At 46.4% G+C, this 144,179-nt stretch overlaps 5 protein-coding genes across 11 annotated transcripts; 3 read left to right on the top strand and 2 right to left on the bottom strand.

The window, feature by feature from the left end:
- Nucleotides 1-13,390: 13,390 nt before the first annotated feature.
- On the top strand, nt 13,391-23,502 carry surf2 (surfeit 2). The gene is made up of 6 exons (XM_068012051.1): nt 13,391-13,570; nt 15,066-15,217; nt 16,869-16,972; nt 19,807-19,989; nt 20,648-20,757; nt 23,288-23,502. The coding sequence occupies exons 1-6, from the start codon at nt 13,460-13,462 to the stop codon at nt 23,393-23,395; spliced, it is 768 nt and encodes a 255-aa protein (XP_067868152.1). The 5' UTR covers nt 13,391-13,459; the 3' UTR covers nt 23,396-23,502.
- Nucleotides 23,503-24,601: 1,099 nt separating this feature from the next.
- On the bottom strand, nt 24,602-53,975 carry LOC137347562 (surfeit locus protein 4). 4 transcript variants are annotated; one of them, XM_068012047.1, is made up of 6 exons: nt 53,868-53,975; nt 29,566-29,752; nt 29,408-29,484; nt 28,466-28,509; nt 27,596-27,782; nt 24,602-26,769 (listed from the first exon to the last, which is right to left on the bottom strand). In XM_068012047.1, the coding sequence occupies exons 1-6, from the start codon at nt 53,913-53,915 to the stop codon at nt 26,503-26,505; spliced, it is 810 nt and encodes a 269-aa protein (XP_067868148.1). In that variant the 5' UTR covers nt 53,916-53,975; the 3' UTR covers nt 24,602-26,502. The 4 variants fall into 4 exon arrangements, with proteins under 4 accessions (XP_067868148.1, XP_067868149.1, XP_067868151.1 ...); XM_068012048.1 differs by lacking the exon at nt 53,868-53,975 and adding an exon at nt 53,362-53,588; XM_068012050.1 differs by lacking the exon at nt 53,868-53,975 and adding an exon at nt 50,525-50,588.
- Nucleotides 53,976-60,564: 6,589 nt separating this feature from the next.
- Nucleotides 60,565-94,312, top strand: LOC137347395 (serine/threonine kinase-like domain-containing protein STKLD1). The gene is made up of 15 exons (XM_068011832.1): nt 60,565-60,609; nt 67,063-67,154; nt 68,705-68,749; nt 69,406-69,480; nt 70,725-70,829; nt 73,962-74,032; nt 75,293-75,408; nt 81,960-82,072; nt 82,936-83,096; nt 87,186-87,313; nt 88,984-89,067; nt 89,491-89,607; nt 90,192-90,332; nt 93,814-93,942; nt 94,290-94,312. The coding sequence occupies exons 3-15, from the start codon at nt 68,714-68,716 to the stop codon at nt 94,310-94,312; spliced, it is 1,299 nt and encodes a 432-aa protein (XP_067867933.1). The 5' UTR covers nt 60,565-60,609; nt 67,063-67,154; nt 68,705-68,713.
- An 11,939-nt stretch (nt 94,313-106,251) lies between these two features.
- LOC137347383 (serine/threonine kinase-like domain-containing protein STKLD1) lies at nt 106,252-113,315 on the top strand. The gene is made up of 6 exons (XM_068011823.1): nt 106,252-106,303; nt 107,730-107,858; nt 108,225-108,353; nt 109,436-109,576; nt 111,953-112,032; nt 113,217-113,315. Exons 1-6 carry the CDS (start codon nt 106,252-106,254, stop codon nt 113,313-113,315), a joined length of 630 nt encoding a protein of 209 aa, XP_067867924.1.
- A 7,036-nt stretch (nt 113,316-120,351) lies between these two features.
- Nucleotides 120,352-142,214, bottom strand: rexo4 (REX4 homolog, 3'-5' exonuclease). 4 transcript variants are annotated; one of them, XM_068012042.1, is made up of 10 exons: nt 142,163-142,214; nt 139,143-139,257; nt 138,395-138,643; nt 136,638-136,969; nt 133,124-133,291; nt 132,151-132,344; nt 126,295-126,383; nt 125,061-125,135; nt 123,252-123,326; nt 120,352-120,916 (listed from the first exon to the last, which is right to left on the bottom strand). In XM_068012042.1, exons 3-10 carry the CDS (start codon nt 138,584-138,586, stop codon nt 120,788-120,790), a joined length of 1,254 nt encoding a protein of 417 aa, XP_067868143.1. In that variant the 5' UTR covers nt 138,587-138,643; nt 139,143-139,257; nt 142,163-142,214; the 3' UTR covers nt 120,352-120,787. The 4 variants fall into 4 exon arrangements, with proteins under 4 accessions (XP_067868143.1, XP_067868144.1, XP_067868145.1 ...); XM_068012043.1 differs by lacking the exon at nt 139,143-139,257 and having other exon boundaries at nt 142,163-142,206; XM_068012044.1 differs by lacking the exon at nt 142,163-142,214 and having other exon boundaries at nt 133,124-133,288; nt 139,143-139,988.
- Nucleotides 142,215-144,179: the final 1,965 nt, after the last annotated feature.

The following is a 144,179-nucleotide window of genomic DNA, read 5'->3' as shown; positions in this document are numbered from 1 at the left end:
TGTAACACTCTGATATATCCCACACCCCTCACTGTAACACACTGATATATCCCTCACCTCTCACTGTAACACTCTGATATACCCCACACCCCTCACTGTAACACTCTGATATATCCCTCACCTCTCACTGTAACACTCTGATATACCCCACACCCCTCACTGTAACACTCTGACATATCCCACACCCCTCACTGCAACACTCTGATATACACCACACCCCTCACTGTAACACTCTGATATACCCCACACCCCTCACTGTAACACTCTGATATACCCCACACCCTTCACTGTGACACTCTGATATATCCCACACCCCTCACTGTAACACTCTGATATACCCTACACCCCTCACTGTAACACTCTGATATACCCCACACCCTTCACTGTGACACTCTGATATATCCCACACCCCTCACTGTAACACTCTGATATACCCCACACCCCTCACTGTAACACTCTGATATACCCCACACCCCTCACTGTAACACTCTGATATACCCCACACACCTCACTGTAACACTCTGATATACCCCACACCCCTCACTGTAACACTGATATACCCCACACCCCTCACTGTAACGCTCTGATATACCCCACACCCCTCACTGTAACACTCTGATATACCCCACACCCCTCACTGTGACACTCTGATATACCCCACACCCTTCACTGTGACACTCTGATATATCCCACACCCCTCACTGTAACACTCTGATATACCCCACACCCTTCACTGTGACACTCTGATATACCCCACACCCCTCACTGTAACACTCTGATATACCCCATACCCCTCACTCTAACACTCTGATATACCCCACACCCCTCACTGTAACACTCTGATATACCCCACACCCTTCACTGTGACACTCTGATATACCCCACACCCCTCACTGTAACACTCTGATATACCCCATACCCCTCACTCTAACACTCTGATATACCCCACACCCTTCACTGTGACACTCTGATATACCCCACACCCCTCACTCTAACACTCTGATATACCCCACACCCCTCACTGTAACACTCTCATATATCTCACCTCTCATTGTTACAGTCTGATATACCCCACACCCCTCACTGTAACTCTCTGATATACCCTACACCCCTCACTGTAACACTCTGATATATCCCCCACCCCTCACTGTAACACTCTGATATACCCCACACCCTTCACTGTGACACTCTGATATATCCCACACCCCTCACTGTAACACTCTGATATAACCCACACTCCTCACTGTAACTCTCTGATATACCCTACACCCCTCACTGTAACACTCTGATATATCCCCCACCCCTCACTGTAACACTCTGATATACCCCACACCCCTCACTGTAACACTCTGATATACGCCACACCCCTCGCTGTAACACTCTGATATACCCCACACCCCTCACTGTAACACTCTGATATACCCCATACCCCTCACTCTAACACTCTGATATACCCCACACACCTCACTGTAACACTCTGATATACCCCACACCACTCACTATGACACTCTGATATACCCCACACCCCTCACTGTAACACTCTGATATACCCCACACACCTCACTGTAACACTCTGATATACCCCACACCCCTCACTGTAACACTCTGATATACCCCATACCCCTCACTCTAACACTCTGATATACCCCACACCCCTCACTGTAACACTCTGATATACCCCACACGCCTCACTGTAACACTCTGATATACCCCACACCCCTCACTGTAACACTCTGATATATCCCTCACCCCTCACTGTAACACTCTGATATACTCCACACCCCTCACTGTAACACTCTGATATACCCCACACCCCTCACTGTAACACTCTGATATACCCCACACCCCTCACTGTAACACTCTGATATATCCCTCACCCCTCACTGTAACACTCTGATATACCCCACACCCCTCACTGTAACACTCTGATATATCCCACACCCCTCACTGTAACACTCTGATATACCCCACACCCCTCACTGTAACACTCTGATATACCCCACACCCCTCACTGTAACACTGATATACCCCACACCCCTCACTGTAACACTCTGATATATCCCACACCCCTCACTGTAACACTGATATAACCCACACCCCTCACTGTAACACTCTGATATATCCCACACCCCTCACTGTAACACTCTGATATACCCCACACCCCTCACTGTAACATTCTGATATACCCCACACCCCTCACTGTAACACTCTGATATACCCCACACCCCTCACTGTAACACTCTGATATACCCCACACCCCTCACTGTAACACTCTGATATACCCCACACCCCTCACTGTAACACTCTGATATACCCCACACCCATCACTGTAACACTCTGATATATCCCACACCCCTCACTGTAACACTCTGATATACCCCACACCCCTCACTGTAACATTCTGATATACCCCACACCCCTCACTGTAACACTCTGATATACCCCACACCCCTCACTGTAACACTCTGATATACCCCACACCCCTCACTGTAACACTCTGATATACCCCACACCCCTCACTGTAACACTCTGATATACCCCACACCCTTCACTGTAACACTCTGATATATCCCACACCCCTCACTGTAACACTCTGATATACCCCACACCCCTCACTGTAACATTCTGATATACCCCACACCCCTCACTGTAACACTCTGATATACCCCACACCCCTCACTGTAACACTCTGATATACCCCACACCCCTCACTGTAACACTCTGATATACCCCACACCCCTCACTGTAACACTCTGATATACCCCACACCCTTCACTGTAACACTCTGATATACCCCACACCCCTCACTGTAACACTCTGATATATCCCACACCCCTCACTGTAACACACTGATATATCCCTCACCTCTCACTGTAACACTCTGATATACCCCACACCCCTCACTGTAACACTCTGATATATCCCTCACCTCTCACTGTAACACTCTGATATACCCCACACCCCTCACTGTAACACTCTGACATATCCCACACCCCTCACTGCAACACTCTGATATACACCACACCCCTCACTGTAACACTCTGATATACCCCACACCCCTCACTGTAACACTCTGATATACCCCACACCCTTCACTGTGACACTCTGATATATCCCACACCCCTCACTGTAACACTCTGATATACCCTACACCCCTCACTGTAACACTCTGATATACCCCACACCCTTCACTGTGACACTCTGATATATCCCACACCCCTCACTGTAACACTCTGATATACCCCACACCCCTCACTGTAACACTCTGATATACCCCACACCCCTCACTGTAACACTCTGATATACCCCACACACCTCACTGTAACACTCTGATATACCCCACACCCCTCACTGTAACACTGATATACCCCACACCCCTCACTGTAACGCTCTGATATACCCCACACCCCTCACTGTAACACTCTGATATACCCCACACCCCTCACTGTGACACTCTGATATACCCCACACCCTTCACTGTGACACTCTGATATATCCCACACCCCTCACTGTAACACTCTGATATACCCCACACCCTTCACTGTGACACTCTGATATACCCCACACCCCTCACTGTAACACTCTGATATACCCCATACCCCTCACTCTAACACTCTGATATACCCCACACCCCTCACTGTAACACTCTGATATACCCCACACCCTTCACTGTGACACTCTGATATACCCCACACCCCTCACTGTAACACTCTGATATACCCCATACCCCTCACTCTAACACTCTGATATACCCCACACCCTTCACTGTGACACTCTGATATACCCCACACCCCTCACTCTAACACTCTGATATACCCCACACCCCTCACTGTAACACTCTCATATATCTCACCTCTCATTGTTACAGTCTGATATACCCCACACCCCTCACTGTAACTCTCTGATATACCCTACACCCCTCACTGTAACACTCTGATATATCCCCCACCCCTCACTGTAACACTCTGATATACCCCACACCCTTCACTGTGACACTCTGATATATCCCACACCCCTCACTGTAACACTCTGATATAACCCACACTCCTCACTGTAACTCTCTGATATACCCTACACCCCTCACTGTAACACTCTGATATATCCCCCACCCCTCACTGTAACACTCTGATATACCCCACACCCCTCACTGTAACACTCTGATATACGCCACACCCCTCGCTGTAACACTCTGATATACCCCACACCCCTCACTGTAACACTCTGATATACCCCATACCCCTCACTCTAACACTCTGATATACCCCACACACCTCACTGTAACACTCTGATATACCCCACACCACTCACTATGACACTCTGATATACCCCACACCCCTCACTGTAACACTCTGATATACCCCACACACCTCACTGTAACACTCTGATATACCCCACACCCCTCACTGTAACACTCTGATATACCCCATACCCCTCACTCTAACACTCTGATATACCCCACACCCCTCACTGTAACACTCTGATATACCCCACACCCCTCACTGTAACACTCTGATATACCCCACACCCCTCACTGTAACACTCTGATATATCCCTCACCCCTCACTGTAACACTCTGATATACCCCACACCCCTCACTGTAACACTCTGATATACCCCACACCCCTCACTGTAACACTCTGATATACCCCACACCCCTCACTGTAACACTCTGATATATCCCTCACCCCTCACTGTAACACTCTGATATACCCCACACCCCTCACTGTAACACTCTGATATATCCCACACCCCTCACTGTAACACTCTGATATACCCCACACCCCTCACTGTAACACTCTGATATATCCCTCACCCCTCACTGTAACACTCTGATATACCCCACACCCCTCACTGTAACACTCTGATATACCCCACACCCCTCACTGTAACACTCTGATATATCCCTCACCTCTCACTGTAACACTCTGATATACCCCACACCCCTCACTGTGACACTCTGATATACCCCACACCCTTCACTGTGACATTCTGATATATCCCTCACCTCTCACTGTAACACTCTGATATATCCCTCACCCCTCACTGTAACACTCTGATATATCCCACACCCCTCACTGTAACACTCTGATATACCCCACACCCCTCACTGTAACACTCTGATATATCCCTCACCCCTCACTGTAACACTCTGATATACCCCACACCCCTCACTGTAACACTCTGATATACCCCACACCCCTCACTGTAACACTCTGATATATCCCTCACCTCTCACTGTAACACTCTGATATACCCCACACCCCTCACTGTGACACTCTGATATACCCCACACCCTTCACTGTGACATTCTGATATATCCCTCACCTCTCACTGTAACACTCTGATATATCCCTCACCCCTCACTGTAACACTCTGATATATCCCACACCCCTCACTGTAACACTCTGATATATCCCACACACCTCACTGTAACACTCTGATATACCCCACACCCCTCACTGTGACACTCTGATATATTCCTCACACCTCACTGTAACACTCTGATATACCCCACACCCCTCACTGTAACACACTGATATATCCCACACCCCTCACTGTAACACTCTGATATATCCCACACCCCTCACTGTAACACTCTGATATATCCCACACCCCTCACTGTAACACTCTGATATATCCCACACCCCTCACTGTAACACACTGATATATCCCACACCCCTCACTGTAACACTCTGATATACCCCACACCCCTCACTGTAACACACTGATATATCCCACACCCCTCACTGTAACACACTGATATATCCCACACCCCTCACTGTAACACTCTGATATATCCCACACCCCTCACTGTAACACTCTGATCTACCCTACACCCCTCACTGTAACACTCTGATATATCCCACACCCCTCACTGTAACACACTGATATATCCCACACCCCTCACTGTAACACTTTGATATATCCCACACCCCTCACTGTAACACTCTGATATACCCTACACCCCTCACTGTAACACTCTGATATATCCCACACCCCTCACTGTAACACTCTGATATACCCCACACCCCTCACTGTAACATTCTGATATACCCCACACCCCTCACTGTAACACTCTGATATACCCCACACCCCTCACTGTAATACTCTGATATATCCCACACCCCTCACTGTAACACTCTGATATAACCCACACCCCTCACTGTAACACTATCTTTCCCGAAACCTGCTATTACTGTTTGTTGTCCTTGTTCATCCTCTCCTTGATAGAGCCCTCCCTCCTCCACACCCGGGGGATAGTGACCAGCTCTTCCCTGGGGATATATCACCCGTCTCAGCTGTGTCAAACTGATGAAATCCTGAATTCTCCAGTCTGTGGTTTCTGTTTTTCTCATTCCTCTTCTTTGCTGGTGAATGCTGCCACCTCCTGGTCCAGTGCTATTTCTGTGACACTGCCAGTGAGTAAAACCTGCCTTGTGTACAGTTTTACACCAGAATGCCTCAGCGGAAAGGAAGCTGACTCTGCCTGGTTGCTGTTTCTGTCATTCCTCTGTTCACAACTTCAGAATGTCCAAAAGTGCTGCAATTCCTGGACACTGTGTTTCAGGAGGCAGTTCTCCTTAGATTAACTACCTTGAATTCGGCCAGTGGTCAGAGACAGGAGGGTGTGACTATGAATGAGGCAGGTAGAGGGATCCAGGAGGTAGTGCTGCAGGAGCCTCAGCCATTGTCCTTGTCCAACAGGTTCGAGATTCTTGCTCCCTGTGTGGACGAGAGCAGGGACTGTAGGGAGGATGAGCAAACTGACCACAACACCGTGGTACAGGGAGCCATTCAAGTGGGGGGAGAAAAGAGAAATGTAGTCGTAATCGGGGATAGTATAGTTAGGGGCATAGACACTGTTCTCTGTGGCCAGGATCGAGAGTCCCGAAGGCTGTGTTGCCTACCTGGTGCCAGGGTTCAGGATATCTCATCTGGACTGCAGAGGAACTTGGAGTGGGAGGGGAAAGATCCAGTTGTCGTGGTCCACGTAGGTACCAATGATATAGGTAGAACGAGGATAGAGGTTCTGCTGAGGGAATATGAGCAGCTAGTGGCTAAGTTAAAAAGCAGAACCAAAAAGGTAATAATCTCCGGATTACTACCTGAGCCACGAGCAAATTGGCAAAGGGTCAATAAAATTAAAGAGGTAAATGCGTGGCTCAAAGATTGGTGTGGGAGAAATGGGTTCGAAGTCATGGGACATTGGCACCAGTACTGGGGAAGGAGGGAGCTGTTCCGATGGGACGGGCTCCACCTGAATCATGCTGGGACCAGAGTCCTGGTGAATCGCGTAACTAAGGCTGTAAGTAGGGCTTTAAACTAAATAGTGGGGGGGAGGGTTCAGTTACATGGAAAAACAGGGAGTTAAAGGAGAAGGTAGGAGTGCAGGTTAGTGGTGAGGCTGATTGTTACCAAACTGCAAGAAGTATACTGGTTAAACCAGAAGAGAGAAATAATAAACAGGTGAATAAAGCATCAGTGCTGAGGGACAGGTTAGGGGGTATAGCCCAAATAAGAGTTTTATATACAAATGCAAGGAGTGTAAGGAATAAACTAGATGAGCTGCAGGCACAAATTCAGATGGAAGATTATGATGTGGTGGCCATTGCGGAGACGTGGCTGCAGGATGGTCGGGACTGGGAACTAAATATACCTGGTTATAAAGTTTACAGGAGGGATTTGGTGGATGATGAGCCTAGGGAAGGGAGTGCAGATAGTCTGTCATCTCATGATCAAAAAGGAGGAGGTGTTGGGTGTCTTGCAAAGCATTAAGGTAGATAAGTCCCCAGGGCCTGATGGGATCTACCCCAGAATACTGAGGGAGGCAAGGGAAGAAATTGCTGGGGCCTTGACAGAAATCTTTGTATCCTCATTGGCTACAGGTGAGGTCCCAGAGGACTGGAGAATAACCAATGTTGTTCCTTTGTTTAAGAAGGGTAGCAAGGATAATCCAGGAAATTATAGGCAGGTGAGCCTTACGTCAGTGGTAGGGAAATTATTAGAGAGGATTCTTCGGGACAGGATTTACTCCCATTTGGAAACAAACGAATGTATTAGCGAAAGGCAGCATGGTTTTATGAAGGGGAGGTCGTGTCTCACTAATTTGATTGAGTTTTTTGAGGAAGTGATGAAGATGATTGATGAAGGAAGGGCAGTGGATGTTATCTATATGGACTTCAGTAAAGCCTTTGACAAGGTCCCTCATGGCAGACTGGTACAAAAGGTGAAGTCACACTGGATCAGAGGTGAGCTGGCAAGATGGAATCGGAACTGGCTCGGTCATAGAAGAGAGAGGGTAGCAGTGGAAGGGTGCTTTTCTGAATGGAGGGCTGTGACTAGTGGTGTTCCGCAGGGATCAGTGCTGGGACCTTTGCTGTTTGTAGCATATATAAATGATTTTGAGGAAAATGTAGCTGGTCTGATTAGTAAGTTTGCGGACGACACAAAGGTTGGTGGAGTTGCGGATAGTGATGAGGATTGTCAGAGGATACAGCAGGATATAGATCGGTTGGAGACTTGGGCGGAGAAATGGCAGATGGAGTTTAATCCGGACAAATGTGAGGTAATGCATTTTGGAAGGTCTAATGCAGGTGGGAAGTATACAGTAAATGGCAGAACCCTTAGGAGTGTTGACAAGCAGAGAATTCTGGGCGTACAGGTCCACAGGTCACTGAAAGTGGCGACGCAGGTGGATAAGGTAGTCAAGAAGGCATACGGCATGCTTGCCTTCATCGGTCGGGGCATACAGTATAAAAATTGGCAAGTCATGCTGCAGCTGTACAGAACTCTAGTTAGGCCACACTTAGAATATTGAGTGCAATTCTGGTCGCCACACTACCAGAAGGACGTGGAGGCTTTGGAGAGGGTACAGAGGAGGTTTACCAGGATGTTGCCTGGTCTGGAGGGCATTAGCTATGAGGAGAGGTTGGATAAACTCGGATTGTTTTCACTGGAACGATGGAGGTGGAGGGGCGACATGATAGAGGTTTACAAAGTTATGAACGGCATGGACAGAGTGGATAGTCAGAAGCTTTTTCCCAGGGTGGAAGAGTCAGTTACTAGGGGACATAGGTTTAAGGTGCGAGGGGCAAAGTTTGGAGGGGATGTGCGAGGCAAGTTTTTTTACACAGAGGGTGGTGAGTGCCTGGAACTTGCTGCCGGGGGAGGTGGTGGAAGCAGGTACGATAGCGACGTTTAAGAGGCATCTTGACAAATATATGAATAGGATGGGAATAGAGGGATACGGACCCCGGAAGTGCAGAAGGTTTTAGTTTAGGCAGGCATCAAGATCGGCGCAGGCTTGGAGGGCCGAATGGCCTGTTCCTGTGCTGTACTGTTCTTTGTTCTTTGTTCTTTGACAGGGAAAATGGCAGAGGGGGTGGAGTAGCCTTACTGATTAGAAATAATATCACCTCATTGATGAGGGAGGATATAATGAGGGGAAGCATCCAGTGGAGACCTTATGTGTGGAATTGATTAACAGAAAAGGATCTAAAACTGTAATAGGTGTTGTGTATAGACCCCCTGGTAGCAGTTCTGAGGTGTTAGATTGTATAAATGCACATATTAGGCAAGTGTGTAACAAAGGCAGAGTAGTATTAATGGGGGATTTTAACTTACACATAGATTGAGAGAGGCAGACTAGCACCTGTCAGAAAGGTAGTGAATTTCTGGAATGTGTCTGGGATAGTTGCCTACATCAATATGTCCTAGATGTAACAAGGGGACAGGCAATATTCGATTTAGTTATGAGTAATGAGCCAAATTTAATTAGTAGCCTAACTGCGCGTGAACATCTATCAAACAGTGATGACAACATGATCAAATTCAAGGTAGCATTTGAAAGTGAAAAGCACGAATCAACTACTAGAATTTTAGACTTGGGTAAGGCTGACTTTACTGGGATGAGACAGAGACTGTCCATGGTAAACTGGGTAGATCTGTTAATGGGTCAAATGACTGAAGAACAGTGGAGAATATTTAAAGAAACATTTAACGAAATACAGAGCGAGTATATACCCCTGAGAGGAAAAAGCTCCACTTCACAGAAAAAACAGCCATGGACAACTAAAGAGATGAGGGATAGCATAAAACTAAAAGAAAGGGCTTACAAAAATGCAAAACGCAGCACAGATCCGGCCGAATGGGATCGATACAAAGACCAGCAAACGGTCACAAAGCAGCTTATAAGAGCTACTAAAAGAAATTATGAAAGGAAACTTGCAAGGGACAACAAAATCAATAAGAAGAAATGTTATAGTTACATAAAGGGAAAACGGGTGGTCAAGAGCAATGTCGGCCCACTAAAAACTGAAACTGGATGTCATTGATAATGGAGAACTGGCAGACATGTTGAACAATTACTTTGCCTCAGTATTTACAGTTGAAAAGGAGGATAACTTGCCGGAAGTCCTGAAAAAATTTATAGCTGATAGGGGACAGAGACTTAATATAGTTAACGTAAGTAAATCATCAGTAACAAGGAAATTAATGGAACTACAGAGTGAGAAATCCCCAGGACCTGACGGTTTCCATCCGAGGGTGTTAAAGGAAGTAGGGGAGCACATTGTAGATGCCCTAACTATAGTCTTTCAGAGTTCCCTAGATTCTGGATTGCAAAGCTGCACATGTCACTCCACTTTTTAAGAAGGGTGAAAGGGGGAACCAAGGAAATTACAGACCAGTTAGCCTGACATCTGTGGTGGACAGGTTGCTGGAGTCTATAATCAAGGATAGGGTGACTGAACACCTAGAAAAATTTCAGTTAATCAGCGACAGCCAGCATGGATTCATGACGGGAAGGACAGGCCTAACAAATCTCATTGAATTTTTTGAAGAGGTGACTAAGGTAGTGGACAGGGGAATGTCTATGGACTTCCAGAAGGCATTTGATAAAGTCCCACATAAGAGACTGTTAACTAAGGTAGAAGCCCATGGAGTTGAGGGCAAATTATTGACATGGTTAGAAAGTTGGTTGAGTGGCAGGCAACAGAGAGTGGGGATAATGGGTAAGTACTCTGATTGGCAGGATGTGACTAGTGGTGTCCCGCAGCGATCTGTGTTGGGGCTTCAATTATTCACATTATTCATTAACAACTTGGATGATGGCATAGTAAGTCATATATCCAAATTTGCTGATGATACAAAGTTAAGCGGCATTGTAGACAGTCTAGGTGATAGCATAAAATTGCAAAGAGATATTGACAGACTAGGTGAGTGGGCAAAACTGTGGCAGATGGATTTCAATGCAGGCAAGTGTGAGATTATCTATTTTGGACCAAAATAGGATAGAGCAGGGTACTTTCTAAATGGGAAGAGGTTAAGTACAGTGGATGTCCAAAGAGACTTGGGGGTTCAGGTGCATCGATCTTTAAAATGCCACAAGCAAGTGCAGAAAATAATCAAAAAGGCTAATGGAATGCTCGCCATTATATCTAGAGGATTGGAGTATAAAGACACAGAGGTTATGCTGCAGCTGTAAAAAAACCCTGGTTAGATCCCACTTGGAGTACTGTGAGCAGTTCAGGGCACCACACCTTAGGAAGGATATATTGGCCTTCCAGGGAGTGCAACGTAGGTTTACAAGAATGATACCTGGACTACAGGGGTTAAGTTACGAGCAGAGATTACACAAATTAGGCCTGTTTTCGCTAGAATTTAGAAGATTAAGGGGTGATCTGATCAAAGTCTTCAAGATATTAACAGGAAAAGACAGGCTAAAGATAAACTATTTCCACTGGTTGGAGATTCTAAAACTAGGGGGCACAGTCTAAAAATTAGGACCAGACCGTTCAGGAGAGATGTTAGGAAGCACTTCTTCACGCAAAGGGTGGTAGAGGTTTGGAACTCTCTCCCACAAACAGCAGTTGAAGCTAGAACAGTTGTTAATTTTAAATCTGAGATAAATAGATTTTTGTTAAGCAAAGATATTAAGGGATATGGGCTAAAGGCAGGTCTATGGAGTTAGGCCACAGATCAGCCATGATCTCATTGAATGGTGGGACAGACTCGAGGGGCTGAATGGCCTACTCCTGTTCCTATGTTCTTATGATTCAGTAACTTGGCCAATTTTCATGAAAGGTGAAGCTGTTTCATTAACTATGGGTGGCGGATAGATCTAAGGGGGAAGCACACACCTTCGCTAGATTTACCTAAGTCAGCTGTAGCTCAGTGAGTTGCACTCCGCCTTCTCTCTGAGGCAGAAGGTTGTGGGTTCAAACCCCACTCCACAGACTTGAGTTTATAATCCAGGCTGACACTGTCAGTGCAGAATGCACAATGTCACAGAAATGGAGAGTTTGAGGTTATAGGAGATAGGAAGGGGCAAGGAATTAGTCTGTACTTGAAGCACTGTGATCTGTTCTGGTCTCCATATAACACAAAGGATATTGAAACACTGGAGAAGATGCAAAAGGATTCCGAGGATGATAGCTGAACTGAAAGGTTATAATGATTGGGATAGGCTGAGGCTCTTTTCTCTAGGAAAGAGAAGGCTGAGGGTAGATGTAGAGAAGATTTGGGGAGGAGAGGCCAGCAATATAAGATAGTCACTAATAAATCCAATTGGAGAAACATCTTTCCCCAGAGAGTGGTGAGAATGTGGAACTCGCTCCCACAGGGAGTGGTTGAGGTGAATAGTATCGATACATTTAAGGGGAAGCTGGATAAACACATGAGGGAGGAAAGATATGATAACATGGAGAGGAGTGGGAGGAGGCTCTTGAGGAGCAGTTGGGCCGAATGGCCTATTTCCGTACAGACAGAAACATTACAAAGCAAAACATCTGCATTTTCTGGAATCAAACAGACTGCTCAGGTTTTATAAAATCAAAATACTGCAGATGCTAAAAATCTGAAATAAAAAACAGAAAATGCTGGAAATACTCAGCAGGGCAGGCAGCATCTGTGGAGAGAGAAGCAGAGTTAACGTTTCAGAATTAATCTTTCATTAAAGGTCACTGACCTGAAACCTTAATTCTATTTGTCTCCCCACAGATGCTGCCTGACCTGCTGAGTATTTCCAGCACTTTCTGTTTATATTTCTGCTCAGATTTTAATTTTATTAATTGGCCCATTTAGGAATTTCATTGTGAATGAACTCCACATGGTCCAGTCTCACTATAGTGGAGATAGGGCACTTTCACACCCGCCATCTTACCGGAAGTTCCATATTTACATTGCAATGAGATTTCTGGAATAAAAACTTCTTTTAAATAGGTTTAATCGGTTTTGGGGGGGGGGGGGAAGGCAGTTGTTCTGATTCCGAATCCCGGGATTTTTGAGAATCTGATGAAAATTCGAACATCAAATAGGGTTTTATTTTCTAGTTGGGGTCATTTTATGTTTAAAATCCGGAAGTGTTGCTATTTTCTAATTCCGGTTTCAGGTGGCCCCACGTGTTTGACCCGGAAATCCAGCCGCTGATCTCGATTCTAATCGGATCAGCTTCATCTCCATGGAGGAGGCGGCGTTGCCGCCTGGTCCGGTTCCCGATTCCCTGTCCTCGGAGCTTGCCGCCTTCCTGCAGCAACACCCGGCGCTGCAGGTCAGCCACAACAACAACCGGGTGAGTAAGCGGCAGTGAGGCCTTTAAATACCCCCTGGCCTCTTTCATAGAATCATATAGCACAGAAAGAGGCCATTCAGCCCGTCCTGCCTGTGCCTGTTCTTTGAAAGAGCTATCCAATTCGTCCCACTCCCTCCTGCTCTATCCCCACAGCCTTGCAAATTTCTCCTTTTCAACTATTAATCCAATTCCCTTTTGAAAGTTATTAAATATGCTTCCACTGCCCTTTTAGCAGCCCATTCCAAATACTAACCACTCATTATGTGAAAATGTTTGTTTTCATGTTGCCATTAAATATCAACCCCTGCAGCCCCTTTGAATATTGACCCTTGTTGAGGGGAAGGGATTGGGGGGTGGGGGGCATCACCTGCTGTCCCTCTGGATGCACAGTCTCCACCAGCTCTTTAAAAAAGCTCTTGTTTTGTCTCCGACTAGACTGAGAGAGACTCCAGCTTGAGGAAAGAAGGGGTTTGGTCAATAATTGGCGTGCGGTGGTTTAGTGGTTCAGTTGCTGCAGTCCAGAGAATAGGAGTTCAAATCCCACCCGTGTGCAGTTTGAGAATTTGCAATAAAAAGCTGAGAACAGTCATTAAAACCCAGCTGGTTCACTAATGTCCTTTAGGAAAAGAAACCTGCTGTCCTTACCCAGACTGGGGCAATATGTGACGCCAGTCCCACACCAACGTTTGACTCTTAACAGCCCTCGGAAGTGGCCTGGAGAGACCCTCAGTTCTATGAATAAGAGCAAAATACAGCAGATGCTGGAACTCTGAAATGAGAACAGAAAGTGCCGGAAATACACAGCAGGTCTGGCAGCATCTGTGGAGAAAGCGATTTAACGTTTCACGTTTGTGACACTTCTCATTTATCAGTTCTATGAAGCTGCATCAAAGCCCCACCACCATCTTCTCAGGCACTTCGGGACAGACAATAAATACTGGCTTTGCCAGTGACGCTGACATCCTCAGGATAAATTAAAAACAAAAGTTAGTGCTATTTAGTTTCCAGGCTTCCGAGCTTGTAGATTGGGGGGGCTGCGGATGGGCGGGTAACGCAAGGAAGACAGTGGCAGGCACAGTAAGCATTCGTGTTCTCCTTGGTGTGAGGACGAGGAGCGATATGAAATACAGTGGATTTCGTTGAAGGAGATGGTCTGTTCAGTCGTGTACTTCACATGAAATAAACCAGTTTGTTGGTCTGTGCCTCTCCAGGACGTTAATCAGTCCGCCTTCAGACAAATCTGGCAGCCAACGTCTACACAGCAAGATCCCACAAACTGTGCAACATCGACTAACCATTGTGGTTTTGGATGAGTGAGGAATGTTGGGCCAGGGCACCAGGGAGAACTTGCTCACCCTCCTATTGCACTTCATCTGATTATACCATGGGGATCTTTAACTTCATGTTGGTTCATTGACTTTCAAAGTGTGATCAAAACAAAACTATGGGAATATTTTCATCTGATTGTAAAGTTGTTTGTTTCTGCTGTTTGAAGGTGAAATGTTCCTTGACTGGGCACGAGTTACCATGCCGACTGGCAGATCTGCAGGCCTACACCAAGGGCAAGAAGTACCAGCGCTTGGCGATGAACGAGCCGTTTAACTACAGTCAGTTTGAGCCACATGTTGTTCCCAGCACAAAAAATCCGTAAGTGCGAGACTTTCAGAGTCTATCCGTCCTAGAGTTTACAGCAATCAAACACTCCCATGGTAGGTGCAGCACGGGGTTAGATACAGAGTAAAGCTCCCTCTACACTGTCCCCATCAAACACTCCCAGGGCAGGGACAGCATGGGGTTAGATACAGAGTAAAAAAAAAAAACGGGTGTTGGATACAGAATGGAGCTCCCTCTACACAGTCTCCATCAAACACTCCAAAAAAAAAAAACAGGGTTAGATACAGAGTAAAGCTCCCTCTACACTGTCCCCATGAAACACTCCCAGGGCAGGTACAGCATGGGGTTAGATACAGAGTAAAAAAAAAAAAAACGGGTGTTGGATACAGAATGGAGCTCCGTCTACACAGTCTCCATCAAACACTCCAAAAAAAACAGGGTTAGATACAGAGTAAAGCTCCCTCTACACTGTCCCCATGAAACACTCCCAGGACAGGTATAGAACAACAATTAAATATTTATATCATGTCTTTAATGTAATAAAATGTTCCAAGGTGCTTCAAAGGATCATGATAAAACAATATTTGACACTGACATAAGGAGACATGAGGTCAGATGACCATAAATGTAGTTAAAGAGGTAATTTTTAAGGAGCGATGTAAAGGAAGAAAATGAGGTGGAGAGGTTTAGGGAGAGAATTCCAGAGCTTGGGGCCCAGGCACCAGAAGGCATAGCCGCCAATGTTGGAGCGATTAAAATCAGGGATGTTCAAGAGGCCGGAAGTAGAGGAGCATAGAGATCTCGAAGGGGTTGTGGGAATGGAGGGGATTACAGAGATAGGAAGGGACTATGGAGGAATTTGAAAACAAGGAAAGAATTTTAAAATCGAGACATTGCTTAATCGGGAGCCAAAAAAAAGACAAACAAAAAAAAAAAAAACGGGGGTTAGATACAGAGTAAAGCTCCCTCTACACTGTCCCCATCAAACACTCCCAGGACAGGTACAGCACGGGGTTAGATACAGAGTAAAGCTCCCTCTACACTGTCCCCATCAAACACTCCCAGGACAGGTACAGCGCGGGGTTAGATACAGAGTAAAGCTCCCTCTACACTGTCCCCATCAAACACTCCCAGGACAGGGACAGCACGGGGTTAGATACAGAGTAAAGCTCCCTCTACACTGTCCCCATCAAACACTCCCAGGACAGGTACAGCACGGGGTTAGATACAGAGTAAAGCTCCCTCTACACTGTCCTCATCAAACACTCCAAAGTTCTGGGTTGAAGTTCCTCTCCAGAGACCCGAACACATAATTGAGCCCGACAATTCCATTGCAGTACTGAGGAAGTGCTGCACTGTCGGAGGTGCTGTCATTCAGATGAGGTGACAAACTTTGGCCCTGTCGGCCCCCTTGGGGATGTAAAAAATCCCATGAAGAAAAGCAGCAGAGTTCTTTTGGTGTCCATCAGTCAACATCACTAAATGAAAGAGATTATATGGTTATCACTTTGCTGTTTGTGGGAGCTTGCTGAGCACAAATTGGCTGCGATGATACCTAAATTAGTGATTTTAACCCTTCAGAAAAGTATCTCATTGGCTGTAAAGTGCTTTGGGATGTCCTGAGGTGGTGTAAGGTGCTATAGAAATGCAAGTTCTTTCTTTAACTCTTCCTATGTCTGTTCAGGCAGCAGCTGTTCTGCAAGTTGACAATCCGTCACATTAACAAGATTCCACAGCATGTCCTTCGCCATGTGAATGGGAAACGCTACCAGAGAGCACTAAACAAATGTGAGTCTGTTTGGGGGGAGGTGGAGAAGAGACTCAAAATGGAGGGCAAAGTGCACAGGATGTATAATAGTTTGAAGTTTATTAATCATGGGGCTCAGATAATGAGTTATAAACAACTAAACGTTTTGTTGCAAACCCCTCAATTGGATTCCAGTCTGTAACTCACTCCCAGGAATCTGTTATTCTATATATAGAGTGCTGACGGCACAGGAGAAGAACATTTGGCCCATCAAGTCCATGCCAGCTCTCTGCAGAGCAATCCAGTCAGTCCCATTCCCCTGCTCTCCCTGTTAGTCCTGCAAGTTTATTTCCCTCAAGGGCCCATCCAATTTCCTTTTGAAATCATTCATCGTTTCCGCTTCCACCACCCTCGTGGGCAGCGAGTTCCAGGTCATTACCACCCGCTGTGTAAAAAAAGTTCTTCCTCATATTCCCCCTGCATCTCGTGTCCAAAACCTTAAATCTCTGTCTCCTGGTCCTTGTACAATCAGCTAATGGGAGCAGCTTTTCTTTGTCTACCTTATCTAAACCTGTCATAATCTTGTACACCTCGATCAAATCTCCCCTCAATCTCCTTTGCTCCAAGGAGAACAATCCCAGCTTCTCCAAACTAACCTTGTAACTAAAATCCCTCATCGCTGGAACCATTCTGGTAAATCTCCTCTGCACCCTCTCAAGGACCCTCACATCCTTCCTAGAGTGTGGTGACCAGAACTGGACACAATATTCTAGTTGGGGCCTAACCAGAGCTTTATAAATGTTCAGTATAACTTCCCTGCTTTTGTATTCAATACCTCTATTTATGAAGCCCTAGATCTTATTTTTTTTCTTTGTTTGTGGGATTTGAGCATCGCTGGTGAGGCCAGCATTTGTTGCCCATCCCTAATTGCCCTTAAACTGAGTGGCTTGCTAGACCATTTCAGAGGGCAGTTAAGAGTCAACCACATTGCTGTGGGTCTGGAGTCACATGCAGGCCAGCAGATTTCTTTTGCCTTAAAGGACATTAGTGAACCAGATGGGTTTTTATGACAATTGACAATGGTTTCATGGTCACCATTAGACTGGCTTTTTAATTCCAGATTTATTAATTGAATTCAAATTTCACCATCTGCCGTGGTGGGATTTGAACCTATGTCCCCAGAACATTAGCCTGGGCTCTGGATTACTAATCTAGTGACATTACTACTACGCCACCGCCTCCTCTTTGCTAACCACTCTCTCAATATGTCCTGCCACCTTCAAGGGTCTATGCACATGAACCCCCAGGTCCTTTTTTGTCCGTGCACACTCTTTAGAACTGTGCCATTTAGTCTATATTGCTCTCCCTATCCCTTCTACCAAAATGCGTCACCTCACTTCTATTAAATTCCATCTGCCCATTCTGCTACCCTGTCTATGTCCTGTTGCAGTCGATTCGTATCATCCTCACTGTTGGCCATTCCTCCAGGTTTGGTATCATCAGCAAATTTTGAAATTTTATTCTGCATTCTAAAAAGCACTGATCCAAGCACTGACCCTTGGGGAACACCACTGTCTACCATCCTCCAGTCTGACAAACAACCATTTACCACTAGTCACTGTTTTCTGTCGTTAAGCCAATTTTTTATCCAACCTGACACTGACCCTCCTATTCCATGAGCCTCAATTTTGTTAACCAGCCTTCTCTGTAGTATTTTGTAAACAAAGTGATTATCGACAACGCAGCCGGCAGCTGACGTCATCAGACTGTGCCAATCAATGCGTTCCGCTTTGCCAGGACTAGTTGGCGCATGCGCAGATTACGTCATCGAGTAACACGTGCAGAGCGCGGGGGTGGGGGAAGCCATGTGTTTAGGTTGCTTTTGTGTGATTATTTGAGCAGCGCCATCTTTAGTCCTGGCAGCTGCCTGAAGTCGCAGACAGTGATGTTTCAGTGGCACAGGCTGCATTTGCGCATGTGCCACTGCAGTGCCACCTAGTGGTAGCATTGTCAGCAAACGCAGCCTTTTGTAAAAAACTTCCTTAAAATCTATACAGACAACATCCACCGTATTCATCAACCTTCTGTTACTGCAAAAAAAAAATAGTCAAGCACGATCTGCCTTTTACAGATCCATGCTGGCTATCCTTAATTAACTCAAACCTTTCATAAGATCATAAGAAATAAGAGCAATAGGCCATTCAGCCCCTCCAACTGCCTGTTGATTTTTGTTCCCCTGATTATTGTTCCTAAAACTTTACTCACCAGTGATATTAAACTGCTGGCCTGTAGTTACTAGGACTGTCTTTACACCTTTTCTTGAATAAGGGTGTCACATTTGTCACTCTCCAATCCTCTGGCACCTCCCCCCGTATCTAGGGAAGATTGGAAGATTATAGCAAGCCCTTCCGCTATCTCCATCCCCACTTCTTTAAGCAACCTGGGATATAAGCCATCTGGACCAAGGTGACTTATCCATTCTAAGTATAGTCAGCCTTTCCAGTACATCCTGCTTATCAATTTTCACCCCCATCCATTATCTCCACCATCTCTACTTCTACCAATATTGTGTCAGCTTCCTCTTCCTTAGTAAACACCAATACAAAGTACTCATTAAATATTGTATCCTTGCCCTGTGCCTCTAAGCATACATTACCCTCTTCGTCTAATAGGACCCACCCCACCTCTTGCCACTCACTTACTATTTACATGCCAGTAGAAGATTTTTGGGTTCCTTTTTATGTTACTGATGGCCAGAGTTGCCCTGATGGTGGGGGGGGGGGGGGGTGGGTTGTGGGGGCGGGGGGGTTGGTGAGGGGGTTGTGGGATGGGGAGCAATGTTGTCCTCACATTATGTCTCTCTATCTTGGCTCAGTTAATGAGTGTGCCGCTCTTGGGGTCCCCTTCGTGCCAGCGTGTCTGTCACAGAAGAAAAAGCGGAATCAGGAATCCGACAGGGAGGAGCCTTGTCACAAGCGGAAGGAATTCTGGGAGCCGGATGAGAGTGGAGGAAGTGAGAATGATGATTCGGACGACAGTATGAGTGACCTGTACCCAGGTGAGTGACTGCAAGCTGAACTCCTGCAACTGGCTGTAGACTGTGACCTTAAGCCTGAATCCCACTGGTGTTCTTGAGACCAGATTCATGTTATAAACACTCAGCACAGAAGGAGGCCATTCGGCCCATTGTGCCTGTGCCAGCTCTTCGAAAGAGCTATCCAATTAGTCCCACTCCCCCTGCTCCCCCCAGAGCCCTGCAATGTTTTCCTTTTCAAGTATTTATCCAATTCCCTTTTGAAAGTTACGATTGAATCTGCTTCCACTGCCCTTTCAGGCAGCACATTCCAGATCACAACATGCTTTGTTTAAAAAAAAAAACAAATCTCCTGTTAACCTTGTCTATTCTGAGAACAATCTGAATTTCTCTAATCTCTCCACATATAACATTTGCCTCTCCCTTGATGGTTTATTGTGTAAATGCACCCTTTGGTGCAGTACTGATATTGATCCAGCTCCCTCACACTGTCACTCCTCTCCCCCAGCGCCCTGTGTTACTGACTGTATCTCTACTGATGTTAATCCAGCTCCCTCACACTGTCACTCAGTAACCCTTCTCCCCCCAGCGCCCTGTGTTACTGACTGTATCTTTACTGGCTTTCTCGCATCCTTGGGCACAGTGACCCATTCAAGCCTAACAGTTACCGTTTGTCTTGCAGAGCATATCTTTAGCAGAAAAGACACGAGGGACGAGTTGCTCCTGGATAAGGAGCATAGTGATGGTGAGAAAATGGAGGTAGAGACGCAGTTGCCAAGGAAACGGAAAATGGTAAAAACTGCACCCATCACCATTTATCATACGGGAATGGTAAAGGAATGTGTTAAGAACATAAAGAGGCCATTCAGCCTTTTTGGCCTGTTCTGTCATTCAATTAGATCATGTCTGATCTGTGTCTTAACTCCATTTACTCGCCTTGGCTCCGTAACCCTTAATCCCTTTATCCAACAAAAATCTACCAGTCTCAGTTTTGTCATTTTAACAGCTTTTTGGGGAAGAGAGTTCCAGATTTTCATCACCCTTTGTGTGAAGAAGTGTTTGACATGTCCAAAGGACAATTAGGGATGGGCAATAAATGCTGGCCTAGCCAGCAAAGCTCACATCCCATGAACGAATAAAAATAAAAGCCGAGCTCTAATTTTAAGTTTATGCCCCCTTATTCTGGAATCCTGCCACCAAAGGACGTACTATCTACCCTATCAAATCCTTTATTCTATACTTGAAACAATACTACAAGCCTAGTCTATGCAACCTTTCCTCGTAATTTAACCGTTTTAGCCCCAGTATCACTAGTGAATCTGCGCTGCACCCTCTCCAAGGCCAATATTTCCTTCTGAAGTGTGATGTCCAGAACTGAACAGTTACTTCAGATGGAATTTATCCCAACCTCTGTACAGCTGCAACATAACTTCTTTAAGAGAATGGCCAACATTCCAATAGCCTTATGAATTATTTTTTGTACCTATCTACGAGCTGTTAATGAAGGGCGGCACAGCGGTTAGCACTGCAGCCTCACAGCTCCAGCGACCCGGGTTCAATTCTGGGTACTGCCTGTGTGGAGTTTGCAAGTTCTCCCTGTGACCGCGTGGGTTTCCGCCGGGTGCTCCGGTTTCCTCCCACGCCAAAGACTTGCAGGTTGATAGGTAAATTGGCCATTGTTAAATTGCCCCTAGTGTAGGTAGGTGGTAGGGGAATTGAGGGGATGTGGTAGGAATATGGGATTAATGTAGGATGTTAAATGGGTGGTTGATGGTCAGCACAGACTCGGTGGGCCGAAGGGTCTGTTTCAGTGCTGTATCTCTAAATAAATAAACTAAATAAATACTGCCTGTGTGGAGTTTGTAAGTTCTCCCTGTGACCGCGTGGGTTTCCGCCGGGTGCTCCGGTTTCCTCCCACCACCAAAGACTTGCAGGTTGAGAGGTAAATTGGCCATTGTAAATTGCCCCTAGTGTAGATAAATGGTAGGGGATGTGGTAGGAAATATGGGATTAATGTAGGATTAGTATAAATGGGTGGTTGATGGTCGGCACAGACTCGGTGGGCCAAAGGGCCTGTTTGTGCTGTATATCTCTCTATTTCTGTACTTGGACCCTGAATCTTTTGAACGGACAATGTGACCCAGCAAACCTCTGATTTGTATTATTGCGGACTTCCTGTCATGGGACACACCCCACAAAGAAAGATTTACATTTATGTAGCACCTTTCACAACCTCCAGACTTCCCACTGCAAGCTCGGAAAAACGAGATAATGATCAGATCATCTGTTTGTTACTGATGGTCGATTTTGAGCTCCTTCCCTCCACACTGGCTCTCCCGTCAGCGAGGCGCTAGCTCCGCACTGCCCCCCACGCACCCCCTTCCCCCAACAGCGCGGCACTCCCTCCGCACTGGCCCCGTCCCCTGGACAGCGTGGTGCTCCCTGTGCACTGCCGAAAAGGTAGGTTTAGGGAGGGAATTCCAGCTGAAGGCACAGCTGCCAATAGTGGGGCACAATTAAAATTGGGGATGTGCAATTGACCAGAATTGGAGCACAGAGATCTGGAGGGGGTTAGAGATTGGGAGGGGCGAGGACATAGAGGGATTTTGAAAACAACAATGAGAATTTTAAAATCGAGGTGTTGCCAGACCGGGAGCCAGTGTAGTCACCGAGCAGAGGGTATGATGGATGAACAGGACTTGGTGCAAATTAGGTTGTGGATGATGGAGCTTTGCTTCCATTACCCTAACTGGTGACTTGTGTGCCTAGTGCTTTGTTACTTTGGGCCTGAACTTGTAGTGAGGTAGACAACAACCCACTGGTAGCTCCTGTTTAAAGATTCTGCTGCTTGAAACTCTTAGTAACAATACAAAAGGGAGCAAGTGATGTCAGTTTTACAGAGCTCTGGTTAGACTCCATCTGGAGTACTGTGTTCAGTTCTGGGAACTACATACAGCACATGGAAGGTTCCTGAACAAGCAGGCATAAGCTTAGAGTGAAATCTGGAAGCACGTCATCACACAAGGTGTTGGGGAAATCTGGAACCTTTCCTCCACCCCTCCCACACACACAAAGACAATGGGATTGTGGGGAGAATTAAGAGCTTGTAAGACTGAGATTAACAGATTTTCATTGAGTGAGGGTAGAGGGAAATGGAGCAGTGCCATGAACTCACCGAATGGGCTTAAAGAACTAAATGCCTCCAGCAAGTGCAGTTTTTCTCACTGCAGCAAGGTTGTAAATGTAAGTAATGCAGTTCAATACTCATCACCTGACATCTATTGTGTTTCTCTCCTCTCTTTCCCCCCCCCCCCCCCCACAGACACAACCAAATCCCTTTACAAAGAAGAAATTGAAGGAAGGGACCCCTCAAAAACCCAACAACCACAACAAGTCTAAAATGAGACAGAATGCTGGAAATCAGAACTGATTCTGGGAGCAACTTGTTTTCTATGTGGGTCTGTTATGACATACTGGGTGTTAACTGCACAGTTTCAATTTGTATTTGTGTCGAAAGTAAAGCAGATCTGAAACACAGCCAGGCTGTGAGCATCTTTCTATACTGACTTTGTGAAAACAAGTTATTTCTCCCTCCTCTTCTGATGCTGGCTCTTTGGGATCTGGGCACAACTCCTTGTATTTATACAGCACCTTTTAATGTTGTACAACATCAATCAAAATTTGATAGTCACAAGCAGATAGCACGTGACCAAAAGCGGTAGGTAATAAGGAGCGTCTTGAAGAGGGAGGGAATTCAGAGCTAATGGTGGAGCAATTAAAACTGGGGATGCTCGGGATGCTCAGGATGCCAGAATTGGAACGGAGAGATCTTGAAGGCTGGAGGTGACTAGAGAGAGGGATTTGGTTTTGGATGGTTACTATCTTTGAGTAGTTAGTCGAGTGCTGGATGGATATACAACTACTGGCCGCATCAGTTGTTTCAGTCCTGACATGGCCCAACCTGCACCTCACAGCAGGCTTGTATCCTGCCAATCCATGAACATTGAGGCTGCTGCAATGGCTGAGACTGGTTAACTAGACACAGGAGAGGGACCAAACCCTCTGTACCAGAAGACCGCAGGATGATCTGATTGAGATTTTTTTCATTCCTGGATGAGGAAATTGCTGGTAAGGCCAGCCTTTATTGCCTGTCCTTGGGGGAAAATTGCTTTCTTAAACTGCTGCAGTATGCGTGCTGATAGGGAGGGAGGGAATGGTGATAGGAGTCTACATACCGAGAGATTTGGGAGGTGAATTTGGAAGTGATGGTGTGCCCTTGCACCTATCAATTCAGCAGAGGCATTACCCTAGAACCTTCAAGCCAATCCCACTCCCTCAATTGAGAAACAAGTCTTATGAAATTCAACAATGTGGAGGGGTTGCAGGGGAATTCACAGCTTTTATTTCAACAACTAACAAACTCAACACCACAATTTTCTGAAGGGAACAAAGGTTCCTGATGTCTTGCAGTAACTGTACGCACAACAGCAAGAGCTCAGCTCCGCTCCAGTGAACCTGTATTCCATGTGTAAAAATTTAAAAGAACTGTGTAAACATTTTCCCCAGCTGAATGCAGGTAACCGTCTCTCCACCCCCATCAGGCGCATTGACTAATACTGACAATTATTGCACTGAGTGTCTTAAGAACAAGAGTCCGTCTTTATTGCTGTATTTCATAAATAAATCCTTCCCTGTCCCTCCTCTCCTGAAGTTGACTTTTGTCAAGAATCTCCAGTTTCTTGGGTGCTGGATGCCCACATCACATGCAAACCTGAACAGTGAGCATCAACTGGCTATTTATCTGCCGAGGTCATTCCACTCCTCGTGTTCTATACATACTTCTGTGCAGGAGTCAGTGCAGTGATCAGGCCTAGAAGCACTGACCCAGGAGCAAAGCCTGGGGGCAACTGTCAATCATGGACATTTTTAAAGTTTTTTTTATTTTGTTAAAAACAATCATACTTTTCCAGGGACCACCAATGAATTGCCACTCAATTCTGCAAGGCAGGCTACTAAACACTAACTGAATACCAAAACTCAAATCAAGGGAAAGATGAGAGAGAAATGGTGCAACCACTTTTAAAAACAGATGCCCTGGAGACTGTAGCCGAGAATAGTTCTTTGGGAATCGGGATGTGCATGTCCCCAGTAAGATTCACTTTAAAAAAGCAATACCCAACAGCAGTGTGGCTGCTGAAGTTAATACCAAATGCATTGTTAACATAATCAGAACCCCACTACAACCTTCACTTAGAAATGTAGCAGGCCATCCACTGTTGAGCTGCCCTCCGTGTGTTTTAATGCACATCTATTCTGGTGGTGGCAGTGAAATTCAGCATTATCCCTCTCCTGAAGGGCTGTCTATGGCTGGGATACAGTTTCAACAGGCGCTGGTCATCATCATTATCTCAACCAACAGGGGCATGAGCCTGGACAGTGACAACTGGGTATTCAACTATGGGAGATGGAGCAGGGGTATCAGTCAAGCCAATCCAGTACACATGAAGCATTAGATGACCACGAATCCTGGTTGATTTTCCCCTCCTTAACCCTTAGCACAAGGGGGCATTATGACCATCTAATGATCTGACTGCTGCTCAGCTCCAATCATTATCTCTACGCACACCAGGGAAATGGAACCCTAGCCCTTCCTGAGCTTCCTAGCCTGCTTTGCCCATTAACCACATTACATTGTCCATTTTCAATCCTTTCGCAAGAGGGGCTGGGCTTGGTAATGCAGCCTTTGAATGCATGTCCCATGATACCCGCTCCCCTCCTCTGCTCGGAGGAGGGGGTGAAAAGCTTTGGTTAGCAGCAAGTATTGGAACTGCACTCATAGGGGGAGGAGGGAGCAACACTGCATCAACTTGCAATTGAATCTCCCAATCCTAAGCTATCAGGTTGCATACAAATGCAGACCCAAGGAGGGTGTGAGGATTTAAACAAGGGTACCTCACTTTGGCAGAGTTTAGTGTTCTTTTAATTTAAGAGATTTTGTTCCAACCCTACCAGAGAACATACCCATTTATACTGAAATGTAATTAAATAAGAAGTTTGTCAACAGTTAGAGATCGTGACTTGAGAGGGTGGAAGAATATTCCAACTCCTTCCCTTAATTCCTCTCTGGATGAGAATAGAGAAAGAGAGGTAACTCTGCACATTAGCAGCAGCCCGAACTGGGACTTTATTTTAACCATTTTTTAAAAAAAGGGAGGGCTAGAATTCTTTAATGCACAGCCAGTTAAAAATCTGAACTGTAAATATTTTTCTGTTGGGACATTTTAAATTTACTCAGTTTTCTTTTATATCTGAAACCCAAAAATAATGCTGTGCTTTGTGAGGTTACCAATTTGAGCAGGTGCAGCAATACATGCCCTGAATATGCAAATGCATTGAAATCTGGGTAAAAGTACACAAACTGTACAAAACGGTGGGGAGAGAGGGGAGATGGGAAGGGGGGGGGGGGGGGGGGAAGAGAGAAGAAAGGGGAGGGGAAAGAGGAGATGGGAAGCTGCGGTTCTGGAGACATTACACCAATCACCACTCTTTCTTCTTCTCGTCCATCGAGACGCCACCAGGGCCAAGGGCAACCACTAGCAGGAGCCCCCCGATTACAGACATGCTCTGGAAGAAGTCGTACTTCAGGAAGTCGTGCATGGGCTTGTAGGTTGGGATTGTCCAGAAGGCGTTGAAGTAGAGGTTGAGGCTGAAGAGCCAGATGACCAGGGTCAGAGCCGCCAGCTTAGTTTTGAAGCCAACTGCCACCAGGACAATCAAAGCTGTTCCCACCACGTTCTGGATAATCTGCATAGAGAGGATCAAAAACACACACTGCATCAGATTGGGATAAATAAGCAACATTAACATTGGCTCTCTGTCAGTAACCCCCTCTCCCCAGTGCTGTGCTGAGTCTTGCTGGGATTTCAGTTTAGACACCTGCTCACCCAATTCTCCCAGTCTGTCTCTACAAGTCTAGCACTGAGGGCCAGTTGACAATTAGGCCACATGGGGCACCACATCTTACAAAGAATTACAAAAGCAAAATACTGCGGGTGCTGGAAATCTGAAATAAAAACAGAAAATGCTGGAAATATTCAGCAGGTCTGGCAGCATCTGTGGAGAGAGAAACCAGAGTTAACGTTTCAGGCCAATTACCTTTTGTTGAAACTGGAAAAAATCACAGATGTAACAGGTTTTAAGCAAGTAGAGTGTCGGAAAACGGAGAGAACAAAGTTTGTGATAGGGTGCAGGGAAGGCAGGATTAAATGACAAAAGGGATGACACAAGGCAAAAGGAGGTGGTAATGGGATAAGTAAAGGAACAAAAGATGGATCTAAAGGAGGTGTAAATGGAAAAGTAGAGCCAAAAATAAAACAGTACCAGAAGTCCCAAATGTAGAGGTAGAGAAGGGAGACAGCCCTGAGCTCAACACTCCTCCCAGCAGGATTGGGTAACATGGTTTTTGCTGTATTAATCACTAACTTTTTAAAGTTACTGGGCCATTGTTGAGCACAAGGATTGTGCTGAGTGAGTTAGCTTGTTCATGCTATGACTGCCATATGTCCTTTTCAATCTGCCATTAATTAAATATACTTGCTACTCAGTACACTGGCTTTGTTTCCAGACTCACCGAGAAGAAGCTGGCGTTAAAATGCAGCAAGGTCATGAACATCAGGATGAGCAGCACACGGCCTCCCAGCTGCATGTACTGTTTTGGGGAGCTCTCGCTGATTGTCGGAACGCCGGCAAACATACTTTTACCTTCTGACCGGGACTCAGCCAGCAACAGCAGCAAGCCACCCCCGAGGGCGAGGTTCCTAACCAGAGAAAGGGACAGAGCATTAACACAGGGCGTCAATACCTGGGACCTGGCATACTATACAGTACCAACATCTAGTTTTTTTGTTGTTGTTGCTACTCGCGCATCCCTGAAAGCAACAACTCGTCCCCGCCACCCCCCCACAATGGTTTATTCATTCTCAGGATGTGGGCACCACTGGCAAGGTCAGCATTTGCTCAACCCCGTGTTGCCCTGAGATGATGGTGGTGGGCTGCTTTCTTGACCCCTGGGTAATAGGTTTGATCCAACTGAGTGACCACTTCAGAGGGCAGTTAAAAGTCAACCATGTTGGTGTAGGTCTGGAGTCACATAGGCCCAGATAGAATAAGGACACCAGGTTTCCGTCCCTAACGGTCTTTAGTGAACCCCGGAGTTCTCCCCTGAACCTCATCAGCTTGCTACGCCACTTTCACCTTCAACCTCCCCAACACCCATCCCGTCCCATCTTTCCACACCTGACAGTCTGACCTGCCTTTGCAGTGCATCTTGTCAAATGTACCTGGTTGCCCCTGCTTGTTTTAACGCACAGCCATTAGTGCTCCCTGCAGGTTCACTACCCACCCTCCTCATTACAGTGTCGTGACTGTGGGGGATATGCTGAACTGCACAGCAAAGCACGGCAGTAAGGCAGGCAGCAGAGCGCGAGGGTAAGACACGCACCTCATCAGGAACTTCAGATCCCATAAAATACTGTAGGCCACAGTCTGAAACCAAAGAAACAGAGCAGTTAGTGTCCACCAGCCTCCACACTGGACACCCGCCCCCCCACCCCCGCCACCCTCACGTTGAAGGGAGCTTTCACCCACTGGGCAAAGGGAGGGGTGTTGGTTACAGGCACAGGGATAATGAAGATTCTGAAGGCTCCCTCCCAAGTCAATAGAAAATTTCCACATGGTTTAACTATTTAAACAGGGGCTGGGTCCCAGAGCAAAGGGTGGGGGGTGGGTAAATGGAATTGCACTAACGATCAGCTACAATCTAATTCAGCTCAAGGGAGGGCATGAGTTTGTTGGGAGCCCTGAGCAGAAGTCAAGACCACCATCTCTCAGCCCCCACCTTCCACTGAACACCAACATGGGCAGTTCTGTTGCTTGTTTCATGGCAGTTCCTCAAAGCACCAACACTGACTCAAATTATGAAACAGAGAGGGCTCAGGGTGGGGAGTCTATTAAATGAAACTCAAGAGGAAGGGTGGAGAAATCTAAGCCACACTTCTGTTCAAGTAACAGCAATAATGGTACAGACAACACACCGAAATGAGAGATTTTTCTTTTGAAGAAAAAACTCAATTTCAGGTGCGCTATTCAACTGTGGGTCAGAACCAAGTCCAATTCGCACTTTCCAGCAGGAAGCACTGGAATGCGATAAGGAGTGGGAATCTGGGTGGATAGTTCCCCTACTGACTCAGGGACACACCGAGGTCAGTCTCTAATGACAGACAGATTGCAATTTTCTTGGACCTGTCATCCCTGCACCATTAGGTATAGGGAAGTACTTAAACACATTTTAAATCCTGGAGGAGATTACAACAACGGACCCACAGAGTCTGGACTCCAGCTACGGACCTGAGGTTCAAGTTACTAATTGTTAAAAGCAGCTTACCTGCAATCCTATAATCCCAAAAAGTCCAAAGCAGGCATATTGTACACAATGTCTACTTAATATCATGATGCATCCACCTGTGGAATAGGAAACATATAAATAAATCAAGATCCAACACAATATGGTAAAAATGAAAACAATAATTGACCGCCACTTACCTAATTGCCCCAAGAGATTGATCAGCACAAAGCAGGTAGCTGGGAAATAGCTAAAATTCCAGGTGGACTCGATGTAATCCCGCTGTTCATTCCACTGAAACCACATGCGAATACCGTCCTCCAGAAAGGTGCTTATTAGACACAGACGGGCAAGGTGAGGCAGATACTGTTTGGTCATCCGCAGAAACTGGAAAGAGAAATCTGAATTAGAGCAGCAAAAACATACAGAACTTCAAGTTATGAGCACAGATCAGCCCCTGCAGCAGCAGTGGTACCAACACACTAGACATTCGATAATCTTATTCAACACTTTCACATTGATCCCACCACCAGTGACAGACCTGTCCCCACCAGTACTGTACTCTGGTTAGTGACAGACCTGTCCCCACCAGTACTGTACTCCGGTTAGTGACAGACCTGTCCCGAGTACTGTACTCCGGTTAGACCTGTCCCCACCAGTACTGTACTCCGGTTAGTGACAGACCTGTCCCCACCAGTACTGTACTCCGGTTAGTGACAGACCTGTCCCGAGTACTGTACTCCGGTTAGACCTGTCCCCACCAGTACTGTACTCCGGTTAGACCTGTCCCCACCAGTACTGTACTCCGGTTAGTGACAGACCTGTCCCCACCAGTACTGTACTCCGGTTAGTGACAGACCTGTCCCGAGTACTGTACTCCGGTTAGACCTGTCCCCACCAGTACTGTACTCCGGTTAGACCTGTCCCCACCAGTACTGTACTCCGGTTAGACCTGTCCCCACCAGTACTGTACTCCGGTTAGTGACAGACCTGTCCCCACCAGTACTGTACTCCGGTTAGTGACAGACCTGTCCCCACCAGTACTGTACTCCGGTTAGTGACAGACCTGTCCCCACCAGTACTGTACTCCGGTTAGTGACAGACCTGTCCCGAGTACTGTACTCCGGTTAGTGACAGACCTGTCCCCACCAGTACTGTACTCCGGTTAGTGACAGACCTGTCCCCACCAGTACTGTACTCTGGTTAGTGACAGACCTGTCCCCACCAGTACTGTACTCTGGTTAGTGACAGACCTGTCCCCACCAGTACTGTACTCTGGTTAGTGACAGACCTGTCCCCACCAGTACTGTACTCTGGTTAGTGACAGACCTGTCCCCACCAGTACTGTACTCCGGTTAGTGACAGACCTGTCCCGAGTACTGTACTCCGGTTAGACCTGTCCCCACCAGTACTGTACTCCGGTTAGTGACAGACCTGTCCCCACCAGTACTGTACTCTGGTTAGTGACAGACCTGTCCCCACCAGTACTGTACTCCGGTTAGTGACAGACCTGTCCCGAGTACTGTACTCCGGTTAGACCTGTCCCCACCAGTACTGTACTCCGGTTAGTGACAGACCTGTCCCCACCAGTACTGTACTCCGGTTAGTGACAGACCTGTCCCGAGTATTGTACTCCGGTTAGTGACAGACCTGTCCCCACCAGTACTGTACTCCGGTTAGTGACAGAACTGTCCCCACCGGTACTGTAACCCAGTATTAGTGATAGACATGTATTCACCAGTACTGTACCCCAGTGTTATACATTGACAGACCTGCCCCCACCAGTATTGTACCCCAGTGTTATAGTGACAGACCTGTCCCCACCAGTACTATATCCCAGTGTTATACAGTGGCAGACCTGTCCCCACCACTATTGTGCCCCAGTGTTTGTGGCAGGCCTGTCTCCACCAGTACTGTACCTCAATAACAAAATCAGTGGGTCATGTAATCTCAATATTCAAGCTCACACCGTGCCAACTTTAACCTTTAGACGTTTATTGGTAAAATGGAGATCGGTAAAACAGATTGCTCGCACATTTATTAGTTGTTGAAAGTCTTTGCTAACTGCATGGAGGCAAGTGTTTGTTCAGTAAAGATACACGTGAAGTAGATTTCCCTGGGCCGTGTACAAGACGTTTTCCATTAAATATTAATGTACACGGCTAAAATGGTGTTGCCATAGCAACATCTGTGGCCAGTGATTTCTACTGAAGACATTCATCTAGTTCAAGATTGCCAGCTCCCCATTCGCCAATCTGAGTAGAAATATCCCTATATTACAACAGTGATGAAACCTCAAAAGTACTTCACTGTCAGTAAAATGCTTTGGGATGTCCTGAAGTTGTGAAAGATGCTCGAGAAATTGAAGTCCTTTCTCTCTTTTCCGCCATCACTGGGCGAGAGTTCCTGATCACAATGTCTGACAAAAATCCTCGAGCAAGAACTCCACGTAATAGGAACCCATCAATGGGAATGATCCGACGTTGCTTTCTACTCAGCACCAACAGAACTTCAGGGAGCAGGAGGCAGGGCTGAGAATTTAAATCACACTTTGAACTTTAATTCCACAACCCCCATCACCACCCCCGCAACAAATGCAATGCCTCAAGTGGAGTATCGTGTCCAGGTTTGGGCGCCACACTTTAGGAAATTTGTGAAGACACTGGAGAGAGTGCAGAAAAGATTCAGGAGAATGATTCCAGGGATGAGGACCCTTCAGTTATGTGGACAGACTGAAGAAGTTGGGACTGTTTACTTTGGATGAGAAGGTTGAGAGGAGATTCAAAATCATGAGGGGTCTGGACAGAGTAGGGAGAGAAAAACTGTTCCCAAAGAAACAAAGAACAAAGAAAATTACAGCACAGGAACAGGCCCTTCGGCCCTCCAAGCCTGCGCCGATCCAGATCCTCTATCTAAACCTGTCGCCTATTTTCTAAGGGACTGTATCTCTTTGCTTCCTGCCCATTCATGTATCTGTCTAGATACATCTTAAAAGACGCTATCGTGCCCGCGTCTACCACCTCCGCTGGCAACGCGTTCCAGGCACCCACCACCCTCTGCGTAAAGAACTTTCCACGCATATCCCCCCTAAACTTTTCCCCTCTCACTTTGAACTAGTGACCCCTAGTAATTGAATCCCCCACTCTGAGAAAAAGCTTCTTGCTATCCACCCTGTCTATACCTCTCATGATTTTGTACACCTCAATCAGGTCCCCCCTCAACCTCCGTCTTTCTAATGAAAATAATCTTAATCTACTCAACCTCTCTTCATAGCTAGCGACCTCCATACCAGGCAACATCCTGGTGAACCTCCTCTGCACCCTCTCCAAAGCATCTACGTCCTTTTGGTAATGTGGCGACCAGAACTGCACGCAGTATTCCAAATGTGGCCGAACCAAAGTCTTATACAACTGTAACATGACCTGCCAACTCTTGTACTCAATACCCCGTTCAATGAAGGAAAGCATGCCGTATGCCTTCATGACCACTCTATTGACCTGCGTTGCCACCTTCAGGGAACAATGGACCTGAACGCCCAAATCTCTCTGTACATCAATTTTCCCCAGGACTTTTCCATTTATTGTTAAATTCACTCTTGAATTGGATCTTCCAAAATGCATCACCTCGCATTTGCCCTGATTGAACTCCATCTGCCATTTCTCTGCCCAACTCTCCAATCTATCTATATTCTGCTGTATTCTCTGACAGTCCCCTTCACTATCTGCTACTCCACCAATCTTAGTGTCGTCTGCAAACTTGCTAATCAGACCACCTATACTTTCCTCCAAATCATTTATGCATATCACAAACAGTGGTCCCAGCACGGATCCCTGTGGAACACCACTGGTCACACGTCTCCATTTTGAGAAACTCCCTTCCACTGCTACTCTCTGTCTCCTGTTGCCCAGCCAGTTCTTTATCCATCTAGCTAGTACACCTTGGACCCCATGCAACTTCACTTTCTCCATCAACCTACCATGGGGAACCTTATCAAATGCCTTACTGAAGTCCATGTATATGACATCTACAGCCCTTCCCTCATCAATCAACTTTGTCACTTCCTCAAAGAATTCTATTAAGTTGGTAAGACATGACCTTCCCTGCACAAAACCATGTTGCCTATCACTGATAAGCCCATTTTCTTCCAAATGGGAATAGATCCTATCCTTCAGTATCTTCTCCAGCAGCTTCCCTACCACTGACGTCAGACTCACCAGTCTATAATTACCTGGATTATCCCTGCTACCCTTCTTAAACAAGGGGACAACATTAGCAATTCTCCAGTCCTCCGGGACCTCACCCGTGTTGAAGGATGCTGCAAAGATATCTGTTAAGGCCCCAGCTATTTCCTCTCTCGCTTCCCTCAGTAACCTGGGATAGATCCCATCCGGACCTGGGGACTTGTCCACCTTAATGCCTTTTAGAATACCCAACACTTCCTCCCTCCTTATGCCGACTTGACCTAGAGTAATCAAACATCTATCCCTAACCTCAACATCCGTCATGTCCCTCTCCTCGGTGAATACCGATGCAAAGTACTCATTTAGAATCTCACCCATTTTCTCTGACTCCACGCATAATTTTCCTCCTTTGTCCTTCAGTGGGCCAATCCTTTCTCTAGTTACCCTCTTGCACCTTATATATGAATAAAAGGCTTTGGGAAGGATCCATTGGTGGAAGGATCAAGAACACGAGGGCACAGATTTAAGGTAATTGACAAAAGAAGCAATAGCAACATGAGGAAAACCTTTTTCACGTAGCGAGTGGTTAGGATCTGGAACTCAGTGTGGTGGAGACAGATTCAATCAATGCATTCAAGAGGGAATTGGATGGTTATCTGAAAAGGAAGAATGTGCAGGATTACAGAGAGAAGGCAGGGGAGTGGCAATAGGTAAAATGCTCTTTCGCAGTCATAGAAACATAGAAAATAGGAGGAGTAGGTCATAAAGTCAGAGTTATACAGCACAGAAACAGGCCCTTCAGCCCATCATGTCTGTGCCAGCCATATAGCACCCAACTATTCTAATCCCATATTCCTGCACTTGGCCCGTAGCCCTGTATGCTATGGCATTTCAAGTGGTTATCAAAATACTTCTTAAATGTTGTGAGGGTTCCTGCCTCCCACCATCCCTTCAGACAGTGCGTTCCAGATTCCAACCACCCTCTGGGTGAAAAAATCTTCCCTAAATCCCCTGCCCCTTACCCTAAATCTATGTCCCCTGGTTCTTGACCCCTCTGCTAAGGGAAAAGTTTCCTCCTATCTAACCTATCAATGCCCCTCATAATCTTGTACACCTCAATCATATCTCCCCTCAGCCTTCTCTGCTCCAAGGAAAACAACCCTAGCCTATCCTGTCTTTCTTCATAGCTGAAATGCTCCAGCCCAGGCAACATCCTGGTAAATCTCCTCTGCACCCTCTCCAATGCAATCACATCCTTCCCATAGTGTGGTGACCAGAACTGTACACAGTACTCCAGCTGTGGCCTAACTAGCGTTTTATACAGCTCCATCATACCCTCCCTGCTCTTATATTCTATGCCTTGGCTAAAAAAGGCAAGTATCCCATATGTCTTCCTAACCACCTTATCTACCTGTGCTGCTGACTTCAGTGATCTATGGACAAGTACACCAAGGTCACTCTGACTTTCTGTACTTCCTAGGGTCCTACCATCCATTGTATATTCCCTTGCCTTGTTAGTCCTCCCAAAATGCATCACCTCACACTTTTCAGGATTAAATTCCATTTGCCACTGCTCTGCCCATCTTACCAGCCCATCTATATCTCCCTGGAATCTAAGGATTTCCTCCTCACTATTTACAACACCATCAATTTTTGTGTCATCTGCGAACTTACTGATCATACCTCCAATATTCACGTCTAAATTAATAATGCACACTACAAACAGCAAGGGTCCCAGCACCGATTCCTGTGGTACACCACTGGTCAAAGACTTCCAATCGCAAAAACAGTCCTCGACCATTACCCTCTGCCTCCTGCCACGAAGCCAATTTTGGATCCAATTTGCCAAACTGCCCTGGATCCCATGGGCTCTTACCTTCTTAACCAATCTCCCATGCGGGACCTTATCAAAAGCCTTACCCTCATCTACATATCTAGTCACCTCCTCGAAAAATTCAATCAAGTTAGTTAGACACGATCTCCCCCGACAAAGACATGCTATCCCTGATTAATCCCTGCCTCTCCAAGTGGAGATTAATCCTGTCCCTCAGAATTTTTTCCAATATTTTCCCAACCACTGATGTTAGACTCACTGGCCTGTAATTACCTGGTTTATCCCTGCTATCCTTCTTGAATAATGGTACCACATTCGCTGTCTTCCAGTCCTCTGGTACCTCTCCTGTCACCAGAGGGGATTTGAAAATTTGTGTCAAAGCCCCTATTTCCTCCCTTGCCTCACATAACAGTCTGGGATACATCTCATCTGGGCCTGAGGATTTATTCACTTTTAAGCCTGCTAAAACAACTAGTATTCCTCCCTTTCAATGCTAATGTGTTCAAGTATATCACAATCCCCCTCCCTGATCTCTACACCTACATTGTCCTTCTCCATAGTGAAAATCTCACCTATGCCCTCCGGCTCCACACAAAGATTGCCATGTTGGTCCCTAATGGGCCCTACTCTTTCCCTGGTTATCCTCTTACCCTTAATACACTTATAAAACACCTTGGGATTTTCCTTTATGTTGCCCGCCAGTGTTTTTTCATGCCCCCCTTCGCTCTCCTAATTACTTTTTTTTTTTAAGAGCCACCCTACACTTTCTATACTCCTCCAGTGCCTCCACTGTTTTCAGCGCTTGGGATCTGCCGTAAGCCTCCTTTTTTTTCCTGATCCAATGCTCTATATCCCTTGACATCTAGGGTTCCCTGGACTTGTTGGTGCTACCCTTCACGTTAATGGGTACTTGTTGGCTCTGGACTCTCACTATTTCCTCTTTGAATGACTCCCACTGATCTGATGTAGACTTTCCTACAAGTAGCTGCTCCCAGTCCACTTTGGCCGGATCCTGTCATCATATTGAAATCGGCCTTCCCCCAATTCAGTACCTTTATATCTGGTCCATCTTTGTCCTTTCCATAACTACCTTAAATCTTAGAGTTATGGTCACTATCCCCGAAATGCTCCCCCACTGACACTTCTACCACTTGACTGGCTTCATTCCGTAAGATTAGGTCCAGTACTGCCCCTTCCCTTGTAGGACTTTCTACATACTGGCTCAAAAAGCTCTCCTGCATGCATTTTAAGAATTCCACCCCTTTTAAGCCTTTTGCACTAAGACTATCCCAGTTAATATTGGGGAAGTTGAAATCCCCTCCTAATTATTACCCTATTATTTTCACACCTCTCAGAGATTTGCTCCTCTATCTCTTCCTGACTGTTTGGAGGCCTGTAGTAGACACCCAGCCAAGCGATTGCCCCCTTTTTGTTTTTAAGTTCTACACAAATGGCCTCATTTGAGGAACCTTATAAGATGTCATCCCTCCTTACTGCAGTAATTGACTCCTTGATCAACAGTGCAATGCCACCTCCTCTTTTATTCCCTCCCGTCGCGCCTGAAGATTCTATACCCTGGAATATTGAGCTGCCAGTCCTGTCCCTCCCTCAACCATGTCTCTGTAATAGCAATATCATAATCCCATGTGCCAATCAACACCCTCAATTCATCTGCCTTACTAGTAAGACTCTTTGCATTGAAATAGATGTAATCCAACCTTGCATTTTTCCCTTGTGCGTTACCAGGTCTATATTTGCTCTGCCTTCTAGGCAGACTCACTTTCTGTACTATATTACCCCTTACTGTACCTCCACTCTGTAACCCATCCCCCTGTCAAATCAGTTTAAACACCATCCCCACCCCCCCCAACAGAACTAGCAAATCTCCCAGCAAGGGCGGCATGGTGGCGCAGTGGTTAGCACCGCAGCCTCACAGCTCCAGCGACCCGGGTTCAATTCTGGGTACTGCCTGTGTGGAGTTTGCAAGTTCTCCCTGTGTCTGCGTGGGTTTTCTCCGGGTGCTCCAGTTTCCTCCCACATGCCAAAAGACTTGCAGGTTGGTAGGTAAATTGGCCATTATAAATTGCCACTAGTATAGGCAGGTGGTAGGGAAATATAGGGACAGGTGGGGATGTGGTAGGAATATGGGATTAGTGTAGCATTAGTATAAATGGGTGGTTGATGGTCGGCACAGACTCGGTGGGCCGAAGGGCCTGTTTCAGTGCTGTATCTCTAAACTAAACTAAGGATGCTTGTCCCATTCCGGTTCAGGCGCAACCCGTCCAACTTGTACAGATCCCACCTTTGCCAGGAACAGACCCAGTGATCCAGGAAACTAAAGCCCTCCCTCCTGCACCATCTCCTCAGCCATGCATTCATCTGCTCTATCCTCCTATTTCTAAACTCATTAGCACGTGGCACCAGGAGTAATCCAGAGATTACAACCTTAGAGGTCCTGCTTTTTAATCTGCTACCTAGCTCCCTAAATTCTTGTTGCAGGACCTCATCCCTTTTTCTACTTATGTCGTTGGTACCAATGTGTACCACAACCTCTGGCTGCTCACCCTCCCCCTTCAGAATGTCCTGCAGCCGCTCCGTGATATCCTTGACCCTAGCACCAGGGAGGCAACATACCATCCTGGAGTCACGTTTGCGGCCACAGAAATGCCAATCTGTACCCCTTACAATAGAATCTCCTATCACTATAGCTCTTCCACTCCTTTTTCCTCCCTGCTGTGCAGCAGAGCAATCCTTGGTGCCACAGACTTGGCTGTTGCTGCTTTCCCCTGGGATGTCATCCCCCCCCAACAGTATCCAAAGCGGTATATCTGTTTGAGAGGGGGATGGCCACAGGGGACTCCTGTACTACCTGCCTGCGCCCACTCTCTGCCTGGTGGTCACCCATCCCTTTTCTGCCTGTGCTGCCATTAACTGTGGTGTGACCACCTCTCTAAACGTGTTATCCACAATGTCCTCAGCATCGCGGATGCTCCACAGTGAATCCACCCGCAGCTCTAGCTCTGTAATGCGGGTAGCCAGTAGCTGCAGATGGATACACTTCCTGCACACATGGTTGTCAGGGACACTGGAAGCGTCCATTTAAATTAATTTAGTTACTCCCTTTAAAAAATACTAATTACACTAGAGGTCTTGTTCTACTCCAAACACTAGCCACTACAATCTAAAGTCCTGAATAAATTACACTTGAGGTTTTTTTAAAAAAAAACTCCCCTTTTTTAAGCAATTTAAATGCACTAACAGCTGTTACTTACACAACCAATCACCTTGCAGAATTCCCGTGATGTCATTAAGTTTTTTTTCCTCTTTTCGAGTCTCAGCACGCGATGAGACACACAGGGAATCAGCCGCCGCTCCGGATCAGCTTCCTCGCAGGTCCGCCAGCCGCCGCTCCGGATCAGGTTCCTCGCAGGTCCGCCAGCCGCCGCTCCGGATCAGGTTCCTCGCAGGTCCGCCAGCCGCCGCTCCGGATCAGGTTCCTCGCAGGTCCGCCAGCCGCCACTCCGGATCAGGTTCCTCGCAGGTCCGCCAGCCGCCGCTCCGGATCAGGTTCCTCGCAGGTCCGCCAGCCACCGCTCCGGATCAGGTTCCTCGCAGATCCGCCAGCCACCGCTCCGGATCAGGTTCCTCGCAGGTCCGCCAGCCACCGCTCCGGATCAGGTTCCTCGCAGGTCCACCAGCCACCGCTTCGGATCAGATTCCTTGCAGGTCCACCAGCCACCGCTCCGGATCAGATTCCTTGCAGGTCCACCAGCCACCGCTCCGGATCAGGTTCCACGCAGGTCTGCCAGCCGCCGCTCCGGATCAGGTTCCTCGCAGGTCTGCCAGCCGCCGCTCCGGATCAGCTTCCTCGCAGGTCCATCAGCCACCGCTCCGGATCAGCTTCCTCGCAGGTCCATCAGCCACCGCTCCGGATCAGCTTCCTCGCAGGTCCATCAGCCACCGCTCCGGATCAGGTTCCTCGCAGGTCTGCCAGCCGCCGCTCCGGATCAGGTTCCACGCAGGTCCACCAGCCGTCGCTCCGGATCAGGTTCCACGCAGGTCCACCAGCCGCCGCTCCGGATCAGGTTCCTCCATCCGCCGCTCCGGATCAGATTCCTCTCAGGTCCGCCAGCCGCCGCTCCACTCTGCTCCCAGGCCATTTAGCCCTTCGAGCCTGCTCCGCCATTCATTATGATCATGGCTGACCATCCAACTCAGTAACCTGTCCCGGCTTTCACCCCATATCCTTTGATCCAGGAGCTATATCTAACTCCTTTTTGAAAATATACAATGTTTTGGCCTCAACGGCTTTCTGTGGTAGCAAATTCCACAGGCTCACCAGTCTCTGGGTGAAGAAATTTCTCATCTCAGTCCGGAAAGGTTTACCCCGTATCCTTAGACTATGACCCCTGGTTCTGGACTCCCCCATCGGGAACATCCTTCCTGCATCTACCCTGTCAAGTCCTGTTAGAATTTTATAGGTTTCTGAGATCCCCCCTCACTTTTCTGAACTCCAGCGAATATAATCCAATCCGACTCAACCTCTCCTCATATGTCAGTCCCGCCATCCCAGGAATCAGTCTGGTAAACCTTTGCTGCACTCCTTCCATAGCAAGAACATCCTTCCTCAGATAAGGAGGCCAAAACTGCACACAATATTCCAGGTGTGGCCTCACCAAGGCCCTGTATAATTGCAGCAAGACATCCCTGTTTCTGTACTCGAATCCTCTCGCTGTGAAGGCCAACATACCATTTGCCTTTTTTACTGCCTGTTGCACCTGCATGCTTAACTTCAGCGACTGGTGTACGAGAACACCCAGGTCTCGCTGCATATTCCCCTCTCTCAGTTTATTGCCGTTCAGATAATAATCTGCCTTCCTGTTTTTGCTAACAAAGTGGATAACCTCACATTTATCCACATTATACTGCATCTGCCATGCATTAACCCTCTCACTCAACTTGTCCAAGTCACCCTGAAGCCTCACTGCATCCTCCTCACAACTCACCCTCCCACCCAGTTTTGTGTCATCTGCAAATTTGGAGATGTTACATTTAGTTCCCTCATCTAAATCATTAATGTATATTGCCTCTGCCAGTCATGGCTGGACGAACAGCCAACAAAATCTGAACTCAGTGATGTCATTGATTCTCTAGCCAGTGGAAAAGCCCCTGGAAAAATTACATTACCCCTGAAATAATCAAGAGTGCCAAGCCTGCTATACTCTCAGCACTCCATGAACTGCTTTGCCTGTGCTGGGATGAGGGAGCAGTATCACAGAACATGAGCGATGCCAATATCATCACCCTCTATAAGAACAAGGATGACCGCGGTGATTGCAACAACTACTGTGGAATCTCCCTGCTCAGCATAGTGGGGAAAGTCTTTGCTCGAGTCGTTTTAAACAGACTCCAGAAGCTGGCTGAGCGTGTCTACCCTGAGGCACAGTGCGGCTTTCGAGCAGAGAGATCCATCATTGGAACATGCTGTTCTCCCTTCGCCAGCTACAGGAGAATGGCCGCGAACAACAGATGCCCCTCTACGTTGCTTTCATAGATCTCACCAAAGCCTTTGACCTCGTCAGCAGACGTGGTCTCCTCAGACTACTAGAAAAGATCGGATATTCACCAAAGCTACTAAGTATCATCACCTCATTCCATGACAATATGAAAGGCACAATTCAGCATAGCGATGCCCCATCAGACCCCTTTCCTATCCTGAGTGGCATAAAACAGGGCTGTGTTCTCGCACCTACACTGTTTGGGATCTTCTTCTCCCTGCTGCTCTCACATGCGTTCAAGCCTTCAGAAGGAATTTTCCTCCACACATGATCAGATGGCAGATTGTTCAACCTTGCCCGTCTTAGAGCAAAGACCAAAGTACGGAAAGTCCGCATCAGGGAACTCCTCTTTGCTGACGATGCTGCTTTAACATCTCACACTGAAGAGACTCATCGACATGATTGTGGCTGCCTGCAACGAATTTGGCCTAACCATCAGCCTCAAGAAAACGAACATCACGGGGCAGAAAGTCAGAAATGCTCCATCTATCAATATTGGCGACCACGCTCTGGAAGTGGTTCAAGAGTTCACCTACCTAGGCTCAACTATCACCAGCAACCTGTCTCTCAATGCAGAAATCAAGAAGCGCATGGGAAAGGCGTCCACTGCTATGTCCAGACTGGCCAAGAGAGTGTGGGAAAATGGCACATTGACATGGATCACAAAAGTCCGAGTGTTTCAAGCCTGCGTCCTCAGTACCTTGCTCTACGGCAGCGAGGCCTGGACAACGTATGTCAGCCAAGAGTGACGTCTCAACTCATTCCATTTCGCTGCCTCCGGAGAATCCTTGGCATCAGGTAGCTGGAGTGTATCTCCAATGCAGAAGTCCTCGAGGCAGCCAACATCCCCACCATATGCACACTACTGAGCCAGCAGCACTTGAGATGGCTCGGCCACGTGAGCCACATAAAAGATGGCAGGATCCCCAAGGATGCATTGTACAGCGAGCTCGTCACTGGTATCAGACCCACTGGCCGTCCATGTCTCTGATTTAAAGACGTCTGCAAACGTGACATGAAGTCCTGTGACATTGAACACAAGTCGTGGGAGTCAGTTGCCAGTGATCGCCAGAGCTGTGGACAGCCATAAAGGCGGGGCTAAAGAGTGGCGAGTCAAAAAGACTTAGCAGTTGGCAGGAAAAAAAGACAGAAGTGTATGGAGTGAGCCAACTGTGTAACAGCCCTGACAAACAATTTTATCTGTAGCACCTGTGGAAGAGACTGTCACTCTAGAATTGGCCTTTATAGCCACTCCAGGCGGTGCTCCACAAACCATTGACCACCTCTAGGCGCTTACCCATTGTCTCTCGAGACAAGGAGGCCAAAGAAGAAGATATTGCGAATAGCTGGGGTCCTAGCACTGATCCCTGCAGTACCCCACTGCCTGCCATTCGGAAAAAGACCCATTTTATCACTCTTTGTTTCCTGTCTGCCAACCAATTTTCTATCCATCGCAATACACTAACCCTAATCCCATGCGCTTTAATTTTACATGCTAATCTCTTATGTGGGACTTTGTCGAAAGCCTTCTGAAAGTCCAAATAAACCTCATTAACTCTACTAGTTACATCCTCGAAAAATTCTAGTAGATTTGTCAAGCACGATTTCCCTTTCGTAAATCCATGCTTGTGGAAGTGAGCAGAAAGGCATGGCACTATGCTTAATGGGAAATATAGCCAAGTTAGGAATAGTAGCTCTGCTGAGCTTTGATTTTAAGTGGCAGAAACCACAATGAAATAGTTAAAAGTAAAGGCAGAGCGTGTGAGACTGTAAAGACTAGCCGACACTGGTAATTGCAAGGACATCTGTTCTTTATGGCCTGATTGTGTGACTCCCTGTGGTTTGGAACAGACTCCTGTGAATCAAATGATGTCCATCCCTGTGTGAGTGATAAGGAATGCTAGGCCCCTCTTATCTTCGTGAACTGCCACTACTTGATGTAGCTGCAGACTGCACGAAACACTCAGGAATGTACACCTAATAGAGATAGCAGGATGCGCCGCAATTACTTGTCACAAGGTAGAAACAGAACTCATAATCCATGTAGGGAGTGAGACCTGCATGGTTATTGATGATTCCTATGCTCTTGCTAATTAGCTTGCTTATCCGCTTTGTTTTATCTTGCTGGTACAAAACAATATTTTATTAGTAACAAGTATGTATTGAGAATGGAGTGTATCGTTAACCTCAGTAACAGATGTACTGCATGTCACCACGTGGGTGAAGTCGAATTGTACCGCACTGATTCAGACAGACTCTGGGTGGAGTCAGTGTTGTTGCATTAGAGTAAGTCCGCTGGCGACTGCGCAAATAAAGTAATTGATTTTACCTACACATCCGACTCGGTATATTTACTGAACCAGACTGAAGGCAAAAAGAACTCAGATTAACATGCTGACTCTGCCTGTTTCTACTACTGTTCTCTAAGTGCTCTGCTATAAAATGTGTGACAGGGTGGATGTGGATAGGATGTTTCCTCTGGTGGTGAGTCTAGAACAAGGGGACACAGTCTCAGAATAAGGGGCAGGCCATTTAAGATTGAGATGAGGAACAATTTCTTTACTCAGAAGGTGGTGAATTTGTGGAATTCTCTACCCCAGAGGGCTTATGGAAGCTCAATAATTGAGTATGTTCAGGACAGAAATCGCTAGATTTCGGAATACTAATAACATCAAGGGTTATGGGGATAGTGGGGGAAAAACAGTATAGAGGTAGACGATCAACCATGATCTGTTTGAATGGCAGAGCAGGCTCGACAGGCCAAATGGCCTACGCCTGCTCCTATTTCCTATGATCCTTTCTGGTGGCAGCACTTTCAAGGGCATCTGCATAAAGTAGATGTGCAAAACAGACAATGGACAGGACAGGACACGCACACAGAACAACAGACACTCCCCGCAGGCTGACTGTGAGTCCACAATCCCATGACACATGACTTGTGATTGGTAAAAACTTTTCGTTCCTTTTTCATTTAACTAAGTTTAAACTTAAGATTAAAAATGGCAGGAGATCTCAGACCCGTATCATGCTCCTCTTGCTCAATGTGGGAGCTCAGGGACATGGCTGATGACCCTGACTCCTTCACGTGCAGGAAGTGTGTCCAGCTGCAGCTCTTGTTAGACCGCATGACGGCTCTCGAGCTGCGGATGGACTCACTTTGGAGCATGCGCGATGCTGAGGAGGTCGTGGATAGCACGTTTAGTGAATTGGTCACACCGCAGATTAGGATTGCTGAGGGAGAAAGGGAATGGGTGACCAAAAGGCAGAGAAAGAGCAGGAAGGCAGCGCAGGAGTCCCCTGCGGTCATCTCCCTCCAAAACAAGTATACCCTTTTGGATACTGTTGAGGGAGATGGCTCACCAGGGGAAGGCAGCAGTAGCCAGGTCCATGGCACCGTGGCTGGCTCTGCTGTTCCGAAGGGCGGGAAAAAGAGTGGAAGGGCTATAGTCGTAGGGGATTCGATTGTAAGGGGAGTAGATAGGCGGTTCTGTGGTCGAAAACGAGGCTCCCGAATGGTATGTTGCCTCCCAGGTGCACGGGTCAGGGACGTCTCAGATCGGCTGCAGAACATTCTAAAGGGGGAGGGTGAACAGCCAGTTGTCATTGTGCACATAGGCACTAATGATATAGGTAAAAAACGGGATGAGGTCCTACATGCAGAGTTTAGGGAGTTAGGAGCCAAGTTAAAAAGTAGGACCTCAAAGGTAGTAATCTCAGGATTACTACCAGTGCCACGTGATAGTCAGAGTAAAAATGAAAGAATAGTCAGGATGAATGCGTGGCTTGAGAGATGGTGCAGGAAGGAGGGGTTCAGATTTTTGGGACATTGGGACCGGTTCTGGGGGAGGTGGGACTATTACAAATTGGACGGTCTACACCTGGGCCGGACTGGAACCAATGTCCTTGGAGGTGCTTTTGCTAACGCTGTTGGGGAGGGTTTAAACTAATGTGGCAGGGGGATGGGAACCAATTGAGGTCAGTTGACAGTAAGGAGGTAGTAACAAAAGCCTGTAAGGAACTAGATAATGAAGTCAGTGTGACTAAGGGGAAGAGCAGGCAGGGAGCAGATGATGAATATAAAGGGACTGGTGGTCTGAGGTGCATTTGTTTTAATGCAAGAAGTGTAGTAGGTAAGGCAGATGAACTTAGGGCTTGGATTAGTACCTGGGAGTATGATGTTATTGCTATTACTGAGACTTGGTTGAGGGAAGGGCATGATTGGCAACTAAATATCCCAGGATATCGATGCTTCAGGCGGGATAGAGAGGGAGGTAAAAGGGGTGGAGGAGTTGCATTACTGGTCAAAGAGGATATCACAGCTGTGCTGAAGGAGGGCACTATGGAGGACTCGAGCAGTGAAGCAATATGGACAGAACTCAGAAATAGGAAGGGTGCGGTAACAATGTTGGGGCTGTACTACAGGCCTCCCAACAGTGAGCGTGAGATAGAGGTACAAATATGTAAACAGATTATGGAAAGATGTAGGAGCAACAGGGTGGTGGTGATAGGAGATTTTAATTTTCCCAACATTGACTGGGATTCGCTTAGTGTTAGAGGTCCAGATGGAGCAGAATTTGTAAGGAGCATCCAGGAGGGTTTTCTAGAGCAGTATGTAAATAGTCCAACTCGGGAAGGGGCCATACTGGACCTGGTGTTGGGGAATGAGCCCGGCCAGGTTGTTGAAGTTTCAGTAGGGGACTACTTTGGGAATAGTGATCACAATTCCGTAAGCTTTAAAATACTCATGGACAAAGACGAGAGTGGTCCAAAAGGGAGAGTGCTAAATTGGAGGAAGGCCAACTACACCAAAATTCGGCAGGAGCTGGGAAATGTAGATTGGGAGCAGCTGTTTGAAGGTAAATCCACATGTGATATGTGGGAGGCTTTTAAAGAGAGGTTGATTAGCGTGCAGGAGAGACATGTTCCTGTGAAAATGAGGGATAGAAATGGCAAGATTAGGGAACCATGGATGACAGGTGAAATTGTGAGACTAGCTAAGAGGAAAAAGGAAGCATACATAAGGTCTAGGCGGCTGCTGAAAGACGAAGCTTTGAAAGAATATCGGGAATGTAGGACCAATCTGAAACGAGGAATTAAGAGGGCTAAAAGGGGTCATGAAATATCTTTAGCAAACAGGGTTAAGGAAAATCCCAAAGCCTTTTATTCATATATAAGGAGAAAGAGGGTAACTAGAGAAAGGATTGGCCCACTAAAGGACAAAGGAGGAATGTTATGCTTGGACTCAGAGAAAATGGGTGAGATTCTAAACGAGTACTTTGCATCGGTATTCACCGAGGAGAGGGACATGACGGATGTTGAGGTTAGGAACAGATGTTTGATTACTCTAGGTCAAGTCGGCATAAGGAGGGAGGAAGTGTTGGGTATTCTAAAGGGCATTAAGGTGGACAAGTCCCCAGGTCCGGATGGGATCTATCCCAGGTTACTGAGGGAAGCGAGAGAGGAAATAGCTGGGGCCTTAACAGATATCTTTGCAGCATCCTTAAACACGGGTGAGGTCCCGGAGGACTGGAGAATTGCTAATGTTGTCCCCTTGTTTAAGAAGGGTAGCAGGGATAATCCAGGTAATTATAGACCGGTGAGCCTGACGTCAGTGGTAGGGAAGCTGCTGGAGAAGATACTGAGGGATAGGATCTATTCCCATTTGGAAGAAAATGGGCTCATCAGTGATAGGCAACATGGTTTTGTGCAGGGAAGGTCATGTCTTACCAACTTAATAGAATTCTTTGAGGAAGTGACAAAGTTGATTGATGAGGGAAGGGCTGTCGATGTCATATACATGGACTTCAGTAAGGCGTTTGATAAGGTTCCCCATGGCAGGCTGATGGAGAAAGTGAAGGCGCTTGGGGTCCAAGGTGTACTAGCTAGATGGATAAAGAACTGGCTGGGCAACAGGAGACAGAGAGTAGCAGTAGAAGGGAGTTTTTCAAAATGGAGACGTGTGACCAGTGGTGTTCCACAGGGATCCGTGCTGGGACCCCTGTTGTTTGTGATATACATTAATGATTTGGAGGAAAGTATAGGTGGACTGATTAGCAAATTTGCAGACGACACTAAGATTGGTGGAGTAGCAGATAGTGAAGGGGACTGTCAGAGAATACAGCAGAATATAGATAGATTGGAGAGTTGGGCAGAGAAATGGCAGATGGAGTTCAATCAGGGCAAATGCGAGGTGATGCATTTTGGAAGATCCAATTCAAGAGTGAACTATACAGTAAATGGAAAAGTCCTGGGGAAAATTGATGTCCAGAGAGATTTGGGTGTTCAGGTCCACTGTTCCCTGAAGGTGGCAACGCAGGTCAATAGAGTGGTCAAGAAGGCATACGGCATGCTTTCCTTCATCGGACGGGGCATTGAGTACAAGAGTTGGCAGGTCATGTTACAGTTGTATAGGACTTTGGTTCGGCCACATTTGGAATACTGCGTACAGTTCTGGTCGCCACATTATCAAAAGGATGTGGATGCTTTGGAGAGGGTGCAGAGGAGGTTCACCAGGATGTTGCCTGGTATGGAGGGCGCTAGCTATGAAGAGAGGTTGAGCAGATTAGGATTATTTTCATTAGAAAGACGGAGGTTGAGGGGGGACCTGATTGAGGTGTACAAAATCATGAGAGGTATAGACAGGGTGGATAGCAAGAGGCTTTTTCCCAGAGTGGGCGTTTCAATTACTAGAGGACACGAGTTCAAAGTGAAAGGGGAAAAGTTTAGGGGGGATATGCGTGGAAAGTTCTTTACGCAGAGGGTGGTGGGCACCTGGAACGCATTGCCAGCGGAGGTGGTAGATGCGGGCACGATGGAGTCTTTTAAGATGTATCTAAACAGATACATGAATGGGCAGGAAGAAAAGAGATACAGAACCTTAGAAAATAGGCAACATGTTTAGAGAGAGGATCTGGATCGGCGCAGGCTTGGAGGGCCGAAGGGCCTGTTCCTGTGCTGTAATTATCTTTGTTCTTTGACTCACAAACATCTGAATTGCACTAATTTCTCACACGGTCAGAACTAGAAGACCGGACACAAGTATCCATACTCAGCACCAAGCAACACGGAACTGCCCAAGAGATCCAAGTGGTTCGCTGAGTGTCCTGTGATAGGTCTGAACAGCACATGCTCCATGGGGTTTCAATTATCTCTCTGCAGTGACTTAGCTGGTCTCAGCTGAGGCTGTGATGGAAGGACAGTGCCTGGTGTGGACACCAGGTGAAGGTGGGATGGGACTCTGTTGCAACGGGCCTTTTCGAATAGCTCTTTCAAAGAGACAGCTCAAGCATGATGGGCTGAACGGCCTCTTTCCGTGCTGTATGATTCTCCAAGGTACAAATAAAGATTAGCAAAACGTAACTTTAGGATGAACGCCAGAAAGCAATTGACGAGATGAATGGGGAGAACACAGAGGAGAGGCTGGGGACAGGGAAAATTGAGAAAATGCTCAAAGACCCTTGAGACTAACAGCTAATCTCCAAGGGACACGTCTCACACAGCTCTGCTCCCCGGCTGCTCAACGCTCAGGTGGAAAAGCCCCACGCTAATCTAATCACAGCCCCAGCCCATCTCATGCGGCTGACATATTCCTCCATAAAGCTCTCACGGGTTAGTTAGTTCCTGGACAAAGCGTGTAGTTAACTCCACACGGTGAAATCAGAATTCAGAGGAAAACTGATGGGTCAGACAACAGATGAGTGAGGAAAAGCACTAGATTAGAACTCAAAACTAATAAAATTCATTTATCAGCAAGATCTTTCCACCCGAGAGGCAGACACCAAAACTAGCAGCCATAAATATGATAGTCACTAATAAATGCCATAGAGAATTCAGGAGAAACTTCTCTACCCAGAGAGTAGTGAGAATGTGGAACACGCTACCACAGGGAGTGGTTGAGGTGAATAGTGTAGATACATTTAAGGGGAAGCTAGAATAACAGACGAGGGAGAAAGGAATAGAAGGATGGTGATAGGGTAATGGGAAGGAGGCTTGTGTGAAGCATAAACACCAGCACGGACAAGTTGGGCTGAATGATCTGTTTCTGTGCTGTACATTCTATGTAGCCACTCTACAATCAAGGAGTTAACTCAGTGATTTACACAGACTGGCCACACTTGTTAACCAACAGACAGCCTGGAGGTGAGTAGTGCAGATGTTGGAAACTCTGGTTATAAACAAGGAGGTCTATGATCAGTAACTTCCAGCTACAGAACATGTCAAGCATCTGGCTCCAGTGGCCTCAGTAGGGAGAAAACCAGAGAGAGCTTGACTGACTGCTATCCAGAGATCAGTTACCACTGGACAGCATCCATGTGGTGTAGGGGTGGAGCGAGGAGTGCACTTGCCAGTGATGCCTCACATAGTCAGAGTACTTATCTGAACTCTCAATGAAAAATGGACCCATGCGGGAGGAGATCACAAAGGATCAGGCTCCAACGTGAGGCAGCATGAGGAGAGGTGGGGAGCAAGTGAACTTCAGGAAAAAAAACAAATCACTCCTGGGTCAGACTGCTTTCAAACAGCAATGTCAACCGAAAAATAAACATGGGCAAAATAAAATGATTATACTGGCTACTGCAAGATTCCATATTTCACACTCCTGCCAAAATAGGCCAGTGTTCAACCACAAATTGAAAGTGAGACAGAAACTGACTCATTAAAATACCAACTAACTGAGGAATAAGCATCTGACGACAGCATGGATGCATCACACTGGGTGCCTTGAGTTCAGAATTGGAATGCTATGATTATAGAATCTGCCCAGCACAACAACTTGCATTTATATAGCAGCTTTACCATAGTAAAACAAATGTGCTGCAGAGGGGGGTTATCAAACAAAATTTGACACCAAGCTACTTAAGGAAATATTAGGGTTGGTGAGTGAAAGCTTAGTCAAAGAGGTAGGTTTTAAGGAGACTCTTAAAGGAGGAGGGAGAGGTTTAGGAAGGGAATTCCAGAGCTTAGGGCTCTGCCAGCTGAAGGCACAGCTGCCAATAGTGGAGCAACTAAAAGCAGGAATGTGCAATAAGGCAGAATTGGAGGAGGGCAGAGATCTCAGAGGGTTGTGGGGTTGGAGGAGATTAGAGATGGGAAGGGGCAAGGCTATGGGGGGATTTGAAAAGAAGGATGTGACCAGGAGCTAATGTAGTCATAACAGTGACCACACTTTAAAAGTATTTATTTAACTGTAAAGCGCACTGGGAGAGCCCGAGGTCATGAAAGGAGCTTCGGAAATACAACTCCTTTCTTTCTTTTCTTGTGAACAAGTTTTCAAATACTTTCTCCTGTGCTGATTTCAGCACAACACTTAGAATCACACACATACCATTCAGTTCTGCACGTCCTTGAGATTGCAGATGTTACACTGCTACCGACAGTGAACAGATAGAGATCGTTCCAGCTGGCCTGAAACCCCAACATAACCTGATCAACAATTTTAGCTCAAAACATTTCCCCCCTTCCTTGTTCATAATAGCATACAATCCACTTCCAGTCAACACCAGAAATCCAGTTCACAGCTCACGTGCCAGAACCAAGTTTCCCTTCCTCCCACCTGACCCAGTAATTATATTTTTAAGTTGCTCACTTAGTTTGGATTCCAGCAGACCAGTGTTTGTGACCCAGTAGCTAGCCATCATGTAGCTAACTCTGCCTCTCTAATTCCAGGAACTGACTTAGATCCAGCACTTTGCACATCTGCCAGGATAAAGGGAACTGAATTTAGCTGCATAAATGCTGGGGGCTGGAATCCAGGACAAAACTAGTGGCAAAAAACAGGCAAAATCAAAAAGTTGAGCAGCATCACAAAGTGGGCATGAGGAAGAATTTGCTTTTTAACAGCACCTTTCATTTCCTCAGGACTACCCAAAGCACTTCACAGCACACTGAGGATAACCCCCTTGAACTTTAAAATAGTGGCTGTGGGATCTTTTACATCCAGCTGAGGTGGCAGACAGGGCCTTGGTTTAACATCTCAGTTTAAGATCAATCGAGTTTACCTTTTACCATCCTGGTAGTCTATGATCCAATGATAATGAAGTTATTGACTGATCACAGCGATCAATCTCTATCAGTGAATTGACAACAGAACCAGACATGAGGTGAGGGAAACCACCAGTGGAGAAGAGCTTTGGCAACCGGAGGTCCAAGTCACCTGTTCATCCCAAACACACTACACTCACCAAACATCATGCCTCAAATTACTTACATATTGGATCCCAAAATATTATTTTCTGAGAGAAAGCTTCAAGTGGATCATTGAGAGCATTAAGGTTGTTCCCTCTCCGGAAAGGTGGGGCCTGACAGAGAGGTCATTAACCCAACAGCACTGACTCGCAAACTCACACTGATGATACATCAAAAAGCAGCTCCTGACATCAAGTTTACGTCTTGCGGGTAGTTCTGCCGCAAGGCAGAATGTGTCAGCAGATCCAGGAAAAATGCCTGCAAAATGCTTTTAACCCACTCTAGAAACTTGAGCCCATAATCCAGACTGAAATGCCCAGTGCAGCACTGAGGGAGCACTGCACTGTCAGAGGTGCCATCTTTCAGATGAGACATTAACTGAGGCTCCTTCTGCTTTCTCTCAGGTGGATGTAAAAGATCCCACGGCCACTATTGGAAGAGCATGGGAATTCTCTTTGGTGTCCTGGGCCAATACTTATCCATCAACCAACATCATTAAAACACAAATTATCTGGTCATTATCACTCTGCTGATTGTGGGAGTTTATTACGCTTAAATTAGCTGCCATGCTTCCTAAATTACAAAAGTGACTGTACTTCAAAAAGTACTTAATTGGCTGTGAAGCACTTTGGGATGTCCTTAGCTTGTGAAAGACACTATAAAATGCAAGTTCTTTCTTTTAAACCATTTCTTTAAAAAAAACTCAGGGATAATATGCAGTTTATTTATTTATTTAGAGATACAGCACTGTAACAGACCCTTCGGCCCACTGAGTCTGTGCCGACCATCAACCACCCATTTATACTAATCCTACATTAATCCCATATTCCTACCGCATCCCCTCAATTCTCCTACCACCTACCTACACTAGGGGCAATTTACAATGGCCAATTTACCCATCAACCTGCAAGTCTTTGGCTGTGGGAAGAAACCGGAGCACCCGGCAGAAACCCACGCGGTCACAGGGAGAACTTGCAAACTCCACACAGGCAGTACCCAGAATTGAACCCGGGTCACTAGAACAGTGAGGCTGCAGTGCTAACCACTGCGCCACTGTGATAGTGTCTGTCACAATCAAGTAAACAGCGAGTCCCACATCTTTGATTTCCCTCTCCTGAAAGCATGGGGTGCAGTCCCACAAGTACTTATTTTTCATAACCATGTCTGGACAGTGAGCTACTTGACCATGCAAGTTTGGGAGCCATTACTGCAGCCCTGGATGGTTCAGCACAGTCTAGGGATTGAACACAGAACTGTATACATCAGCCAACTGCTGCTTTCACCAGATGTTATACATGGGCAGCCCAGAGAACTCACTTTCATGTAAAGTTGTGTAGTGGTTATATCGCTGGACTAATAATCCAGAGAACATGAGTTCAAACCCCACTGCTGGAAGTTTAAGTGTTTGAATTCAGTTTAATTCTAGAAATAAAAAGCTGGGATCAGTAAAAGTGACCACAAATCTGTCAGATTGTCAAACTGGGCAGCACAGTGGCACAGCCTCACAGCTCCAGCGACCCGGGTTCAGTTCTGGGTACTGCCTGTGCGGAGTTTGCAAGTTCTCCCGGTGTCTGCGTGGGTTTTCGCTGGGTGCTCCGGTTTCCTCCCACAGCCAAAGACTTGCAGGTTGATAGGTAAATTGGCCATTGTAAAATTGCCCCTATTGTAGGTAGGTGGTAGGAGAATGTGGGGATGTGGTAGGGAATATGGGGCTAATGTAGGATTAGTATAAATGGGTGGTTGTTGGTCGGCACAGACTCGATGGGCCGAGGGGCCTGTTTCAGTGCTGTATCTCTAAATATAAAATATAATATAAACTGGTTCACTAATGTACTTCAGGCAACCTGCCCTTCTTATCCAGTCTGGATCTATATGCAACTCCAGCTGATTGACTCATTTAGCTACATAGCAAAAGTCACTGCACAAATTAATTTACTGGCTATAAAGCAAATTAAGATGTTACAGTCACAATAAGAGGACACATAAATATATCTGTACAATACTCAGTGTGAATGCGAGATGTAAACGAGCATTACAGCACTGCGACAAGCAAGAGGGTGTAATTACAATGTGACATGTTTACATAGGGATTATAAAGGACACAAGAATTAAAAGGAAAAGATGGCAGAAAATACAAGATGATTTTCAAATAAGACCTAGATTATGTACAAATAACTTATCCTGGGAACAAAATGAGAACCACCTGGGCACAATCTTATGGGCTAAATTTTAACTCACTCAAAATCAACCACTTGCAGAGTTAAAATCCGGCCGTGTCTGTCCCTCCCCCTCAGACACCGCGGTGACAATTTCAATACAAAATAGAAACTCCGGAATTTTTCTTTTACAAATTCGAAAGGAATTTTTTTTCAATTATAAAATTTAACCGAAACTTGCTGCCGATCTCAGGGGAAATTTCTGAGGTGTTATTCTACAGCAAAACAACCGGGCCTAGCGGGAGGAGCCGGGGCACGGTGGGACCTAGCGGGAGGAGCCGGGGCACGGTGGGGCCGAGCGGGAGGAGCCGGGGCACGGTGGGGCCGAGCGGGAGGAGCCGGGGCACGGTGGGGCCGAGCGGGAGGAGCCGGGGCACGGTGGGGCCTAGCGGGAGGAGCCGGGGCACGGTGGGGCCTAGCGGGAGGAGCCGGGGCACGGTGGGGCCTAGCGGGAGGAGCCGGGGCACGGTGGGGCCTAGCGGGAGGAGAGGGGGCGATCCCGGGGATGGCTGGGCCGGGTCCCGGTACCTGGTCGACGAAGTCCTCCGCCGCGCCCATAATGTCGCTGTGCCCCATGGCGCCGTTCCCGCCGCTCGGCTCCCGCCGGAAGTGACTGTCGCGCGCCCGCCACCAGGGGGAGGAGCCTGGCCACCTCCCACAACACACCGCGCCGCGCGCGCCACGCAACTGCCACGTCGAGGCGGGGCGGGGCTATGTAAATCAGGGGCGGGGCTATGCAAATCACGGGCGGGACAAGGGGAAAGTTACAGACATGCAGTATAGGAACTCAGAGAGAATTACAGAATGGTTGCAGCACAGAAGGAGGCCATTCGGCCCGTCGTGTTCATGCTGGCTCTGTGACAGCAACTCGTCTAGTCCCACTCCCCTGCCTTTCCCCCGTACCCTTGCACATTTTTTCTCTTCATATAATTATCTAATTCCCTGTTGAAAGCCATGATGAATCTGTCTCCACCAAACTCTCAGGCAGTGCATTCCAGATCCTAACTCTTCTTTGGCCTCCTTGTCTCGAGAGACAATGGGTAAGCGCCTGGAGGTGGTCAGTGGTTTGTGAAGCAGCGCCTGGAGTGGCTATAAAGGCCAATTCTAGAGTGACAGGCTCTTCCACAGGCGCTGCAGATAAAATTGGTTGTCGGGGCTGTTGCACAGTTGGCTCTCCCCATGCACTTCTGTCTTTTTTCCTGCCAACTGCTAAGTCTCTTCGACTCGCCACACTTTAGCCCCGCCTTTATGGCTGCCCGCCAGCTCTGGCGAACGCTGGCAACTGACTCCCACGACTTGTGATCAATGTCACAGGACTTCATGTCGCGTTTGCAGACGTCTTTAAAGCGGAGACATGGATGGTCGGTGGGTCTGATACCAGTGGCGAGCTTGCTGTACAATGTGTCTTTGGGGATCCTGCCATCTTCCATGCGGCTCACATGGCCAAGCCATCTCAAGCGCCGCTGACTCAGTAGTGTGTAGAAGCTGGGGATGTTGGCCGCCTCGAGGACTTCTGTGTTGGAGATACGGTCCTGCCACCTGATGCCAAGGATTCTCCGGAGGCAGCGTAGATGGAATGAATTGAGACGTCGCTCTTGGCTGACATACGTTGTCCAGGCCTCGCTGCTATAGAGCAAGGTACTGAGGACACAGGCTTGATACACTCGGACTTTTGTGTTCCGTGTAAGTGCGCCATTTTCCCACACTCTCTTGGCCAGTCTGGACATAGCAGTGGAAGCCTTTCCCATGCGCTTGTTGATTTCTGCATCTAGAGACAGGTTACTGGTGATAGTTGAGCCTAGGTAGGTGAACTCTTAAACCACTTCCAGAGCGTAGTCGCCGATATTGATGGATGGAGCATTTCTGACGTCCTGGCCCATGATGTTCGTTTTCTTGAGGCTGCTGGTTATGCGAAATTCGTTGCAGGCAGCCGCAAACCTGTCGATGAGACTCTGCAGACACTCTTCAGTGTGAGATGTTAATGCAGCATCGTCAGCAAAGAGGAGTTCCCTGATGAGGACTTTCCGTACTTTGGTCTTCGCTCTTAGACGGGCAAGGTTGAACAACCTGCCCCCTGATCTTGTGTGGAGGAAAATTCCTTCTTCTGAAGACTTGAACGCATGTGAGAGCAGCAGGGAGAAGAAAATCTCAAACAGTGTGGGTGCGAGAACACAGCCCTGTTACACGCCACTCAGGATAGGAAAGGGGTCTGATGAGGTGCCGCTGTGCTGAATTGTGCCTTTCATATTGTCATGGAATGAGGTGATGATACTTAGTAGCTTTGGTGGACATCTGATCTTTTCTAGTAGTCTGAAGAGACCACGTCTGCTGACGAGGTCAAAGGCTTAGGTGAGATCAATGAAAGCAATGTAGAGGGGCATCTGTTGTTCGTGGCGTTTCTCCTGTATCTGACGAAGGGAGAACAGCATGTCAACGGTCGATCTCTCTGCACGAAAGCCACACTGTGCCTCAGGGTAGACGCGCTTGGCCAGCTCCTGGAGCCTGTTTAGAGCGACTCGAGCAAAGACTTTCCCCACTATGCTGAGCAGGGATATTCCACGGTAGTTGTTGCAGTCACCGCGGTCACCTTTGTTTTTACAGAGGGTGATGATATTGGCATCGCGCATGTCCTGAGGTACTGCTCCCTCGTCCCAGCACAGGCAAAGCAGTTCATGTAGTGCTGACAGTATAGCAGGCTTGTACTCTTGATTATTTCAGGGGTAATGCCGTCCTTCCCAGGGACTTTTCCGCTGGCTAGAGAATCAATGGCATCACTGAGTTCCGATTTTGTTGGCTGTACGTCCAGCTCATCCATGACTGGTAGAGGCTGGGCTGCATTGAGGGCAGTCTCAGTGACAACATTCTCCCTGGAGTACAGTTCTAGGTAGTGCTGAACCCAGCGGTCCATTTGCTTGCGTTGGTCAGTGATTGTGTCCCCTGATTTAGATTTGAGGGTGGTGATCTTCTTGATGGTTGGCCCAAAAGCTCTCTTAATGCCATCATACATTCCTCTGATGTTTCCGGTGTCTGAGGCCAGCTGAATATGACTGCATAGGTGTTGCCAGTAGTCATTTGCGCAGCGCCTGGCTGTTCTTTGTGCAGTGCTTCTGGCTGCTTTAAGTGCTACGGATGTTAACTCGCTGGGGGCTTTCTTGTAGTTCAACAGTGCAATGCGCTTAGCGGCTATGACAGGTTCCAGCTCTTCAAAATGAGATTGAAACCAGTCTGCATTCCTCTTCACACGTTCGCCATAGGTGGTAAAAGCTGACTCATAGATGGCGTCTCTGATGTGGGCCCACTTGGTCTCAGCATCCCCTGTGGGAGTGTTTTGAAGGGCTTTTACAAGTGAATTTAGAAATTTTTGTAACAGCTGTGGATAAGAAATTCTGCTCGTGTTGATGCGTGGGTGGCCCTTCTGCTTGGAGTGATGCAGCTTCTTTGGTTTGAGTCTAACCTTGCTGCACACCAGGGAGTGTTCGGTGTCGCAGTCCGCACTGTGGAAACTGCGTGTGATTTGAACACAGTTTAAGGAGGCTCGCCTTGTGATGATGAGGTCCAGCTGCAGCCAACGACGTGATCTTGGGTGCCTCCATAAAACCTGGTGACAGGGTTTAGTGTGAAAGAATGAGTTGGTGATGCAGAGGTTATGATAGGTACACAACTCAAGCAGTCTCTGTCCATTCTCATTCATCCTTCCAACGCCATAGCGCCCAAGGCAGGAGGGCCATGAGTCATGGTCGGCCCCAACCCTGGCATTAAAGTCCCCCAGCAGGAACGGGTGTTCGGTGTTGGGGATGCTACTAATGATATTATGGAGTTCCTCGTAGATCCTAACTACTCACTGCATAAAAAAAGTTTTTCCTCATGTCACCTTTGCTTCTTTTGCCAATCACTTTTAAATCAGTGTCCTCTGGTTCTCGACCCTTCCATCAATGGGAACAGTTTCTCTCTATCTACTCTATCCTGACCCCTCATAATTTTGAACACCTCTATCAAATCTCCTCTCAACCTTCTCCTCCAAGGAGAACAGGCCCAGCTTCTCCAATCTATCCACGTAACTGAAATCCCTCATCCCTAGAATAATTCTAGTAAATGGTTTCTGCAACCTGTCTAATGCCTTCACGTTCTTCCTAATGTGTGGTGTCCAGAGTTGGACACAATACTCCAGTTGAGGCCAAACCCAGTGTTTTATAAACGTTCATCATAACTTCCTTGCTTTTGTGCATGTATTTGTAAAGCCCAGGATCCTTTATGCCTTATTAACTACTTTCTCAATCTGTCTTGCCACCTTTAACAATTTGTGTACATATATCCCCAGATCTCTCTGTTCCTGCAACCCCTTTAGAATTACATTCTTTATTTATATTGCCTCTCTTCGTTCTTCTGACCAAAATGTATCCCTTCACACTTCTCTACATGAAATTTCATCTGCCACATGTCTGCCTATTCCACCAGCCTGTCTGGGTTCTCTTGAAGTCTATCATTATCCTCCTCACAATTCACAATACTTCCAAGTTTGTATTATTTTGGATTTTGAAATTGTGCCTTGCACACCGAAGTCTAAATCATTAATATATGTCAAGACCAATGACATAAAGGGATATGGGGATAATGTGGGGAAAAGGCATTGAAGTGAATGATCAGCCATGATCATATTGAATGATGGAGCAGGCTTGATGGGCTGAATGGCCTATTCCTGCTCCTATGTTCCTTAAAAAAGCAGTGGCTTTAGTACTGCTGCTGGGGAATCCCACTATATACCTTCCTCCAATCTGAAAACCAACCATTCACCACTAGTCTTTGTTTCCTCTCACTCAGCCAACTTTGTATCCATGCTGCCACCATCCCTTTTATTCCATGAATTTCAACATTCCTGGCAAACTTATTATGTGCCACTTTATCAAATGTCTTTTGGAGGTCCATGTACACCATATCAACTGCATTATCCTCATCAACCCTCTATGTTATCAAAAAACTCAATCAAGTTGGATAAACATGATTTGCCTTGAACACATCTGTGCTGGCTTTCCTTAAGTAATCCACACTTGTCCAAGTGACTGTTCGTTTTGTCCTGGATTATCATTTCTAAAAGCTTTCCTACCACTGACTGGCCTGTAGTTGCTGACGTTTTTTTTGGCAAAGGTGTATCATAGGGACAGAGATACATACAGCCCTGTGCAGATAGAGACACAGCAGTTATTTCAAGAATCCATCTCAACTTCACCTTCTAACATTAAAGGGTCTACACCTACATTCTATTTTACACAGTTTAACATTGCTGTCCTTAGATTTACAATGGGTTGTGCAGCAAGAGATTCACTAGAGTGTACAGTGTAGTGAAGCTGTTGTAGCTCAGTCACACTATGTTGTCGATGTAAAATCAGGGTTAAAATGATTGGTTTGTGAGGACAGGTTGCATGAGGCTTGTATCCCCTCGAGTATAGAAGATTAAGGGTTGAACTATTTGAGGTGTTTAAGATAATCAAAAAGAGTTAATAGGATAAAGGGAAATCATTTCCTCTGGTGGAAAGTAGGGGAATAGTAACATGGTGGCTATGTTCCAGCATTCATTTGGCACCTTTAACACCCCCAAGGCATTTCACAGGAGGATTAATCAGACACAGCATTTAACACCAACTAGAGGGGATGGTAGTGTAGTGGTTATGTTATTGGACTAGTAATACAGAGGCCTCAAATAATGATCCAAAGCCATGAGTTGAAATCCCACTGTGGAAGATGGGTAACTTAAATTCAATTAATTAAATAAATCTGGAATAAAAAGCTTGTATAGAATAGAAAGGCAAATTATTATCTAAATGGAGAGAAACTTCAGAGTGCTTCGATGCAGAGGGAACGGGGTGTCCTCGTGCATGAATCACAGAAAACTAGTATGCAGGTGCAGCAGGTAATAAGGAAGGCAAATGGAATTTTGGCATTTATTGCTAAAGGAATAGAGTATAAAAGTAAGGAAGTGTTGCTGCAACTGTACAAGGCATTGGTGAGACTGCACCTGGAGTATTGCGTACAGTTTTGGTCCCCTTACTTGAGAAAGGATGTAGTTGCATTGGAGGCAGTTCAGAGGAGGTTCACTAGATTGATTCCAGAGATGAGGGGGTTGTCTTATGAAGAGAGGTTGAGCAGTTTAGGCCTTTACTCTGTAGAGTTTAGAAGAATGAGAGGAGATCAAATTGAGGTATATAAGATGATTAAGGGGATTGACAAAGTAGACATAGAGAGGATGTTTCCTCTTGTGGGGCAATCTAGAACGAGAGGTCATAGTTTTAGGATAAGGGGTAGCAGATTTAAAACAGAGATGAGGAGAAATTACTTCTCTCAAAGGGTTGTGAGTCTGTGGAATTCACTACCCCAGAGTGCGGTGGATGCCGGGACATTGAGTAAATTTAAAGGAGGAGATAGACAGATTTTTAATTAGAAATGGGTTGAAGGGTTATGGGGAACAGGCAGGAAAGTGGAGTTGAGACCAAGATGAGATCAGCCATGATGGTATTGAATGGCAGAGCAGGCTCGAGGGGCTGAATTGCCTAGCCCTGCTCCTAGTTCTTATGTATCAGTAATGGTGACCATGAAACTATTGGCTTGTTGTAAAAACCCATCCAGTTCATTAATGTCACTTAAGGATGGCCTATATGTGACTGTAGAGCCACAGCAATGTGGTTGACTCTGAAACAGCCTAGTAAAGTACTCTGGCGGCCATCAGAAATGGCTAAGGAAGAGAGACCATGCCTTTAACACGTGACCGCCAGCTGCTTCCCTCCTTGCGCACGCGCAGTACCTGCCGACTGGAAAGTGACATGACCCTTAACCTGTATCGGTATATTTGAAGGACGAAAAGAAGCTAATTTATCTCACAATAGTATGGAATGTAATTGGGGAAAGTGTTGTGATTTTTAGACGTAAATAAAGGGGGCGGGAGGCGATGTTTACATGCTCTTCTTCCCATGATGCTGTGCGCGTTGCCCTGGCAACGGGTTAACGGGCGGGAGAGTGTCGTCCGCCTCGCAGTTTCATGGAGAACTATGAGGTAAATTCACTAACCACTCCAATCTACTCGCTTCTCATTTTGTTTCCTCTCGCCCTGTTAACTGTTTCTTTAATAAACAAAGTTTACTTGTGAATAGTTCCACCTTTTTTTAACTGCACATCAATTGTCTCCCCTCCCCAGATTCAGGATACAAAGCCGAAAGGATGTTACGGGTTTGTACATATCGTGAGACACCGAAGAGACAAACAGTTGTATGCCATGAAGGTGGTAAGCCTGTTTTCTACGATGATACAGACATATGAACATAAGAAATAGGAGCTGGACGAGGCTGTTCGGCCCATCTCAGCTTCTCGGCCATTCAATACTATCAAGGTTTGAGTTAATTAAGGATTGTGTTACGACCAGGTGAGAAAGGTGTCTAGGGGTCTTATTGTCTTCACCTGGTCTTATTGTAACAGGGTTTAATTTTAAACACACTGTGTTTTGTGCTCCCCCTTTGAATCCTTGTTCACAGCCTTCCAATTATAAGGCAAAGAAATGAGCACAAACAGGCCTTATTAGGTTTAAAGATGAAAAGTGAAATTTATTAAAACCTTAAACTCTAATATGGTTAATGCCTATGGATAAATGACACTCCCATGTTAGCATGCACACACAATACACACATGCAAATAGGGACAGAAAAGAACAGAAGAAAAATAAAATAGAGAGGTTTGAGGCAGCCTCTAAAGGGTGTTTCTTGATACTGTTTCTGTGGTTCCAGCTGGCTGTAGAGTCTTTGATTGACAGCTCTTTTCATTGGGGCCCAGTATTCTTCTTATAGCTTGTTCACTGTAGGAGACTTTTCTGTCTTGGTGTTCATATGTCTTCAATGGTTTCCAATGCTGGTGTCAGCAAGATGAGGGCAGACAGGAGGGAGGTCTTATTAGTCCAGGAGAAAACTACTTTCTGATTTTCAAACACTCTGTGGCAAGTTCAATATTCAAACAACTCCAAAAGTCAGCTAGCCATGTGATCAAACCGGTTCGACTACGTCTATTTGTGTATTTGGCCATCTTAGCAGTTAACCTGGAATGCTAGCCTTTCCACCTTCAATGTCTGGTAATAAAAAGTCCATTGTGGATTAAATTGGAACAGGGAATAGCCCCTTTGTTCTTTGAAGTACTGTCTGTGAATAGGCTAATGTCTCTCTCCAGCCAAAGTTTCCAATTGTTTTTTAAAGCAAGTTCTTTCTTCACCATCAGCAATTTAAAATCAATGTTCATGTGGCAAAATTAATTTTCCTCATTCTTAGCCGATGGGGGTTTGCATGACCATAGCCAGCAAGGATTTGTAAGAAGCAGATGGTGCTTGACTAATCTAATTGATGCTTTTTGTTTTTTCTTTATTCTTTCATGGGATTTGGGTGTCGCTGGCAGGCCAGCATTTGTTGGAACAGAAGAACTTAAGAAATAGGAACAGGAGCAGGCCATTCAGCCCCTCAAGCCTGCCCTACCATTCAATAAGATCATGGCTGATCTGTCCCAGGTCTCAACTCCTCTTTCTCGAGATTTCAAAAATCTGTCTACCTCCTCCTTAACACAACTCTGAGGTAGAGAATTCCAGAGATTCATCACCCTCAGAGAAGAAATTCCTTCGCATCTCAGTTTTAAATGTGTGACCCCTTATTCTGTAAATGTGTCCCCTAGTTCGAGATTCCCCTACCAGTGGAAACATATTCTCAACATCTACCCTGTCAAGCCACCTCAGAATCTTGTATATTTCAATAAGATCACCTCTTGCTCTTCTGAACTCCAATGAATAAAGGCCTAACCTGTTTAGCCATTCTTGATAAGACAACCCCTTCATCCCAGGAACCAGCCTAGTGAACCTTTTCTGAACTGTCTCCAACGTTAGTATATCCTTCCTTAAATACAGGGACTAAAACTGTACGCAGTACTCCAGGTGTGGCCTCACCAACACCCTGTACAGTTGTAACAGGACTCCCTATTTTTAAACTCTAAACCCCTAGCAATAAAGGCCAAAATTCAATTTGCCTTCCTAATTACTTGCTGCACCTGCATGCTAACTTTTTGTGTTTCATGTATAAGAACAGTCAGATCCCTCTGTACTGCAGCATTTTGTAGTCTTTCTCCGTCTAAATAATAATCTTCCTTTTTATTCTTCCTACCAAAGTGGATGACCTCAATTTCCCACATTGAACTCCATCTGCCTAGTTTGTGCCATCTCACTTAACCTATCTATATCCCTTTGCAAGTTCTTTGTGTCCTCATCACAACATGCCTTCCCGCCTATTTTTGTATCGTCAGCAAATTTGGATACACTACACTCTGTCCCTTCCTCCAAGTCATTAATATAGATAGAAAATAGTTGAGGCCCTAGGACCGATCCTTGTGGCACCCCACTAGTTACGGCTTTCCAACCTGAAAAAGGCCCATTAATCCCGACTCTCTGCCTTCTGTGTGTTAGCCAATCCTCAATCCAAGCCAACACATTACCCCCAATGCCCTGAGCTCTTATTTTGTGCAATCACCTTTTATGCGGCACCTTATCGAACGCCTTCTGAAAATCCAAATACACTACATCTACCGGTTCCCCTTTATCCACTCTGCTTGTTATCTCCTCAAAGAGCTCTAACAAATTTGTCAAACATGATTTCCCTTTCATAAAAACCATGTTGACTCTGTCTGATTGCATTATGTCTTTCTAAATGTCCAGCTATTTCTTCCTTAATAATAGACTGTAGCATTTTACCAATGACAGATGTTAAGCTAACTGATCTATAGTTTCCTGCTTTCTGTCTCCCTCCTTTCTTGAATAGGGGCGTCACATTAGCGGTTTTCCAATCTGCTGGTACCCTACCGGAATCCAGTGAGTTTTGGTATATTACGACCAATGCCTCCACTATCTCTGCAGCCACTTCTTTTAAAACCCTTGGATGCAGGCCATCAGGTCCCGGCAACATGTCTGCCTTTAGTCCCAAGAGCTTGTCAAGCACCTTTTCCCTCGTGATAGAGATTGCTACAAGTTCCTCCCTCCTATTTACACCTTGCTCATCTATTATTGTTGGGATGTTTATAGTGTCCTCCACCATGAAGACCGATGCAAAATATTGGTTTAAATTATCTGCCATTTCCCTGTTATTAATTCCCCAGTCTCATCCTCTAAGTGTCCCACACTTAGTTTAGCTACTCTCTTCCTTTTTATATACCCGTAGAAGCTCTTGCTGTTTGTTTTTATATTTCTTGCCAATTTACTCTCAATCAATTTTCTCCCTCTTTATTAGCTTTTTAGTCATCCGCTGCTAGCTTTCGCCGCATTGTATGCCTTTGTTTTTGATTTGATACTCTCCTTAACTTCCTTTGTTATCCATGGGTGGTTAACTGTTCTTATCAAGTCCTTCCTTCTGACCGGAATAAATATTTGCTGAGTGTTATGAAATATCTGCATAAAAGTCTGCCACTGCTGATCTACTGACTTTCCCTTTAGTCTATTTTCCCAGCCTGCTTTAGACAACTCTTTCTTCATACCTCTGTAATTGCCCTTGTTTAAGTTGAAGACGCTAGTTTGAGACCCGAGTTGCTCATCCTTAAACTGAATTTTAAATTCTACCATGTTATGATCGCTTCACCCTAGAGGATCCTTAACTACGAGATCTCTTATTAATCCTACCTCATTACGCATTACCAAATCTAAAATAGACTGTTCCCGGGTAGGTTTTGCAACATATTGTTGTAAGAAACAATCCCTGATGCACTCTACAAATTCATCTTCCATGTTGCCAATTTGATTTGTCCAGTCTATATGCAGATTAAAATCACCCATGATAATTGTAGTGCCCTTCTTTTACACCTTCATTATTTCATGATTAATACTTTGTCCTCCAGAGAGGCAACTCCTCGGGGGCCTATAGACCACGGCCACCTGTGATTTCTTTCCCTTGCTGTTCCTTATTTCCACCCAAACTGATTCTACATCATGATCTATTACACCTATATCATTACTCACAACTGCACTGATCCTTTCCTTTATTAACAAAGCTACCCCACCTCCTTTTCCATTTTGCCTATTCTCCTGGAACATCGAATATCCTTGAACATTGAGCGTTGCCCATCTCTAATTGTCCTTGACAACTGAGTGGCTTGCTAGGGCATTTCATAGGGCAGTTGAGAGTCAACCACATTGCTGTGGGTCTAGAGTCACATGTAGGCCAGACCAGGTAAGGATGGCAGATCGCCTTCCCTAAAGGACATTGGTGAACCAGATGGGTTTTTACAACAATCGATGATAGTTTAATTGCACCATTACTGAGACTAGCTTTCAATTTCAAATTTTTTAATTAATTAACTGTATTTATTAATTAATTGAATTTAAATTCCAACCGCTGCCATGGTGGGAATTGAACCTGTGGGCACAGGGCACTGGACCTCTGGATTTCTAGTCCAATGACAAGATGAAGTAACAGAGAAGGTTGATGAAGGGAATGTGTTGGATGTTGTCTATATGTATTTTAAGAATACTTTTTGCAAAGTACCACATAAAAGGCTGGTTAACAAAATTGAGGCTCATGGAATAGGAGGGTCAGTGTCAGCTTGGATAAAAAAAAATTGGCTTAAGAACAGAAAACAGCGAATTGTGGTAAATGGTTGTTTTTCAGACTGGAGGATGGTAGTCGGTGTTGTTCCCCAAGGGTCAGTGCTAGGACCACTGCTTTTTTTGCTATATATAAATGACTTAGATATTGGAATAAAGAATAAGATATCAAAATTTGCCCATAATACCAAATTTGGAGGTGTGGCAGACAGTGAGGGAGATACCAGTGAATTGCAACAGGACATAGATAGACTAGCAGAATGGGGAGACAAGTGGCAGATGGAATTTAACACATCGAAATGTGAGGTGATGCATTTTGGCAGAAGGGAAAGTGAGAGACAATATAGAATTAATGGCACGGTTCTAAAAAGTTTGGAGGGGCAGAGGGTCCTGATGATCCAGACTTTTAAAGGTGGCAGGACATATTGAGAGAATAGTTAGCAAAGCATATGGGAACTTGGGCTTCATTAAATTGAGGTATTGACTACAAAAGCAGAGAAGTTGTACTGAACTTTTATAAAATTCTGATCTGATTGCAACTAGAGAATTGTGTCCAGTTCTGGTCACCACACTTCAGGAAGGATATGAGGGTCCTTGAGAGGGTGCAGAGGAAATTTACCAGAATGATTCCAGGGATGGAGGATTTTAGTTACAAGGTTAGGTTGGAAAAGCTGGGGTTGTTCTCCTTGGAGCAATGGAGATTGAAAGCAGATTTGATAAAAGTGCACAAGATTTTGACAGGTTTAGAAAAGGTAGACAAAGAAAAGCTGATCATACAGGGACTAGGGGATACAGATTTAAGGTTTTGGGCAAGAGATGCAGGGGGAATGTGGGGAAGAATGTTTTTTATGCAGCGAGTGGTAATGACCTGGAAATCACTGTCTACGAGAGTGTTTGAAAAAGAGAGGATCAATGATTTGAAAAGGAAATTGGATGGGCACTTGAGGTAAATCAACTTGTAGGGCAACAGGAATAAAACAGGGAAATGGGAATGATTGGATTGCACTACAGAGAGCTGGCATGGACTCGATGGGCCAAATGACCACCTCCTGTGCCATAATGCCTCTGACTATGATTCTATCACTCAACTCCACCATCCTGCACTATCCCTTAATTTACTTAGTACCAAAAATCTATCAATCCCTGTTTTGAATATTCTCAACAAATGAGCATCTGCAACTCTCTGGGGAGATAATTCAAAAGATTCACAAGTGAAGAAATTTTGCATCTCAGTCCTAAATGACCGAACCCTTATCCTGAGACTCTGACCCCATGTTTCCTCTGGTGCCCACCAGTTGCAGAAAGCATCAAACGTACTGGTGGGCACCACATGCTCCATCTCCAGGGACACCCAGGCACGCTAACAGTTGCAGAAGAGAGGCAGGACCTTGAAGTAAACAACCCCCCCCAATGGCCATGCCCAGTCTGAACCTGTAGATGGCTACCTTGGCCAAAGCCAGGAGTAGTTGTTTCCATACTAATAGAAGGTCCAGTTTGCCTGTGGCATTACATTAGCTCAAGGTGGCCCCCTGAGTAATGAGACTGAGCACTTGGGAAGGCAGTGTCTCCTGCTTATCAGCTGGAACTGCACCTCATCCTATTTTGATGCTAGAAAGGCTGTTTAGGGACGGACATAGGACTCATCTAACAAACAACAAGCTGCACGAGGGAGGAATGAATAGAAGATGTTAGTAGGGTTAGATGAAGAGGGGTGGAATGAGGCTTGTGAGGAGCATAATCACCAGCATGGATGCTGGATAGGCCACAGCTGGAGTAGTGCGTACAGTTCTGGTCAGTGTATTGCAGGAAGGATATGATCACAGTAGAGAGGGTACGGAGGAGATTCACGAGGATTTTGCTAGAATTGGAGAATTTAGCTATGAGGAAAGATTGGATAGGCTAGGGTTGTTTTCTTTGGAACAGACAGGGCTGAGGGGAGATTACCAGGAGGCATAGATTTAAAGTAATGTAATTGGCAGAAGGATTAGAGGGAAGTTGAAGAGAATTTTTTTCACCCAGGGGATGGTGGGGGTCTGGAACTCACTGCTTGAAAGGATAGTAGAGGCAGAAACCCTCATCGCATTTAGAAAATACTTGGATATGCTGTTGAATTGCTGTAACCCACAGGGCTACTGACCAAGAGCTGGAAAGTGGGATTCGGCTGGATAGCTCTTTTTAAGCCAACGCACATGATGGGCTGAACTGTCTCCTTCCGTACTGTAAGTTTTCTACATTTCTATGGACCAGTTCTGTCAAATGGCTTGTTTTTGTGCTGTAAGTAGTGTGTAAAACTGTGTGGTGATGGGGAGTTGATATTCTGAAGTGATCAAAGGGACATCCAAACTAATTGTCACCTCCTCTCCTAGGGGTACCAATTGTCAGTAGGGTTGCCAACTCTGATTGGATTTATTCCTGGAAGTTTCATAACATGACTGCCCACCCAGTTAAACAGCCATTTTTCCTCCATTTCCAATATTTTTCTAACAAATAAATAACTGTTCAAAGAAAATGAATATTTTTCACAGCCTCTATGATTTTGCTGCTGGTACTGCTTGCAGAAGTGTCCTGGAGATTAATCTTCAATTCTTAGAGACACCAGGACAATCCTGAGGGTTGCCGACACTACCTGCACCATGACTCTTGGCTGTTCACCTTATGCCCTGCAATGTAACTCTTGGTCTCCCCTGATGCTCAGCTCTATGAGGTTGAGCCCTTCCCCTGATGCCCTGCCCCCCTCACTTTCTCAACGCCAGCGTTATCCTGTCTTCGCTGTATGCATTTGACTATTGCAATGCTCTCCTGGGCAGCCTCTCATCTTCCATCCTTCTTAAGCTTGAGCTCATTCAAAACTCTGCTGTTCATGTCTTAACTTGCACAAAGTCCTGTTCATGCACAACCCCCTTGTGCTCACTGATTTAAATTGGCTTCTGTTTGGCAATGCCTCTTTTAAAATTCTCATCGTTGTTTTCAAGCATCCATGGCCTCGCCTCTCTTCATCTGTGTAACCTCCTCAACCCTATGACCCCCGTCCCCCCACCCCAAGATCTCTGCACACCTCCTATTCTGGCCGCTTGAGTGTCTGCGTTTTAATTAGTCCACCATTGGTGGCTGTACCTTCAACTGCCTAGGCTCTAATCTCTGAAATTCCCTCCATAAACCACTCCACTTCGATCTCCTCTTTTAAGATACTCCTTAAAATGTCTTTGACCAAGCGTTTGGTCACCATCCTGACATCTCTCTGTGTAAGCTCAGTGTCAGTTTTTTTTATTCTTTCATGGGATGTGGGTGTCGCTGGCAGGCTAGCATTTGTTGCCAATCTCTAATTGCTCTTGAGCTGAGTGGCTTGCTAGGCCATCTCAGAGGGCATTTAAGTGTCAACCACATTGCTGTGGGTCTGGTGTCACATGTAGGCCAGACCAGGTAAGGACGGAAGATCTCCTTCCCTAAAGAACATTAGTGAACCAGATGAGTTTTTACGACAATTGTTGATAGTGCCATGAAACTATTACTGAGACTAGCTTTCAATTCCAGATTTTAATTATTTAATTGAATTGCTGATAACACTCCTGTGACGTGCTATGGGCTGTTCTTCTACGTCAAAGGCGCTATTTAAATATAAGTTGTTATTGTTGGCTCTGATCTTGACTGAGTCTTGCTTTCTACTGTTAAGGGTAGATGCTCATTCACCTTAAGTGATTTTATGCTGACCACAGTCCCTCATGTACTCAGCTCTGACTATATATCATTCTTGCCTGTCTCCTGAAAACAGATTGAATGCATGGACGAGGCAACAGCCAACCAAGGTATAAAAGAAGTAAGTATGCAGTGGTCAGCATATGGTGCGGCAGTCTGTGTACGATGCATGGTGCAGTGGTCAGTGTATGGGGCACAGAGTGTAGACATCAGGGTAGAGGGAGCTTTTCTCTTCTCTAACACGTGCTGTACCTGCCCTGGGAGTGTTTGTTGGGACAGTGTAGAGGGAGATTCACTCTGTATCTAACCTGTGCTATACCTGCCCTGGGAGTGGAATTCTCTTTCCTGGAATGCGGTGGAGGCAGGGTCATTGAATATTTTTAAGGCAAAATAGACAGATTCTTGACAAATGAGGGAGTCAAAGGGTATCGGGGGTAGGCGGAAAAGTGGAGGTAAATCCACAAACAGATCAGCCATGATCTTCTAGAATGGCGGAGCAGGCTCAAGGGGCTGAATAGCCTATTCCTGCTCCTAGTTCATATGAGTGTGTTGGGACAGTGTAGAGGGAGCTTTACTCTGGGGGAGAGGATGGGATTTGGGTGCACTGCTTCACTTTTACTCCAATCCTGTTCTCATTGTTCAGTTGCATAACTCAGCAGTAACGAGGGCTGTGTGTGTGTTAAAGGAAGTTATTGGTGGCAAAACCTTAGTATAGCTTTATGGCTTCATTTGGTGATGTATTATCCTCTGATGGTTTGTTACCTTTTCTCCTCACAGGCCATGGTCCTGTTAGATCTGAATCATTCCACTATTTGTAACTACAAGGAGATGTTTGTTGCCTGGGATCAGGAGGTATGAGGTATAACTGCTTGAGAATTTTTTGTTTACTCTTGGCCTCTCTGGTGGTTTAGTGGGGAAAAGTCCTGCCTGATGTGGTACTGAGTGTATATTTCACAAAGTCACCTAGTTCTATTCCTGGTGCGTACTGACTGGACTGATTTCATCCCCGGGTAGGCAGGCATGGCTATAAATAGAAACAAAAGCAAAATACTGCAGATGCTGGAAATCTGAAACAAAAACGGAAAATGCTGGCTATAAACAGTTTTGATTCATCTGCTGCTGAAACTCTTGCCCCTACCTTTGTTATCTCTAGACTTGACCATTCCAACATTTCCCCCGGCTGGCCTCCCAACTTCCACCCTAAGTAAACATGAGCTCTTCCAAAACACTGATGCTCGTATCCTAACTTGTACCAAGTCCTATTCACACATTACTCCCAGTGCTTGCTGACCTACATTAGCTCGCAGTCTGGTTACAGAAGCATGTGTGTTCAACTCCTACTCCTGAGACTTGACTCCATCATTCAGGCTGACATACTTTAATTAAAGGTTCTGGCAGCCATTACTGTACTAGCAGTTGTAGCTTTATGGGTAACATTCTCGCCTCTAAGCCCCAATCCAGAGATTTGACCACAAAATCCAGGGCTGCACTGTTGGAGGGGCGGTACCGAGGGAGGGCTGCACTGTTGGAGGGGCGGTACCGAGGGAGGGCTGCACTGTCGGAGGGGCGGTACTGAGGGAGGGCTGCAGTGTCGGAGGGGGAGTACCGAGGGAGGGCTGCACTGTCGGAGGCGCGGTACCGAGGGTGGGCTTCACTGTCGGAGGGGTGGTACTGAAGGCGTGCTGCACTGTTGGAGGAGCAGTCTTTCAGATGGGACATCAAACTGAGATCCTGTTTGCTCTGTCAGGTGGACGTAAAAGATTCGACGGCATTATTTCAACGAAAGCAGGAGAGTTCTCCTCAGTGTGTTGGACTGATATTTATCTCCCAACCAACATAACCAAAAGCAGACGCTTCGGTCATTCATCTCATTGCTCTTTGTAGGATGTCGCTGTGCAAAGATTTGCTGCCGTGTTTCCCTACATTACAACAGTGACTGCTCTTCCAATAAGTACTCCATTGGCTGTACAGCACTTGTTATGTCCTGAGGGTGTGAGAGGCACTATATAAATGCAAGCTTCTGCTTTAATGCGAGGTAACTAGAATGAATTCCAATTCTTTGTCCTTCACTTTGTATTGTGTTGTTTGCTGTACAGCTGTCAGCAATGGTGGTTTGCATGGTGATGAAATATTCTGCTGTGGGAGATCTGGCTTCGGTCATCCAGGCCAAGAGACGGAAGATGGAGAAAGTCAGGGAGATGGTAAGATGGAAGAAGAAAGTCCTTCACCCAGCTTCTCATTCTTCCAAGAACCAGGAGGCAGACTCGCAGCTAGCTGGCTGAGAAACCGCATGGGGGCGAAATTTCTCTCAAGCAGCAGTCCGATCTAGGCAGGGTGTAAAGCAGGCTGCTAATTTGCCGTCACCCGTGAGCATTGCCTGTCTGAGACAAATTTCATCTCGTCCCCCACACTCCCCCGGTGTGCATTCTGTTTTTATTTTGAATTTTACATAGAATGATATTGAATGTTATAGCACAGAAGCCCGTGCCAGTGTTTTTGCTCCATAGGAGTTTCCTTCCACCCTTCATCTCACCCTATCACAATATCCTTCTATTCCTTTCTCCCTCATGTGTTTATCCAACTTCCCCTTAAATGTATCTACACTATTCACCTCAACCACTCCCTGTGGTAGTGAGTTCGACATTCTCACCACTCTCTGGGTTAAGAAGTTTCTTCTGAATTCCTTACTGAATTTATTAGTGACTATCTTAGATTGATGGCCCCTAGTTCTGGTCGCTCCACAAGTGGAAACATCATCTCTATGTCTACTTTATGGAATCCCTTCATAATTTTAAAGACCTCTATCAGATCATCCCTCAGCCTTCGTTTTTCTCGAGGAAAAAATCCCCAGTTTTTCCTTATGGTTATAACCTCTTTGTTCTGGTATCGTCTTTGTAAATCTTTTTTGCACATTCTCCAATGCCTTCATATCTATGATTCAAGATATCAAGATTCTATAGACTCTGGAACAGTTCCTACAGATTGGAGGATAGCTAATGTAACCCCACTATTTAAAAAGGGAGGCAGAGAGAAAGCAGGGAATTATAGACTGGTCAGCCTGATATTGGTAGTGGGTAGAATCCATTATCAAAGATTTTATAGCAGAGCACTTAAAGAACAGTGGTAGAATCAGGCAGAGTCAGCATGGATTTACGAAAGGGAAATCATGCTTGACAAATCTAGAATTCTTTGAGAATGTAACTAGTAGAGTTGATGAGGGGGAGCCAGTGGATGTGGTTTATTTGGACTTTCAGAAGGCTTTCGACAAAGTCTCACATAAGAGATTAGCATGTAAAATTAAAGTGCATGGGATTGGGGTAGTGTATTGCGATGGATAGAAAATTGGTTGGCGGACAGGAAACAAAGAGTAGGGATAAATGGGCCTTTTTCCGAATGGCAGGCAGTGACTAGTGGGGTACCGCAGAGATCGGTGCTAGGACCCCAGCTATTCACATTATACATTAATGATTTAGATGAGGGAACTAAATGTAATATCTCCAAATTTGCAGATGACACAAAACTTGGTGGGAGGGTGAGTTGTGAGGAGGATGCAGAGAGGCTTCAGGGTGATTTGGACAAGTTGAGTGAGTGTGCTAATGCTTGGCAGATGCAGTATAATGTGGATAAATGTGAGGTTATCCACTTTGGTAGCAAAAACAGGAAGGCAGATTATTATCTGAATGGCTATAAACTGAGAGGGGGGAATATGCAGCGAGACCTGGGTGTTCTCGTACACCAGTCGCTAAAGGTAAGCATGCAAGCGCAACAGACGGTAAAAAAGGCAAATGGTATGTTGGCCTTCACAGCGAGAGGATTCGAGTATGGGAGCAGGGATGCCTTGCTGTAATTATACAGGGCCTTGGTGAGGCCACACCTGTAATATTGTGTGCAGTTTTGGTCTCCTTATCTGAGGAAGGATGTTCTTGCTATAGAGGGAGTGCAGCGAAGGTTTACCAGACTGATTCCTGGGATGGCGGCATTGATGTATGAGGAGAGATTAAGTCAGTTAGCATTATATTCGCTGGAGTTCAGCAGAGTGAGGGGGGATCTCAGAAACCTATAAAATTCTAACAGGACTTGACAGGGTAGATGCAGGAAGGATGTTCCCGATGGTGGGGGAGTCCAGAACCAGGGGTCATAGTCTAAGGATACGGGGTAAATCTTTCAGGACTGAGAGGAGGAGAAATTTCTTCACCCAGAGAGTGGTGAGCCTGTGGAATTCGCTACCACAGAAAGCATTGGAGGCTAAAGCATTGTATGTTTTCAAGAAGGAGTTAGATATAGCTCTTGGGTCTAAAGGGATCAAAGGGTATGGGGCGAAAGCGGGAATCGGCTACTGAATTGGATGATCAGCCATGATCATAATGAATGGCAGAGCAGGCTCGAAGGGCTGAATGGCCTACTCTTGCTCCTATTTTCTTTGTTTCTATAATATAGAGACCAGAACTGCACAGTGCTCCAAGTGTGGATGACCAAGGTTCAATATAAGTCCAGTATAATTTCCCTGCTTTTGAATTCCATCCCTCTGGAAATTAATCCCAGTGCTTGGTTTGCTTTTTATGGCCATATTAACCTGAGTGGTTTCTGTAAGTGATTTGTGTATTTGTACCCTGATCCCTCTGCTCCTCAATCCTATTTAGATTCGTATTTTCCGAGGAACATGTGGGTCTTCCTATCAAAATGTACCACCCTCACACTTATCTGTATTGAAGTTCATTTGCCACTTACACACCCATTCTGCAAGTTTATTATTGTTTTCCTGTATTCTGTCGCTAGCCTGCTCAGTATTAACTCCATCCTCTAATTTGGTGTTGGCCACAAATGATACTGTGTACTGACTTCTGACACCAACTTGTACTTATCATAGGATCTTACAGCACAGAAGTAGGTCATTTTGCCCATTGTGCCTGTGCCACTTCTCAAAAGAGCTGTTCAATTAGCCCTGCTCTTTCCCCATCATCCTGCATATGTGTGCCCCAACAGTCATTGTTGGCAGGATATTGAACCATGGAGAGCATCATAACCAAGCCTGATCCTCTCCTTACCGATGCTGGATGGTAATTGGTACTGGAAGCACTGGCTGACACCCCCACTAACCCAGAGGTGCTTGGGCCAATCATAGAATCCCAGTGCACAACTCTTTTCCCCCACCCCGGCAAGCTCAGATCAGCTAGCTCAGCTCAGACCAAAGATCACACCTGCAACCTTCCTGGTCTAGAAGACCATGTAGAGCAAGAGATTTACTCACTGAACCTTCAGGATTGTCGAGATTTTTCTTTCTCCCAAACTGTTCTGTTCAGCTCTATTTATACCCAATGCATTTGTTCCCTAAGGTGATCAAAAGTTTTGTGGGACAAATGGTGGACGTCCTCGTCTACATCCACTCGAAACATGTGATTCACAGGTTAGTAGCTGATGGGATGTTTTACCTATATTACCTCAAAGGTGCTGGGAAATAACATGTTTTTTCATATTGTCAGCACAGGGCAGAATCGAACACTTCCAGGGCTGGTACAGCACGGGTTAGATACAGAGTAAAGCTCCCTCTACACTGTCCCATCAAAAACTCCGAGGGCAGGTGCAGCCGGGGTTAGCATGGATCAGACTAAAGCTCTGATAATGCTTAATATCAATACATTGAATTATTGCTGTGAGCAGTGAATCAATGACACTTGTCCTTGGGTGTGAGCTTGTCCACAGACTTTCTGTGGGGTTTTGCACGACATGTTGCTGTTCGCCAAACTCCCAAACAGCACAGTTCCCTCTACAGGGCATTTGAGACCTGTGTGAGCAGGTCAGTGAACTGTGTGTCTCTTAAACGATCCTTCAGTCTGATTGGTTGTGAGCAGTGTAGCGTCTTAAATGGGAAGTGTGTGTTAGAATATCTAATTCAATGTTAAATCCAGTACAGAAAGAAAAGTAGAGATGAAAAGAAAGATGCAAGTAGAGAGCGATAAAGGGACAATAGGAAAAAGTTTTTTAAATCCATATATTTGTTTTAACTGCATAGCGCATCCACTCATAGTTGCTGCCTGATTTGTGCATAATAATGGTGAGTGCTGTTAGAATGACTTTTTATATTTACAGCAAAATCCAGCCCATTCTGTATCTTTCCACTTTTGAGATTTTCTTCATTGTTCACATCGGTCTTCACACGAAGCTTGCTTGGCACTTTGTGCTGGATGAATCTTCCAGATGAGACATTAACCCAAAGCCCTATCTGCCCCCTCGCAGATAGAAAAGGTCCCTTGGCTACTATTACAAAGAAGGGCTGGGGAGTTCTTACCAATGTCCCAGCCAATATTTACTGCTCAATCAACATCACTAAAACAGATCACATTGCTATTGGTGGGATCTTGGTGTGTGCAAATTAAGTGCCACATTTCCTACATTACAACAGAATACATTTCAAAAAAGTACGTGATCAGCTGTAAAGTGTTTTGTGACATCCTGAGGTTGTAAAAGGTGCTATAGAAATGGAAGTCTGCCGTTCTTTCACTTGGTCTTTTGGGAATATGATGGGATAGACTCTATTCTGCACTCCACTATTTTATAGCTTTATGACACTTAAACTCTCGAGGAGGAAAGGAAAAATATTGTGCATATGGCTGAGAATAATAATATGCAAATTTACCAATGTTGCTTCAATTTATTCCCTCCCTAGAAACTTGAAACCAACTAACATCCTGCTGCTGGAGGATCTCTCATTTGCGATTTGTGACTTTATCGTTCCTACATTTGCCAGTGATGAAGTTAAATTCAAGATAAGGATGAAGGACTGTAAGAACCACTGTTTAATTCACCATTTTCTAGGGTAGCCCTCAGCTGCTGGGTTGTTTGAAGAGAGCTTGGAAATCTCCCTGGTTGGCTGTTCGGGTTACATTGGCCATACTGTCTCTGAATCACGGAGGGAGTGAAAAAGCCAGCCCCAGCCAGTGAGGTGAACCTCACTGAAAGAGTTAGGTCAAGATCTGTTCATGTGTGATGCACAGTTGAATAGCCTGGTCGAGTGCCAGTTCACTCCACCTTGTATGTGAAGAATGGCTTCTGGGACAAGTCCTGTAGGGTGCCAGGCATACATGAAACCATTACCCCAGTGACAGTCATTGCCTTCAGGAGAGGAGGTGGAAACATGAAGGGATCAGAAAACCCGCTGCATTAAAACTTCAGACTGTATTCCAGTATGGTTCGAGTGTGCCATCTGGTGTCTGATTAAAAAGCAGCAATGGACATATTGAGATGGTAGCTTCTGGGCTGCTTGGTTTGGGAACGAGCTCACAAGGGGCATGGAGGAATCGGCAGGAGGGAATCTGAAAATGGACAAGGAGTTGGCTATAGCGCTTAGAACTATGCAGGTATGACAGTATAGAGGTGATGTTACTGGATTAGTAATCCAGAAGCATGAACTAATGATCTGGAGATATGAGTTCAAATCCCACCATGGCAGCTGGGGAATTTAAATTCAGTTAATTAAATGAATCTGGAATAATAAAAAAGTGAGCTTGTTAATGGTGACTGTGAAACTACTAGATTGCTGTGCAAACCCACTCATGCCTTTAGGGAAGGAAATCTGCTGTCCTTACCTGGTCTGGCCTACATATGACTCCACATCGCAGTAATGTGGTTAACTCTTAACTGCCCTCTGAAATGGCACTCTCTTGTATCAAACTGCAATGAAAAAGTCTGATAAGAATACCACCCAGCATCGTAAATGACAACCCTGCAAAGTCCCCCTCACTAACGTGGGGACTTGTGCCATAATTGGGGGAGCTGTCACAAAGAATAGTCAAACAACAGCCTGACATAATCATGCTCAGAGAATCCTGCCTTTCAGTCAACATCCCAAACTCTCTCATCGCCATTCCTGGTTTTGCCTTGTCCTACTGGCAAAACAGACGCATCAGAGATGGCAGCACAGTGGTATACAGATGGGAGAGAGTGGCCCATTGACTCAAGACCCATTTAAATCTCATGACATTAGGTCAAACTTGGGCAAGGATATCTCCTGCTGATTACCATCTACTGCCCTCCCTCAGCTATTGAATCAGTACATCTTTTTGAACACCACTTGGAAAAAGTAGGGGACATAAATGTCCATTACCAAGAGTGGCTTGGTAGCACCACTACTGACTGCGCTGGTCAAATCCTTAAAGACATATCATCTGCTGCAGGCCCAGTCTGATAGATGAGAGAACCAGCGAGAGAGAAAAACTTAATTGACCTTGTCCTTGCCACTTACCAGGCGCAGATGCATCTATGATGTGTTGGTAGGCATGGCCATCGCACGTACAGCCCTTGTGAAGACAAAGTCTTGTCATCATACTGAGGATACCCTCTATTGTGTGGTGTGGCACTACCACCATGCTAAATGGTAATAGCTTCAGAACAGATCTAGCAGTTCAAAACTGAACATCTATGAGCAGCTGTGGGCTATTAGCAGCTGTGGAATTGTATTTAACCACAATTTGTAACCTCATGGCCCAGCATATCCATCACTGTACCATGCTATCAAGTCAGGGGACCAACCCTGGTTCAGTGAGGAATGTAGTAGAGCATGCCAGAAGCAGCAGCAGTCATACCTAAAAATGAGGTACAAACCTGGTGAAGCTACAACACAGAACTACATGCATGCTAAACAGCTGAAGCAGCATGCTATAAACAAAGCTAAGCGATCCCACAAGCAATGGTTTAGCTCAAAACTCTGCAGTCTTGCCACATCCAGCCGTGAATGGTGGTGGACAATTAAACAACTAACAGGACAAGGAGACTTCATGAACATCTCCATCCTCAATGATTGTAGAGCCTAGTATGTCAGTGCAAAGGACAAGGCTGAAGCATTTATAAGCATCTTCAGCCAGAAGTACTGAGTGGGTGATCCACCTCAGCCTTCTGCTGAAGTCCTCATCATCACTGATGCCATTCTTCAGTCAATTCGATACACTCCACTTGGTAACAAAAATCAGCTGAATGCACTGGATACAGAAATAGCTACGGGCCCAGCAACATCCCAGATGTACTGCTGAACATCGGTGCTCTGGAAGTAGCTGCACCTCAAGCCCAGCTGCCCCAGTACAGCTATGACACTGGCATCTACCTGACAAAGTGGAAATTGTCCAGATATGTCCTGTCTACAAAAAGCAGGATGAATCCAGTGTGGCCAAGTACTGCCCCTTCAGCCTACTCTCAATCATCAGCAAAGTGATGGGTGGTGACATTGACAGTGCTGTCAAGCCACACATACTCCCCAGTAACCTGGCTGATTAGTGCTCAGTTTGGGTTCCACCAGGACCACACAGCTCCAGACCTCATTACAGCCTTGGTTCAAGCATAGACAAAAGAGCTGAATTAGAGGTGAGGTAAGAGTGATTGCCCTTGACATCAAGGCAGCATTTGACAGTGTGGCATCAAGGAGCCCTAGCAAAACTGAAGGTAATGGGAATTGGGGAAAATGTTCCACTGGTTGGAGAGAGAACTAGCCTAAAGGAAGATAAATGGTTGTGGTTGTTGGAGGCCAATCATCTCAATCCCATGACATTCCTACAGGGCAGGGCAGTATCCTATGCCCAACCATCTCAGCCAGAATACAGGGGATAAAAGTTATGCTTTCACTATACAAAACTCTGGTTAGACCACACCAGGAGTACTGTGAGCAAGTCTGGACACCACACCTTAGGAAAGATATATTGGCTTTGGAGGGAGTGCAATGTAGATTTACCAGAATACCTGGATCCCAAGGGTTAAATTATGAGGAGAGGTTAAACAAACTCAGGTTGTTATTTGCTAGAATTTAGAAGGTTAAAGGGTGATTTAATTGAAGCTTAAGATATTAAGGGGAATAGATATGGTAGATAGAGAAATTATTTCCACTGATTGGGGAGTCTAGGACTTTCGGAAGTGAAATTAGAAAACTTCCCTACACGTGAAGTTGGGTAGAAGTTTGAAACTCTTCTGCAAATGGCAATTGATGCTAGATCATTTGTTAGTTTTAAATCCTGAGATTGATATATTTTTGCTATCCAGTGGTATTAAAGGATGTGAGGGAAAGGTGGATATATGGAGTTAAGTTGCAGATCAGTCATAAAGAACAAAGAACAAAGATAATTACAGCACAGGAACAGGCCCTTTGGCCCTCCAAGCCTGCGCCGATCCAGATCCTCTCTCTAAACATGTCGTCTATTTTCTAAGGTTCTGTATCTCTTTTCTTCCTGCCCATTCATGTATCTGTCTAGATACATCTTAAAAGACTCCATCGTGCCCGCATCTACCACCTCCGCTGGCAATGCGTTCCAGGTGCCCACCACCCTCTGCGTAAAGAACTTTCCACGCATATCCCCCCTAAACTTTTCCCCTTTCACTTTGAACTCGTGTCCTCTAGTAATTGAAACCCCCACTCTGGGGAAAAAGCCTCTTGCTATCCACCCTGTCTATACCTCTCATGATTTTGTACACCTCAATCAGGTCCCCCCTCAACCTCCGTCTTTCTAATGAAAATAATCCTAATCTGCTCAACCTCTCTTCATAGCTAGCGCCCTCCATACCAGGCAACATCCTGGTGAACCTCCTCTGCACCCTCTCCAAAGCATCCACATCCTTTTGATAATGTGGCGACCAGAACTGTACGCAGTATTCCAAATGTGGCCGAACCAAAGTCCTATACAACTGTAACATGACCTGCCAACTCTTGTACTCAATGCCCCGTCCGATGAAGGAAAGCATGCCGTATGCCTTCTTGACCACTCTATTTACCTGCGTTGCCACCTTCAGGGAACAGTGGACCTGAACACCCAAATCTCTCTGGACATCAATTTTCCCCAGGACTTTTCCATTTACTGTATAGGAACAGTCATGATCTGATTGAATGGCAGAACAAGCTTGAGAGGCTAAATGGCCTACTCCTGTTCCTATGTTCAGCTGATTCATCAATGACCTTCCTGCCATCATAAGGTCAGAAGTGGGGATTTTCACAGTGTTCAGTTCTACTGCAACTTCTCAGCTAATGAAGCAGTCTCTGCCCACATGCAGCAAGGCCTGGACAACATATAGGCTTGGGCTGACAAGTGGTAAGTAACATTCACACCACACTAGTGCCTGACAATGACCATCTCCAACAAGAGAGAGTCTAACCATCTCCCCTTGATATTCAATGGCATTATCATTGCTGAATCTCCCATCTTATAATGCGAATAAGTGATCTACTTTGGTAGAAAAAATAGAATATTTCTTAAACGGTGAGAGGTTGGGAATTTAGTGTCCAGAGAGACCTGGATGTCCTTGTTCATGAGTCACTAAAAGCTAGCATGCAGGTGCAGTAAGCAATTAGGAAGGCAAAGGGGATTTGAGTACAGCGGTAAAGATCGAGGCCTTGCTGCAATTGTATAGAGCCTTGGTGAGACTGCACCTGTATTATTGTGTACAATTTTGGTCTCCTTATCTAAAGAAGGATATACTTGCCATAGATGGGGTGCAACGGAGGTTCACCACACTAATCCCTTGGGTGGTGAAGTTGTCTTATGAGGAAAGATTGAGGAAACTGGGCCTGTATTCTCTAGAGTTTCAAAGAATGAGAGGTGATGTCATTGAAATTCTTACCGGTCATGACAGGGTGGATGTAGTTAGGATGTTTCCCCTGGCTGGTGAGTTAAGAACCAGGGGACATAGTCTCAGAATTAGGTGTAGGCCATTTAAAACTGAGATGAGGAGGAATTTCTTCACTTAGAGGGTGATGAATCTTTGGAATTCTCCACCCCAGAGGGCTGTGGAAGTTCAATCACTGAACATGTTCAAGACAGAAATCGATAGATTTTTGGAGACAAATGACATCAAGGGATATGGCAATAGGGCGGGAAAGTGGCATTGAGGTAGATAATCAGCTATGTTATTGAATGATGGAGCAGGCTCAACAGGCTGAATGCCCTACTCCTGTTACTTTGTCCCTATGTCAGTGACTAGATTTAAAGTGATTGGTAGAAAGATTAGAGGGGAGATAAGGGTAGTAGAGGTAGAAACCCTCAACTTGTTTAAATGGTGTCTGGAAATGCACCTCAAGTGCCGTAACCTGCAAGGCTATGGACCAAATGCTGGAAGGTGGGATTAGGCTGGGTGGCTTGTTTTTCAGCCGGCGCAGACACAATGGGCCAAGTGGCCTCTTTCTGAGCCATAAACTTTCTCTGAAAACATCAACAGCCTCTGGGGGTGGGGGGGGGGTTACCATTAACCAGAAACTTATCTGGCTACAAGAGTAAGTCACAGGCTGGGAATTCTGTGATGGGTAACTCACCTCCTGACTCCTCAAAGCCTGTCCACCATCTATAAGGCACGTGCTTGATGGATTACCCTCCACTTGCCTGGATGAGTACAGCTTCAGCAACACTCAAGAAGCTCGACACCATCCAGTCCCAAGCAGCCTGCTTGATGGGCACCTCATCTACCACCTTAAACATTAACTCCTTCCGCCACTGGCGCACAGTGGCAGCAGTGTGCATCATCTACAAGATGCACTGCAGCAACTCTCTAAAGCTTTTTCAACAGCACCTTCCAAATCCACGACTTCTACCACCTAGCAGGACAAGCACAGCAGATGCATGGGAACACCGCCACCTGCAAGTTCCCCTCCAAGTCACACACCATCCTGACTTGGAACTATATTGCCGTTCATTCACTGCTAGGTCAAAAGGCTGGAATTCTCCCTAACAGCACTGTTGGTGTACACCCCGCACAGTGGCGGAGTGGTTAGCACCGCAGCCTCACAGCTCCAGGGACCCGGGTTCGATTCCGGGTACTGCCTGTGTGGAGTTTGCAAGTTCTCCCTGTGTCTGCATGGGTTTTCTCCGGGTGCTCCGGTTTCCTCCCACAAGCCAAAAGACTTGCAGGTTGATAGGTAAATTGGCCATTATAAATTGTCACTAGTATAGGTAGGTGGTAGGGAAATATAGGGACAGGTGGGGATGTTTGGTAGGAATATGGGATTAGTGTAGGATTAGTATAAATGGGTGGTTGATGTTCGGCACGGACTCGGTGGGCCGAAGGGCCTGTTTCAGTGCTGTATCTCTAATCTAAACCCCATGGACTGCAGTGGTTCAAGAAGGCAGCTCACCACTGCCTTCTCAAGGGCAATTAGGGAAGGACAACAAATACTGGCCTTACCAATGTTGCACCCATCCCATGATAGAATTTTAAAAAGTGGAACAGTATTCAATTTGAAAGTGTTGATGGTGCAATGTTTCCCTGAAACGGGGATAATTGGGCTCTTATATTGATCCTCTGGTTCCTGTTATTCAGATAAAGTTTTTTTACAAGTAAGTAGGAGGATCCTTTTTCTTTCTCTCTCTTAGATTCAAAAATTTGGATGGCACCAGAGGCGCTGAAAAGCAAATTGATCTTAAAAAGTGACATCTGGTCCACAGGATGTATATTGCTCGAGATGATGACGTGCAGCGTGATGGACGTATAAAGCCCTTTTCCACTTCTTTCTTCTCTGTGACAACCTTCTTGGGGAGCACGTAAAAAAAAAAAAATTGTTCCATCTCCTCTGCTGGTACTGGCTCACTGGGGTGCTGGTCCCACACGCACCGACACTCCCCGGGGTACAGGTTCCAAGGTCACAGATGCTCCCTGGGATACGGGTTCCGTGTCTGCTTTGCAATGACTTGCTGATATGATGACGGGCTTCTGAGAATGTACTAGTATTTACAGGGGGACCCCAGGAGTGTGTCAGTAATTACAGGGTGGGCCAGGGGAATGTGTCAGTATTTACAGGGAGTCCTTGGACATCTCATAGTACCTACAGGGTGGTCCCTGGTAGTGTGCTAGTGTTTACAGGAGATCCCCAGAAGTGTGTCAGTATTTACAGGGGGTCCCCGGGAACATGTCAGTATTTATAGGGGGTCTCTGGGAAATGTAGCAGTATGTCTAAGGAGCAGAGTGGCAGCTATTGGTGTTTCTGGCATTGTCAGCAATCGCACACCTCTCCCCACCACCAACCCCCAACCCAGCCTGCACCAACTCCTGGTTGGTTAAGCAGAGTTCTTTTCCGGATGGGATCCTGGTGTAACCAAGGGATAAAGATCCTGTGGACTCTCAGTCTGGTGGCCTGTGCGCAAACCTGCCGCTGTGGAACCTGTAAACCCTTCCCAGCCCACTGCGCCCCCCCCCCCCCCCCTGCCGCACCCCCAACCCTGACACCTGCCAGGATCAGCACCGTCCAGAACATGAGGGGAGGAGTAACTGTAGGTATCTTCTTATGCTTTTCTCTTCTCCAATGTGTATGCCAACTGGTGCAAATGTATTTTCCAAATTCTGTTTCACAAGGAAAATGAGTTTGAACAGCTGGTAAAGGTCATCAGAAGCAACAGTAAATATCTGGAAGCTGTCCTGGAGAAACTCCATGCGGAGCAGAAATACACACCCAGTTTGTGCAAGTTGGTGCGAATCATGTTGGAACCAGATCCTACTTTTAGAATTAGTGCAACGTAAGCAACCGGATGGGAGGGGCGGTACCATATTAATGCAGCTTGCTAGAGGAGTAACAGATATCCGGGAATAAGTTAGAGGCTGGAATCTAATCCAGGGGTTTGGTGGTGGTGGGAGTACATATAGAATTACAGGTACCTGGGAATGAAACGTGGGCTAGAATCTAATTGAGGGGTTCGGAGGGATTTTATAGAATAACAGATATTTTGGAGTGAGTTGCAGACTGGAATCTAATTGAGGGCTTTGGGTGGTTTATATACAATATCATAGAGTTTTACAGCAATATCAGATACCCGCAAGTGAGTTACAGACATTTCTTCACTACTATTCCTCCCTCAGCCTCTGCACCAAGCGACTCCTCATTCTGATGGTGACTTTAACCTCCATCTCAACTCATCAGGTTTTCTGTTCTGAGTTCACTGTCCTCCTATCTTCCCTTAATTTCTCCCTCCGTATAAACCCCCCCAAATCCATATTCTCAGCCACCCCCTTGACCTTGTCATCTCACATGTCCTTGCTACTCTCATCATATCGATCACAGATAAGGCCATCTCTGATCACTTCCTTGTATCATCCACCACCCACATGCTCCATCCATATCCCAACCGTATTTCCTCCTGGAAGAAACTATTCCCCAGTTCTCTCTCAACTGTACTTTCAAAATCCTAACTGCCTAGTCTTCGGTCCTCTGGTCACCGTACCATTTCTGCAGCTTCTGATTTGCTGAACCATGCCCTCAATTCCACCTTCGATGCCCTCATCCCCATTAAAATCATTACTCTCCTTCACCCTGGCTATTCCACACTCTTTCTCTCCCCCCCCCCCCCCCCCCCCCAAAAATGGCTCTCATTTCCACTTGCTTAAGTCCAAGGGATGCAGACCTGAATGGATAGGGCGGACAACTGGTTTAGCCATTCATTGTCAGATCTGGCTGGACGACGTAAAACACTATCGAGTCCTGCTGTTGTCTGTGAAAACTGCTCACTATTCTAGTATCAACATGGAATGCAAAGATAGCCGCTGACTACTTTTCTCTACTGCAGACTGTCTTCTTAAAACCCCTCTCCCCGTCTTCTCCACCCTCATCTCTAAGAATAAGTGTAAAGACTTCTTTGTCACTAAGATTGAGATCATCTGATTGGCCGCCTCTGCCACTTCGCCCACTTCCCCTAATTCCCCTGGCCAAACTTCCTCTAAAGTACCCCCCACCCTAGCCTTTAACGTGCATCTGTCTCTAGGTTCTCTTCTACCTCCCTTCTCTGATGTCAACTTGTCCCCATGTTAGCTGATACAAATTAGGAGCAGGAATAGACTACTGAGCCCCACAAGCCTGCGCCATTCAATAAGATCATGGCTGATCTGATTGTAACCTCAACTCCACATTCCTGCCTATCCCCGATAACCTTTCACCCCCTTGCTTATCAAGAATCTATCTACCTCTGCCTTAAAAATAGTCAAAGACTCTGCTTCCACCACCTTTTGAGGAAGAGAGTTCCAAAGACTCACGACCTTCTGAGAGAAAAAAATTTCTCCTCATCTCTGTCTTAAATGGACAACCCTTTATTTTTAAACAGTGACCTCGAGTTCTAGATTCTCCCACAAGAGGAAACATCCTTTCCACATCCACCCTGTCAAGACCCCTCAGAATCTTATATGTTTCAATCAAGTTGCCTCTTACTCTTCTAAGCTCCAGTGGATACAAGCCTAGCCTGCCCCACCTTTGTTTCTATATTCCTCCATCATTACCATCAAGCCAGGGGGCTGACACTAATTCAATGAGGAGTGTAGGATCGCATTCCAGAAGAAGTACCCTAAATATGAGGCGCCAACCTGGTGAAGCTACAGGACCACAATTCATGCTAAACAGCAAAATAAGCATGCTATAGTCAGAGCTAAGCGACCTACAGTTCAGATCCATCCTCTGCAGTCCTGCCACATCCAGTCATGAATGGTGGTGGACAATTAAACAACTAGCTCCACAAATATCCCCATCCTCAATGATGGAGGATCCCAGCATATCAGTGCAAAAGAAAAGACTCAAGCATTTACAACCATTTTCAGCCAGTAGGGCTGAGCACATGATCCATCTCAGCCTCTTCCTCGGGTCCCTGTCATCACAGACTTCAGCCCATTTGATTCATTCCATGTGATAGCAAGTATTGACTGAGCTTATTGGATATGGCAAAGGCTGTGGGCCCCAACAACATCCCGGATGTAGTGCTGAAGACTTGTGTTCCCAAACGAGCCCGCCTTTAGTCAACTGTTCCAGTACAGCTACACCATTGGCATCTACCCAACAATGTAGAAAATAGCCCAGGTATGTCCTGTCCACAAATAGGACAAATCTAATCCGGCCAATTACTGCCCCTTCTATCATCGGCAAGGTGATGGAGGGTTTCGTTGGCAGTGCTATAAAGTGGTACCTCCTCGCCAATAACCCACTCACTACTCACTTTGGGTTAGAGTGAGGTGAGAGTTACTACCCTTGGCATCAAGGTAGCATTTGACCAAATGTGGCATCATGGAAGCCCAGTAAAATTGAAGTCAGTGGGAATCGGTAAAAACTCTACACTGGTTGGAGTCATACCTAGCACAAAGGAAGATAGTTGTGGTTGTTGGAGGCCAATCATCTCAGCCCCAGGACATGGCTGCAGGAGTTCTTCGGGGCAGTGTCCTAGACTCAACCGTCTTTGGCTGCTTCATCAATGACCTTCCCTCCATCATAATATTAGAAGTGGGGATGGTCGCTGATGATTGTACAGTGTTTGGTTCTGTTTGCAGCTCCTCAGATACTGGACCAGCCATATAAAAACTGGCTGGGAATTCTGCAGGGAATAACATATCTGACTCCACCTTTTTAAAAATTCTTTCGTAGGATGTGAGTGTCACTGGCAAAGCGAACATTTGCTGCCCATCCTTAATTGCCCTTGAGAAGGCAGAAGTCAGCATGTGTTGGAATGCTTCCCACCTGTCTGGATGAGAGTAGCTCCAACAACACTGAAGAAGCCCGATGCCATCCAGGACAAAACAGCCCGCTCGATTGGCACCCCACTGTGGCAGCATTGTGCACTGTCTACAAGATGCACTGCAGCACCTTCCAAACCTGCAACGTCAACTACAAGGGCAGTAGATGCATGGAAACACCACCACCTCCAAGTTACATACCATTCTGACTTGCAACTATGTCGCTGTTCTGTCACTAAGTCAAAATCCTGGACGTCCCTTCCTAGCAGCACTGGGTGCACCTACAGCACATGGACTGCAGCGGTTCAAGAAGGCAGCACACCACCATCTTCATGAAGGCAATTGGGGATGGGAAGCAAATGCTGGCTTGCAAGCGATGCCCGCATCTCTTTTTCCCCCCCCCCCCTCGGGGGAAAACATACCTGGGAGTGAGTTACAGGCTGGAATCTAATCAAGGGGTTCGGGTGACCTACATATAGAAATATCTACGAGTGAGTCAGAGGCTGGAATCTAATTGAGGGTTTCAGAAGCTTTATAGAGTAACAGATACCCAGAGTGAGTTACAGACTGGAACGTAATTGAAAGGTTATAAACCGAGGAACAGAATCCTGTTACTCCTTCAATATAATTCTGTTTTTGCCTGTGGAACAAATATATTTCGCTCAATCAGGCCAGAGAGGTTTGTTGGATGTAAATTCCATGCAATGTACTATTTTGTGAATTGTGTGCCCAGATGTGGCATATTCCAGGGAGTCAAAACTTTCTATTTATCATTTACAGCACAGGTTAGATACAGAGTAAAGCTCCCTCTACACTGTCGCATCAAACAATCCTAGGGTAGGGGTGCTGCATGCGTTAGATATAGATCATTCCATATGCCTCACAATACATGTCAGTGGACTGCCACTTCAACCCCAGTAAAAACAGCTCTCCTAAGGTGTCCAGAGTCAGATTAGCTGTTGGTGCTGAAATAGTTTGGTGCTATGGGCAATGAGAAAGTTAGCTAAGTCAGTCTGGTTTGCGTTTGGACCTGTGATTAGCTAGAATCTCTCTGTTCCGTGCCTGAGCTGGTGAAAGGTTAATGCATTTGATTCTACGAGTGTTGGATTTGTGTTTCCCTGAAGGGCGCTGGTGGAACGACAGTATGTGAAGGAGTCGCTGGTCATCTGTGGCTCCTCTCTATCCGGAGTAAAGAAGTCAGCAGAGGCTGGGCAAAATATGCCACAGGGACAAGGCATTGAGAAGCTACTTGGTAAGCAGCATCTGCACCTCAATCCTGGACCAAACTGAATTAACTGCTTCATTTGCTGGTCTGTTGATTTTATCTGGAGTAAAGCATTCCAGGGAATTGTTCTACTCAGAGGGGGTATATTATCCAGTTGGTACTGATCACACACAGACCTTTATAGCACAACAGCACTTTCTTCCCCTGTGCCTCTTCTTAACACCGGCATTAACATGTTAACGCTGCCCATTAAGTTTTTTGCATCACTGCAGTGCTGGACAGGCAATATACCCAGCATGGAGGGGAATCTTAAAATAGGATTATCAATTCTCACCCAATTACTGGAAGTTATTTGTCAGCTCACTTGAGAATTTTGTCCTAGCACCTTAACCAACTCATTTAAAGATAACAAGGTCTTTCAATTCTACTACAGTGCTGTTAACTGAACACGCAATGTGTACAAGGGAACAAGTGGAGGCCATTCAACTCCTCGAGCCTGCTCTGTCATGCAATTAGATCTTGGTTGATTTGTAGCTTAACTCAATCAATCTGCCTTGGTTCTGTAACTCAGAATACCCTTACCCAACAAAAATCTATCAATTTCTGTTTTGAAATTTTCACTTGACCATCATCCTCAACATCTTTTTGGGGGAGACAGTACCAGATTTGCATGACCCTTTGTGTGAAGAAATGCTTCCTGACAACACTCCTGAACAGTCTGGCTCTCATTTTAAGGCTATGCACCCTTGTTCTGGTGTCCCCTACCAGAGGAATTAGTTTCTGTCTATACCGTATCAACTCCTTTAATCATCTGAAACACCTCACCCCATAATCTTCAACACTCAAGGAAATACAAGCCTAGTCTGTACAACCTGGGCCCATCATTTCACCCTTTTAGCCCGGTATCATATGAACAGGAATAGACCATTTAGCCCTTCGAGCCTGTTCTGCCATTCAATGAGATCATGGCTGATCCGCAGCCTAATTCCACATACATGTCTTTGCCCCATATCCCTTAACACCATTGGTTAACAAAAATCTATCAATCACAGATTTAAAATTAACAATTGATCTCTCATTTTTGCTGTTGCATAAGAGTTCCAAACTTCTACCACCCATTGTGCGTAGAGGTGTTTCCTAATTCCACTCCTGATAGGCCTGGCCCCAATTTTTAGACTCTGCACCCCCCCCCACCACCCCACCCCCAGTCCTAGACTCCCCAACCAGCAGAAATAGTTTTTCGCTATCTGAACGGCCACCTTCAGTGTCATGATTCTGACATTACCCGATCTGTTCTCCTGAATAGCTTGAAAACTTTGATCAAATTACCCCTTAACCTTCCAAATTGCAGGGAATACAAACCTAGTTTGGGTAATCCCTCTTCATAATTTAACCCTTGGAGTCCATGTGTTATTCTGGTAAATCTATGCTGCATTCCCTCCAAGGCCAATATATCCTCCTAAGTTATGGTGCCCAGAACTGTACACAGTACTTCAAGTGTGTGCATGGGAAGGCATGTGCATGGAATGGGAGAGTGCACATACAGAGGGCAGGAAGGCGTGTGTGCAGAGCAGGAGGATGTACATCTAACAATGGAGTCTATCTTTGCTGTATGTTGGAGATGTGTGGATGTGTATTTGATTTCCACCTAGCTGCTCCAGTATAACATCTAAATGCCCCTGTCTGTGTTGTTGCAGAGTTTATGCAGATTCACGTTGATATTGAAGAAATTCAGAAGTCTTCCCTGAAATACATGATTTACTTGTTGCATGAAGCAGAGGGTAAGTGAATGTTTTCTCCTTCAGTACAGTTCTCAGGATAATGACCTGGCTCAGCAGATCTCTCAGTCTGCAGGTTATGCCCTCCATGGTTGATAGTCTCCCTACTATCTATTGGGGCACTCACACATAAAGAGTGACCACTTGGCTGTGGAACCCGTACCACAGTGAGAGTTAGTGTCTCTGGAACCTGAGAGTCCGTGTGTGTGGAACCTGAAAGAGAGAGACTGAGACACCAGTCAGTGCACAGATATCTTCCTAAGGGAGAGGGACTGAGAGACACCAGTCAGTGTACAGATTGCAGTTTGTAACCTCTATAGTGATGGAAGTTTCCAGTGATTTAACTGCTGAGGGCTGTTCCCAATTAGAGATGCCCACTGGAAATGCCCTGAAGTGAAATGTTAATTTCATTGGTTTACTTTGCAGTGCTTGAGGCCAGCACACGAATCATTCCAGTCCTGATCTCTGTTTTGAAGTGCCACACAGACTGCTTGGAGGTGCAGGCTCAGGTGTGCCAGATACTCCTGAAGTTTGCAACTAAAGGTAGGACAACAATATTCAGCCATTTGTGTCTGGTTGTGTGCTCTCTGATCAGCAGCTTCAGTTTCTTCTGTTGCATTCGTTCCTGAGGTCCAATGGCTATATAAGTACATAATCCAACCTGACTCGCTAATGCAATATTGAGAGTGCACTACACTGCACTGCACTGTCAGACAGGCAGCATTGAGCGCGTGCTGCACTTTTGGAGGATCAAGACTGAGGGAGCACTGCACTGTCGGAGGAGCAGTACTGAGGGAGCGCTGTACTGTCCTAAGGGCAGTACTGAGGGAGCACTGTACTGTCGGAGGAGCAGTGCTGAGGGAGTACTGCACTATCAGAGTTGCCATCTTCTCATAATGACAATAAACTGAGGTCCTGTCTGCCCTCAAGGTTGGATGTAAAAGATCCCGTGGCACTACTGGAAGAAGAGGGAGAGTTCACCTTGGTGTCCTGGCCCAAATTTAATCCCCAACCAACGTCACTGAAAAAACAGTGTGTGTGTGTGTGTTGTCTTTCCAATCAGCAAGTGCACATGAACATTGCAGAAGTACTCTGAGCTGTCCTAACTATCTTTTGATTCCCTGCAGCCACAGAGGACAGTGTGGAAGAAGGTATTTTGTTCAGTGACAGTGTGATCAACATCATTCTTTCAGTAATGGAATCACGGCGCAAGTGTGTGGAGCTCCAGCAAGTCATCTGCAACCTCCTCATGGTGCTGTCAGGAAGTGGTAGGTTTGCACATTGACAGACCAAGTTCTAGTGTAGTTTGGAGAAGTAGCGTCAGTCATTACGGCACAGAAGGAGGCCATTGAGTCCATGCTGGCTTCCTGCAGAGTAATCCCAGTCAGTCAGTTTGCCCTGCTCTATCCCTGTAGCCCTGCAAGTTTATTTTCCTTAAGTGCCCATCCAATTTTGTTTTGAAATCATTGATCATCTCTGCTTTAACCATCCTTGTAGGAAATGAGTCATTGCCACTCACTGCGTGAAAAGTTCTTTCTCACATTTCCCCAGCATCTCTTGCCCAAAATCATAAATCTGTCTCCCCTCGTCCTTGTACCATAAACTAATGGGAACAGCTTTTCTTTGTCTACCTTATCTAAACCTGTCATAACCTTGTACACCTCTATCAAATCTCCCCTCAATCTCCTTTGCTCCAAGGAGACCAGCCCAGCTTCTCCAGCCTAACCTTGTAGCTAAAATTCCTCATCCCTGGAACCATTCTGGTAAATCACCTCTGTCCTCTCAAGGACCCTTGAATCCTTCCTAAAGTGTGTGACCAAAACTGGACGCAATACTCCAGTTGTGGCCCAACCAGAGCTTTGTAAAGATTCAGCATAACCTCCCTGCTTTTGTACTCAATACCTCTATTTATGAAATCAAAATAGAAAGTGCTGGAAATACTGAGCAGGTCTGGCAGCATCTGTGGAGAGAGAAACAGTTAACGTTTCAGGTCAATAACCCTTCATCAGAACTTGGAAAAGTTAGAAATGTAATAGGTTTTAAGTAGGTCAAATGGGGTGTGGGGGTTGGAAAAAGAACAAAAGGGAAGGTCTGTGATAGGTGGAAGATGGGAGACGTTGCAGTCGATTTGGTATCATCCTCACTGTTTGCCACACTTCCAAGTTTCGTATCATTGGCAAATTTTGAAATTTTACTCTGTATTCCAACATCCAAGTCATTTATATACATCATAAAAAGCACTGGTCCTAGCACTGACCCTAGGGGAACACCACTCTCTACCATCCTCCAGTCTGAAAAACATTTACCACGATTCACTGTTTTCTGTCCTTAAACCAATTTTTTTATCCAAGCTGACAGGAACCCTCCTTGAGCCTCAATTTTGTTAACCAGCTTTTTGTGTGGTACTTTGGTGTCACACAAAAGTCAGGCAATGATGATTTCCAATAACATACGAGCAGGAGTAGGCCATTCAGCCCATCGAGCCTGCTCCAGCATGCAATACAATCATGGCTGATCATCCACTTCAATGCCTTTTCCCCACGCTATCCCCATATCTGTTAAAGTCATTGGTATTCAGAAATCTGTCAATCTCTGCTTTAAACATATTCATTGACTGAGCTTCCACAGCCCTCTGGGGTAGAGAATTTCAAAGATTCACAACTCTCTGTGTAAAGAAATTTCTCGTCATCTTGGTCCTAAGTGGCTTCCCCCTTATTTTGAAATTGTGTCCCCTGGTTCTAGACTCCCCAACCAGGGGAAACATCTTACCTGGATCTACCCTGTCTATTAGAGGCCTGTTACCCGACCCGAACCCGACGATATGTGTCGGGTTCGGGTCGGGCCAGGCCCATCTTCCGGGGCTGGCTTTTGGGCTCGGATCGGGTTGGGCTGAGTCCAAGTCGGGTTGGGCCGGACACACACGGTAAGGGCTCTGCCGGTTAGTATTGAAATTTTAAAAACTTACTTGAGCTGGGAGTCTAGGACGAAACTGAGACTGCGCAGTGAGTGAGTGACATCACTATGATGTCATCATGCATGCGCTGCAGGTTCGGTGTCAGGAGGGTAAGTAAAGGGATGGTTGGGTCGGGCTTGGGGCAAAATCGGAGGGCCTAGGGCTGGCTTGGGCTCGGGTCCGCTGCAGTTCGGTCGGGTTCGGGTCAGGTTTTTTCTCCCGACCTAAAGCATACCTCTACTGTCTATCCCTTTAAGTATTTTGTAGGTTTCAATGAGATCACCTCTCATTCTTCAAAATTCTAGAGAATACAGGCCCAGTTTCCCCTCCAGCTTTGAGGATTGAACATTAAGTTCAATAAATTCAGAGCATGACTGGTCTTTTGTTTATATTTTACATTTTTTATTTTATTTTTTAACCATGTGCCTATTTTTCATGTCAGAGCTGCTCATTATTCTGCTATTAACACTCTCTCTGAACTAATGCTTTGTCTATCACCCCAAGCATTAACACACTCTTTGCCTTTGTCCCAGGACAGCTTTATTATTTAATCTCTCCTGCCCTCTGCCCTATCATGCACCTTCCCTTTTGTTCTCTTCTCTGCCACCCCCGCCACTTCACTTGTTTTAAACCTAATTCTTTTCTGACCTTTGCCAGTTCTGATGAAAGGATACAGACCTGAACCGTTAACTCTGCTTCTCTCTCCACAGATGCTGCCTGACTGCTGAGTATTCCAGCATTTTCTGTTTTTATTTCAGATTTCCAGCATTTTCAGTATTTTGCTTTTATCCCAGTTTTCCCAATCTCTCTTCGTAGGACAGTCCCGCCATCCCGGGAACAAGTCTGATGAACCTTCGCTGCACTCCCCTATGGCAATAATATCCTCCCTAAGGTAAGGGGACCAAAGCTGCACAGAGCATATATCACCCTCTTTGTCTCTAATAGGACTCGCCCCGCCTCTTTCTACCCGCTTATTATTAGCTTGCCAGTAGATGATTTTTGGATTCCCTTTTATGTTTCTGACATTCTATTCTCATATTCTCTCTTTGCCAGTCTTATTTTCCTCTTCGCTGTACTCCACTCAACTTACTGTATTTGGTCTGGTTCTTGCTTGAATTCACCTAACATGCATCAAAGGAACATAGGAAATAGGAGCAGGAGTAGGCCATTCAGCCCTTCAACCTGCTGCACCATTCAATTAGATCATGGCTGATCTACCTCAACGCTATCTTCCTGCACTATCCCCATATCCCATGATATCTTTAATATCTAGAAATCTCTCGATCTCTGTCTTGAACATACTCAATGACTGAGCCTCCACAGCCCTCTGGGGTAGAGAATTCCACAAATTCACCCTCTGAGTGAAGAAATTCCTCTTCATCCCAGTTCTAAATGACCTACGTCTTATTCTGAGACTGTGTCTCCTGATTCTAGACATCCCCAGCCAGGGACAACATCCTTCCTGCATCTACCCTGTCGAGCCCTGTAAGAATTCTGAATGCTTCAATGAGATCACCTCTCATTCTTCTAAACTCTAGAGAATATAGGCCCAGTCTCCTCAATCTCTCCTCATAGGAAATTATACATCCTCTTTTTTTTGAACTGCTGCAATCTGTGTGGTGTAAGTATACCCACACAGTGCTTTTAGGGAGGGTGTTCCAGGATTGCTTTGACAGTGGGTTGGAGACGTGGGCAGTCTGGCCTGGCGCCCAGTTCAATTTTTAATGTGTGAACCCAAGTGTTTTCTTCAGAATAAGTTTTCAAACTCTTTTGTAAAAATGTATTGTTTCCCACAGAATCAGCCGGAAGGCTTATTGGGAAGGCCAATGGGATTCAGGCAATCATGAAGACCCTGAGACTGTACATCGACAACAGCCACATCTGCATTCCCTGCTGTGGCGCTCTGTGGAGTCTCGTCGTCAACAGTAAGTCTCGTCTTTCCTTCCCACTGTTGGGTGGATTATAATCCTAGCCCCTTTTTGGGACCATCCAAGATCAGACGCAGAGTTATAGAGTCTTTTATGGCACAGAAGGAGACCTTAGGGCCCATTGAGTCCATGCCAGATCTCCACAGAGCTATGCAGTTAGTCCCACTCCCCACCTCAATCCCTGTAGCCATGCAAGTCTATTTCTCTCAGATGGCCATCTAACATCCTTATGAAGTCATTGATCGTCTCTGCTTCCACCATCCTTGTGGGCAGCGGGTTCCAGGTAATTACCACCCGCTGTGTAAAAAGTGCTTTCTCTTATTCCCCCTGCATCTCTTGCCCAGAACTTACAGTCTATGTCTCCTAGTCCTTGTACCATTTGTTAAGTTAGACAAAGAAAAACTTTTCTCATTATCTAAAACTGTCATCATCTTGTACAGTTCTATTAAATCTTCCCTCAATTTCCTTTGTTCTAAGGAGAACAAACCCAGCTTTTCCAGCCTAACCTCGTAACTAAAATCCCCCATCCCTGGAACCATTTTGGTAAATCTCTGCACCCTCTCAAGGACCCTCACATCCTTCCTAAAGTGTGGTGACCAGAACTGGACCCAGTGCACCATTTGGGGCCTAACCAGAGCTTTATAAAGGTTCAGCATAACTTCCCTGCTTTTGTCAATGCCTCTGTTTATGAAGCCCAAGATCCCATATATTTTACCAACCATTCTCTCAATATGTCCTTCCACCTTCAAAGATCGATGCACATGCGCCCACAGCTCCATCTGTTCCTGCACACTCTTTAGAACTATGCTTTTAAGTATGTATTGCCTCTCCCTATACCTTCTACCAAAATGCATCACTTCACATTTGTCAGTATTAAATTCCATTTGCCACATGGTTGCCCTTGCTGCTAGCCTATCCATGTCCTGTTGCAGGCAGTTCATATCCTCACTGTTTGCCTCAGCTCCAAGTTTGGTGTCGTCAGCAAATTTGAGATTCTACTGTATTCCAAGATCCAAGTCATTTATATATAGCAAAAAAAGCAGTGGTCCTAGCCCTGACCCTTGAGGAACTCCACTGCCTACCATCCACCAGTCTGAAAATCAACCATTTACTACAACTCGCTGTTTTCTGTCCTTAAGCCAACTTTTTATCCAATTGGATACTGACCCTCCTATTCCATGTGCCTCAGTTCTGTTAACCAACCTTTTATGTGGTACCTTGTCAAATGCTTTCTTTAAATCCATATAAACAACATCTACCGCATTCCATTCATCAACCTTCTCTGTTCATCAAATAATTCAATTAGATTAGTCAAATATGATCTGCCTTTTACAAATCCATAAATCCCCATCCCCGCTTTACTTGCTTAAAATCTTTTACATTTCTTATATCTGCCAGTTCTGAAGACGGGTCACTGACCTGAAATGTTAACTCTGCTTCTCTCTTCACAGATGCTGCCAGACCTGCTGAGTTTTTCCAGCACTTTCTGTTTTTATTTCAGTTTTCCAGCATCTGCAGTATTTTGCTTTTATTTTACAAATCCATGTTAGCTATCCTTAATTACCTCAAACTGCGTGTCTGTTGATATTTTTCCTGATTTATTGTTTCTAAAACATTATCCACCATTGATGTTAAACTAACTGGCCTGCAGTTGCTAGGACTGTCTTTACAACCTTTCCTGAATAATTTCCTATTTGCCACTTTCCAATCCTCTGCCATCTCTCCCGTATCCAGGGAAGATTGGTATCTCCATCCCGACTTCCTTTAGCAACCTGGAATGCAAGCCATCCTGACCAGCTGCCTTAACCCTAAGCACAGACAAACATTTTAGTACCCCCATCTCAATTTTTATCCTAAACATGGCCTCCTTTTTCTTAGCTTCTACCAATATTTTGTCAGCCTCCATTTCCTTAGTGAACACTAATACAAAGTACTAGTTAAGTATATTCGCCTTGCCCTCTCTGTCCCTAATAGGCCCTACTCCTCCTCTTACTACTCGCTTACTATTTACATGCCAGTAGATAATCTTTGAGTTCCTTTTTATGTTGACTGCCATTCTATTTTCATATTCTCTTTGCCAGTCTTATTTTCCTCTTCACTTCCCCTCTCAATGTATTGTATAGGGCCTGGTTCTCATTTGATGAGTTCACCTGACGTGCATCATAGACCCTCTCACCATCTCTATCTTCCTCGTCCACTAAGGAGCCCTGTTCTTGGTTCCCCCAGCTTTCACCCTTCTCATCGTGTTGAAATTAGCCCTCTTCTAATCTAGATATTCTGCCCTATTTTGTTCCATGCTTTTCTGAATTACTAGTCCAAACCTTATGATATGATGATCACTCTTACCCAAGTGCTCCCCAACAGATACTTGGTCCACTTGGTCCTCCTCATTTCCCAGCACCAGATCCAGCAATGCCTCTTTTCTAGTTAGGCTGAGAATATACTGATCAATGAAGGTCTCCTGAACACATTTGAGGAATTCCTCTCCCTCCTTACCCTTTACTCTAAAATGATCCCAATCAATATTTGGGTAAAGTCCCCCAATATCACCACTCTGTAGTTCTTGAACATCTGTGAATTTACCTGCAAATTTGCTCCTCTATCTCTCTGTCACTATTTGGAGGCCAAAAGAATACCCCTAGTAGCGTGATCATACCCTTTTTACTCCTCAACTCTAACCAAATGGATTCTGTCCTTGCCCCTTCAAGGACCTCCTTCCTTTCCCGCACTGCAATATCTTTCCTAATCAGGACTGCTACCCCACCTCCCATTTTTCCTTCTCTATCTTTTCTGAACACTTTATATCCTTCTCAGATGATCACTCTCAATTTAAGGTTGAGAAAGACAGATCATAAAGACACTGGGTCTGAAGGACCTAGCTAAATCTACCTAAAGGAAAGGAAAGGAACCAGCTGAGAATATTACCATCCTCCAGATAGCCTTTTTTTTTAAACAAGTTTCAGCCAAATTATAATAACCTGGATATTATGAGGGTCCAGGAATCTCTCCTCAATAAAGTACCTCCCTACCAAAGAGTGTATGAAGACAGGTTCACGAGTTAGTGATGCAGACTACGTGAGACAATATAAATTCTAAATTATACAGAAGTTTATTCATGAACCAAACATGCAATTCACAGTTGGTGGGACAATCAATCACAACATTACTAGTTCTAGGAAAAGATAGAAAATACAACCTTATTTCTAGTAGAGAATCCAATTTTTAAAATCCAAATATTGTTACTGTAAAACATTTAAGTAAGAATATCCATCAATTATTAAAGTAACAGTTACCTTCAATGCCCGAGTAGAAGTCGAGAATTAGCGAGATACATCTGTCCCAGTTAAGGGAAGAATTATCATCGCCTTATTTATTTTATTTAGAGATACAGCACTGAAACAGGCCCTTCAGCCCACCAAGTCTGTGCCGACCATCAACCACCCATTTATACTAATCCTACATTAATCCCATATTCCTACCACATCCCCACTTTCCCTCAATTCCCCTACCACCTACCTATACTAGGAGCAATTTACAATGGCCAATTTACCTATCAACCTGCAAGTCTTTGGCTGTGGGAGGAAACCAGAGCACCCGGCGAAAACCCACGCAGTCACAGGGAGAACTTGCAAACTCCGCACAGGCAGTACCCAGAATTGAACCCGGTTCGCTGGAGCTGTGAGGCTGCGGTGCTTGCCACTGTGCCGCCCAAAACAAGTGTATTACTCCAGTAGTCCTACCTTTACTGAGAGAGATGCTGGAGTGAATCCAACAAATCTAAAAATCCAGTGTGTGCTCCCAATATTTATACTGTTTTTCAATTTGCACAACTAATTTCTTAAATATGGGGGTGTTACCTCAACTCTAAGCAAGTTTGTCCTTCTTGATTTCCCAAATAAAGCTGTATAACTTTTAATTTCTAGGTAGGTCTGTCCTCTTGGATTCCTAGGAAAGGTTGTGAAACTGTTAATTTCTGGGTAAGATGTGGGCCTCTGATTTCTAACAAAGCCAGGCTGGTAGCAAGCTGTGAGCCTCGTGATAGTTAGTTTTCATTAGTCATTTAACTGTGTTTCAAGATTATCATTCAGCTTTTGGGTTTGGTTAGCTTTGTCAAAAATTCAGTTGACTGGTTTAGGGCTATCAGCATTCTTTTCTTTCTTTTGGGCCTCCTTATCTCGAGAGACAATGGATACGCGCCTGGAGGTGGTCAGTGGTTTGTGAAGCAGCGCCTGGAGTGGCTATAAAGGCCAATTCTGGAGTGACAGGCTCTTCCACAGGTGCTGCAGAGAAATTTGTTTGTCGGGGCTGTTGCACAGTTGGCTCTCCCCTTGCGCCTCTGTCTTTTTTTCCTGCCAACTACTAAGTCTCTTCGACTCGCCACAATTTAGCCCTGTCTTTATGGCTGCCCGCCAGCTCTGGCGAATGCTGGCAACTGACTCCCACGACTTGTGATCAATGTCACACGATTTCATGTCGCGTTTGCAGACGTCTTTATAGCGGAGACATGGACGGCCGGTGGGTCTGATACCAGTGGCGAGCTCGCTGTACAATGTGTCTTTGGGGATCCTGCCATCTTCCATGCGGCTCACATGGCCAAGCCATCTCAAGCGCCGCTGACTCAGTAGTGTGTATAAGCTGGGGGTGTTGGCCGCTTCAAGGACTTCTGTGTTGGAGATATAGTCCTGCCACCTGATGCCAAGTATTCTCCGAAGGCAGCGAAGATGGAATGAATTGAGACGTCGCTCTTGGCTGGCATACGTTGTCCAGGCCTCGCTGCCGTAGAGCAAGGTACTGAGGACACAGGCCTGATACACTCGGACTTTTGTGTTCCGTGTCAGTGTGCCATTTTCCCACACTCTCTTGGCCAGTCTGGACATAGCAGTGGAAGCCTTACCCATGCGCTTGTTGATTTCTGCATCTAGAGACAGGTTACTGGTGATAGTTGAGCCTAGGTAGGTGAACTCTTGAACCACTTCCAGAGCGTGGTCGCCAATTTTGATGGATGGAGCATTTCTGACGTCCTGCCCCATGATGTTCGTTTTCTTGAGGCTGATGGTTAGGCCAAATTCATTGCAGGCAGCCGCAAACCTGTCGATGAGACTCTGCAGGCACTCTTCAGTGTGAGATGTTAAAGCAGCATCGTCAGCAAAGAGGAGTTCTCTGATGAGGACTTTCCGTACTTTGGACTTCGCTCTTAGACGGGCAAGGTTGAGCAACCTGCCCCCTGATCTTGTGTGGAGGAAAATTCCTTCTTCAGAGGATTTGAACGCATGTGAAAGCAGCAGGGAGAAGAAAATCCCAAAAAGTGTGGGTGCGAGAACACAGCCCTGTTTCACACCACTCAGGATAGGAAAGGGCTCTGATGAGGAGCCACCATGTTGAATTGTGCCTTTCATATTGTCATGGAATGAGGTGATGATACTTAGTAGCTTTGGTGGACATCCGATCTTTTCTCGTAGTCTGAAGAGACCACGTCTGCTGACGAGGTCAAAGGCTTTGGTGAGATCAATGAAAGCAATGTAGAGGGGCATCTGTTGTTCTCGGCATTTCTCCTGTATCTTACGAAGGGAGAACAGCATGTCAATGGTCGATCTCTCTGCACGAAAGCCACACTGTGCTATCAGCATAAAACCATCTTATCAAATATTACACTGTGGTAGCTTTTGTGACAGTTTACAAAACTATGTTATCAATGTTTTACCATGTGGTGAGATTCGTGACTTTAGGAGTGAATCCTTCTTATCAGAAGCTGCCTTTATGGCTCTAAGATGAGGCATGCTTTTTCACTCATGTCCATTTAGTAGTATAACCTGTTTGGAAGATGAACCCTTTTTAAATTTTTTAATCCCTGATTCATAGGAAAATAACTCTTTTAACCTTATAACCCCTTATTATGGCCAGATTCCTTCACATGAGATTGGTAGGGGAAGCGAAATAAACATGAGGGAGAAAGGAATAGATGATGGTGAGAGTGTGAAATGATGCAGGGGTGGAAGGAAGCTCATGTGGAGCAATAACACCAGTATATTCCTGATGGGCCGAATGGCTTGTTTCTGTGCTGGAAAGTCTGTGACATGTGGTGAGTGTAGCATGAACAAAGAACAAAGAAAATTACAGCACAGGAACAGGCCCTTCGGCCCTCCAAGCCTGCGCCGATCCAGATCCTCTATCTAAACATGTCGCCTATTTTCTAAGGGTCTGTATCTCTTTGCTTCCTGCCCTTTCATGTATCTGTCCAGATACATCTTAAAAGACGCTATCGTGCCCGCGTCTACCACCTCCGCTGGCAACGCGTTCCAGGCACCCACCACCCTCTGCGTAAAGAACTTTCCACGCATATCCCCCCCCTAAACTTTTCCCCTCTCACTTTGAACTCGTGGCCCCTAGTAATTGAATCCCCCACTCTGGGGGAAAAAGCTTCTTGCTATCCACCCTGTCTATACCTCTCATGATTTTGTACACCTCAATCAGGTGCCCCCTCAACCTCCGTCTTTCTAATGAAAATAATCCTAATCTGCTCAACCTCTCTTCATAGCTAGCGCCCTCCATACCAGGCAACATCCTGGTGAACCTCCTCTGCACCCTCTCCAAAGCATCTACATCCTTTTGGTAATGTGGCGACCAGAACTGCACGCAGTATTCCAAACGTGGCCGAACCAAAGTCTTATACAACTGTAACATGACCTGCCAGCCCTTGTACTCAATACCCCGTCCGATGAAGGAAAGCATGCCGTATGCCTTCTTGACCACTCTATTGACCTGCGTTGCCACCTTCAGGGAACAATGGACCTGAACACCCAAATCTCTCTGGACATCAATTTTCCCCAGGACTTTTCCATTTACTGTATAATTCACTCTTGAATTGGATTTTCCAAAATGCATCACCTCGCATTCGCCCTGATTGAACTCCATCTGCCATTTCTCTGCCCAACTCTCCAATCTATTTATATTCTGCTGTATTCTCTGAACGTCCCCTTCACTATCTGCTACTCCACCAATCTTAGTGTCGTCTGCAAACTTACTAATCAGACCACCTATACTTTCCTCCAAATCATTTATGTATATCACAAACAACAGTGGTCCCAGCACGGATCCCTGTGGAACACCACTGGTCACACGTCTCCATTTTGAGAAACTCCCTTCCACTGCTACTCTCTGTCTCCTGTTGCCCAGCCAGTTCTTTATCCATCTAGCTAGTACACCCTGGACCCCATGCGACTTCATTTTCTCCATCAGCCTACCATGGGGAACCTTATCAAACGCCTTACTGAAGTCCATGTATATGACATCTACAGCCCTTCCCTCATCAATCAACTTTGTCACTTCCTCAAAGAATTCTATTAAGTTGGTAAGACATGACCTTCCCTGCACAAAACCATGTTGCCTATCACTGATAAGCCCATTTTCTTCCAAATGGGAATAGATCCTATCCCTCAGTATCTTCTCCAGCAGCTTCCCTACCACTGACGTCAGGCTCACCGGTCTATAATTACCTGGATTATCCCTGCTACCCTTCTTAAATAAGGGGACAACATTAGCAATTCTCCAGTCCTCCGGGACCTCACCCGTGTTATGGATGCTGCAAAGATATCTGTTAAGGCCCCAGCTATTTCCTCTCTCGCTTCCCTCAGTAACCTGGGATAGATCCCATCCGGACCTGGGGACTTGTCCAACTTAATGCCTTTTAGAATACCCAACACTTCCTCCCTCCTTGTGCCGACTTGACCTAGAGTAATCAAACATCTGTCCCTAACCTCAACATCCGTCATGTCCCTCTCCTCGGTGAATACTTGGAGAGAAACAGGTGACTTCAGGCCTGTGGTTCCCAAAGCTCCCTCCAGGAAGTATTCAGCCCCTTAGGCCTGTTCTGCCATTTAATTGGATCAATGGTGATCTGTATCTCAACTCCCATTTACCTGCCATGGTTTTATAATCCTTCAGAAGAAGGAATTTTCCTCCACACAAGATCAGGGGGCAGGTTGTTCAACCTTGCCCGTCTAAGAGCGAAGACCAAAGTACGGAAAGTCCTCATCAGGGAACTCCTCTTTGCTGACGATGCTGAATTAACATCCCACACAGAAGAGTGTCTGCAGAGAGATTCATCGACCGGATTGTGGCTGCCTGCAACGAATTTGGCCTAACCATCAGCCTCAAGAAAACGAACATCATGGGACAGGACGTCAGAAATGCTCCATCCATCAATATCTGCGACCACGCTCTGGAAGTGGTTCAAGAGTTCACCTACCTAGGCTCAACTATCACCCATAACCTGTCTCTCGATGCAGAGCTCAACAAGCGCATGGGAAAGGCGTCCACTGCTATGTCCAGACTGGCCAAGATGGTGTGGGAAAATGGCGCACTGGCACGGAACACAAACGTCTGAGTGTTTCAAGCCTGTGTCCTCAATACCTTGCTCTACGGCAGCAGGGCCTGGACAACGTATGTCAGCCAAGAGCGACGTCTCAACTTATTCCATCTTCGCTGCCTCCGAAGAATCCTTGGCATCAGGTGGCAGGACTGTATCTCCAACGCAGAATTCCTCGAGGCGGCCAACATCCCCAGCATATATACCCTACTGAGCCAGCGGCGCTTGAGATGGCTTGGCCATGTGAGCTGCATGGAAGATGGCAGGATCCCCAAGGATGCATTGTACAGCGAGCTTGTCACTGGTATCAGACCCCCCGGCCGTCCATGTCTCCGCTTTAAAGATGTCTGTAAACGCGACATGAAATCCTGTGACATTGGCAACAAGTCGTGGGAGTCAGTTGCCAGTGATCGCCAGAGCTGGTGGACAGCCATAAAGGTGGGGCTAAAGAGTGGCGAGACTTAGCAGTTGGCAGGAAAAAAGACAGAAGTGCAAGGAGAGAGCCAACTGTGTAAAAGCCCCGACAACCAATTTTATCTGCAGCGCCTGTGGAAGAGTCTGTCACTCTAGAATTGGCCTTTATAGCACTCCAGGCACTGCTCCACAATCCACTGACCACCTCTCTCGAGACAAGAAGGCCAAAGAAGATACTTATTAAAAATTTGTTTGTGGGATGTGGGCATCGCTGGCTAGGCTGGCATTTATTGCCCATCCCTAATTGCCCTTGAACTGAATGGTTTGCTAGGTCATTTCAGAGGGCATTGAGTCAACCACATTGCTGTGGGCCTGGAGTCACATGTAGGCCAGACCAGGTAAGGATAGCAGATTTTTCCTTCCCTGAAGGATATTAGTATGATCGCTGTTACCCAGATGATCCCCCACAGACACTAGGCACACCTCATTCCCCAGCACTAGATCCAGCAATGCCTCCTTCCTAGTTGGATCGAGAATATACTGGTCGAGGAAGTTCTCCTGAATGTATTTCAGATAGTCACGAGGTTTTTTTTTAACTTTGCTCTCTAATGCTTATGCTCCCTCCAGTCTGCGACCTCTCTGCTGCTCCACGCCCGAACTCCTTCAGGTCTGCATTCTTTACGCTGGGCTCTCTGGAGAATGACCAGATAACCTGTTCTTTAGCAATGTTGATTGAGGGACAGATATTGGTCAGGATACCAGGGAGGAACTCTCCTGCTCATCTTCAAATAGTGGTGTAGGATATTCTATGTCCATCAGAGTGCAGACAGGGCCTCCAACAATGCAGCGATCCCTCATAGCACCTGGAGGAGGCTATTTAGAAACATTGAAAAAATAGAAGCAGGAGTAGGCCATTCGTCCCTTCGAGCCTGCTCCACCATTTGATACGATCATGGCTGATCATCCAAACTCCGTATCCTGTTCCCGCTTTCTCCCTGTATCCCTTGATCCCTTTAGCCCTAAGAACTATATCTAACTCTTTCTTGAATATATTTAATGATTTGGCCACATTTCTACCTACCTCCGTGGTAGAGAATTCCACAGGTTCACCACTCTCTGGGTGAAGAAATCTCTCCTTATCTCAGTCCTAAATGGCTTACCCCTTGTCCTTGGACTGTGACCACTGGTCTTGGACTCCCCCACCATCGGGAACATCCTTCCTGCATCTAGTCTGTCCAGTCCTGTTAGAATTTTGTAGGTTTCTATGAGATCTCCGCTCATTCTTCTAAACTCTAGTGAATACAAGCCTAATTGACCCAATCTCTCCATATGTCAGTCCTGCCATCCCAGGAATCAGTCTGTTGAACCTTTTCTGCACTCCCTCCGTAGCAAGAACATCCTTCCTCAGATAAGGAGACCAAAACTGCACACAGTACTCAAGGTGTGGTCTCACCAAGGCCTTGTATAATTGCAGCAAGACATCCCTGCTCCTGTACCCGAATCCTCTTGCTATGAAGACCTTCTTAATTGCCTGCTGCACCTGCATGCTTACTTTCAGTGACTGGTGCACAAGGACACCCAGGTCTCACTGCACCTCCCCCTTTCCCTATCACCGTTCAGATAATAAGCTGCCTTCCTGTTTTTGCCTCCATAGTGGATAACCTTACACTTATCCACATTATACTGCATCTGCCATGTATTTGCTCACTCGCTCAACCTGTCCAAATCACACTGGAGTTTCTCTGCATCCTCCTCACAGCTCACACTCCCACCCAGCTTTGTATCATCTGCAAACTTGGATATATTACATTTAATTCCCTCATCTATATCAATATATATTGTGAATAGCTGGGGTCCTAGCACTGATCCCTGCTGTACCTCGCTGGTCACTGCCTGCCACTCAGAAAAAGGCCTGTTTATTCCTACTTTTTGTTTCCTGTCTGCCAACCAGTTCTCTACTGATGTCAATACCTTACCCGCAATCTCATGTGCTTTAATTTTGCACGCTAATCTTTTATGTGGGACCTTATCGAAAGCCTTCTGAATGTCCAAATACACCACATCCACTGGTGCTCCCTTATCTATTCTACTAGTTAACATCCTCAAAATAAATTCCAGTAGATTTGTCAAGCATGATTTCCCTTTCGTAAATCCATGCTAACTTTGTCCGATCCTGTCACTGTTTTCCAAGTGCTCTGCTATTACATCTTTTATAATGGACTGTAGCATTTTCCCCACTACTGATGTCAGGCTAACCGGTCTGTAATTCCCTGTTTTCTTTCTACCTCCTTTTTTAAATCGTGGGGTTACATTAGCTACCTTCCAATCCGTTGGAACTGTTCCAGAGTCTATCGAATTTTGAAAAATGACCAGCAATGCATCTACTATTTCTAGGGCCACTTCCTTAAGTACTCTGGGATGTAGATTATCAGGCCCTGGGGACTTATCAGCCTTCAATCCCGTCAATTTCCCGAACACCATTTCCCTACTAATACTGATTTCATAGAGTTCCTCCTTCTCACTAGACACTATGTTCCTCAACATTTCTGGGAGGTAATTTGTGTCCTCCTTTGTGAAGACAGAACCAATGTTTGTATTTAATTGGTCTGCCATTTCTTTGTTCCCCATTATAAATTCCCCTGTTTCTGACTGTAAGGGACCCACATTTGTCTTCACTAATCTTTTTCTCTTCACATATCTATAGAAGCTTTTACAGTCAGTTTTTATGTTCTCTGCAAGCTTACTCTCATACTCTATTTTTCCCTTCTTAATCAATCCCTTTGTCCTCCTTTGCTGAATTCTAAACTGCACCCAATCCTCAGCTTTGCTGCTTGTTCTGGCCATTTTATATTTCTCCTCCTTGGATCTAATACTATCCCTAATTTCTTTTGTAAGCCATGATTGAGCCACCCTTCCTGTTTTATTTTTGCGCCAGACAGGAATGAACAATTGTTGTAATTCAACCATGCCCTCTTTAAATGCTAGCCATTGCCCATCCACTGTCAACCCTTTAAGTAACATTCCCCAGTCTATCATAGCCAACTCACCCCTCATACCTTCATAGTTTCCTTTATTTAGATTCAGGACCCTCGTCTCAGAATCAACTCTCTCGCTCTCCATCTTAATGAAGAATTCTATCATGTTAAGGTCGCTCTTCCCCAAGGGACCCCGCGCAACAAGATTGTTAATTAATCCTTTCTCATTGCACAATACCCAGTCTAGGATGGCCTGTTCTCGAGTTGGTTCCTCAACGTATTGGTCCAAAAAACCATCACGTACACACTCCAGGAATTCCTTCTCTACAGTATTATTTCCAATTTGGTTTGCCCAATCTATATGTAGATTAAAGTCACCCATATTTAAAGGCCTTCTCTGGTCAGGAAGAAGAACCTGATACGAACCCGACCGAACCACAGCGGACCCGAGCCCGACCCGATCCCGACTCGACCTGACCATACCATCCCTTTACTTGCCTTCCGACTTGGAACCTTCTGCAAGCTGCAGCACATGCTTGATACGTCATAGTGATGTCACTCGCTCACTGCGCAGACTCAGTTTCGTCCTGGACCCCCAGCTCAGGTAGGTTTTTTTAATTTCAGTACTTACCAGCAGAGCACTTACCATGTGTGTCTGGCCCGCCCTTCCCTGGCCTAACCTGGACTCGACCCGACCCGAGTCTGAAAGCCCGATCCGGAAGAGGGGCCAGACCTGACCCCGACACATGTCGGGTAGCAGGCCTTTACCCATAATTTCAGTTGTACCCTTATTGCATGTGTCTCTAATTTCCTGTTTAATGCCATCCTCTACATCACCACTGCTGTTTGGGGGTCTTTATACAACCCCCACCAACGTTTTCTGCCCCTTGTTATTTCTTAGCTCCACCCATAGATTCCACATCAGGATTTTCTGAGCTAATATCCTTCCTCATTATTATATTGATTTCCTCTTTTACTAACTACGCTACTCCACCTCCTTTCCCTTTTTACCTGTTCTTCCTAAATATTGAATACACCTGGATGTACAGTTCCCATCCTTGGTCACCCTGCAGCCATGTCTCCGTAATCGCAACTATATCGTATCCATTTACATCTATTTGCACTGTTAATTCACCTGCCTTATTGCGAATACTCCGCGCATTGAGACACAATGCTTTTAGGCTTGTCTTTTTAACATTCTTAGTCGTCTTAGCATTATTTTGCACTATGGCCCTATTTGTTTCTTGCCCTTGATTTCTATGCCTTCCACTTTTGCCTTTTTGTTTCCAGTCTTTGCTTTCTATCCTTGTTTCCCCCTCCTCAGTCTCCCCTCTCAGGTTCCCATCCCCCTGCCATTCTAGTTTAAATCCTCCCCAACAGCACTAGCAAACGCCCCTGCGAGGACATCGGTTCCAATCCTGCCTGGGTGTAACCCTTCCCGCTTGTACAGTTCCCACCTTCCCCAGAACCAGTCCTGATGTCCCAGGAATATATGTCCCTCCCTCCTGCACCATTTCTTCAGCCACGCATTCATCTGGTCTATTCTCCTGTTCCTGTACTCAATAACACGTGAGCCCCTCTAGCCTGTTTTGCCCTCCAGTGAGATCATGGTTGATCTGCGACCTAACTCCATATACCCACCATTGTCCCATATCCCTGACTAACTGCCGAACAAAAGTCTGTCAATCTCAGATTTAAAACTGACAATTGATTCAGCATCAATTGCCGTTTGCGGAACAGAGTTCCAAACTTCTACAACCCTTTGTGAGTGGAAGTGTTCCTAATTGCACTTGTGAAAGGTGACTGTTGTACTGGGAGTGTCAGCCTGGATTTTATGCTCAAGTCTCTGGAGCAGGAGTTGAACCCATGACCTTCCAGATTCAGAGGTGAAAGTATTAAATACTGAGCTATGCTGACACCATGTCAGGAGAGGAAGGGGGCTCAGCTGCAGTGCATTCTTATCTCAGTCAGGGACTGGTCAATGAGGAGAATACTGTGTAACTGTGTCCCTCTTGGTGCACCTTTTGTAGCGGAAAATGCACAAATCGCAAGGTCGGAAGGTTCGCTGCAGACCGTTCTACAGGTCCTGGAGAAGCACATCCAAAATGGTGACGTGGTGGAGTCGTCCAGTGCAGCATTGTGGGCCCTGTCCATACACAGTAAGTCTAGGAACCCAGTCACAACAAAGTGTGTACATATATGAAACAAACATAACAAGTCCATAACAGACAGCACAGAGTCCGATACACATGCACATACAGCACACAACAGATCTCTGCACAGTGCGTGGCCAGTGTGTGCCTCAGTCCGCTCATGCGTGCACCCTCTGCATCTCAGTCCATGCGTGCATGCAGTCACCACATCTTAATCCACACATGTACATAGTCTCCGTGTGTCTCAGTCCACTCACACAAGTCCCCACCGCGAATCTCAGTCCACCCGTGCACACAACCTCCACATCTCACCAGTCTGCATGACTTGGTGGTGTTATTTGAGCACTGACATGTTTACATTCTCTCCTCCAGAGGTCCTAAATGATGAGCAGTTTGAGGATATCACTCTGCTCCTAATCGAAGCATTTGATCTCCACCTGCGAAAAGAAACCATCGTAAAAAATATCTGCTTAGCTCTGTCCAGCTTGATTCGAATGTCACGTAAGGGTTGGAGATCAGCTTTTTACTCAGTGGGTAAAGGTTTGAAGTCAGGAGAGAAACTTACAGGTGGTGGTTTTCCCAGGTGTCTGCTGCCCTTCTATGTGGTAGAGTCATGGGTTTGGAAGGTGCTATCGAAGGAGTCTTGGCAAGTTGCTGCAGTGCATCTTGTGTATGGCACTCGCTGTTGCTACTGTGCGCCAGTGGTGGAGGGAGTGACTGTTTAAGGTGGTGGATGGGGTGCCAGTGAAGCAGGTTGCTTTGTCCTGGATGGTATCGAGCTTCTTCAGTGTTATTGGAGCTACACCCATCCAGGCAAGTGGAGAGTATTCCATCACACTGCTGCCTTGGAGATAATGGACAGGCTTTGGAGAGTCAGGAGGTGAGTTACTCACTGCAGAAGTCCCAGCCTCTGACCTGCTCTTGCAGCCTCGGCATTTATATGATGGTTCCAGTTAAGTTTCTGGTCGATAATGACCCCCAGAATGTTTATGGTTGGGCGGGGGGTGGGGTCAGTAATGGTACTGCCGTGGAACTTCAGGGGAAGATGGTTAGACTGTTATTGGAGAGGGTCATTGCCTGGCACTTGTGTGGCGTGACGGCTACTTGCCACTTATCAGTCCAAGCCTGAATGTTGTCCAGGTCTTGCTGCATATGGACATGGGCTGCTTCAGTATCTGAGCAATAGAGCTAGCACTATGTAAACATCAGCGAACATTCCCAACTCTGACCAGTGGGTAGGAGAGGTCAGTTCTATACCCAGTGGGTGTGTATTGTATTAAATTTATTAATTGTGAAATGCAGGTGAAAGGTCAGGGCACCCACTCCAGCACACCGAGCTTGGAAAGAATAGGAGAGAAGAATCATGAATCAGGAGTAGCTGACACAAAGACTGGGTTTGAAATGCTGACAGATGAGAGGAAGAAAGACTGAGGGGAGGGAGGGGAGTGCTAGGAAGGAACAAGAGAATCAGCGACGGTGGCTGCGCCTCAATTCAGACTGTGGGGTCAGGGGATGAGAGGAAGGTCTAAGACTTCCAGTCTGTCTCCTCCTCCAAACTAATTAGCTCACTCTCTTCCTTTCAGAGCTTGTAGCATTCCGGATTCTCGTGCCAGATTACGATCGAAATGGGCTGGCCCTGATCATTCAGAGTTACCACATCCATTACACTGACCCCGAGGTGGTGCAGGATATCTGCATGGTGTTTCAGGCAATGGCGCAGTACGGTGGGTTCTAGCCTGTTGCCTTGTGGAGAGCAGTATGGTGGGGAGGGGGCAAGGGAAAACATAGAAAATAGGAGCAGGAGTAGGCCATTCGGCCCTTCTCCACCATTCAAAAAAGATTATGGCTGATTGTCTAATTCAGTACCCTGTTCCCGCTTTCTCCACATATCCCAATATCCCCTTGGCATTAAGAAATATATCTATCTCCTTCTTGAATATATTTAATGATTTGGCCTCCACTGCCTTTTGCGGTAGAGAATTCCACAGGTTCACCATCCTCTGAGTGAAGAAATTTCTCCTCATCTCCTTTCTAAATGGCATACCTCGTATCCTGAGACTGTGACCCCTGGTTCTGGACTCTCCAGCCATCGGGAACATCCTCCCTGCATCTAGCCTCTCTAGTCCGGTTAGAATTTTATAGGTTTCTATGAGATCCCCTCTCATTCTTCTAAACTCTAGTGAATACAGGCCTAGTTGACCCAGTCTCTCCTCATACATCAATCCTGCCATCCCAGGAATAAGCCTAGTAAATCATCTTTGCACTCCCTCCATGGCAAGAACATTCTTCCTCAGATAAGGAGACCAAAACTGCAGATGTGGTCTCACCAAGGCCCTGTATAGCTGCAGTAAGCCATCCTTGCTCCTGTACTCAAATCCTCTTGTAATGAAGGCCAACATACCATTCACCTTCCTAGCTGCTTGCTGCACCTGAATGCTTTTTTCAGCGACTGGTGTACAAGGACACCCAGGTCTCCTTGCACCTCCCCCTTTCCCAATCCATCAACATTCAGATAATCTGCCTTTCTGTTTTTACAACCAAAGTGGATAACCTCACATTTATCCACATTATACTGCATTTGCCCACTCACCCAACTTGTCCAAATCACTTTGGAGCCTCTTTGCATCCTCCTCAGAGCTCACATTTCCCTCCCCACCAGCTTTGTGTCCTCTGCAAACTTGGAAATGTTACATCTAGTTCCCTCACCCAAGTCATTAATATGTATTGTGAATAGCTGGGGTCCAAGCACTGATCCCTGCGGTACCCCACTAGTCACTGCCTGCCACCCGGAAAAAGACCCGTTTATTCCTACTCTCCTTTTCCTGTCTGTCAACCAGTTCTCAATCCATGCCAGTATATCACCCCCAATCCCATGTGCTTTAACTTTACTCACTAACCTCTTATATGGGACCTTATCAAAAGCTTTATGAAAATCCAAATACACCACATCCGCTGGTTTTCTCTTATCTATTCTACTAGTTACATCCTCAAAAAACTCCAGTACATTTGTTAAGCATGATTTCCCTTTTGTAAACCCATGCTGACTTTGTCCAATCCCATTTATGCTTTCCAGGTGTTCTGCTATCACATCCTTTATAATAGACTCTAGCATTTTCCCCACTACCAATGTAAGGCTAACTGGTCTGTAATTCCCTGTTTTTTCTCTCCCTCCTTTTTTAAATAGTGGGGTTACATTTGCCACCCTCCAATCTGTAGGAACTTCTCCGGAGTCTATAGAATTTTGGAAGATGACCACCAATGGGGGTGGGGGCCAGGGAAGGGGAGAGGGGGATGTTGTGGTATTGCTATAAGGGGTATATCTGAAACTGCTGTCCATCACCAGACAGGGTGTGATGCACAGATCCCAGGGACCTCTGAGCACTTGCTGATGACCGATTGTCTGCAGTTGTCTTTGTGATGCTGTGAATTGTTGCCAATGTCAGGCTTCTGCATGCCATTTGGCCGACAACTGATGGACCTGTGGTGTCCATGATGTAGAAAGTTTGAGGTGACCAGCGTGAATTGCCGTATCTGCACTCGAGCGTAATGGATCCCAAGAACGGGATGGCTGAACCATTGAATGGTGAGCTTGGCGGTGCTCAGTTATGCCATCATTTACCATTGCTGTGGATACATGTCCTTCAGGATACAGAGCAGTAGAATGTTGGTGCTTGCACCTCTGTCATCTTGGTCCAGAGTGCATGTTTGTTTGGTTTTTGCGGGCAAATAATCTGGATGTCAGCTAAGGCTTCTGAAGATCCCAGCATTGCACCATGTAGCATTTGTCATAACGGGGATACACCAAAAATTTCTTTAAGGGATGTAACTGAAACAAGCTGTCCATCACCAGACAAGATGTGATGCACAGACCCTTGTGACCTTGCAAGCAGCCACGTGAACAGCAAGGTAAAACACCTTCTCAGTATTTTCAATAAGAGAACCCACCTTTTAGATTCATTGATCTTGTCTGTGCTTGGTGTATCCATGTTGTAGCATAAAATGCAACAGGGGAGGAAAGGGGAGGGGAGGCGGGATGGAGGAACTATAGACATACAAGTCTCTTTATTTGATAAAGCTGATCCCTGTTGGTGCTGTTTCAGAGGATGTGGTGGCTGATTTGATCTCCCAGAAACTGGATGTGACACTGAATAACATCAAAATGAAATTTGCATCAAACGAGGTGAGTGGAATAGAGTGAGAATTAGCTTTGTGCATCTCCTTCAATGCCATACTCCACTAAAACAGTCATTTAGCTCGGGCACAGGAAATGCAGTTAAATCTATTCTGGATTTATGATCTGGAATGCACTGCCTGAAAGGGCGGTGGAAGCAGATTCAATGAACTTTCAAAAGGGAATCATAGGATAGTTGTGGAACTGGATAAATACTTGAAAAGGAGAAATTTGCAGGGGAGTGGGAGTAATTGGATAGCTCTTTCAAAGAAACAGTACAGGCACAGCAGGCTGAATGGCCTCCTTATGTGCAGTGACTCATTCATATACTGAGGTGGTTCAGTAAACAGATTGCAAGTTATACTACAGTTATATAAATCATTGGATAGACCCCATCTGGAGTAACTGTTCAGTTCTGGACATCAGACCTCAGGAAGGATATATTGGCCTTAGAGGGGGGTGCAACACAGGATCACCAGAATGATCCCCGGCTAAAAGAGTTACATTACGAGGGCAGGTTGCATAGACTAGGCGGGTATTCCCTCAAGTATTGACGAATCTAAGTGAGATGTTTAAGATGATTAAATGATTTGATTAGAGAGAAACTGTCTTTGGTGGGGAGAGTCCAGAACAAGGAGGCAGAACCTTAAAATTATAGCCAGGCCATTCAGGGGTGATGTCAGGAAGCACTTCTTCACACAAAGGGGAGTGGGAATCTGGAACTCCCTGCCTCAAAAAACCATTGATGCTGGGGGTCAAGTGAAAATTTCAAAATTGAGATTGATAGATTTTTATTGGGCAAGGATATCAAGGGATATGGTGCAACGGCAGATAAATGAAATTGAGCACTAAGCTAGAAATATTCAGTAGGTCAGACAGCATCTGTGGGGAGAGAAACCGTCAACGCTTCAGTTTTAATGAAAGGTCATGGATCTGAAACGTTAACTGTTTCTTTGCTTGCTGCCTGACCTGTGAGGCATTTCCACAATTTTCTGATTCTACTGTTGAAGTTCAGATCAGTGCTGATGGCAGAGCAGACTTGAGGGGCTGAAAGGCTAGTCATAGGAACAGGAGGAAGCCTTCAGCACTTGCAGCAAGACGTGGGGGAAGTTGAGGAAAAGTTAGGAGACGTACAACCCAGGAGGGGAGATAGAGCAATAAAATGGTAATTTATTCTCTCATTTTCCCTTCAGGACATTGTGACTGTGGTAGATTCTACACTTTCAAAACTGCAGACAGCAGATGCAAACCCTCCGAATGAAGGCGACAACAGCACCATGGTTTCTATTTAATTTAAAATCATGTTTTTAATTAAACTGATGAATGGGCCCCTGGTATTGTTGGTGCTGATTACACATTCCACTGGTGGAAGTGCAGTGTTTTGGATGAAACATTAAACTTAAGTACCATCAGCTCTCTCCGATGGACATAAAAGATCCCATGGCGCTATTTGAAGAAGAGTAGGTGAGTTCTCTGCCAATATTTATTCCTCAAGCAACATCACTAATCTACAGATGACCTGGTCATTTATCACTTTGTTTTTTGTGGGAGCTTGCTGTGTGTACAAATTAACTGCTGCATTTGCAATGACAACAGCATTTCAAAAAGTACTCTATTGGCTGTAAAGTGCTTTGGGACTTTCCAGGGTTGTGACAGGCACTATAGAAATGAAAATTCTTTTTCTATGTGACTATTACACAGAATTTTAGTAGCAAAGGAAATGGTTCATTCTTCAACAAGCGAGTCATGCTTCCATGTGTCACAGTTGCAACCGTGTTCATCTCCAGAACCCTAAAAAAGAACTAATACAAAAGCAAAATACTGCAGCTGCTGGAAATCTGAAATGACAACAGAAACTGTTGAAAATACTCAGCATGTCAGAAGAGAGAAATAGCATTAACGCTTCAGGTCGATGACTATTCATCATTCTGATTTTATACCTCTAAAAAGAATGTCCCCATCTGCTTCTGTGTGTTTCCTCTGTCCTACATTCACTGTGTGGCTATCTAGCTCAGTTACTTTCTCTTTAAAGTTGGAAGCAGTTGTGGCAGAATTGCCCCGAGTATCTCCAACTGTGCTGTTGCTCTCGTGCCTGCTCCACTTAGCGCTCACCAACCCAGGCTCAATCACAGCAGCAGCATTTAAAAAAAATTAATTCACAGGATGCAAGCGTCACGGGCAAGGCCAACATTTACTGGCCATCCCTCATTGCCCTTGAGTGGATGGTGGTGGTAAGCTGCCTGCTTGAACCACCGTAGTCCATGTGCTATTAGAGAGCAAGTTCCAGGATTTTGACCCAGTGACAGTGAAGGAACATTAATATAGTTCCAAGTCAGGATAGTGAGAGGCTGGGAGAGGAACTTGAAGGGGGTGGTGTTCCCATGCACCTGCTGCCCTTGTCCTGCAAGGTGGTAGAGGTTGCAGGTTTGGAAGGTGCTGTTGAAGAATCTGGTTATGACACTGACCTTTCGCCTCTGTGTCATGCCTCGACACCAGCCCTGGCAGACTGACCAGCCGGAATAAAATCTCTTCACTCACCTTGGGATCTGTAAGTCCATGCCAGAGGAGTGCAGACAGGAACTAAAACCATTCCCAATATTCAGCCCTGAGCCTTTGTTAGCAACAGAAACACCACATTGCTACACAAGGGAGTACACCTCTAAGCTTGGCGTTAAACTGTGAAGACAAGGTCAGGTAAACTTGACCCCTGGCCACCTTTGTTCAGAGTCTGGGTAATTCACCACTGTTCATTTAATTTCTCATTCCTTGGTGTGTCCACTTTGAACTTTGAGACTCTGGAGGTTTGGAAAGGGCTGGCTCGTCAGTGTATAAATCATGAACCAGAATTGGCTGAAGTCTGGCATCTGTAATGCTGGGGACTCTATTGTCTCTGTTGACATGTTGGGGTAGACATAGCTCTTGACCCCACGTTTTGATGTTATCAGTGCAAACAGTGACCGGGCAACAGGTGCAGCTGCAGCAGCATACGTGCATGAAGGCCACGCCCAGCAGAAGGGGAGGCGGTGGCATAGTGGTATTGTCACTGGACTAGTAACCCAGAGACCCACAGTATTGCTCTGGGGACATGGGTTCAAATCCCACCATAGCAGAAGGTGGAATTTGAATTCAATTAATAAAAAATCTGGAATTAAAATGCTAGTCTTAACGATGGCCATGAAACCATTGTCGATTATTGTTAAAAAGCCATCTGGTTCACTAATGTCCTTTAGGGAAGGAAATCTGCTGTCCTTACCTGGCCTGGCCTACATGTGATTCCAGACCCACAGCAATGACTCTTACTTGCCCTCTGCAATGGCCTAGCAAGCCACTCAGTTGTATCTAACCGCTACGAAGTCAATAAAAAGGAATGAAATTGGACAGACCACCCAGCATCAACCTAGGCACTGGAAACAACAACAGCAAACCCAGCCCTGTCGACCCTGCCAAGTCCTCCTTACTAACATCAGGGGGCTTGTGCCAAAGTTGGGAGAGCTGTCCCACAGACTAGTCATGCAACAGCAGGACAGACCCAGCAGAGGTGGTGGCACAGTGGCATAGTCAGGAGGGCATTGCCCTGGGAGTCCTCAACATTGACTCCGGACCCCATGAAGTCTCATGGCATCAGGTCAAATACTGGAAAGGAAACCTCCCGCTGATATACCACCTACTGCCCTCCCTCAGCGGATGAGTACTCCATGTTGAACACCACTTGGAGGAAGCAGCGAGGGTGGCAAGGGTGCCAAATGTACTCTGGGTGGGGGACTTCAAAGTCCATCACCAAGAGTGGCTCGGTAGCACCACTACTGACGAGCTGGCCGAGTCCTAAAGGATCTAGCTGCTAGACTGGGTCTGCGGCAGGTGGTGGGGGAACCAACAAGAGGGAAAAACATACTTGACCTCGTCCTCACCAATCTGCCTGCCACAGATGCATCTGTCCATGACAGTATTGGTAGGAGTGACCACCGTACAGTCCTTGTGGAGACTAAGTTCAGTCTTCACATTGAGGATACCGTCCATCGTGTTGTGTGGCACTATCACCGTGCTAAATGGGATAGATTTCAAACAGATCTAGTAATGCAAAACTGGGCATCCATGAGGCGCTGTGGGTCATCAGCAGCAACAGAATTGTACTCGACCACAATCTGTGACCTCATGGCCCAGCATGTTCCCACTCTACCATTACCGTCAAGCCAGGAGACCAAACCTGGTTCAATGAAGGGTGCAGGAGGGCATGCCAGGAGCAGCACCAGGCATACCTCAAAATGAGGGGTCAACCTGATGATGCTACAACAGGGGACTGCTTGTGTGCTAAACTGCGTAAGCAGCATGCGATAGACAGAGCTAAGGAATCCAATAACCAACGGATCAGATCTAAGCTCTGCAGTCCTGCCACATCCAGCCGTGAATAGTGGTGAACAATTAAACAACTAACTGGAGGAGGTGGCTCCACAAATATCCCCATCAACGATGGGGGAAGCCCAGCACATCAGTGCGAAAGATAAGGCTGAAGCATTTGCAACAATATTCAGCCAGAAGTGCCGAGTTGATGATCTGTCTCTGCCTCCTCCTGAAGTCCCCAGCATCACAGATGCCAGACTTCAGCCAATTTAATTCACTCCGCGTGATATCAAGAAACGACTGAAGGCACTGGATACTGCAAAGGCTATGGGCCCTGACAATTTTTCAGCAATAGTACTGAAGACCTGTGCTCCAGAACCTGCTGCGCTCCTAGCCAAGCTGCTCCAGTACAGCTACAACACTGGCATTTACCTGGCAATGTGGAAAATTGTCCAGGTATGTTTTGTACACAAAAAGCAGGACAAGTCCAACCCGGTCAATTACTGCCCCATCAGTCTACTCTCAATCATTAATAGTGATGGAAGGTGTCATCAACAGTGCCATCAAGCAGCACTTAGCAATAACCTGCTCAGTGATGCTCAGTTTGGGTTCAGCTCCTGACCTCATTACAGCCTTGGTTCAAACATGGACAAAAGAGCTGAACTCAAGAGGTGAGCTGAGAGTGACTGCCCTTGACATTAAGGCTGCATTTGACTTGAGTATGGCATCAAGGAGCCCTAACAAAACTGGAGTCAATGGGAATCAGGGGGAAAACTCTCTGCTGGTTGGAGTCATACCTAGCACAATGGAAGATGTGGTTGTTGGAGGTCAATCATCTCAGTTCCTCAGGCTAGTGTCCTAAGCCCAACCATCTTCAGCTGCTTCATCAATGACCTTCCTTCAATAAGGTCAGAAGTGGGGATGTTGGCTGATTGCACAATGTTCAGCAACATTTGCAACTCCTCAGATACTGAAGCAGTCCGTGTAGAAATGCAGCAACACCTGGACAATATCCAGGCTTGGGCTGACAAGTGGCAAGTAACATTTGTGCCAGGCAATGACCATCTAACCATCTCCCCTTGACATTCAATGGCATTACCATCACTGAATCCCCCACTATCAATATCCTAGGGGCTACCATTGACCAGAAACTGAACTGGAGTAGCCATGGGCGGCACAGTGGTTAGCACCGCAGCCTCACAGCTCCAGCGACCCGGGTTCAATTCTGGGTACTGCCTGTGTGGAGTTTGCAAGTTCTCCCTGTGTCTGCGTGGATTTCCTCCGGGTGCTCCGGTTTCCTCCCACATGCCAAAGACTTGCAGGTTGATAGGTAAATTGGCCATTATAAATTGCCCCTAGTATAGGTAGGTGGTGTGGAAATATAGGGAGAGGTGGGGATGTGGTAGGAATATGGGATTAGTGTAGGATTAGTATAAATGGGTGGTTGATGGTCAGCACAGACTCGGTGGGCCGAAGGGCCTGTTTCAGTGCTGTATCTCTAAAATAAAAAAATAAATAAAATAAAAAAATATAAATACCATGGCGACAAGAGCAGGTCAGAGGCTAGGAATCCTACGGCGAGTAACTCATCTCTACTATCCAAAGCCTGTCCACCATCTACAAGGCACAAGTCAGGAGTGTGATGGAATACTCTCCACTTGCCTGGATGGGTGCAGGTCCAACAACACTCAAGAATCTTGACACTATCCAGAACAAAGCAGCCCACTTACAAACATTCACTCCCTCCACCACTGACGCACAGTGGCAGCAGTGTGTACCATCTACAAGATGCACTGTAGCAACTCACCAAGGCTCCTTAAACAGCACCTTCGAAACCCGTGCCCTCTACCATCTAGAAGAACAAGGGCAGCAAATGCATGGGAGCACAACCACCTGCAAGTTCCCTTCCAAGTCACACACCATCCTGACTTGGGACTATATCGCCGTTCCTTCATTGTCACTGGGTCAAAATCCTGGAACTCCTTTCCTAACAGCACTGTGGGTGTACCTACCACACATGGACTGCAGCGGTTCAAGAAGGCAGCTCACCACCACCTTCTTGAGGGCAATTTTTTTTTTTTTTTTTTTAAAGAGATACAGCACTGAAACAGGCCCTTCAACCCACCGAGTCTGTGCCGACCATCAACCACCCATATTATACTAATCCTACACTAATTCCATATTCCTACCACATCCCCACCTGTCCCTATATTTCCCTACCACCTACCTACACTAGGGGCAATTTATAATGGCCAATTAACCTATAAACCAGCAAGTCTTTGGCATGTGGGAGGAAACCGGAGCACCCGGAGGAAACCCACGCAGACACAGGGAGAACTTGCAAACTCCACACAGGCAGTACACGGAATTGAACACGGGTCGCTGGAGCTGTGAGGCTGTGGTGCTAACCGCTGCGCCGCCCAATTAGGGATTGGCACTAAATGCTGGCCTAGCCCAGCGACGCCCACATCCCATGAATGAATTTTAAAAAACCCTTAAACAAAGCAGACAGCAGTTTTTTTAAAACTAAAGCAATATGATGGGATGAGTTCCGAAGAAGGGTCACTGACCCGAAACGTTAACTCTGCTTCTCTTTCCACAGATGCTGCCAGACCTGCTGAGTGAATCCAGCATTTCTTGTTTTTGTTTCAGATTTCCAGCATCCGCAGTATTTTGCTTTTATTATGATGGGGTGGGGATGGGGGTAGAGGAGGATAGGACTGGAAAGGAAAAAGACAGGAGAGATTAGGTGGCTGAGGTGAAAGGGAGAGAAGGGCTGTGAGGATGTTTCTCTTAAATTGATGGTTGGAGCACCTTACTGTAGAGAATACAGAGTCCAGTCTTCTAGTCAGGGGAGGGTTCTTCGCCTGAGTCAGCTGGAACCCCTGGTTCTTTCCACTTTCTGCTGTTGCTACAAAGAGTTTCTTCACCTGGGCGGCTCCAGCTGTCCTGAGCCACGCAATTGTGGGGCGAGGGAGCCCCCTTTATGCAAGATGGAGGAACACACAAAAGTAAATACAGAGGCCCCCTATCGAATCTTTGAGCCCCGCTGCTGGATATTCCGGCATCTCCTTCCTCCCCCAACAGTCCAAGCAAAACAGTTCACCACTGTTCCAACACCTACCTCCAAAATAACTCGCAGGTCCTTTATTCCAATGGATAGAATCAGTTCCACACTTGTGTTGCAGTTTGTAGTTCTTCGTTCTCTGCTATCAGTTCTCTCCTCTCCAGCTGCTGCTCCCACAGGTGCAGCTGCTTCAGCTGATTGCACACAGGAAGTGCTCCAAACTCTCCAGCCAATCCCGTGTGGATTCTGCCCCGTGAGTGTTTGATGGGACAGTGTCGAGAACTTTACTCTGTATCTAACCCTGTTTTTTCCTTTTTTCTCTTTTCTTCAGTCAGTATACTTGTTGGAAAAGAGCGGGGTCAACTGCGATGCCCTACATAAGCAAATAGTCAGTGACACTCACACCTGAAAACTGGCTGTTGAGACAAGATACTGGAGGGTTTCTGGTGCTTGAGTGTCCTAACTGGGAGTGTTTGATAGGGACAGTGTAGAGGGAGCTTTACCCTGTATCTAACCCCCGTACTGTACCTGTCCTGGGAGTGTTTGATGGCAACACTGGATTTACCCGACCCGAACCCAACGACACAGGTTGGGTTGGGTTGCACTGTTGGGTCCAGCATTTGGGCTTGGGTCGAACACGCTCTATCATAGGTAAGTGGCTCCACTGTTAATTTAATTTTTGTACTAGAAAGGTGGTTTTGTTACAGTTATTTTAAGTTTGTGCAGATCAGCAACAAAGTGAAAAATGGAAGGTAAGTTAACTGATGGTCAGGTCGGGCACAGGAAAAAATGGAAGGACTCGGGCCAGCTTGGGCTTGTGTCGGATGTGGTTCTGTCGGGCTCTGGTCTGATTCTTCTTTGCAGACCCGAGCAGACCTTTAATACAAAGTGTTCTGTTCTCCCAGACATCGACTTACTTCACATTCAGTGAAAATTCTAGAGGGGTTTTATTTTTGTAAATTTTCAGAGGTGAATTATCAGCAAAAATAGATTTCATCAGTCTAAACCAGGCATGAGAAGCATCTCCAAACTAATCCCGTCTGGGATCTGTTAAGAGTCAGTAACAGTAGGGAAACACCCGTCTCTGGGGAGTTACCTGTGAATGACCAAATTGTCGATCATCATCCAGCTACAGTGCGCTGTACTCTTCACTGAAGTGACAGCAGCCATTTCAAAAATGCAACTGCTGTCTCACACCAGTGTGCATCTGTCGAATTATAAGCTCGGTGGGAGAAGAGGCACAGAATGAACTCTCAGAGCGCCTGGGTATGGATGGAGGGAGCTGCCGGTGGGAGAGGGAGGTTGTGTGAGACAGTCACTGCCCAGTCAGCATTACTTTTTCTTGCAGTCTTCTCCCATTCAGCTCAAAGGTTTTGCTTTCTTCTCCTTTGTAACTTGTTTCTTCATTTTATGCTTTGCCTTTAGCTCAGCCTCCCAGTGCTGCTTCACCAGAGTGTAAAGTCTCATTGTTGCCTGTGCATCCTGCACCTAAAGGGCAAGGAGGAGGGAAAAAAAAGATTACACACAGGCAGCAATGGGAAGCCCCTTTTCTTCAAACCAAGGCACTGAGCTTCTACAAGTTTCAGTTCCACCTATCCTTGCCTTTCACTGGGGCACAGGTTCCATGGTAGCAGATTCTCCACCACCCAAGCAGTCATTCAATCAGGTAGGGCATCACAGATCAGCCTGATCGTCTGTCCTCACCACAGAGTGATAAAAAGCAGGGACCCTTACCCTGCCTGGCTGCGATCAGCACCAACCAGCGATTCTTCAAGACTTGCAGACAGAGTGCTGTTTGATGCGCCCAGTAAGAGGTATAATTAATCAGCTTCCTCACAAAACATTCCTCGTGCCTCTGTTGAATTTCAGCAGTCTGCACAGCAGGAACCTCAGTAAGATGCCAACACCTAAAAAGAGCTGTCTTACCCGAAATAGCCTGAAGTAATGAGGAATCATTGTATGTTGAATCTTAAACATGCTGTGCTTCAGATGACATGTCCGACCCAGTGAGGAATAAAGAGACACATTGAGCAGAGAGGCCCGGGCTCCATCGCTGAGCTTAACCCAATTGTTAACGCCCCAATTTTAAAAATCTCATACTTGTGTTCAAATCCTTCTGTGGTATTGCCGTCTCCCTATCTGTGTAACCTCCTCTAGTCCAACAAACCTCCCAGATCTCTGCCGTCCTCCAATTCTGGCCTCTTGCACACCCCCAATTTTCACCACTCCACCCTTTGTAGCAATGCCTTCAGCTGCCAAATTTCCCCTGTTAAACTGCTCTACCTCTCTCTCCTCCTTTAAGATACTCCTTAAAGCCTACCTGTTTGAACAAGCTTTTGCTCACCTGTCCTAATCTCTCATGTGGTTTGTTGTCAAAATTTTGTTTAATAATACTCCAGTGAAGCGCCTTGGGGCATTTCATATTAAGATGCTATATAAATGCAAGTTGTTAAGTTAGCTGGTCTTAGTTGTGACGGCTGTCCAGTCACAGCTGCCCTCAGTGTCCTATCCATGGGGCAGGGCGACAACAGACAAACATCAGCAACCAGCCTTTCCTTCTCCAAGCCTGGGCTCATTGAGAACTACAGCAATTTTTCCACTAAATACTCCAATTGTACACGTACCATCTGGCCTGAGGCACTGGGCCAGAGGGCAGAAACAAGAAGGAATATTTTGGGCTCAATTTCCTGAACAAATTGAATTTTAGCAGATAAACACATCAACCCTGGACACTTGGAGCTAAATCTTCTGGTGTATTGATCATCGTCTACGGTTTATACAGTGACTGGAATCTGAGGCAGTCACTATCAGGAGTAGCGTCCGTTGGAAGACTCCCAAACAATTCCTCACAAAAGGGTTTTATCTCAATACTTTCCAAAGAAGCCATACAGACTTAATGGTGTGCTGGATCAGATTCTGTTGTGATGGGCTCCCAAGGTCAAATAACTGTTCAGCATCCACTGTCTAAGCGCACACATGGTGTGACTACAGGAGGAGTGGGTCACTGTGTGTGGGACCCGTCCCCCAGTGAGAGTCGGCGGGTGTGGGACCCGTCCCCCAGTGAGAGTCGGCGGGTGTGGGACCCGTCCCCCAGTGAGAGTCGGCGGGTGTGGGACCCGCCCCCCAGTGAGAGTCGGCGGGTGTGGGACCCGCCCCCCAGTGAGAGTCGGCGGGTGTGGGACCCGCCCCCCAGTGAGAGTCGGCGGGTGTGGGACCCGTCCCCCAGTGAGAGTCGGCGGGTGTGGGACCCGTCCCCCAGTGAGAGTCGGCGGGTGTGGGACCCGTCCCCCAGTGAGAGTCGGCGGGTGTGGAACCCGTCCCCCAGTGAGAGTCGGCGGGTGTGGGACCCGTCCCCCAGTGAGAGTCGGCGGGTGTGGGACCCGTCCCCCAGTGAGAGTCGGCGGGTGTGGGACCCGTCCCCCAGTGAGAGTCGGTGCATGAGGGACCCTCATCCTAGTAAGTCGGTGTGTGAGGAACCCGTACCCCAGTACGCATCGGCCTATGTGGGACCCGAACCCCAGTGAGTCTTTGTGGGACCCAGACTCCAGTCAGAGTCAGTGTGCGTGGAGCCAGTATCCCACTGAGAGTCAGCGTGCGTGCAGCCCGTACCCCAGTGAGAGTCAGAGCCTTCAGGAGTGAAAGGGAGAAACACTGAGAGGATAGAGAGACAATTGAGAAGTTGTGGTGTTACAGCAAGCGTAAACACAATCCAACACCAAGTGTCTGATGCTCAGTAATTCCAATTACAGTCTGAACACACTGAATACAACTACCACAATCTCGATGCACTGAGAGTGACAAGGCTCTCAGTGAACACACTCACCGAAGAATGTTCAGACTCCTGAAATTTGATCTTTAGAATCTGCTGACATAAGTGTTTGAGGGATGGTCGGCCACACTACAGAGTGGAAACATTTAAGATAATTAATAGAAATAAAAAATAAATGCTGTTTGTTTTAAAAACAAAAAAATCTTCAAATAGAACTAGGCTATTTTGAGACTATGCATCCTGGATCACATTGTACTTCCATAGAAAATAGGAGGAGTAGGCCATTCGGCCCTGCTCCGCCATTCCAAAAAGATCATGGCTAATTGTCTAATTCAGTACCCTGTTCCCACTTTTTCCCCCATATCCCTTGATCCCTTTGGCTATTGCATTCTGTGGTAGGGTGGTGAACCTGTGGAATTCTCTGAGTGAAGAAATTTCTCCTCATCTTGGTTCTAAATGACATACCCTGTATCCTGAAACTGTGATCCCTGGTTCTGGACTCCCCAGCCATTGTGAACATCCTCCCTGCATCTACCCTGTCTCGTCCTGTTAGAATCTTATAGGTTTCTAGGAGATCCTCTCTCATTCTTCTAAACTCTAGTGAATATAGGCCTAGTTGACCCAATCTCTCCTCATATGTAATTCCTGCCATCTCAGGAATCAGCCCAATAAATCTTCTTTGCACTCCCTCCATGGCAAGAACATCCTTCCTCAGATAAGGAGACCAAAACTGCACACATTACTCCAGATGTGGTCTCACCAAGGCCCCGTATAAGGGCAGTAAGACATCCTTGCTCCTGTACTCAAATCCTCTTGCAATGAAGGCCAACATACCATTTGCCTTCCTAACTGCTTGCTGCACCTGAATGCTTGCTTTCAGCGACAGGTGTACAAGGACACCAGGTCTCATTGCACCTCCCCCTTTCCCAATCTACCACCATTCAGATAATAATCTGCCTTTCTGTTTTTACAACCAAAGTAGATTCCAGACTCAAGCTGTACTCTGCACCCTGTCTGTTTGCACTAGGGTGCTGTTGAGGTCACTGCAACTAGCTTCAGTGGTTTCAGGCTAGGGAGAAACAGTACTGGCCAGTGGGGTTCCTGTTCCCATCACCCCTGGTCAATCTCACAATTACTCCATATGGTAGCGAGTTCCACATTCTCACCTCTTTCTGAGTAAAGAAGTTTCTCCTGACTTCCCTATTGGATTTATTAATGACTGTCTCATATAATCCATTTTACAATTAGTATCCATTCAATTTTGACTAGGAACAAAGGAAATCAAAAATATATAATTCAAAACCAAACGTACCAGTTAACTGGTGTAATCCCAACCAGTATGACTTTGGGTAATGAATGACAAAGCTCCAAACTGAGATTACTTCATGAAAATGTACTTTCACATAAAAAAATAATAAAATGCTGATTATAGATACATTTAAGGGGAAGCTGGATAAACACACGAAGGAGAAAGGAATAGAAGGATATGCTGATAGGGTGAGATGAAGTAGGGTGGGAGAAGGCTTGTGTGCAGCAGAAACACCAGCTGGTTGGGCCGAATGGCCTGTTTCTGTGCTGTAAATACGATGTAATTCAATTATCCCAGCCCGACAGATGAGTCAACTGGGATTACATCAGAAGAATTGTGCTTGTTAATAATGGTTCAGTTTACAAGTCCAATGGGATGGTATCCTGCAATGGCAGATGGCGTGGTTCTGTGGGTGATCAGTTTGAATGAAAGGAATTTGCAGTCAGGTGACAAGGACGTTTGGGTCTAACATCCATTAGCTAGACACTGCTGACATAGTGTGTGTTCAATCGGCAGCTGTGTTTGATGGACAAATCCAAAGTCACTTTACTCACTCTGGTGACTGTTTTGAAAGGTTTATATCTCTGCGTGTCACGAATTTTCTTCTTTGGATGGGCCAGGAACAGAATCTGTGACAAATTAGACAACGGTTATTAATTATTAAAGCATCGGACTGACATACATGCCAGAAGCAGCTGTCTGTATAGCTTACTACTTTCATTGGTGCACACTAGTCAGTTTCTTAGTAAATCAAACACTTTTTGCTATGAATTTTTTTTTTAAAACATGCCTTCGGGTGCCTGTGTGCCTAAGACATTGATGTGCAATCTGAAGAGCCTTTCCAAACCAATGGAACCTCGCAATGTCGATCTGGAGACATGACCAGTTTTGTTTGCACAGTCTGATCCAGGTGAAGTGAGTCTTGGACCAGCAGAAAACATGAATACAAATGGCTCCGGATGCAATTCACCTATGTTTAAAATTCCTCAATCTTTTGTGCTTCCTCAGCTTACTCCATCTGTGCTATTACTGGAGAAAACGCAACCTCATTGTGTTTAAGTTTTGTACACATTTCTTCAGCTGGATTGGCAAGAAGTGAGATACAGTACACTGTCAAGAAACTTCCTGTTTTCTCAAAATCCAGTTCCACACAATTTCATAGACGTGTTCAAAATCACAAAGGGTTTTGAAAACATGAAAAAAGGAGAAACAGACTTCAGTGGCAGAAGAGTCAGTAGCCAAATGATATCACACTTTTTTTTGAAAAAAAACTGAGATTTTTTTTTTTATTTAAACTGAATTTACGGTGGGATTTGAACTCATTCTCAGGATTATTAGACCAATGACAGAACTGCTTGTCACACAAACTTGGATGAGGTTATTAGAGAAAGGCCACCCCACCGTATACGGATCCTGTGCACCAGTGAGTCAGCACCTTCAGGAAAGGAGGGGCAAACCCAGGTGGAGTGGAGAGGATACATTCAGTGCAAGTATTAACCATTCCCCACTCCCGCCCAAGCCCCCTTTCATAAAATGAAGAGGTGACTGAGGACCCGGACCAAGGACAGCATTCTCTTACTCCCAAACAAAACATCCGTATTATGGCAACAACTGAAAATCTATTGGGGGAGGAGGGACATTGACAATTCATAAGAAAAGGTAATTCAGTTTTTTAAAAAACTTTTTACGTGGAAGTGGATCCACCCCTGCACCCCCCCCCCCCACCCACCACAAACACTGAACCATATGCTGCGGGGCTGGGTGGATTGAGTGAACCTGGGTACTGACCTTCAAATCATTGTGGACAGCGTGACCAACTAATGTTCTGCCTTCCAAGATGTCTGCCACCTCCCTCTGTACAACTTTGAAGTCTTCACCTGAAAAATGGCCAAACCAGCCAGAAAAAAAGTCGGTTTCAAACACGCGTGCACATGAACACACAGTCTCCCATGCTACAAGATCAAATATTCAATCTTCACAAAGATCAATGTTCTCCAGGAGGCACCACTCCTTACATCCCTCCACCCCTCATGCTGCTATTAGCCACTGTTCCGTGCTTCATGTAACTTCCTACCCACGCTGCCACCAGCCTATGTGGCATCTTATCAAGTGTCTTCCAAAATCCATATGCACAACGCAGTTCTTTTATCAATAACTCCCATTATTTCCTCAAAACAGCACCATTCATTTTTTCCAGCCAGGACTTACCTTTTACAAACCCATGTGTCCTTACTTAATCGTTGCCACTCCATGTATTCATTTCGTCCCATTTTCTGGTCTCATGAAACTTACCCACTACTGATAGAAACGTAACAAATAGGGGCAGGAGTAGGCCATTTAGCCCTTCGGGCCTGCTCCGCCATTCCAGAAAGATCATGGCTGATTGTCTAATTCAATACTCTGTTCCCGCTTTCTCCCCATATCCCTTAATCCCTTTTGCATTAATATATCTATCTCCTTGAATATATTTAATGATTTGGCCTCCACTGCCTTCTGCGATAGAGAATTCCACAGGTTCACCACCCTCTGAGTGAAGAAATTTCTCCTCATCTCAGTTCTAAGTGGCATACCCTGTATTCTGAGACTGTGACCCCTGGTTCTGGACTCCCCAGCTATCAGGAACATCCTCTCTGTATCTAGCTTGTCTAGTCCTGTTAGAATTTTATAGGTTTCTATGAGATTCCCTCTCATTCTTCTAAACTCTAGTGAATACAGGCCTAGTCGACCCAATCTCTCCTCATACGTAAATCCTGCCAAAAAACTGCACACAATACTCCAGATGTGGTCTCACCAAGGCCCTGTATAACTGAAGACATCCTTGCTCCTGTACTCAAATCCTCTTGCAATGAAGGCCACCAAACCATTCGCCTTCCTAACTGCTTGCACCTGAATGCTTGCTTTCAGCGACAGGTGTACAAGGACACCCAGGTCTCATTTCACCTCCCCCTTTCCCAATCTATCACCATTCAGATAATAATCTGCCTTTCTGTTTTTGCAACCAAAGTGGATAACCTCACATTGATCCACGTTATACTGCATCTGCCATGCATTTGCCCACTCACCCAACTTGTCCAAAACACATTGGAGCCTCTTTGCATACTCCTCACAGCTCACTTTCCCTCCCAGCTTTGTGTCGTCTGCAAACTTGGAAATGTTACATTTAGTTCCATCATCCAAGTCATTAATATATATTGTGAATAGCTGGGGCCCAAGCATTGATCCCTGCAGTACCCCACTAGTCACTGCCTGCCACCTGGAAAAAGACGCTTTTACTCCTACTCTCCATTTCCTGTCCATCAACCAATTCTCAATCCATGCCAGTATATTACTCCCAGTCACATGTGCTTTAATTTTACACACTAGCCTCTTATGTGGGACCTTATCAAAAGCTTTCTGAAAATCCAAATACACCACATCCACTGGTTTTCCCTTATCTATTCTACTAGTTACATCCTCAAAAAACTCCAGTAGATTTGTTAAGCATGATTTCCCTTTTGTAAACCCATGCTGACTTTGCCCAATCCCATTTGCGCTTTCCAGGTGTTCTGCCATCACTTCCTTTATAATAGACTAGCATTTTCCCCACTACTGATGTAAGGCTAACTGGTCTAGTTCCCTGTTTTTTCTCTCCCTCCTTTTTTAAATAGTGGGGTTACATTTGCCACCCTCCAATCTGTAGGAACTGCTCCAGAGTCTGTAGAATTTTGGAAGATGACCACCAATGCATCCACTATTTCCAGGGCCACTTCCTTTAATACTCTGGGATGTAGATTATCAGGCCCTGGGGATTTGTCAGCCTTTAACCCCATTAATTTCCCGAGCACTATTTTTTTCCTAATACTGATTTCCTTCAGTTCCTCCCTCTCATTAGACCCTTTGTTCCCTAACATTTCTGGGAGGTTATTTGTGTCCTCATTTGTGAAGACAGAGTATGTGTTTAATTGTTCTGCCATTTCTTTGTTCTCCATTATAATTTCCCCCGTTTATGACTAAGTGACCTACATTTGTCTCACTAATCTTTTACTCTTCACATATTTATAGAAGCTTTAACAGTCTGTTTTTATGTTCCCCACAAGTTTACTCTCATACTCTATTTTCCCCTGCTTAATCAACCTCTTTGTCCTCTTATGCTGAAATCTAAACTGCTCCCAATCCTCAGACTTACTGCTTTTTCTGGCAATTTAATATGCCTCATCCCTGGATCTAATACTATCCCTTATTTCTTTTGTAAGCCACGGTTGAGCCACCTTTCCAGTTTTATTTTTGCGCCAGACAGGAATGAATAATCGTTGTAATTCATGCACACGTTCTTTAAATATTATCCATTGCCTATCCACCGTCAACCCTTTTAATAAAGTTCCCCAATCTATCATGGCCAACTCGCGCCTCATACCTTTGTAGTTTCCTTTATTTAGATTCAGGACTCTAGTTTCGGATTCAACTACTTCACTCTCCATCTTAATGAAGAATTCTATCATATTATGGTTGCTCCTCCCCAAGGGGCCCCGCACAACAAGATTGTTAATTAATCCTTTCTCATTGCACAATACCCAGTCTAGGATAACCTGTTCTCTAGTTGGTCCTCAATGTATTGGTCTAAAAACCCGTCACGTACACACTCCAGGAAATCCTCCACAGTATTATTGCTAATTTGGTTTGACCAATCTATATGTAGATTAAAGTCACCCATGATTACAGTTGTACCCTTATTGCATGAGTCTCTAATTTCATGTTTAATGCCACCCCTTACACCTCCACTACTGTTTGGGGGCCTATAGACAACCCCCAACATTTTCTGCCCCTCGGTGTTTCTTAGCTCCACCCATACAGATTCCACATAATGATTTTCTGAGCCAATATCCTTCCTCACTATTACATTGATTTCCTCCTTTACTAACAACACTACCCCTCCTCCTTTCCCTTTTTGCCTGTCCTTCCTGAATACCCCTGGATGTTCAGTTCCCATCCTTGGTCGCCTTGCAGCCCTGTCTCTGTAATTGCTACTAAATCATAACCGTTTATATCTATTTGCACTGTTAATTCATCTACCTTATTGCGAATGCTCCGCACATTAAGACACAATGCCTTTAAACTTATCTTTTTCACATCGTTAGTCATCTTAGCTTTATTTTGCACTAAAGCCCCATTTGTTTCTCGCCCTTGTTTTCTCTGCTTTCCACTTTTGCTTCTTACCTTTCTGTCTTTCATTTCTATCCTTGTTTTCCCCTCCTCTGTCTCCCTGCTCACATTCCCATCCCCCTGCCATTCTAGTTTAAACCCTCCCTGACAGCACTACCAAACACCGCCCCCCGCCCCTACCTGAGGAAATTGGTCCCGGTCCTGCCCAGATGCAACCCGGCCAGCTTGTATTGGTCCCACCTTCCCCAGAACCGGTTCCAATGTCCCAGGAATCTGAATCCCTCCCCCCAACACCATTTCTCCAGCCATGTATTCATCTGATATATCCTGCTATTTCTGCTCTCGCTAGCAGGTGGCACTGGTAGTAATCCTGAGATTACTACCTTTGACGACCTACTTTGTACTGATTTCAGACCAGTCTGTCTAATCTTACCTAGTTTAGTCCTTTCTGAACAGAGGTGTTACATCAACAACCCTCCAGCCCTCTGAAGGGAACTTCCATACCCAAGGATATCTGAAAAATTGTGGACAATTTCTCCTGACACCCCTCAGTAAGCCAATCAGAGCCCCAACAGCCTTTCCACTTTTGAGTTCCACCCATTTTTGCTGAGCACTTTTTCCTTATTTGGAGTTACCCCCTCTGACTGCTCCATCTCCTCCTCACACTTTCTTTCCACTATGCTACTCTAGTGTCAAAAACCAAGGTACAGGCTCATTCAGTATGTCATTCCTTCCTTAAATCAACTCTTCAACCTTTTCAATTTATAGGCGTATTATAAATCCTTTGCTACTTCCCTTTCTGTTCCCTGATAGATTTTCTTCGTACTTATAGAATCATACAGCACAGAAACGGGCCCTTCGGCCTATCGTGTCTGTGCCAGCCATGAAGCCTATCTATTCTTATCCCATTTTCCAGCACTTGGCCCATAGCCTTGTATGCTATGGTGTTTCAAGTGCTCATCTAAATACTTCTTAAATGTTGTGAGGGTTCCTGCCTCTACCACCTCTTCAGGCAGTGCGTTCCAGATTCCAACCACCCTCTGGGGTGAAATTCTTTTCCTCAAATCCCCTCTAAACCTCCTGCCCTTTACCTTAAATCTATGCGCCCTGGTTATTGACACCTCCGCCAAGGATTTCTTCCCATCAATCCTATCAATGCCCCTCATAATTTTGCCTCTTCACCTTTCTGACCTTTTTTGTTTCCCCTCTACACAGCTTCATTTGGTCAAGTTATAAGCCTCAGATCTGTCACCTGCAAAGTCTCATTTTAATTTCTATTAATCTTCTCATTCAAGGAATCCCAGTGCTTGCTCCTCCCTTTACCTCACGAGAGAATACATCTAATCTACCCTAATCAACCCAACAACTTGCAGTTATATAGCGCCTTTAACATAGTAAAATGTCCCAAGGTACTTCAGCGGAGCATTATCAAACAGAATTTGACACCGAGCTTCATAAGGAAATATTAGGACAGGAGCTTAGTCAAAGTAGTAGTTTTAAGGAGAGCCTTAGGAAGGGAATTCCAGAGCTGAGGACCCAGGTAGCTGAAGGTACAGCCGCCAACAGTGAGAGACTAAAATCAGGGATGAGTAAGAGGCCAGAATTGGCGCTCAGAGATCTCGGATAGTTGTAGGGCTGGAGCAGTTACAGAGATAGGGAGGGGCGAAGCCAAGGAGGAATTTGGAAATAAGGATGAGAATTTTAAAATGAAGCCATTGCTAGATTTTATGGGACACATTCCCACAAGATGTAAAGGTTTCCCATTTGTTTACGGTTTTATTGGCCAATTTTTCTTTCCAGTTTATCTGGGCTGGTTTCCTTATAATCTCATCAAAATTGGCTTTGTTTCCAGTCAAGTAACTCCATTTTTGACCACTTTCCTCCCTCCCCATTTTAAATTTTTTATCTAGAATGTAACTATGTTATGATCGCTGTTTCCTAGATGTTTCCCACTTCATTTCCTAGTTCTGGATCTCTTTCCTCCTGTTGGAATAAAGACACATTAATCTAAACAGCTGTGTTGGGTACATTTTAGGGGCTCCTTGTCCCCTGTTGTGAATTACCCTTATCTCAGTCTATATTTGGATAATAAAAATCACACATCATGGCCCTGCACGTAGATGCAAGATTAAATATGAGAGATTTAGGACGGAGAGCAGGAGAAACATTTTTACACAGAAGGTTGAGACTGTGGAACTCACTACTGGAGTTAGTGATTGAAGCCAATGCTATGTCAACATTTAAGAATAGGTTAGGCAGGTGGGTGAAGGAAAACGGGACAAAGAGATATGGGAACAGGGAAGGCACATGAGATTAGGATACTGCTTGTGTGCAGGATAAATACGAACAGAACGGAATGGGCCAAACAGATTGTTTTCATGTTGTAATGTCTCTGAAATTCTACGCTGTTCCTGAATTTATCTCCTTTTCATTGTCACAGCCAAAACCTTGTCTGAAAATCCTGCAGAAATATTTTAAAATCAGAGGCTCAGAAAATCCCCTCACCATTCTTCACGTCAGCCGGTCGGATTCCGCTCACCCAGGTCCTGTAATCTGTCACCTTTTCCGTCGGTTTCACGTATTTGTCGTAAATGCATTTGCCAAATTGGTTCACGATGGAAACCCGTGCGAGGATGCTGTCCACCTTGTCCGGCCCCACACCGACCATTTCACAGTCCATTGCTACAGCTTTGGTCAGTCTACGAAAACAGCCAGCACAGTTATCCAGACTGTCACTGAAGTCACGATCACTTTGTTTCTGAAAAGAGCAGCCAGCACCTCAGTAAAACTAAACACTGAATGTCACATTATTAAAACTCAAGCTCATCCAGCACGGGTTAGATACAGAGTAAAGCTCCCTCTACACTGTCTCCATCAAACACTCCCAGGGCAGGTACAGCACGGGGTTAGATACAGAGTAAAGCTCCCTCTACACTGTCTCCATCAAACACTCCCAGGACAGGTACAGCACAGGGTTAGATACAGAGTAAAGCTCCCTCTACACTGTCCCCATCAAACACTCCCAGGACAGGTACAGCACGGGGGTTAGATACAGAGTAAAGCTCCCTCTACACTGTCTCCATCAAACACTCCCAGGACAGGTACAGCACAGGGTTAGATACAGAGTAAAGCTCCCTCTACACTGTCCCCATCAAACACTCCCAGGACAGGTACAGCACAGGGTTAGATACAGAGTAAAGCTTCCTCTACACTGTCTCCATCAAACACTCCCAGGGCAGGTACAGCACAGGGTTAGATACAGAGTAAAGCTTCCTCTACACTGTCTCCATCAAACACTCCCAGGGCAGGTACAGCACAGGGTTAGATACAGAGTAAAGCTTCCTCTACACTGTCTCCATCAAACACTCCCAGGGCAGGTACAGCACGGGGTTAGATACAGAGTAAAGCTTCCCCTACACTCTCCCATCTGTATAACTATGAGATAGGATACTAAGTGTTAATGTTACTCACGACCTACCCTTCGAAAGCTCCATCTTTAACCAGCATCTTTTCCAAGCTCTGTATTGCAGGGTGTGGATTTCCCGTTGCTGCTTCTACCTGCTGCCGAGCAATGCCTGCAGCTTCTGGTCCCATCGCGGCTTCGACGTCATCTGGATCTACGTCATCAAACCAGATATCGGGTCTGCTGGGAAACCGGGAGAGAGAATAAGGAAGCTGCACTAAAATTAAACACAGAAACCAGTACTGGGTTCCGTTCCTGCTTGTAAGTCCACTACATCGACCCCACTACCCCAAGCAGCTTTTAGAGAAGGAGCAAAATTCTAACAACTCACATTTATATCCTGACAATATTGAAAAGCTGGTCCCTTTAATTAAACAGGACTGATTTCAGTGTTAATAGAGAGCAGGTGATGTTCATTATAGTTTTGTATTTAAGGGCTGGGTCTTTGCCCAGTTGGGGAGTTGCCTCTGGACAGTTAGTCCAGAAGGGAAGAGTGGGGACTGATATTTGGACTGAACTATGAACTGCTAATAAGACAGTTGTGGATCAGACCCTGTCATCGGCTTCCTCATTTTGGTGAATGGACATCTGCCTGTTTAACATATAGCACTTTACACATAGTGAAGCATCCCAAGGGACTTCACAGCAGTGTTCTAAAGCAAAATTTTGCCACGGGAGGAGATATTAGGGCAGATGACCAAAAGTTTGGTCAAAGATGCAAGAGATATGAGATTTAGGACAAAAAGCAGGAGAAACATTTTTATACAGAGGGTCGCGAGGCTATGGAAGTCACTACTGGAGTTAGTAACTGAAGCCGAAGAATCATTTACGGCAAAGTAAGCAGCGATTCGGCCCATTGAGTCCATGCTGGCTCATCATGCAGCAATGCAGTTAGTCCCACTCCCTAGCTCAATCCCTGTAGTCATGCAAGTCTATTTCTCAAGTTATGGTTTTAAGGAGTCTTAAAGGAGAGAGAGGCTGAGTGCTTTAGGGAGGGAAATTCAGAGCTTAGGGTCTAGGCAGCTGAAGGCACGGCTGCCAACAGTGAAGCAATTAAAATGGGGAATATGCAAGAGACCAGAATTGGAGGATTGTGGGGCTGTAGGAGGTTACAGAGATAGGGAGGGGTGTAGGAGCTGGAGGAGGTTACAGAGATAGGGAGCGGTGTAGGGGCTGGAGGAGGTTACAGAGATAGGGAGGGGTGTAGGGGCTGGAGGAGGTTACACAGATAAGGAGGGGTGTGTGGGCTGGAGGAGGTTACAGAGATAGGGAGGGGTGTAGGGGCTGGAGGTGGTTACACAGATAGGGAGGGTTGATGCCATGGAGGGATTTGAAAACAAGAATGAGAGTTTTAAAATCGAAGGGTTGTCAAGCCTGAAGCAAAGTTTCGGATGAGCACATGTTTATGGGGGGGTGGAAGATGGAGGCTAGCCAGAAGAGTACTGGAATAGTTCAGTCTAGAGATAACAAATGCATAGATGACTGTTTAAATAGTAAATGAGCTAAGGCGGGGCAGAGACGGGCAATGTCATAATGGGTGAGTTTCTGCTCACCAATACCCAGTTTCAGTAAATCAAAGTGCCTTCCTTCCTGGACCGGAGATTGAATCTGACACAGGCAGTGAAGGTCTCCCTTCTGCTGAATCTACATGAAATGAGTTTGAGAGGAACTTTCAATGCAGGTTCTAGAGGGAATGAAAACTGGCATTTGTAACCTCACTAACATTTCAGGGACCACACGATGCACAATCTTTATCTGATTTACACTCACCTTGAGACACTTTGCTACATGAAAAGTGCGGGGTAAAATCAAGCTACTGTCGACACTTCCATCTCAACACCAGCCAACTCAGCACCCTGTCCAAGCCAGATGGAGACTTTAGTACAAATTTAACATTGGGGAGTAGTGGCCATTTCGTAATGGATCTGGAAGCTTCTGGTCTCATTTAACTCTTGGATTCCTAAAACCAACAACCAGTCCCAATTCCAGACCAGGATTGAGAGTCCAAAGAAGATTCAATAACCCACTGGACCCCCGGAAAGACTCAGGTGGTGTGAAACGACTCAGATTTCTTTGGTGAAATTGAGATTCTCCCAAAAAGGACTGAGTGGATTACCTATGGTGATTGGTATCCACTGGACATCAGAGCTGAACGGAGAGGAGAAATAATGCTAAAAATACTTTAATCACACAGCAGTCGCCACGTCTCCACTGCCTGCCCCATTCCAGGGATGCTGACCCTCTCTGGGACAGTTCCACAGGCTCCAGCTGCCATTGGCACCCAATTGTAGTGACAGTTTTTCCACACGTGACCCCAGACAACAAGTGTGACGGGGTATTTGACTCAAGAGGAAGGTGGGGGGAAACAAACACTCACGCGACATCAATACCAACAAAACCCACTGAACACTGGTCATTCGTATCGTTGGCACAGTGCCACTGAAGTCAGAGCCCTCCAGTGGAAGCACTTAATTCAGCAGAGACTAGAGATAGAACTTGGGCCCCTTCAGGTACATATGGATCAATCTCAGGGCACCAAAGGGGTCATGTGGCCTCCTACTGTTCCTATCTTCCCAGGGTACAGAGAATTCAGTTCAATCTCCCAGAGAGTATTGAGTCTCCGCTATGTGTTTCTGGCTGGTGTGCTGACTCTCTGCCCTCAAGAGGGAACTGGACCAGTCGCTGACTGGGTCACAGATCACATCATATAGAAGGAAAGTTTTTTTTATAAACACAGTCTATGTGGCCTCCAGGACTGGTTTCCATTGCCTGAGGGTATCGGAGAGGAATTTTCCCCGAGTACTTTTTCCCTGTTTGATTCCGGGATTTTTGCCTTTCCCAGGAGATTACATAACTGCTAAGGGGAGGGGGTGGAGGGGAGGAGAAGTGTTTAGTCACGATGCACTGTCCATCCTGCGGCGTGGGGCAGGTTGATGAACCAGCTGGTCTCTTACTGCTCTCCTCAGTTTCCTCTGTTGCAGTAACAATGAAACGTTAGCGATGATCCTCTCTACACCGCACCAAAGGCCACGTTTGTTATTTCTGTGCAATTAGTACAGCACGCAAATAGGCCATTCAGCCCATCCAGACTGTGTTGGTATTTATCCTCCACGAGCAGTATCCTAATCCCACGTGCCCACTCTGTTCCTATATCCTTTTATTCCCCAGCCCCCACCACTTTCCCTTCAATCACCCATCTAACCTGTTCTTAAAAGTTGACCTGGTCTCTGCTTCAAACACTAACTCTGGTTGTGAATACAACAGCCTGCAAAGCCTCTGTGTGAAGAACCTCCTCTGCTCTCTGTCCTAAATCTCTTACATGTAGGCATAATCATCCCTCAATCACTGGAAACATTGTCTAGTGCCATCTACTCTATCCCATCCCTTCAGAATTTTAAACAGCTCTGTTTAATCATCGCTTAATCTGCTCTGGTCGTGAGAACAGGTTCTGGAGAGTAAAGGAAGAGGTAAGGCGGTTGGGGCTGAGGGTGGGAGCAGAAAGCGAGGGAATGATTTCACAAACACTTACTCTGTGTGGTTCTCAGTTTCTGGTTCAGTCTTGGTTCTTTTTATCTTCCGAGGGGAACTACCTTCCTCCAGAGGTCCTCGGCTGTTCTTTGCCTTCTTTTTCTTGCTGTGCCGAGACCCCTGGTTTGCAGTTTCATCTGGTTTCAGTCCATTTCCTTTCACCAGCTGACTTATTGTTTGAGAGTCGGGCTGCGTCAAGCTTTCTGCCTCTTTCTCTGATTTAACACTCTGTCCTCCTTGATGACTCTTCTCCACAGCATACGTTTCCTTCTTTGTCCGAATCTTAGATTTGTTTTCCGGAATTTTCTTTGCATCAGTTGTCTGATTCATTATCTGATTGAAAATAACAACCCTTCACATGAATAAGTGGCCACAATTCACAAATTGCAACTGAAACATACAACACACAAACTCTCACTCTGGCTGCAAGATACACTCATTGTGATTTCCAGCCCCTTCTTCTCCAGACTGTCCTCTCCATAAACCTTCCCAAGAAATGTTATTTCAGAAAATATTTTGTGCTCCAGTATGTGAGTACTTCGAGACATGTGTGGTGAGTATAACATGATCAGGAGGAACAGGCAACTTTGGACTGATGGTTCCTAAAGCTCTTCATCACTGGGGATTTCCTCACCTCATGTTTGGCTCTGTTGTTGACTCTGACAGAGATTGATCACTGTGATTAGTCAATAACTCCATTACCATTGGATCATGGGACTACCAGGATGGTAGACAGTGAACTCGACAGAACCTGGTCTTTTATCATCTAGCATTTCCTACAGAAGAGGGCAAAGCTGAACCCAATCTCAGGATTCAGCAGCAACATTGAGAACTTGGACAGCATTATATATCTATTTGTCCTGCTTCCCTCTAAGACCTGCACACGCTCTGCAAGCTGGAGTATACATTCAACTGTGACCAAAGCCTGTATGGAGCTGTTAAAACGTTTCACTATAAACTACCCCACCATTTGCACACCTCAAACCTGCAGTCCTTACCCAGTCAGGGCCTATGTGTAACTCCAGTCCCATACCAACATGACTGGCACTTAAACACCCTCTGGAGTGGCCTAGCAAACCAGTGAATTTATATCAAACCCATTACTATGGGTTCATGAAGGTGGCCAAACACCACCTACTCAGGGCAACTAGGGATGGGCAATAAATTCCAGCCTTGCCGGCGTCACCCACATGCCAAGAATCTATTTTAAAACAGCTCCGTTTGTTCCCTTGAAGTTAAGACTGTTACCATCACTGCACAGAGCTAATGTGGAACAATGTAGGATTTCTTTTGTTAGGGAAAGGCATAACTAGCCTGACGCTTGTTAATAACTTTCCCACCCTGATGATCTAAACACTAACTCCAACTATGTGCCAATTGCTGGTTCATTGAGATGAGTTAACAGATCACAACCTGGGTCTTTTATTTCACATTATCTTTCTGCAAAATAGGCACTATTAAGCTCCCAAGAATGGTTCAGCCTCAGTGTTCAGTCAAGGCAATGTATTATCTAAAAAACAGCAAATGCTGAAAACACTCAGCAGGTCAGGCAGCTTCTGTGGAGAGAAAGGGAGGGTTAGCATTTCAAGTCAAGACATGCTGAAACATTAACCCTACCTTTCTCTCTCTCTCCACACAAGCTGCCCGACCTGAACAATTTCCAACATTTGCTGATTTTGTTAAGATGAAAATTTATGTCTGAGGCAATGTTTTTTCTTTCAGATTTATGACACCTTTGTGTATTTCTTTAACACTTACCTGCTGAAGTGCTTTCCAGTTAGTGGAGTATTCCACAGCAGCTCTAGGAGGCAGCACTGGCCGTATCTTCTTTTTGTTCACGCTCGTTTCCTTGGCCCAGAACCTCTTCCGCTTTGTCTTCTTTTGGCTACCCTGCTCAGAAACAGCTGGGTGTGTACTGTCCACCTGCAGGCTGGGTTTTACTTTGGCCATTGTCTGCTCATCATCCACCGCCCTTTCAGGCAGCACGCTCCAGATCACAACAACTCCCTGTGTAAAAAAAATTATGTCCTCATCTTCCCTTTGATTCTTTTACCTATTACCTTCAATCTGTGTCCTCTGGTTATCAACCCTCCTGCCACTGGAAACAGTTTCTCCTTATTTACTCGATCAAAACCCTTCATGATTTTGAACACCTCTATTAAATCTCCCCTTAACCTGCTCTGCTCTAAGGAGAACAATCCCAGCTTCTCCAGTCTCTCCCTGTAACTGAAGTCCCTCATCTCTGGGAACATTCCAGCAAATCTCCTCCGCACCCTCTCCAAGGCCTTGATAGCTTCCTGAAGTGTGGAGCCTGGAATTGGACACAATCCTCGAGCAGGGGCCTAAACTGTGATTTGTAAAGATTTAGCATGACTTCTTTCCTGAATTCATCACCAATTCCAATCTGTTATGACGAGAACGATCACACTCCAAAACACAAACCTTACAAAAGAAAAATCAACTTGAAAACTGGTAAAAATTTTGATGATTTCTACAAGTTAATCACCTGAAATAATTCTCTTTTCCACAGTGTCTTTCTTCACCTCTGGATTTCCCAAAATGTTTTTACAGACAGTGAATTATTTTTCAAGTGCAGTAGTTCAGTGAAGTAGTTTTCTCTGCTGTAACGTAGGAAATGTGGCAGGTAATGTGCACAGCAAGATCCCACAAACAGCAACAGAATAATAAAGAGAAAAACTGTTGTGATGTTGATGTAAGAATAAATATTGACGAGGACACTGAGGAAAACTGCCCTCCTCTTCCCCGCAAGAGTGCCTGAAAGGGCAGATGGGACCTCAGTTTAACATCGTACCCAAACAATCGTCCCTCCGCCAGCGCAGCGCTCCCTCACTACCGTCCCTCAGCCAGCGCGGCACTCCCTCACAACCGTCCCTCCGCCAGCGCGGCGCTCCCTCACTACCGTCCCTCCGCCAGCGCGGCGCTCCCTCACTACCGTCCCTCCGCCAGTGCGGCACGCCATCACTACCGTCCCTCCGCCAGTGCGGCGCTCCCTCACGACAGTCCCTCCGCCAGTGCAGCACTCCCTCACTACCGTCCCTCAGCCAGTGCGGCACTCCATCACTACCGTCCCTCAGCCAGTGCAGCACTCCCTCACTACCGTCCCTCAGCCAGTGCAGCACTCCATTAGCACCGTCCCTCAGCCAGTGCGGCACTCCCTCACTACCGTCCCTCCGCCAGTGCAGCACTCCCTCACTACCGTCCCTCCGCCAGTGCAGCACTCCATCACCACCGTCCCTCCGCCAGTGCAACACTCCATCACCACCGTCCCTCCGCCAGTGCAACACTCCATCACTACCGTCCCTCAGCCAGTGCAGCACTCCATTAGCACCGTCCCTCAGCCAGTGCAGCACTCCCTCACTACCGTCCCTCCGCCAGTGCAGCGCTCCCTCGCTACCGTCCCTCCGCCAGTGCGGCGCTCCCTCGCTACCGTCCCTCCGCCAGTGCGGCGCTCCCTCGCTACCGTCCCTCCGCCACTGCGGCGCTCCCTCGCTACCGTCCCTCCGCCAGTGCGGCGCTCCCTCGCTACCGTCCCTCCGCCAGTGCGGCGCTCCCTCGCTACCGTCCCTCCGCCAGTGCGGCGCTCCCTCGCTACCGTCCCTCCGCCAGTGCGGCGCTCCCTCGCTACCGTCCCTCCGCCAGTGCGGCGCTCCCTCGCTACCGTCCCTCCGCCAGTGCGGCGCTCCATCGCCACCGTCCCTCAGCCAGTGCGGCGCTCCATCGCCATCGTCCCTCAGCCAGTGCGGCGCTCCATCGCTACCGGCCCTCAGCCAGTGCGGCGTTCCATCGCTACCGTCCCTCCGCCAGTGCGGCGCTCCATCGCTACCGTCCCTCCGCCAGTGCGGCGCTCCCTCGCTACCGTCCCTCCGCCAGTGCGGCGCTCCCTCGCTACCGTCCCTCCGCCAGTGCGGCGCTCCCTCGCTACCGTCCCTCCGCCAGTGCGGCGCTCCCTCGCTACCGTCCCTCAGCCAGTGCGGCGCTCCCTCGCTACCGTCCCTCAGCCAGTGCGGCGCTCCCTCGCTACCGTCCCTCAGCCAGTGCGGCGCTCCCTCGCTACCGTCCCTCAGCCAGTGCGGCGCTCCCTCGCTACCGTCCCTCAGCCAGTGCGGCGCTCCCTCGCTACCGTCCCTCAGCCAGTGCGGCGCTCCCTCGCTACCGTCCCTCAGCCAGTGCGGCGCTCCCTCGCTACCGTCCCTCAGCCAGTGCGGCGCTCCCTCGCTACCGTCCCTCAGCCAGTGCGGCGCTCCCTCGCTACCGTCCCCCAGCCAGTGCGGCGCTCCCTCGCTACCGTCCCTCAGCCAGTGCGGCGCTCCCTCGCTACCGTCCCTCCGCCAGTGCGGCGCTCCATCACTACCGTCCCTCCGCCAGTGCGGCGATCCCTCACTACCGTCCATCAGCCAGTGCGGCACTCCCTCACTCCCGTCCCTCCGCCAGTGCGGCAATCCCTCACTACCGTCCCTCCGCCAGTGCGGCACTCCCTCACTACCGTCCCTCCGCCAGTGCGGCACTCCCTCACTACCGTCCCTCCGCCAGTGCGGCACTCCCTCACTACCGTCCCTCCGCCAGTGCGGCACTCCCTCACTACCGTCCCTCCGCCAGTGCAGCACTCCATTAGCACCGTCCCTCAGCCAGTGCGGCACTCCCTCGCTACCGTCCCTCCGCCAGTGCGGCGCTCCCTCGCTACCGTCCCTCCGCCAGTGCGGCGCTCCATCGCCACCGTCCCTCAGCCAGTGCGGCGCTCCATCGCTACCGGCCCTCAGCCAGTGCGGCGTTCCATCGCTACCGTCCCTCCGCCAGTGCGGCACTCCCTCACTACCGTCCCTCCGCCAGTGCGGCACTCCCTCACTACCGTCCCTCCGCCAGTGCGGCACTCCCTCACTACCGTCCCTCCGCCAGTGCGGCACTCCCTCACTACCGTCCCTCCGCCAGTGCAGCACTCCATTAGCACCGTCCCTCAGCCAGTGCGGCACTCCCTCGCTACCGTCCCTCCGCCAGTGCGGCGCTCCCTCGCTACCGTCCCTCCGCCAGTGCGGCGCTCCATCGCCACCGTCCCTCAGCCAGTGCGGCGCTCCATCGCCACCGTCCCTCAGCCAGTGCGGCGTTCCATCGCTACCGGCCCTCAGCCAGTGCGGCGTTCCATCGCTACCGTCCCTCCGCCAGTGCGGCACTCCCTCACTACCGTCCCTCCGCCAGTGCGGCACTCCCTCACTACCGTCCCTCCGCCAGTGCAGCACTCCATTAGCACCGTCCCTCCGCCAGTGCGGCGCTCCATCGCTACCGGCCCTCCGCCAGTGCGGCACTCCCTCACTACCGTCCCTCCGCCAGTGCGGCACTCCCTCACTACCGTCCCTCCGCCAGTGCGGCGCTCCCTCACTACCGTCCCTCCGCCAGTGCGGCACTCCCTCACTACCGTCCCTCAGCCAGTGCGGCACTCCCTCACTACCGTCCCTCCGCCAGTGCAGCACTCCCTCACTCCCTCACTACCTCAGCGATGAATTTGTTTCTCACCTGCCGCGCTCGTGTTCCTCGAGCGGAAGTGTTGCTACCGCCAAACCAGTCCGACCGGAAGTCGCTCCTGTTTCACGGTTGGATGTTATAAAGGTTCCGCTTTCAGTGGCGGCCCCGGAATCCCGGCACAAGATCGAGATTCAAACGCTGGACATCGGCACTGGGCCGCACCCCCCTCCCCCAAAAAACCCCAACAGCTCATAAAAACCCCCAAATCCTCCAAAACTCCAGCATCTCATAAATACTCCACAATCCCCCAAAACCCCAACATCCCCAAAACCCCAACATCTGCCAAAACCCCAACACCCCCCATAAACCCCAATAACCCAAGCCCCAACATCCCCCAAAATCCCCCCAAACCCCAACATCCCCCAAAACCACACCATCCCCCAAAAACCCAACACCCAAAACCTGAACACCCCCCAAAAATCCCAACATCCCCAAGACGTCCAGATCCCCCAAATCCCCAACAGCCCCCAAAAACCCCAACAACCAAAACCCCAACATCCCCCCAAAACCTCCAACATACCCCCCAGAACCCCCAACATTACCCCAAAATCCCAACATCCCCATAACCCCTAACATCCCCCAAAACCCCAACATTCCCCCAAAAACCTCACCATCCTCCAAAAATCCAACATCCCCCCAAAACCCCAACATCTCCCAAAACCCCAATATCCCCCAACAACCCCCCGAGCCCCAACATCCCCCCAATCCCCCATCATCCCCATAACCCCCAGCATCCCCCCAAAACCCAAACATCCCCCCAAAACCCAAACATCCCCCCCAAAACCCCAATATCCCCATACCCCCCCAAACCCCAACATCCCCCATAACCCCCAACATCCCCCAAAACCCCAATATCCCCCAAAACCTCACCATCCCCCAAAACCCCACCATCCCCAAAACCTCAACATCTCATGAAAACCCTAACATCCCCCAAAAACACACCCTCCCCCAAAAACCCAACACCCACAACCTGAACATCCCCCAAAAATCCCAACATCCCCAAAACCTCCAGATCCCCAAACCCCCAACATCCCATCAGCCTCCAAAACCCCACCATCCCCCAAAAAACACAACATTCCCCAAAAACCCCAGCATCCCCCAGAACCCCAAAATCCCCAACATGCCCCAAAAACCCATCATCCCCCCAAACCCCCGAAATCCCTCAAAATCACAACATCCCCCAAAATCCCATCAGCCCCCAAATCCCCAACATCCCCGAAAAATCCCAACATTCCCCCAAAAATCCTACATTCCCCAAAACCCCACAAACCCCCCAAAACCCCACCATCCCCCAAAAAAACCAACATCCCCCAAAAGCCCCAGCATCCCCCAACAACCCCAACATCCCCCCAAAACCCCACCATCCTCCAAAACCCCAATATCACAGAAAACCCTAACATCCCCCAAGACCCCAACATCTAATAAAAAACCCATGCTCCCCCAAAAGGGCGGCACAGTGGCGCAGTGGTTAGCACTGCAGCCTCACAGCTCCAGGGACCCGGGTTCAATTCCGGGTACTGCCTGTGTGGAGTTTGCAAGTTCTCCCTGTGTCTGTGTGGGTTTCCTCCGGTTTCCTCCCACATGCCAAAGACTTGCAGGTTGATAGGTAAATTGGCCATTAGCAATTGCCCCTAGTATAGGTAGGTGGTAGGGAAATATAGGGACAGATGAGGATGTGATAGGAATATGAAATTAGTGTAGGATTAGAATAAATGGGTGGTTGATGGTCGGCCGAAGGGCCTGTTTCAGTGTTGTATCTCTAAACTAAACTAAACTAAAAAACCCAACATTCCCCCACAAAACCCCAAAACCCCGAACAAAACCACAACACTCCCCCAAAATCCCCCAAAACACCAACATCTCCACAAACCCCACCATCCCCCAAAAATCCTATATCACCCAAAACCCAACATCCCCCATGACCCCAATATCTCATAAAAAACCACCATCCCCCCCAAAAAAGCAACATACCCCAACATCCCCAAAAACCCAACAACCAAAATCCCAA

This window comes from Heterodontus francisci, chromosome 32 (genome assembly GCF_036365525.1).
Source record: "Heterodontus francisci isolate sHetFra1 chromosome 32, sHetFra1.hap1, whole genome shotgun sequence".
NCBI classification, from domain to species: Eukaryota; Metazoa; Chordata; class Chondrichthyes; order Heterodontiformes; family Heterodontidae; genus Heterodontus; species Heterodontus francisci.
Note: the sequence above shows the minus strand (reverse complement) of the source record. Positions and strands in the feature narration are given on the sequence as shown.

Coding starts and splice junctions, on each gene's coding strand:
- LOC137347562 (XM_068012047.1), bottom strand. CDS start 53,915: ATGGGGCACAGCGACATTATGGGCGCGGCGGAGGACTTCGTCGACCAG. Junction 29,485..29,565: donor CAATCTCTTGGGGCAATTAG/GTAAGTGGCGGT, acceptor CCTATTCCACAG/GTGGATGCATCATGATATTA. Junction 26,770..27,595: donor TTAACGCCAGCTTCTTCTCG/GTGAGTCTGGAA, acceptor CTCTCTATGCAG/ATTATCCAGAACGTGGTGGG.
- LOC137347395 (XM_068011832.1), top strand. CDS start 68,714: ATGGACGAGGCAACAGCCAACCAAGGTATAAAAGAA. Junction 83,097..87,185: donor ACTTTTAGAATTAGTGCAAC/GTAAGCAACCGG, acceptor GTTTCCCTGAAG/GGCGCTGGTGGAACGACAGT. Junction 89,608..90,191: donor CCTGAAGTTTGCAACTAAAG/GTAGGACAACAA, acceptor GATTCCCTGCAG/CCACAGAGGACAGTGTGGAA.
- LOC137347383 (XM_068011823.1), top strand. CDS start 106,252: ATGTCACTCGCTCACTGCGCAGACTCAGTTTCGTCCTGGACCCCCAGC. Junction 106,304..107,729: donor GTCCTGGACCCCCAGCTCAG/GTAGGTTTTTTT, acceptor CACCTTTTGTAG/CGGAAAATGCACAAATCGCA. Junction 112,033..113,216: donor TGAAATTTGCATCAAACGAG/GTGAGTGGAATA, acceptor TTTTCCCTTCAG/GACATTGTGACTGTGGTAGA.
- surf2 (XM_068012051.1), top strand. CDS start 13,460: ATGGAGGAGGCGGCGTTGCCGCCTGGTCCGGTTCCCGATTCCCTGTCC. Junction 16,973..19,806: donor CCAGAGAGCACTAAACAAAT/GTGAGTCTGTTT, acceptor ATCTTGGCTCAG/TTAATGAGTGTGCCGCTCTT. Junction 20,758..23,287: donor TGCCAAGGAAACGGAAAATG/GTAAAAACTGCA, acceptor CCCCCCCCACAG/ACACAACCAAATCCCTTTAC.
- rexo4 (XM_068012042.1), bottom strand. CDS start 138,586: ATGGCCAAAGTAAAACCCAGCCTGCAGGTGGACAGTACACACCCAGCT. Junction 132,345..133,123: donor AAAGATGGAGCTTTCGAAGG/GTAGGTCGTGAG, acceptor CTGTTTTCGTAG/ACTGACCAAAGCTGTAGCAA. Junction 125,136..126,294: donor CTGTCCACAATGATTTGAAG/GTCAGTACCCAG, acceptor AATTTGTCACAG/ATTCTGTTCCTGGCCCATCC.